At 46.3% G+C, this 103515-nt stretch overlaps 2 protein-coding genes across 3 annotated transcripts; one reads left to right on the forward strand and one right to left on the reverse strand.

The window, feature by feature from the left end:
* Nucleotides 1-16734: 16734 nt before the first annotated feature.
* ADGRG5 (adhesion G protein-coupled receptor G5) lies at nucleotides 16735-45780 on the reverse strand. Of its 2 annotated transcripts, XM_048515837.1 has the most exons (13): nucleotides 45087-45780; nucleotides 33132-33248; nucleotides 32341-32485; nucleotides 30222-30369; nucleotides 29492-29626; nucleotides 27113-27229; nucleotides 25989-26034; nucleotides 25277-25383; nucleotides 23968-24089; nucleotides 22707-22975; nucleotides 21125-21224; nucleotides 19489-19763; nucleotides 16735-19391 (listed from the first exon to the last, which is right to left on the reverse strand). In XM_048515837.1, the coding sequence occupies exons 2-13, from the start codon at nucleotides 33190-33192 to the stop codon at nucleotides 19306-19308; spliced, it is 1611 nt and encodes a 536-aa protein (XP_048371794.1). In that variant the 5' UTR covers nucleotides 33193-33248; nucleotides 45087-45780; the 3' UTR covers nucleotides 16735-19305. The 2 variants fall into 2 exon arrangements, with proteins under 2 accessions (XP_048371794.1, XP_048371793.1); XM_048515836.1 differs by lacking the exon at nucleotides 45087-45780 and having other exon boundaries at nucleotides 33132-33454.
* On the forward strand, nucleotides 45334-81396 carry CCDC102A (coiled-coil domain containing 102A). Its single transcript, XM_048515835.1, is given in 10 exon segments — nucleotides 45334-45441; nucleotides 59742-60671; nucleotides 64047-64162; nucleotides 64164-64292; nucleotides 64440-64548; nucleotides 65593-65709; nucleotides 67435-67644; nucleotides 68115-68285; nucleotides 69864-69967; nucleotides 79592-81396. Coding segments are annotated over 9 exon segments (1725 nt in total). The 5' UTR covers nucleotides 45334-45441; nucleotides 59742-60029; the 3' UTR covers nucleotides 79719-81396.
* The last annotated feature ends 22119 nt before the right edge of the window (nucleotides 81397-103515 follow it).

A 103515-nucleotide genomic window follows, 5' to 3' on the forward strand; every position in this document is an offset into this window, starting at 1 on the left:
TTTTCTGCTGCTTCAGACCACGTGGCTACCTGCCTGAATCTATGCTCAAAGAAGTCCCTGTTCTCCATCTAAATACTGGAAGCAGGAGAAACTACCAAAGTCAGAGAGGGAGAGGAAAGGTCATTTGCAAGGATGCTGCCCAATTAATGCCATCCTAAACAGAGTTATGCTTTTCTAAGCCTGCTGACTTCAATGGATTTGAAAGGTGTGTCTCTGCTTAGGTTAGCATTGAGAATCACCCAGCCGTTCAGTGCAATCCCATGCCTATTTATGCAGAAGTCAATCCAAGATTTTACTCACTGGCAAAAGTGCATTAGATTAATTAACCAGACTGCATACAATTTGTGAAGGAAACCTTTGGACTTGTCTGTTTTACATGGTGCGTTTGTGTGTTGCAGCAGGCAACAAAACAGAAATATTCCCTCCTGTGTAGAAAAGGGGTGTGTGTGCCAGTTCTAAGATGGCTCCTGCACACCATGTTGTTGCCATCTTCAATAAGTGACGGTATGTGAAATAATTAACTTTTGAATATAATCTGCTACTTGGATCAGTCAAGGATGCTTCCTTAAGCAACTAAAAGATTTTGCCAGATAAACATAAAGGGAGCCCTGCTGGGAACAAACCAAAATCCATCTACTTAAGAACCTTCTTTTAGCAGCAGCCAGATCGGCTATGTTCTCCTAGCGAAACCTTCCTGTTGCTTCAAAAGCAGAGTTAGTGATTAACCCAACCACCAATGTGACCTGCAGCAGTCTGTTTTGTAGCCTTCATAGCAATCAGTGGAGATATAGAAACAGAATGAGGACCAGGGATGGTAATTAAGGGGTTAAGCCAAAGATTTTGCAGAACAAAGATAACTCAGGGCATCCTGGTAGTTTGCTCCCCTGTGAGCGGAATCCTTTGATTGCACACCTGCAAATGCCTTTTGCCTGAGAAACACAGACTTTACCCTAACCGTCTTTTGGGGGTTGCTGTGATGTGAAATTTCCCATGGATAGGGTGAGAGATTCTCCTCTTGCCCGAGAAATCACTCACAGTTCTACACCCCTGAACTCTGCTTCTGGCTAGCTGTAAAACTGCTTCACTACACATGACACTTGACTTGGAAGTCTAAGTAAAAGAACGTGAGAGGCCCCTGTCTTCAACAGGCCTACGATCTAAATGGAGACAGAAGGAAGAAAGGGGGAAAATAATAATAATAAAGCCTGTCGCCAGATGATGATTTTCAAGGGACTTTAAAGTAAAACAGGATGAGACAGGCCTTTCAGCTCCTGGGTGCATTTCTTTTCAGCTTGATGTAGTCACTAGTTAAGCAGGCTTTGCTGATTTTTAAACACACGAAGTCCTTCCAAAAGGGGTAGATGTGGGATTGTTTTATCGGAACGTCCAGGCAACACGCTGTCATGGACACGGAAACAATAATGCAACTACTGAATTATTGCATTCCAAGGTTAGGATTACGACTTTTGCAGAGGTCGTGCTGACATGATATCTGTGATCTGGGTTTCGACCTTCAATCACCTTTCTCCCCTCCCCCATCCAAAAAAGAGTAAGCTGACCACTGTGAGAAAGGCTGGTACATTTGAGGAGGGAGAGGCATAATTGGATTATAGCAACGCATTTTACACTGGTTTAGGTATTTATCCCCCACTACTCTTCCCAAAGCCACTTACTCCATTGTTCTTCACTCCTCCATGTTATGTTTACAAAAACAAACCTGTGAGTAAGTTAGGCTAAGTGGTGGTAACTTAAGATGAAAGCATGTGTCCAGCCCAAGATCAGGCAGCATGCTTCCATGGCGAAGTGGGGATTTGAACCAGCTTCTCCGGTATCTTGCTCCAAGAGCCTAAACACACCAGTTCTCTGAAATATGCTGAAAATGGTTTGTTTTGATCCAAATGTTGAACCCAATGACACCGCAATGAAGCCTTACAGATCCTGTGTATTTTCATTTTCCTGGGTACTAATGCATTTTCAATCCACTTTCAATACACTTGGCACCTGTGTGGAATAGCAAAATCCACTTGCAAACAATTGTGAAAGTGGATTGAAAGTGCATTATTCTGCATGTGCGGAAGGGGCCCCAGGGCTCCAGAGGCAAGTTTGAAGGACACGGGAATTTGTAGCACAGCGACTGGTAGAACACGACTGCATGAAAACACACATACCTCATAATCACAAGGACGCCGAAATAGAGCATGATTGTGGAGAAGTCATCTCCCTTTGAACAGATGGACTTGTGTGGAATCAGACTGATGAATGCAGTCCAGCGGCTTTTCATGTCTGTTGCACACACAATTGGCACTTTGTGTCTCTGATGATTACGTTTGAGAGTCGTGATGTGGAGAGCAGAGAGGGGAGGGAAAAGTTTACACCATTTCAGAACATGAAGACTTTAGCTGATCTTCCAAACAGCTAAGAGCTCTTATAGAGATAGGGAAAGACCAGAGTCTGATAGGATGAATTCTACTCCTATCTGCAATAGTCTAAACAAAATGGAATGGGAGGTAGGTTTCGTTCTCTAAGAGGTATAAACCTGTATCTGTGTTCTCCCTCTTCAGATTTTTGGTGGGAGCCCATGTGATTGGACACTTCTTCAGACAAAAGTATTTGGGGGGCATGGAAAACTAGAGAAGACTGAGCACTGTCATGTAAATAAGCTGACGCTCAACTACGACAAGTCCAAAGTCATGATCTTTGCAAAATCTAGGTGCAAATGTAGCTGGAAAGTGAACAACCATGTCCTAGAGCAAGTAAGTCAGTTTAGATATCTAGGGCTCCTATTCAGTTACAACCTATCTTGGGTCCCTCACAGCAAACAAGCAGAGAACAAAGCTAAGGTGAATGCTGCAGCGATTCTCCGATTTTTCTACTCTAAAGGACACCAATTTGTCCCCGCTGCACTGAAAATCTTCAATGCAAAGATAATCCCTCAGCTATTATATGGAGCCCCAATATGGATCCCCCAAATTAAATCACCTTTTGAGTCAGTACAGGGATACTTTTTGCGAAGAATTTTAGGGTCACCAAGGTGTGTCCCATATGACACCCTATGCAGAGAAACTGGACAAAATAGTATAGAACTGATGGCATGGACAAGAGTATTTAAGTACTGGACCCAAATTCATTTTGAGCCCAGACCCAATGGTTTTATACATCAACTCTTATCAGAATCTACATCTGTGAAATGGTTGGCTGACATCGATAAGAAACTTAACAACATGGGCTTAACAGCTGACCAGTTCCAAACTATATCTGCCATCAGAATTCATAATGAAATTAAATCTGTTTTAGTTGAACGAGAGAAACTGAGAATGTTGCAGGAGGGGGGGAAAAGCTGCTCCCCACAGGCCTTGGGAATTGTCCGATCAGATTACTGTGCCAACTATCTGTACATTCTGTGCAATCCCAAACAACGCAGAGTGTACACTTTGGCTCGTTTTAATGCGCTACCTAACGCTATGACTCTTGGCAGGTATAATAACACTCCATATGAGAACAGGTTATGTCAATGTAACATGGCCGTTGCTGAGACGGTTCAACATGTACTATTGGAATGTCCAATATACGAGTCATTACGCTCCATGTACATCTGTCCATTAGTAGAGAGCTCAAACGCTGTCAGGTTATCATCTGTGATGAACTTTCTACTCAACGGGTCCTGTGATCTTGTATGTGAGAATGTTGCAAGTTTTTTGAGGCACTATTTGGTCAGGCGCAATCATTGCCTACATAGCAGTAATGGTTAAATTAATTTATATGTGCGGTTTACAAGGAGTGGTTGTGAATGTTCAACATTGTTTTAATGTATTTAATGTTTTAATGGATTTTAATGTTTTAATGTCTCAGTTAGTAGATAAATACCCCTTTTCTACTAACTCTGTAATTTATAATGCCAATAAAGGCTTTGGAATTGGAATTGGAGAAGACTGAGCGGAAATCCTTCTTCCTTGGCATGCAAGTTGCTTATGCTCAAAGAACTGTTGGGAAGTAGAAGCATTTTATCATATGGGCCATCCCCCCCCCCCCACAACGTAAACAGAACATGCCAGACATAAGTGGATCACTTCTGCAAGAAGTAAGCCTTAAGTTGCATGCATGCATTGTTAGGTGTGCATCTCCATCTCCAGCGTAACCAGCTGCTTGAACCACAAGGTTTTTTTTTTCTATTTGTCAGTGTGACAAACCAGATAGGTAGTCTACAAACATCATCACAGTACACAAACCGAGAAACCAAGGGAAATGGAACTCAGGTTTGACAAACACCTTCAGCAGAAAGAAGAACTGACTTGGCTATTCCTCATTTCAGAGGGAAAGAAAACAGCCGTAGCTAGCAGGTCTGATCTTCCATCGATTGTTTCTCTCTTATTAGGCCCAGTATCCCATTTTTCCATGGAAAGTTTGCAGCACCCCAAAGGGAGCAGGCAATTGGTTTCCCGTTCATCTCTGATCAGGTTTGCGTTGCCTTAAATTCAACCACATCAGGTCCTCTCAGCACATTCGCTGGCCCTTCTGAACACATCTCATTTATAGGTCTCTTGAGATCACTGTTTGTTCATGAAACGCCAATTTAGCATTTGACGTGAAGACTTCCTTTTTAATTGCGCCAAAAGCCTTTCATGTTGCCCACATGATCGGACCATCCACTAACCACATACAGCTGCTGCTTTATACTTCCGCATATATGCCCAGAGGTAGGTGGAGAATGTCCACCTCTGATGTTTACTTTGCTCAGGACCCAGATCAGATGATTTTGAGGCTGGACTGAATATCAATCATCTGAAAATAGAGTCCAGGAACATGATGTTATAATACCCTTGTAAAAGAAGGTGCTTTTTAGGCAACCTTTTGTGGCTACTTCTAAAAACATCCTTGATGTGAGACATCACCAGTTACCCCAGCGTCACAATTCCCATCACCAGTGGCTTTTGATCTGAATGGATTCCTAGAAGGAATCCAGCTTTGAGTCAAGGGATGCTTATGAAGAATGGTCTTTCACCTCTTCCACCAAGAGTGAATGTTGAAACTTTGAACGCAATCTACTGCCTGAGTCAGACTCGTGGACTTCAAGTCTTGTGTACTCGGACTAGTACCAGCTTTCCAGGGTCTCCAGTTTAGGTCTTTCGCATCACCTCCTACCTGATTATTTCAAGGTGCTTAAAAAGATGGTGGCTACCCCAAGCTTTCCTGGATGAGGCAAACTGTTTAGACCCCTTCCAGTCTAGGTTTAGGCCTGGTTATGGGACTGAAACAGCCTTCATTGCAGAAGCGAAGCGCTTACGGGAATATGTGGGGTCACAGGTCCCCGAGTCAGGTGCACACCAACTGGTCATGTGGGGGTGGAGAATTACCCCACATTCCTCCCCTCGGCCCCACCATGCCAGACTGTGCCTTCAGCCAGTGGAGTTTCCGTCGGCCGAAGGAGTAGCCTGGCTGGGCTGCCACCAGGCCTGTCTCTGCCGATCTGCCCAACTGCAAGGTTAGTGGGGTGCGGGGATGTGGAAGGGTGGGGTGGGGTGTGTGCCCAGAGCAGGTGTTTCCCTGGGCACCATTCCACCACCACCACCACCACCACCACCCCCCCCACGCCTCTGCTTACTTGCCCTGGTAGCTAACTTGTATTGGGAGATGGACAGAGTAGCTTACAGGCATGGTATCTCCTGGACAGCCTGTCTGGGCTTGGATTGGAAGGCACCATTCTAAGGTGGTTCCAGTCCTACATGGATTGGGCTGTAAAGCTCTCTCCCCAGGGAGATTCAAATGCATGTGCTTAACTTTCATTTCAAGGCAGTCTGAGTATTCACAGAAAAATTAGCATTATGCTGGTTTTAAAGGATAACATAGTGCTGCTGCTGCTGCTGCTGCTGCAGCTTGGTCTTTAAATCTTTGTTCGAGAAGGTGCTACTTTCCCACAATCGTAGAAAATATGGCAGATGAGTATTCCACAGTTGAAGGAGGTACAGCAATTCTGCCGCAATTCTGGGGCACATCAGCAAACGTCTGCTGCAATTCTGGGAACATCAGTGAACTAAGACAGGCAATTAAGCATTATTGTACAATACAATATAATACATAGCTATTAAGAGCAGTTAAACAGTATGACAAATATTTTCTAGAGCGTTAGATTAACAATACACGTTTCAGTCTTTATCTATTCCAGTAAATATCAGACACTCAAGATAATCTTATTGTTCTAAGTAATAAGGGCGAAGACTTGTTTTGTTTGGCATTCCTTCAGTGATCCCTCCTTCCTAACCAAAGTTTTTGTGTTCTGAATGTATCAACTGTTTTCAGAATTGCTTTAATGGTGTTCATGTGTCCTGGCTTGTTGAGTTCAAAGGGATTTGAATTACAACTGCAAGCAGGCATAGTTGAGAGGGAGAGAGGAAACTTACTGAAAGTTCAAAGAAACCAAGTTCAGTGCAGGTCTGAGGAGAGCCAGCCAAGGATCGAATGTGGGTCAAGTCAGTCATTCCAGGTCTATGAGTTCAGACTCAGAGATATCAGCCTGGGAGGAGGTGCAGCAGAAAGTTGTCAGGCTTTCAACAACGTTGCTTTTGCAATCGCAACTTCCCAGAGCCGTCTCTTGCTTAGGCCCCTTCTGCCCATGCAGATTAATAATAATAATGAAGGAGAAGAAGAGGAGGAGGAGGAGGAGGAGTTGTTTGGATTTATATCCCCCCTTCTTCAAAGACTCAAAGGGGCTTACAATTTCCTTTCCTTTCCCTCCTCACAACAAACACCCTGTGAGGTAGGTGGGGCTGAGAGAGCTCCAAACAATTGTGACCCAGCTGGCATATGTTGGAGTGCACAAGCTAATCTGGTTCACCAGATAAGCCTCCACAGCTCAAGTGGTAGAGTGGGGAATCAAACTCGGTTCTCCAGATTAGTGTGTGCCTGCTCTTAACCACTACCCCATGCTGGAATTCATTTTCAATCCACTCTCACAATTGTTTGCAAGTGGATTTTGCTATTCCGCACAGTAAAATCCAGCTGCAAAGTGCATTGAAAGTGCATTATTCCGCATGTGCAGAAGGGGCCTTCGTCTCACTCCTGAGACTACTCAGAGCACCATCTGTGACGTCTCTGAGCCTCCAAATGTGCTCTGCATCTTTTAGCATGCCGCCACAGATTCTCAGCTGTCTCATTGGCTCAGGTGAGCTGGGTGGACTGTCAGTTCTGGCCTCAGTAGCTGGAGGTTCATCAATTAGTCATTCCACAGATATATATACTCCACTTGCTACCATCAGATCCTCTGAAGATGCCAGCCACAGATGCAGGTGAAACGTCAGGAGAAAATGCTACTGGAATATGGCCATACAGCCCAGAAACCCCACAACACCCCATTGAATACGTATTTTGTAAATAAATAAACTAGAGATGTCTGGGTAAAAACTCATGTGAAACAGTTGTTCTTCTGTTGAGCCAAGGGGCTTCCCCTTTGTCTGAGTGTTGCTCTGATCACACTCTCATTTGCTGACTTGGCTAGCACCCAGTAAGGAGCAGTCAACCTACACAAGTTAAACAAATGGGCAAAGCCTTTGTTGTTTACATGGAGGATAAGAGGACTTGGAGCTTTTGTTTTGACTTGAGAGACAGCAGCAGCCTGATAAAGGGAGGCATTCCTGGGATTTTGGGTGGGGCTAAATGAATAGCTGTCACCACCCCCGAGCTGCACCTCCTAATATTACCACCTGTTCTGAATGTCTGGCATCCAGAGAGTATCTCCTTGGCCTTTCCCCACTTACCGTAAGCCCCGCGCTACTTGAGGAGAGTAGCGCGGGGTTCCTCCTCCCTCCCCACGGCAGGGGCGGCCACAGCGCAGCCGCCCCGACGCTGCCGCTGCCGCGCCCCCTTAGCGCGCGGCATCCCAGGCGCTCTTCCAAACGGCGCCTTTTGACGACCCCGCACAGAGCACAGGGTCGTGGGGACGCCTGGGCGCGCGCCTGGGATGCCGTGCGGCATAGGGGGGATGGAAGGGAGTGGGGAAAGGCCCAAGATATGCCTGAAAAACAGAACTTCAGTTGGAGGCATGGATCTTTGTCATAGGGCTAGCTTTGCCTTCCATGCAGTTCCTTTTTGAATGACACTTCCCAAACTGTAGATTTGTAGATCAACAGATTTTTACAAAAAGAGGCTCTTACTCCCCAGAGTGCAAATGGACTCCGTAAATCTGACATGCAAATCTTAAGTCCCTCTGGGAAGAAGATGCAGAACTTGAGGATAGAACAAGGTGTTGTGAAAAAAGCAAATCTCCCAAACCTTTTTTTTTTTTTTTGGCATTATAATACAGGGATTGGGAGAAGTCTTGCAAGGTAGACTCAATGGACAGGCTACATAGTTTGCACATCTTTCTCTCTCACACCCCTTTTTCTCTCTCCCCCCCTTTTTCTCTCTCTTTCCACCCTTTCTCCTTTGATTGAGGATACACTACTGAATAGTAGTGCGTGAGAACAAGATATTGGGTTATGAGTGGACAGTAACTTAAATATGAGCAACAAAAAAGGCAAATGCAATCTTATGGCGTATCAATAGGGGAATGTCATCCAGACTGCAAGAGGGTTGGGAGGGGCAGTTTGAGAGCTTACCCCAGAGACCATTTTCTGTAGATACGCCCCTGCCTTCACCTGTCCAGCAACTTTCCCCTGCAAATCACCCATAGGTATTATGTCTTCCCCTGTAACTTTCCTCTGCAAATACTCAAAGGTATTATGTTTTCACTCCCTCTTACTCAAAATAGGAAATAAGCCCAACTGCAGAGAAAATAGCTTTGTGGGACATTCTTAGGGAAAAATCAGCAGGGGATTAGGACCAAGGGGGGTGGTTCATCTATCATAGGCAGGAAAATGGCAAGTTTTATTCCCACTCCACTCCTGCAAGCATCCCCCTAATTCCGTGGTGGCGAACCTTTGGCACTCCAGATGTTATGGACTACAATTCCCATCAGCCCCTTCCAGCATGGCCAATTGGCCATGCTGGCAGGGGCTGATGGGAATTGTAGTCCATAACATCTGGAGTGCCAAAGGTTTGCCACCACTGCCCTAATTTATTGTCGAAGGCTTTCACGGCTAAATTCAACTGGTTGTGGTGGGTTTTCCGGGCTGTGTGGCCATGGTCTGGTGGATCTTGTTCCTAACGTTTCGCCTGCATCTGTGGCTGGCATCTTCAGGGTGTATCACAGAGAGAAGTTTGTTACACACTGTGACTTCCCTCTGTGATACACCTCTGAAGATGCCAGCCACAGATGCAGGCGAAATGTTAGGAACAAGATCCACCAGACCACGGCCACACAGCCCGGAAAACCCACCACAACCAATCCCCCTAATTGCACATCCCTGTAACTTGGGCAACTATTGGGGTGGATCCATTCATTTAGTCCATACTGTTGTCCTTAGCTGTGCTCATGTACTTCAGGCAGAGTGACACACATTTGTGATCCCACTGGCATCAACCCAGCACCACCACCACATTCTTCCTGGACCCAGCATTACTCAGCCAGCAAATGTTAAACAAATGTGCTATCCTTGCCTTGCCCCAAAGCATCAACAACTGCTCGACAACTTATTGCTGGGGGAAGCTCAGCAGCACACCCACCTGTGCTTCCAAACTGGAGTGTTGTTTCTCCTTGTGGTTATTGTTTTGGGGGGACAATCCACATAACCTCCTCCTCTAATTGGTCTCTTTCCAGGTTTCGCCTGGCTTTAGTATGCCCTTTCTAAAGTCTGCTTGATTTTCAGAAACAGGAAAATCCAAGTTAATAATCTGCATTCTGGATGGGAAAGTGTACTTTTAAAAATAAGGACCCACCCTCATCAGCACTATAGTTCTTATGTTACTCCCTTGCTATAATTTCCCCCTACTCAATCTTTTCACAGGAATTGCCAGGGATTGAACATGTGACCTTCTGCTAACAAAGTGAACAAGCTACCACTGAGTCAAGGCCATCCCCTTCTTAAGCAGGGGATGGAAGGCAGGTTCTCTCTCACCATTAAACAGCCTCCCATGGTGGTAGATGGTAGAAGATCTGGTTTGTAGATGCCAGTACTAAGATCCCATTAAGTCCACAGTGGCGAGATAATGGGGAAGGATGATCTGAAGGTACAATATTTGATTTAGCAGGCCTTCTCCTTCCCTGCTGGAGATCCGTTCCTATATTCCAAGAAAGCCTTATGGATCTATCACCCTCTGGCCAGTGGAAGTCCCTGTTCTCTAGGAGGCATATTCATCTCCTTCCCTTTGAAACATTGTTCAAGGGGCACATTCATTTTGGAAATAGCCATGTGATTGTGAGGGCTTTTGACATTGAAATGCTGTTCTAGCAAAAAGCAGCTCATCTGTTCATAGAATATAATAGGAAGGTTGCCTTTGAGGCTCTGTACCTGCTGAATTTCTACTGAGCTATAACTTGTGGCTTCAGCAGACGAAGAGTGTGTGACCCTGATACGCACGCAGTCCGCAATGTCGCTCTTTCTGCTTGTCAGCGGTATTTGTGTGCTGGCATTCTCTTCTGAGGTTTTTATGCTGTATTTCTGCTATGAGTTCAGTTCTGAGAAAGTGCCACGAGTCTCTGCCATAATGCCTCAGTCAAGACCCAACAAAGATGCCTTTTATTTTGTCCTTTGTCTACAATTCCTAGCAACCCTGAGCAGAGCAAGAGTTGATGTCTGAGCATTAAACTGCTCTCCCATTCAGTCTGGGGAAGCAGAGTCACAGCGAAGCATGATGTAACACCACTGACTTGCAAAGCACTCTGTTTACACCCTGCTGTTTTTTTTAAATACTGCAACGCTGTTGGCTAAAAGACAGCAAACTTCTGTGCAGTTTCTTCAATATGACAGCCAAACTAGATGAGGTACTGGCAGTTTGCTTTCTAGAGATCCCATTTAAATATATATTTTCAGGCCGTTTTCCTCACCTGAAGCCACCCTGGGGAGCCACTGGGCGTGAAAAATATGGGTAGAGGTACTCATGCATATATGGTCACAGTTATACACACTATGCATCCCTTATCATTTCCCCTCAACAACGGTATCATTTTCTCCAAGCTCTTATAGATCAATATCCAAGGCCTATCAAAGGGCAACCTTCTAATAGCCATTAGACCTCCAGAAGAAGAAGAGAAGAAGAGTTTGGATTTATATCCCACCTTTCTCTCTTGTGAGGAGACTTTAGGTGGCTTACAAGCTCCTTTCCAGAGGTGGGATTCAGCCGGTTCGGACCGGTAGCTAAATATCAGCTAGTTCGCCGAACCGGTAATCCCACCACTGCCTCCCTTCCCCCCCTCATGTAAGCCACCTGGCTCTCTGGGGGCTGAAGCAAAGACTCCTGTGCAGCACAGGAGTCCTCGCCTCATCCGCCAGCCAGCCGGGCAGCCTTTGTGCGGGGAGGAAGCTCAGCAGCCCCTAGACAAGGGCTGCTGGCTTGGGCTCCCCTCATTTCCACGGAGGCTGCCCAGATCTTCCCCAGCCAGCTGCGTGACCTCCCCACGGGAGAGGAGCTCCAGCCACCCTTGCATGTTCGTTTCCCTGTGCGATGGTCCTAGTAAAGGATTCCTGCATTGAAGATTCTGTGTCTATCATCATTTTTCATTGAGAATATCCTGCCTTCTGGCTGGGCCGGGCTTGCTTGAGGAAGAAGCACTGAGACGGTTTGATCAAAATTTCAGGCGCGCCTTCAGAATGGGACAAGCGTGTGACCAGAGAAACTTGCCAGCATGCAGCCCAAATACGTGGCAGATTAATTGAAAGTTACCAGCCGAATGATGACGAATGATGACAATTTATCAGGTAGGACAGGTGAGCCGTCAGAAATGAAGAAACCACTCTATGAGGAGCGAGGCCTGTGGTGGTTACCACTGTGAATCCTGCATGGACTGAGAAGCACCTGGGGAGGGATTCAAATTCCCCTGACCTTCAGGAGCAGCTTGAAGACAATCCGTATATGGAAGGACATCTGTTTTTTACTCCACACCTTCTCTCTTGTTGGCATCATTGGTAAGACAGACAAGAGGATTAAGTAGATACCAGGTAGTTCTTCTTGAGGTTTCAAGGCTTACCCTTGCGGCCAACTTACAGCCATCCCGTAAGGCTTTAAAAACAAAAGACAAACCAATGTGGTTTCACGTTGCTTGCTTCTGTGTCACAACCTTGGACTACCTTGTGTCTCCCATCCAACCAGGGCCAACCCTGCTTCTGTCACAATGCACTACCATCACAATCAGCAAAATGTCACAGCCGGCTTATAAAAGGGGGATCTGCCCCAGCTAGTCTCATTAGCACCATGAATCCTCCCGCGAGAGGGAGGGAGGGGGGCGCAGTGCAAAGAAGAGGCTGCGGACGCCAGCAACCACCACCACCCTTTATGCGACCGAGCAACGGGGCATTCCCTCCAGCAGCTGCAGCGCCGGCTGATCAGCCAAGTGGAAGCCGCAGCACTAGTGTTACCAGCAGGAAAATAGGAAAAATATTTTCCTGAGCCTGCCACCGAACTACACTGGCTAAGGATCAGAGCAAAGAGACCAGTGTTGTCCAAAAGCCTCCACAAGTCCTGGAAAGAACATGTATATACAAATGTGCTGATATTTCACATGGTTTCCTTCTTGCCTTTTTCCCTTTTAAGGTTTAATGTAAGCCCCTCAGTGTTGGATTTATTATTTGCCAAATGTTTAGGATTATACTTTAGCTAGGTTCTCCAGTTGCTTTAAGGTTTTGTTACTGTTAATTTAGGATTCTCTTGCTTATATGTTTATATGGGCTTGTACTGTATTGGAGGTTCTTTGTTATAAGGTTAAGGGATTCTATAGAGTTACTTTAAGTGATAGACAAGAAGAGAAATGGATTAGAAATATTCTTCTTACTTTATTGTATTAATAGAAGAAGCCTCTTAGGATTTTAGTAGTTTTATTTTAGCTAGGTAACAAGGAAGTAGGTCAGAAAATGCAAAGTAAGGACAACTCCTTCTTACAATCTGATAAGTTTGTCAACCTCAACAAAATACCTTTTTGGACTTACAAGGAGTGCCTTGGCTGTTTGAAGGACATCACCCTACTTCCCATTGGACTATTTGAATTTTCACTTCTAGGATCTCAAGACCCATTGGACTATTGAAGTATCCACTTCTAGGATCTCAAGACCCATTGGACTATTGAAGTTTCCACTTCTAGGATCTCAAGATTCATTGGCAGCCTTTTCTTCTGGGACTTAATCCCATCAGCAAAAACAAAAGACTGTCTTCCTCCTCTTTGTTTTAAATTGTCTGTATTATGTGGCAGGGGACTGCCCCCCTTCCTCCTCTGATTGGGTGAAAAACTGTATAAAAAGGGCTGTGTTTCATTCTGTACTGGGCAGTCTGGCCTGGAAAGAGCTTGAAATCACAATAAAGAACCTCTGCTCTGAAGGCAGCCTGTTTCTGCATCCACTCATTGCTGCCAAAGCTGAAATCACTCTGAAATCACTATCGGTCATTGCTGACAAAGCTGAAATCACTCTGAAATCACTTTCTAGTTACCCCTGGCTGTGGGTAACACTAGGGCATGCCGACGAGGCAAAGGAAGAACAAACAGATTCAAAGTAGAGCAAAATCAAGAGGAGGAAGCACTGAGACGGTTTGATCAAAATTTCAGGCACGCCTTCAGACTGGGACAACCGTGTGACCAGAGAAACTCGCCAGCATTCAGCCCAAATACATGGCAGATTAATTGAAAGTTACCAGCCGAATGATGACGGAGGAGTAGACCATCAGGACGGGCCGCCTACGACGGACGCAAACAATTTCTGTCCTTTGGAGGACCCATAAACATCTCAATTGTAATACCCCAAACGTTTTCATATGCTTTCCTCGAGGATCAATAAAATAGTTACGAAATGGGGCAGCCAGGCCACAGTTTATCAGGTAGGACAGGTGAGCCGTCAGAAATGAAGAAACCACTCTATGAGGAACCACTCTTTGAGCAACCACCACACCCTTTACGCAACCGAGCAGCGGGGCATTCCGACCAGTAGGTGAAGCGCCTAGGACATTTCGAGAGGCATAAGAATAAACTAATTGCAGAGCGCTGTCCTCCCTGATCATAACCATTATTGTACATTGAAAAACCTTAACCTGCCTTTAACAGCCGTGAAGTTTAACGAGGTCAGTTAATTATCTAGAATCTGACTAGCTGTTATATTTGTATTTAGATTATATTGCCGTGCCATTCTAACTTGTATATATATATTTTAAAAAGTTATTTTCATTACTCCAGTGGGAGAATGTAAACTATTTTTCCAAAACATTTTGTTACTGTTTGTAAAATTATAAAATTATTTTGGTTACTTATAAGTAAATTGCTACTCCAGTGGGAGAACTAATTTTTGAAGTCATTATTGTAGCCTGGTTGGTACAAGTTTTCCTCATTCTTACTTTGTGACTACAGCAAAGAGCAGAAGGTAAACCTTCTTAGGCAAGTTACACATGTTTAGGATCACTAAACACGGATAACAGGAGCTTTATTTTCCAAGATATCCTGAATACTCACACTTGCTTTGTAAATGTAAAAGCCCTTGGCAACCCCCAAAACGGCATATTATGAACCAGTGTGGTGTAGTGCATCGGGCAAGAATCTAGAAGCCCTGGGTTCGAAATGCCACCCTGACGTGAAGTTCAACAGGGGATCTTGGGGTAGTCACACCTTCTCAGCCAAGCCTATCTCACATGACTGTCACAAAGATAAAATCAGAACATCCTCCTTGGAGGAAGAGAGTGGATAAATAATCCAGTAGTAAGATATTAGTAGTCCATGCAAGATACAAGTCAACCCAGCTTTATAGTGCTGGAGTCTGTATTTTCATCTCTGCAGCCATCCCACAACTTTGCAGGAGGGAGTAGATGCCAAAATATCCCTTTCACCCAGAAGCCCAGAGCTGACCTTCCTCCCAGCCTTGCCTTCGGGCAGTTAGTGGCCTTGCACTTCTGTTTGCATCTGATCTACGCATAAGGTGCTAGGAAGACAGCAAAGAAGGCCTTTACCAACGGGTGAGCCACCCATGGCTGATCAATCACAGCAGCAGCCAGAGCACCACAAAGTTCTTGGCGTGGCACAAACTGTGCAGAGGTGAAGGATGGATTGGAACTTTAAAACAACTTGCAAGCAGGCTGAGCAAACTGGTCACTGTGGTCCTGACAGCACTGTGGAGTCCACTGGGTCGTGGCAGTGAAGATAAAAGGTGTAGGCTCCTGGCTGCCAGTGCCCCTGGGTTGGTGTTGCCAACCTCCAGGTGGTGACTGGAGATCTCCTGGGATTACAACATCTCCAGACAATAGAGGTCGGTTCACCTGGAGAAAATGGCTACTTTGGAGGGTGAACTCTATGGTGTTACACCACATTGAAGTCCTTCCCTTCCCAAAATCCTGCTTTCCTCAGCTTCTACCCCTAAAACATCCAGGAATCACCAACCTGGGGCTGGCAACCTTACCCTGGAAAGGCCCATCATTTATTTATTTATTTCAAATGTATATCCCCGCCCTGTCGTGAACTTTCCACAATGTTAGAAGGCCCGTCTCCCCTTGGACACAGTGGCGAAAGAGAGAAAGTGAAACAAACCTCCACCCACTTTTTCTAGATGCAGAAGGGGAACTTCCTTAGCGGATGTCCTGTCTTCGCTTTCCTCTTGCTTCTTCATCTGGTGCATGGCTGAGAATCATTGCTGACGAATCCTCCCTTCTAGACTCAATATTAAAGGGAAATGAGGCTCTCCCCTCTCCCTGCGTACAAATAGGGTGTTTCCCCAGTAGTATTTTTCTCAGCATGGGTGTCAGAAAAATCTGGTTCTTCCACCTCTTGACTCATAATAGCTGCTGCCTCTGCAAAGGCCACATGATAACAACACAGCCCGATCCTATGTTTACTCAGAGGTAATTACCAGACAAATGTGCAAATAGTTCATGGCCTTCTATCTTATCAGTCTATCTATCCTGAATGCCAAATGCCCATGTCATGACCTGGTCTATCCTGAATGCCAAATGACCATGTTGTGACCCTCTCTGGGGCACAGACTACTCAAATGATGAACTGAAGGAAGAGCAGGGCATCCAGGAGATGACCAGCAGTGTCAGGCTGGACACTAAAGGTTACTAAATGCAAGTTGTGAAAGTCCTGTAGATGTCGGGGGGGGGGGGAAGGGGAGGGTTTGGGGGCGGGGTTGACAATTACCAGGTAGATGCTGGAATTACAATCGGTCTCCAGGTTATGAAGACCAGTTCCTCTGTAGAAAATAGCTGCTTTAGAAGTATTATATCTCAGTAACGCGCCTCCCCATGCTCCCTAGGCTCCATTCACCAAATATTGGTATTTCCCAACCCAAAGCTGGCAATCACTTTGGGGAGGGGAGGAAATTGCCAGGTCCTCCCCGGTCACTGTTGAGGATGGACAGATAGAATTGCCAGTTCCAGGTTGAGAAACTCCAAAAGATCGGGGGTGGGGGGAGCCTGGGCAGGTCAGGGACCTCAGTGGCATACAACGCCAGGAAGTCCACTAAGTTCATTTTCTCCAGGAGACCTGATCTCTGTAGTCTGGAAATGAGCTGTGATTCCAGGGGTTTCCAGATCCCTCCTAGAGGTTGGTGTTCCTAAGCAAGGGTTGTCCGTGTGGTATAATACCATAGAGACCACTTTCCAAAGCAGCCATTTTCTCCAGGGGGAAACTGATATTGGGAGTCTGAACATCAGCTGTAATCCCAGGACAGTCTCCAGGCCCCTCCAGCAAAAAGACGATCCGCTTGACCCCAAACATCAGCCAAAAGACCACCACTTGCCAGCAGCCACCTTCTTTCACCCAGACCAGACTCTGCAGCAGCCATTTAGTCCCAGGTAGGGGAAAGCCCTGAGCTTCTGTCAACATGGTGGCAATGCCTCTGAACACCATGGATAAGGAGATAAGATCTTTAGAGGTCTTCTAGAGCACGAATAGCACAGCTTTATTGTGCAGGCTTTAAGAAGGTATGTTGCTTCATAGGTTGAAAGATGGATTTTCCAAGCCAGTGTGCAGAAGAAGAAGTAGCTGGGTGAGGCAACTACATCAGCAGACAATATTCCCATCACCTAGGCGGCTTTCAGTTCCTACAGAATGTCTTGAGTAACATAAGACGTATTTTGCTGATAACGTTAGACAGACTGCCTTTCCCTTCAACTGGGAATATGGTCACCACTTTCTGATTTTATGATGAGGAAGCTGCTCGGGGGTTCTGAGCTGGGAAGGATTTAGAAAGATGCGTGGAAAGAGCAAGACAGCCACATTTTTGCTCCCTGGACCTCCAGATGCTTGTACTGTAGCTGGAAGAGTCCTAATTTAGCTGGAGCCTTCAGCTGCCTAGCATTTAGTCCAGTGGTTCTCACTCTGCAGCTTGTGGAAAGCCAAATTCGCAGTGTCCATCCACCAAAACAGCAACTCTCATGTCCATTCCTGGCACGACGGCAGCAACCTAAGCTGCGGCTGTTTTAAGGTGGGACCAACCTATCACACAGGTCTTGCCCACTCTCCCCAAACACGGGGTTGGGCCACATTGGGGAACTGGGCTCAGAAGAGCCACAGGGGGTTCTGAGCCACTGAGCATCATTATTTAGCATAATGGGGAAACCAGCCCTGGGTGCCCTCTGGTACAATTTACCAGAATGATTTGAATGGAACTTTGGTGATGCATTAACTATCTCCTAGAAATGCCCAGTGCTTTGCATGAAACCCTGCTGAATTTCTCAGACCCATCCCTGACATTTGTCAAAGACATCCACAGGAAACAGACATGCACCGCTGGCTTCTCTGTCTCTGTTTCTCTCTGTCTCTCTGTCTCTCTCTCTCTCTCTCTCACACACACACACACACACACACACACACACACACACACACACACACACATGCACACACGCTGCATGCCAGGTTGAACTGGATTTTGTTGTTTTGTTGCTCAGGCATGATTTTGGTTTTTGGTGCCATCTCGTGGTTACTGTTTGTATATTTTCCCCCTCTCCTGTACTTGATACTTGGTTGCCTGCTCCGGCTTGAGAAATACCAGGAGATTTTGGGAGTGGAGCTTTTAGATAATTTTTGAAAATGTGATTGATCAATCAGCAGCTATTGGTAGATAATTAAACAGATCCACCATGTTTAGAGGCCATGTGTGTACCAGATGGTACAGACAGCCAACAGAGGAGAGCTATGACATGTCCTTCTCATAAGAATCTGGCTGAGCACTATTGGAAATGGAATCCTGGACTAGATGGACTTTGGGCTGACCCAATAAGAACTCTCATGATCTCATCATGTGATGAATGATTTCATAGGCACTATCCAATAGGTACTTAGAACGCTTACATGATCATATTCCATGCACTACTGAGAAGGTAAAGGACATGCTAGCTGAGGTTATCCTGTATTTTCCCAGGATCAACACATTGTTGTTTTAGTGATGGGGAAAATAAGGTAACTTTGCCTCAGAAAAGCTGCCTTGAATGAAGTCTGCTGTATTCTGCACAATGCATATCAAAGACAAGTACTTCATTTCATTATAAACTGATAATACCTGAAAGGGTTCTTGTTGACCCAGTGTCCTGTGCTCAAAAAACAACAGGAAACTATGTCAGTGGAAAGGAGTACATTTTCACTCCACCACCAACCATGCAGAGCAGAAGTCAGTCTTTCCTGACAGTAGGTGCCAGAGTACCTAGAAACTACCATGCAATCCTCAGGCCCTGTGGAATTTCCCATTCTTATTACTACAATACAAGATTTGCACACTAAGGAAGCCCTGTTCTATCATTCTGCCTGAAGGAAGCAAAAATATGCTTTGAATTAGTCTGTCTCTCGTCTGATGAATCCCGGATGCATAGGAAAGAGCACTTGTCGAACACAGAACAGCTACTGCCCAGCCATAATAGAGATCAGCTGATAAACACCCCCTGTCCTGCAAGTGCTCAAGATTCAACAGAGGCTGGATGAACTTATGCTGGGAGTGCTTTGATTGTGTGTCCTTCATAGCAGGGGGTTGGACTTGATGGCCCTTGTGGTCTCTTCCAACTCTATGATTCTATGAAGGATCAGGAGTCACATCAGCTGTCTTCTTTGACCTACTGCAAGAGTTCCTCTTTGAATAGCAAAACTGTCACACTCCAGAGTAAATCAGGATGTACCAGTATACCCTCTGGGCCCTGACATTTGTGGATGGCTTGGAGTCGAGACAGTGGGCCGGTTTCTTTGAACAGGCATCTGATCTCAAAAGCTCCTTTCATCCTCGGCATGCTTGGCCCAGGGTCATCCCATCTCCCATGATGCTGCAGTTACTGAGATGGACGCGAGGTCCCTCCTGAGCCGCTTTCCTGTGAGCGGCATCTCAAGGCGCAGCACCAGAGGCAGATGAAGAGTCCTGCGAGCAAAGACAACCTCAAATGAATCAAGACTTTCACAAATGGAAATCAGCTGAGAGGCGATTTGGCGCTCAATGGCACACACGGTTGACAAACCTTGAAGTGCGTTGAGGATAGTGAACAGGAAGAGCTGTGGGATGGAGAAGACCCCAAACGAGACGAATGCCAGTGCCCAGGTTGTGCCCAGGAGGCATGTCAATCCAAGAACTGTCACCAGATCCCTGCAGGAATGCTCTTTCTGCTGACAAGACTTGGCTCCAAGCTGCCTCAGCTGCCAAACCACAAGCATCAAGACGATCATATTGAAAAGCACGGCGCCACTGACGTAAATCAAGTTGAAGTAATGTGCTTTGATGGATGTGATCCAACACCTGGGAAAGGAAACGCAGAAGATTTGAGGCACTTGAGAAGTATTTTTTTTTCATTTTCTTCCCCACAGAAAGAGGCAATAAAATGATGATTGTGGGTACTATCACTTTCTGTAGTATGAATGCATTTTGTCTGACTGCAGCCAAGCAAGCGAATTAAGAACATAAGAACAAGCCAGCTGGATCAGACCAGAGTCCATCTAGTCCAGCTCTCTGCTACTCGCAGTGGCCCACCAGGTGCCTTTGGGAGCTCACATGCAGGAGGTGAAAGCAAGGGCCTTCTGCAGCTGTTGCTCCCGAGCACCTGGTCTGTTAAGGCATTTGCAATCTCAGAATTCTAGTTTTCTACAGGATTAAGTCAGCAGGCTCTGGGAGGGCTTGAAGCATATAATGGTGGTGGAGAATGTTGTCATGTCCCAACTAATTCTTGGTGGCTTTGTAGAGTTTCCAAGATCAGAGATGAACAGAGGTGGTTTGCTAATGCCACCCTAGTGGTCTCCTGTCAAAGTAATAACTAAGGCTTCCTAGGTCTGATGAGATCCAGGTCAGGGCGCAAACTTTTGCAACATGCACAGCATTCAGAAATTTAGATGGTTGGGTACTGCCACAGTCAAAACGAGGAAAGTTTTACAGTTAATTTTTCTAACCCTTCTGCATAAGAACATAAGAACATAAGAGCAAGCCAGCTGGATCAGACCAGAGTCCATCTAGTCCAGCTCTCTGCTACTCGCAGTGGCCCACCAGGTGCCTTTGGGAGCTCACATGCAGGATGTGAAAGCAATGGCCTTCTGCAGCTGTTGCTCCCGAGCACCTGGACTGTTAAGGCATTTGCAATCTGAGATCAAGGAGGGTCAAGATTGGTAGCCATAGATTGACTTCTCCTCCATAAATCTGTCCAAGCCCCTTTTAAAGCTATCCAGGTTAGTGGCCATCACCACCTCCTGTGGCAGCATATTCCAAACACCAATCACACGTGTTTCCTTTTATTAGTCCTAATTCTTCCCCCCAGCATTTTCAATGAATGCCCCCTGGTTCTAGTATTGTGAGAAAGAGAGAAAAATTTCTCTCTGTCAACATTTTCTACCCCATGCATAATTTTATAGACTTCAATCATATCCCCCCTCAGCCGTCTCCTCTCCAAACTAAAGAGTCCCAAATGCTGCAGCCTCTCCTCATAGGGAAGGTGCAGTTACCAACTGCCCCAAATGTCCATGAAGCATCCTCATTCTCCTTAAAGGGAAGGGCATGTATTTCCTTCTATATGAGCCACAAATATATATTCCAGTGTATATTCTAGTAATACATCCCAGTACTTCCTAAACCAAAAAATGCCGCTGAAAGTTTGAAATCTTTTCCTAACTCACATAGTTCTGTTGCTGTATGAATGGCTGGTTTGGACCTGGTGGATTCCGTAAACCTCTTTATTGATGAGGAAGATGACCATGACCATTAAGCAAGGGAGCCCTGTGGAATCAGAAAATGGGCCATGGTGAAGATTTGCGCAATAAAGACAACAATGTATGTAGGTTTAGGCACACTCACTGTACTAAAGAACACCAAGGTCTCACAGCACCTACCTATTTATATTTATTTATTTGATTTACTATACCGCCCTACCTACAGCACCTACTTGAATTCTCCACCAATTTGCACAGTACAGTTCACACATGGGCCAGCATTTGGCTCTAAAAGGCCCACATGTCTAGCACTGTAGCAATTACTATTCTTCTTTAAAAGCCCATAAAAAGCCCTCCAGTCATGTAGGTAGGAAAATGGCAGCAGTAAAGGGCAGCTGAAAGGAAAATGGTACAGTCTGGGATACTACCTTCAAAAATGTGTAGCTTTCCAGCTAGATAGCATGAGAACCTGTTTGAACTGTGCTCACTCCAAAAGATCATAACAAAGCAGTGTTGGGAAAGAGCACAGTGAAAGGAACACAATTAGAGAACGACATCCCATAATAATACAACACACACCCCCCTCCAGTTTGGACACCAAAAAGGAGAAAGTTTCAGGTGGGTAGCAGGGTTGGTCTGCAGTGGAAGAACAAGATTCCAGTCCAGTAGCACCTTGAAGACCAGCTAGATTTTCAGGATTATAAACTTTCAAGAGACAAATGAAGGCAATGAAGATCTCCGGGCCTTTATATTTGCTCAGAAGGTGGGAAGGGCACTGCAAAGGACTCAGGATGCAAAGGTACAGTGCAAGATGTAATCCGCTTGATTAGAGCCGGGGAGAATACTGAGGGGCAGAAAATTAGCACCTGCAGTGAGATAAGAATCCTATGCCCCTGTTCAGCCCTGGAGTGTCTCACTGGCCGAATACCCACTGCCAGCTGTTACCTACCCTCGCCCCCATCTGGCATGAAAAATTAAGCCAGAAGTGTTCTCGCTTTCCCCATGGAAAGCGAGAAGCATACGTGGGGCAAGAGGAAGTGCATCAGGACAAGAAATCTTGCCTGACATGCCTCATCTTTCCACCGGCGGCAAAGAGGAAGCAAGTCAGGACAAGATTGTTTTACCTGAGGCGCCTCCGGTTCCACCGCGTGGCCCAGCGCCAGTGGATAACCAGCCATTGAAAGTACTGAAGTTCAGCAGCCTTGTTTTATCACCTCTGGTGATGTGGGGAACGTCCAGGATCCCCGCGTCTGATCAAGAGGTGACCCCGCGGCTTATGGTGAGTGGGGAGCGGCCCAATCTCTCCTTCAAGCTTCTCTGTACAAGCAGCCCGAGATTGGCTTTCTCAGCAGACTGTTTACGAGCTCATTTTCCCCCCACAAATTCTGTAGCTTTTCCAAGGGAAGATATTTATCGCTTTCACAAACCCAACATCTGGCCACGTAATGCTGCAGAACAGCTCCCGTCATCAGAGCAAAATTGCCCCGCTAGAAAAGGCCCATTCCTTAGTGGAATTTCTTCAGCAGGAGTCGCCATACCCAATCCTTACCCCAGCCAGCAGCACACAGCTTGAGGAGGTAATGTCTTATGTACACATTGTAGACTCGGATCACAAGCATGTAGAGGTGGAAACCTTCCAGGGCCATCCAGGTCAAGCCGCAAAGCAACGAGTAATGGAGGAAGGCTGCTGCAACCTGGCATGGCTGTGAAGAAGTGACCGATGCCAGCGGCCCGCTGACCAAGAATGACGTTTTAAGGAAAAATAGAGCCACCAGTAGGTTCACGTGTATCTTTGTGGTGGGGTTGTGTTGCTTTTTCCTGTAAAAAAATGAGAAAATGTTCCTGTTCGCTTTGCAGACACAAGAGAATGCGAGAAGAAAAAGACAGCACAAGCTACATCTACCCCACACCGAGATCCTCTGCTGGGTTTGCTCCCACTAGGATTGATTGTGTAGAAAACTGGAAATTCAGTTGCGTCCCAAGCTCATGGCTGTGAATCACAGAGTGGCAAGAAATCCTAGCGTGCTTCAAGATCCTGATGCGCATTTTTTAAACCAAGTGACTAGCATTCTTGCTGCAATTAAAACATTGTAGAATATACAGAGCATATACAGAGCAGGAACTGATTGAGAGCACTGGTTGATTGATAGAGACATCTGGAAAGGACAGTGTTTGTGTGTGGGGGGATGGGAGCCACCACAAATATTTAATAAAATGTCATTGCAACTGAATACTCATGAAGCTGCCTTAAACCGAATCAGATCACTAGTTCACCAAGGTCAGTACTGTCTATTCAGACTGGCAGTAGCATACCAGGGCCTCATCAGGGCAGGAGCAGCAGTGGCGTAGGAGGTTAAGAGCTCGTGTATCTAATCTGGAGGAACCAGGTTTGATTCCCAGCTCTGCCACCTGAGCTGTGGAGGCTTATCTGGGGAATTCAGATTAGCCTGTACACTCCCACACATGCCAGCTGGGTGACCTTGGGCTAATCACAGCTCCTCGGAGCTCTCTCGGCCCCACCCACCTCACAGGGTGTTTGTTGTGAGGGGGGAAGGGCAAGGAGATTGTAAGCCCCTTTGAGTCTCCTGCAGGAGAGAAAGGGGGGGGGGTATAAATCCAAAACTCTTCTTCTTCATAAGGTGATTCCCCTCTGGCGCATGGTGGGACAGGAAGCACGTTGGGAGCAAGAAATGTTGTCCCGAAGTGCTTCCCATTTGTGGTGCACTGAGAGAGGAAGCACGGTGGGGCAAAAAATCTTCAACCCAGAGGCTCCCTGACTTGAATGCTGCCTGAAGCAAAGATGTATTTACCTGGAGCAAAGGTACAGACAGGCAGTGAGCAGACAGGCAGCAGCTGACACACTGCAGCCAATGGAAGTTATGTAAGTTAAAGCATCCAACAGACCTTCATCCAAGGGAGGTGGAGAGATTTGCTACATAAGATGAGAAGGAAGGGTAGGCATAGAAAAACAAAAGATGTAAAACTTGTCACAGCTACATACTTTTTGCATAGCAGATCTCTCAACTCCTGTCGAAAAAGCCCAGAGATTCTTCTCCATGAACCTTTTCTCTCCTTATTTTAAATAGTATGTGCAACCAAACCTAGCCCGGCCATCTTAGCACACATCTACATTACAAATTTAAAGTGGTTCAAGTGTAATTAAGACTTCTCAAAGAATCTTGGGGTTGTATTTCTGGGCTGTTTTGCCTTTGCTTCCAAACTGGAATGCTTTTTTGGGGTGACTTTGCACATTATTATCTTTGAATCATCCCCTTTTCAGACTTTGATCTTTCATGAAAGAATCCAGGCTGAGTGCATTTGGGTGTCAACTGGATGGGAAAGTCCATGTTTTTGAAGGTCTTACCCACAAGCGAACCAATTTCCTTCCACCACCAATTTTCCCCAACTGGATCACCAGTGGGCTTCTTGAGGGCTTTTTGAAGTAATTATAATTTAAATTGTAACCACAGCACAATAATGTTTAATGGTGTATTGGCACAATCTACTAGTTCCCCAAATTCTTAGATTTCATGTATTTTTTTTAAAAAAATTCCCTAACCCTTTCCATTGCTGAGATATAAGGGTAAAGGTGCAGGCAATTTTTGTCCACAATACCTGGAAAGGAATGGGAAGGAGAAGCTGCAGGATGGCTGGAGTGGGGTAGGAATTCACTGTTCAGCCATTAATATGGACTCTCTGTAGCTGTTGCAAATGCTTTTTTCAACAGAAATGAAAGCAAAATGCATTTGCAACAGCAATGAAAGCAACATGAACAATCATCAGGCCTATGTGGATGTAGCCCTATAGGAGGATGTAAAGATTTGCCCCACCCGCTCATTTTCACTCTTAACACAAATTCTGCCACTGATTTTGTGGCTTTATATCAGTTCATACCTCCATACAAAACAAACAACCAAAGCCTGCACATGGAAGAGTGGCATGTCAAGAAATCCTCTTCTTGAATACTGTTCTTCAATGTGCAGGGAATGATTTTTGAACAGAAAAGCATCCCATCACGTGAACTTGTCCACACAATCTGCAGTGGGGCAGTCCAGACAAAGGCCTACCCTCGTCCTGAGAATCAGGCCCAGAAGAGAACCCAGAAGCCAACATCCTTACCAAGAGAACAGCAAAATAGGTAAGATGGTAGCATTGGCATATGACAATGCCTTCTTGGAAGATAGTATTGCAATCAGCGGGGCTCCATGTTCCCAGGGTACCCTCTTCTGCCCAACAGAAGAATCACAATCAGAAAACAGCAAAAGCAAACAAACAAACTGTCTTCTGTAAAACCAAAGCAACACCATGCAAACAAAGGTCAATGCCTACAATCCCTGAAACTACATCCATTCTGGATTTGTACAGACCTAATGGCACTCCCTGTTTCATTTGTTTTTCATTGTGCCTTCAGCAGGAATTTGTCTTTTTGTTGTATGCTTTACAACCTCTTGTATAATGCTTGGGAACTTAGGCCCCTCCCGCACATGCAGAATAATACATTTTCAATCCACTTTCAATGCACTTTGCAACTGGATTTTACTGTGCAGAACAGCAAAATCCACTTGCAAACAATTGTGTAAGTAAATTGAAAGTGTGTTATTCTGCATGTGCCAAAGGGACCTTAGAGCATGCATCCCATGCATACAGTTTTCAAGATTGGAGTAGGGGGATCATCTCAACATTTCTCCACTTGTTTAAAAATTTAAAACTCCCATTTCAATTGTTAGGGGTCACAAAATCCAAAAACTTGAACTCATATCACATACATCTACATTTTACCAAAATTTTTTAAAAAAGATAAAAGGAGTGTCATTGGGAGAGCACATATTACCTCTTCCTTCCATCCAAAAGACACAGGTCATGTTGTAATTACTGACCTACAACAGAACAAAGGAAAACACAGTAGTGCTGTTTTTTCTTCTATGGCCAAATTCCATACAATTCCGTTATATGCCTGCGAGGCAAAAGGTGTGTTGCTATTGGACAATGAATAATGGCATCCCTTCAGTCTTTGGCACACTGAATTCTCTCACATGTTGCAGCTCAAAGACAGGATTGCTCAGTCATGCCTATACTGTGAACGACAATGTTATTTATTTGTGTGTCTTATTGATACCCCATTGTTTTCCCCACTGGGCCCCCAAAGTGATTTACAACATTCTCCCCTTCTCCATTTTATCCTCACAAAACAATAAGAGGTAGGTTGGGCTGGGAGAGAGCGGCTGGCCCAAGTTCACTCGGAGGGATTTTGCATGGCTATAATGCTCCCTGTGGTTCTCATGGTTGTGAACACAGTGGCAATGAAGCAACTTCAGGGTGATTTCCCTCATACTTTCCTTGCCTCAGCCACGTGCAACCGCATTTTCTTCCTCTTCCCACAACTGGAGGACTTCTTTGAGGGGTTTTTGTTGCTGTTGTTGTTTTAAAAAGGCAATTGACATATTGCTACTGCAGATAAAACTATAGCAACATCTCTTGCTTTAAAACAACCCCCTCACCCCCCCCCCCCAGTGGCATTGAGGGGGAGGACTGAAAATTGGAGGGAACCTGAGTAAGAAAAATCTCACTAATGTTGGCATGTGGAAGCAGCCTACATTTTATGGCAAGCCGCATTTGAACTCAGGTCTCCCTGCCTCTTGTTCACCATTACTGTGCCACCCTATGATAAGAACAAGGCTTTTCCCTCGCAGTGTGGCTTTCTCCTCAAGGCAAAACTATTGTTTTCTCTGAATGTATTTTGCAAAGTTTACAAGATTTTTTTAAAAACTCTTCATTCACACCTTCCCCTTCAAAATAACTTATGGATTGAGGTACTGAGCAATATATTGCCAATGAAATCTGACTAAGGCATGCATTGATCGAGCACACAGACAAAAGGCTGACGGTGAAAGGGCACAAAATTGCTTTGTTACCAGGCGTGCCTTACAAACCTCCTCCTAGACTTTTCATACTCACTGGCCTGAGGTTGTGCCAAAACCGGATCTCCACTGGTTGGCTGAGATTGGTGATTTTGACATCCCCAAGGGTGGCCCCTAAAATGTCGTTGTTTAGAAGGGAGCTGTTCTTTTCATCCTACAGGGCAAAGATCAGAGAAAAAATTGACCACAATTCCCTACAAAACATGTATCTGTGGTTCTGCTGAGACTGAAGGTTTTAGTCCTGTGTTGGCAATGATGCTCATTATAAGGCATTTCTACAGCCTTATAAGGCATTATAAGGCATTTCTACATTTCTCCTGGGTACCTTTTTTAAAAAGGAAGCATAATTGTCCCATCAGTATTTACTAGACAGGGAGCTAAATAACTTTAATGCTCAAAACTGGTTTGATCTGCCAAACTGGTGACAGAAATCCACTCATTAATACATGGGGGAAGTAAAACATGGTTTTAAAGAAGAGTGTCTTTTGTTATTAAGCTGCCTTTATTTCCTTATGTTCCATTTTTACTGAACTATTCATTGTGTGCAACATGCAGGACATGACTGCATTGTTTTGATAACTCTGTGCTTTGCCTTGAATCACAACAAGAAAAGGGGCCAATAAATGGAGCAAGAAAGTAAGCAAATAAATAAATAAATAACAATCTGAATAAAAAAGGTGATAGCCATGAAAATATCAAGAACAAAGAGACTGCATCTAACCCTAGAGGAATAAAATGGCAATTAAACAACTGGTGCTGATTTTCATTTGAGAGCGGATTAGAGCCAAACTAATTTTTTGACTAACGGTAAGAGAGGAGGAAATTCCCTTCTCCTGAAGACCCCCATTCTGCCCCTCACGACATTCCTTAGGGTCCCCTGCCTCTAGTCTTGCCAACTTCCAAGAGACCTGGAGATCTTCCAGAATTTGGACTGATCTCCAAATTGCAGAGATCAGTTCCTGTGGAGAAAATGGCCATTTTGGAGGATTCTGTAGCATTTCACCCCACTAAGATCTCCCATTCGTCAAGCTAACCCCCACCCCTCAGACTCCACCTTTAAATTGTGAGGAATTTCCCAATCTGGGGCAGGCAACTGTCACTATCCCCTAGGAAGGGGGGAATGCTGGGTTCCACTGACAGAACAGCCAGTGGAAAATTTAGCCTGGGTACAACTTGTGGGGCCAGAAGAGAGTCTCTGGTCCAACACAGCTGAGTTAGTTTTTAAGAAAAACCAACAGTTAAAATGAAACGGCAAAAGACATCTGACATTATACACAAACAGATAGTTTTTACTTTGGCAGAATTTAGATAAAGATTACAGTATGTAAACTCTCCCGAGGGAGAGAGCTCTCAATTCAAAGACATGGAATTTAGAACGTTACAGAATACAGATAAGTTACAAAAGGTGACCTTCCCCAACCCCCGAGGGAAAGGCACAAACTTTAGAACCAGGAGGTGACCTTCTCCCGAAGGATAGGCACCGTGGTGCTCTCAAGCGAGAGCCCCGCCCCCTTTCGGGTGGCTCTCAAGTGAGAGTCACGCTCAGTATAGGAAGACCTGAGTTTTTGTAGATGCAAAGACGTCACACAGTCCATCCCTTTACTCTACGTATTATCATCCATACCCCTTAAGAATCTCATTGGTCAGATCTGTCTTCTGGTCACAATAAGACAAACCCCTTACGTATTACATTCCATTCTGTAATTCAAACTGCACGCTGTGAGCTTATGGCCATCCTTGCCCATATGCATATACAAAGGACTACCATAAAAGCTAGCTCACTGTCTTCAAGAAAAACCTGTTATTCTTGGTTGGCTCTCAGAGAAAGCCAATGTCCTCAGGCCATGCAGCTAGGCTATGCCTTGGCTATGCAAGCTTGACATTCTTCTGGATCATAAAACGTCTCCCAACAGTTTGAAATGTTAAAACACAATTCTAATACAATGATTCTAACAACAATAGAATTATAGTGAAATACAAATACATGTGGATATGAATCACTCTCATTATTTCTATGTTCATTTAACTATATAGAATACTTTTCCCTTATTTAATTAATCACAATGATTTAGCTAGTTGTAACACAATGTCATAAAATGCACCTTTCTACTGTCACGTAGACAAGATCCCAAAGATGTTATCTTTAGCCTGCTTGCATAGGTAACATGGCTTTTGACCTTTGCAAACATGCAGGCTTCAGCTGGTCACTATACAGAGACACTCCATTTTGATTCTTAAATCCTTGTTTCATTTGAATTAATCCTCCTTGATTAAATACACAAATTTATACACATTCTGATCCATCTCCACAAACTCATATAATGGAGAGCGGGCCGTCGTGCCAGCATAACACTCTCCTCCATACACTCAGCTTCTGCAGCCAGGGTCCCATCAACCAGCCCAAGGCATGCCTCACCTGAAAGAGGCAGGAAGCTTTCAGGTAAACGCAGGTCAATCTCATCTCATTTGCAGGCAAGGCCCGGGCCCTCTCTGTCAGCGCAGTCGGGAAGCTCATGGAGTGCCGCGTTTGGTTCTTTATTGACGTGGTGACCTGTTGGTGTTCTGTTCTTATCAACCAGTGGCAATGATTTTGTGTTAACATATAACAAATGTTAATAAAACATGGAGGTAAATAAAACAGGCCCACCTTTGTTTGGGGTCCCCACCCTACATAATAGTCAGGTCTGAGTTGCAGGACCTCCTCAATTCCCAAATGTGGTGTGCCCCATTTCGATCAGGACCATAATGTCATGCAGAAGGAACTGGAGCCTTCCCTCTTGTGCCAATTTTCCAACTTGAGAACCAGTGGAAATGTGGGTTTTCCCCAACAGGATAAATAACCCCCATCCTGGTTAGAATAATGGCACAGGATGGGGTATCCGAAACCCCTTTTTCCTGTGTCCCACAGTCCCAATCTGAATCAGGCATCTGGACACTGTGGAGAACCAACAGTTCATGTCAGGCTGTTATGCAGGGTAAGTTGGCCACCAGGTTCACCATCTTAGGGAGAACCAGCCCATTGGGGAAGCGCCGGAGTCAGCTTGAGACTCCTTAAATTTCCTCCGTTCTCCAGAAGGACAAAAACAGGACATTTATACTCAGTAGCACAGATTACACAGCAAGGCATATAATTAGGAAATACTGACCTTTAACAGGTCACTGCTGATATTCAGCCCCCTGAAATCTTTGGGCTTTATTCTGAATATTAATGTTTGTACATCTTCATGAGCCACAATGAGATTCTCCTGTGACATATTGGCTTCCTGCAACGTCTTCTCCAGATTTTGTTTGGCTCTGTAAAGAAGCACGTGTGACAGAGGACTGAGGCGGAGGCACGCACATACACACGGGTGAACACAGAAGGGAAAGACTCCTTGTTCTTAAGGCAACAATTGGGGTGTTTGAAAATAACGGAGATGGATTGGAGGACTGAGCAGATGCCACACCTACAAATACTCAACAAGTTTTGATGGGAGAGGCAACATCCAATCCTGTGGTCAGCTTTGAAAAATATCTCCTTTAGCCAACTCTATAATGCTTGGAAAGCAACCTTGGCAGCAAGGAAAGAGTAAGTTCAACGTGAGATGGACTGACTGTATAAAGGAAGCCCCGGGCCTCCGTCTGCAAGACTTGAACAAGGCTGTTAACGATAGGATGGTTTCCAAGACATGGATTCATCGGTCACCATAAATCAAGTGATTTGATAGCATTTGACCCACACCCACAAATTCAGCTCTGATATTCCAGCCTTCCCCACATGTGCAAGCCACTTTGGGTCCCCCTGGGTAGAAAAGTGTATCTAAATGAAGTAAAATAAAAATTAATACAAATGCTGCTTTCCAAAATCCTTTTACTCATCTCTACAGCAATAAGGAAGCATATATTGATCTAACATACAACAGTATATTAACATAAGATGGGAGGGGGAAAGTATAGTAACCAGCTCTATGAATTTCGGGGGCCTCCTCTCTTCCCATTTATAACAAGTGCCAGTTCTTTCCAAAAATCCAGGCCCGTTCCGCACACACAAAATAATGCATTTTCAAACCACTTTCACAACTGTTTGCAAGTGGATTTTGCCATTCCGTGCAGCTTCAAAGAGCACTGAAAGCAGTTTGAAAGTGCATTATTCTGCATGTGCGGAATGAGCCCCAGGTAAAAGTACACACTGGGTGTGATGTATTCCAAACTCCCTTAAAGCCACATCACTGTGATTTTCAAAAGAACTTCTTGTAAGTGATTTTTAATTTCATGTGTCAATTATACATGCAGTGATGAAGCACTTCTGTTTGTCATTTCTCAATCGGCTGCAATGTAAAGTCATAATTTATTTAGCAGATGTCTATGCCACCTCTCCAGAGACCTGCTTAAAAGACACTAGTTAACGGATCAAGTGTTTTGAGTAGGAGGAAAGATTCTCTCTCCCAGCTTTTCTATGAGCCATTTCACAAATCTCTCTCATTTCCTTCCTTAACTGGTTTTTCACTTGAACTCCGCAAGGGCTGGATCCAAGCGAAACTGTCAGTTTCCACTGATTCCTCCTCCCTACTGCAGAAATCCTTCCATCATGTCATTCTTACGAGTCTCCTTTGCCCCAGGAGCATCATCTCATGATATCAGTGGACTGAACTGGAAAAGGAGGGGCAGGGAAGTTCCATTCTGCTAATGGAACATTTAATATGGATTTAACCCCAAATGCTTTCACTTTTCCTCATGGGGAAGGACTCGCTCTAATGATTATTTTGAACAGCAATACAATGGCGTGGCACCTTAATGATTAGACAACTTGTTAGAGCATTTGCTTTCATGGGAAAGGTCTCACTTCCTCAGATGTGCAGAGTGTACATCCATATGACGTATATGTTTTGTTTTACTACACAAACTAACACAGCTACCCTTCTAGAATCATTGCTCATTTTGGTTACCCATTCTGGCATATTTTCAGCTCTTTGATGGAGACAATGTGACCAGACTATAGACAATATCCTACATGGGGCTCCATTGTTGATTTATATAAAGCTAGACTTGAAGTATTGATGTACCCTTTGATTTACCAGGTATGCCTGCATTTTGTATTCTGATATTTGCACCCAAGTACAAAATGGTGCAAAATACCCCAAGAGAAGCTCCTGGAGAAAAGAAGGTCCTGCACTTTCTCACACAAATCAGGGGTCTCCAACCTTTTTGAGCTTGGGGGCATCTTTGGAACTGTGACACAAGGTGGTGGGTGGGACCACAAAATGTCTGCTCAAACCAGCAGCTTACCTCACTAGCTCCTTCCCCTTGGAGACACAGCCTCCGGCCAAGTGTCCTTTGAAGGTCTCCATGGCTTCTTCTATTGCATACTTGCCCAAGACTTCACCATCAGAACTTGAATTTTGCACAACTGCTTCTTTGCTGGGTTTTAATCCTTAGCACAGATGTGGGAAAAACAAGGAATCAGAGTGGGGAAAACCCACAGCCTTCAATCTCCATATTCTCCTGCAGCAGCAGGATATAGTGGTTACGGCAGTGGTGGGATCCAAAAATTTTAATAACAGGTTCCGATGGTGGTGGGATTCAAACAGTGGCACTGCCGCACACACGCACCTCCAGTCCCTATTGGGCAGGGAGGTTGCTTTAGTAACCCCTTCTTGGCACTCAGAAAAAATTAGTAACCATTTCTAAAGAAGTGGTGAGAACTGGTTGGATCCCACCTCTGGGTTAGGGTAAAGGAATAAGTTTTGGAGAACTGGGGCCCTTTCCGCACAAGTGTTTAACCTCATATTGAACCTACTAATGGACCTTTTTTCCTGTGGAGTTCCACATTGTTTCCCATCTGTTTGATGCTATAAATGTTTCCAATCACCTTTTACTTTGTAGTTTTAAGAATTTTTTTTTTACTGCGATGTTGGACAGCACAATGCAATCATACTGGTATAATCTTTCGTTCCCACCAGAAAGCCTGCCTGTTATCTATGACCACCAATCTCCCAGCATATCACCTAGTTTGGTCTTTAGGACTGCAAGCCCATTGCCTTGCTGGGAAACCTGTAGCCCGAATGAGACATCGCTACCTGTTAGCTGGGCAGGGAAAGTCGCGCATGCAAAGAGGCAAATCCATAAACCAGGGTCCATCTCTGCATTTCGTGGAACGTAACACCACTCTGCAAAGGCTCACCAGACAGGAATGGCTGGAACAAGAAACAGACTGGAGCTGATGCTTGGAGAACCGCATTTGTATATTGGAAAAGGCTGCAAGGCAGCAGAACGGGAAAATGCTTTTGCAGGGATTTCTTGGCTGAAACGAAAGCATCGGAATAAAACGGCACCGAGTTCATTCTGCAGACGCATCCGTCTCTAGAGGGCACAATCTGATCCAGTTAAGATCACTGATAACCTTCTGACTGTAAGAAGCAAACTACATGTGTGGGGGCAGGAGGGAGGGGCTGCTTTGAATCATGGGCACAGGAGAAGGGATTTAACCCTTCAACCCCCAGCTAGCCAGCTAATCAAAAAGTTGGACTCCTGTGCCGATCTCAGTGTCAAAACCAAAACTGACCAGGATTGAACAGCAGAACCCCTACTCTGTGTGACGCTCAGAGGCATATCTAGGGAAAATGTAGCCCGGTGCAAAATCTGAGCCCCCCCCCCCCCCCACATGGGCGGCCACCTTCCCCCAACTATGACCAAACAACTTTTTTTGCACCAGGTCTTGAAGTCAGTGTATGGACCTAGGGGGAGGAAGGAGGAGTGTAGGGGGTGATTTTCTGCCTTCCCATGTGACTAAATGGCCACAGCCTGGGGACATTTGACTCCATATGTCCTCCTGGGCAGTACACCCCTGGTGACATTAATCCAAATCAGCTCTGTACCCCAAATATGCCTTTTACAGGCTGGTGGAGATCCCTGATCCTCTTGATTTCTGATTTACCCATTATGAACTACGATGATTAGGTCGAGAACTCCCACCTGTATAACAATGAGATGTGAGCTGTGAGTTCTCTTCAGTTCCCATGCGTGGAGAGCCCAATCTGGATTGTGATCATGGCATGCTTGGAGAAGGGCCTTCCCCCATGGTGTCATTTTCCCAAACTTTTTTTAAAAAATCCCTGTTTGGCCTCATGTAGTTTGGGGGATGGGCTAGACAAGTTTGCTAAATCACAGAATTCCAATCTCAGAACTCCCAGACCACATCTGCCAACACAGACACACACATAACATGAAATCTTTGTAATGTGTGAACTGGTCTTTATGCTCTGAACTAGATGAGGCCACTTGGGCACCACTGCCTTTTCTTCTTAGCAAAAAAAAAAGATGTTCCATTTATGTGCCAGTTTTTACAGTGCTTCATTACACAGGCAATTGTCACGACTCCTCCAATCCAGGAAGTAACAAAAGACAAAGACAGAAAGTACATGATGCCTACTGCAATTTCAAACCAAACCAAAGCAAACCTGTTTGATTTTTAACCAGCTCGTGGCCTTTGAGATACTCATTTTACACTACATGTGAAAATAATTCCAAATAGAGGCAGAAAAAACGTACAAAGTATGTGTGCTTTGAGCTGGCATGCTCAACTAAATAATCTTGGGACTCTCATTCTTCAAAATGTGTGGTTTCTTCAATCTGATTCTCCGTTTAATTTGCGTGACTTCGCTGAGCTCCAAGTGTAATGCTTTTCAAATTCTGAAACACTGCTGAGTTCTTAAATTTGGGATCACAGTACAAAATCCATGTGCTTCAATAATAAAAATGATACATCTGGAGCCTGCTTCTAGCACCAAAAAAAGTAATCTGGGTCAAACCATACCTGCTGATCTCATTAAAACTCATTAATTAAAAATCAAGTGAAACCTCCAAAGGGGCTACAAAATCCCCCACGAGCACATAGTAGTTTTATGTTTCCCCCTTCCATAAGAGTAAAATAATTTGCCCAGAAATGTGAGCAAGGTCAGTATTTATGAATGCTCTCTTTGCCTGTCCTTTCAGCGTTGAGTGTTAAAATATTCAGAAGAGTTTTTTCTTCGCAGTTTAGTTTGCAGAAGTTACAATTTTGATTTGCAACTCAAACAGAGGCCTGCGTGAAAATTGGTGGGGAAGACCACATGAATGAGATCAGTCCTGAGAATTTCATACCAATGGATCAGAGGACAGGTGGTATCCCATCAAAACCAATAGAAATGTTGTTGGAATTTACAAGTGTCTGTCACAACTCAATCATGGAAAGGGTTTACTGTATGTAAACTAGTTACTGAGGTCATAGTTTTATGGCAGTCTACTGATTAAGCTATTGGTCAGTCAGTTTGACATTGCTAATATGCCACTGGTCACGTAGGCAGAAGTTATAAAGTCAAGTCTGTTTCTTTGTTTGAGCAGTGTAGCCACGGTGTGAAAACCATGAGGCAGAAGTACGTGACCAAGTGTAGTGCTCGAATAGAAAGGTGTTGTTATTTTCTCTCTTTGTAACCCTTCCTTAGTTAGTAAAATTCATTTATATAAAAAGCAACTGTGACTTTCTCTCTCTTCTGTTTTACTCTGCTAAATTTATCCAACAAATGTCAACCGAACGTCTCAGAACACAAGTCGTACCACAATTCAAGAATCTTGAACAAATTGTTTAACAAGCATAACAAGCCAAATCTGAACCAAACTAAAATTTCTGTGCATATCTCTAATAAAGATGTGTGCAACCCACCCAGGGACCATGGAACAGAATAGGAGAGAAGCTTGCCTCTCCAATATAAAATATTTAAATATAAAAAATATAACATATATATATAAAGTGTATAAATACAAAAGTATATAAAAGCAGAAGTTTTTAAAATGTGAAAATGTCATTGCCCCAAAGCTGGATTAGTCCACTTACCTCAGAGATATGCTGATTTAATTGTGCTCATTTGATTAAATTCTCTCCTTCATGTGGGGTGGGAGACTTCTGGTAAGCTGTACGCATGAACTGTTTATCCACATGGCAGATCTAGAACAGGAAACTCACTTCTTGGTTAAAGAGCTGTTGTGCAACGAAGGCTCGTTCCACACATGCAAAATAATGCACTTTCAAACTGCTTTCAGTGCTCTTTGAAGCTCTTTGAATAGCAAAATCCACTTGCAAACAGTTGCGAAAGTGGTTTGAAAATGCATTATTTTGCATGTGCGGAAGGGGCTGAAGACTCCAGACCCTGAAGTCAGTTGTCACATTCAGAGCGATGAGCTGAACCTTTGAAGACATTTGCACCTGGACAGCATGTTCACTTCTGCATCTTTTGCCGTCTTGATCAACCACAGAGCGTGACACAAACTGAAAGCAAATGCGTTGCAGGCAGCAAATGGAGCAGTTTCAGAGAAGAGAGTGTTGGACAAAATCATTGCTCTTGGAGCCACCATTTATCAGCAACAGTGACTTATGATGGGGTGGAGGTATAGAAGCAACTGGCAGAGCTACAATTTGGGAGAAGGAACACCCTCAAATCGATGCTAGGTTGCTCTACCATTTTCTTCTGGTAGAGGAACCTGAAAAACTTGAGTGGAGCACACTGCCAGCCCGTCCCCCAAACACTTGGTTTACTTGAAGTTGCTGGCAGCAATGTGTTGATCTACACCGATATTGTTTTTTTCCACAGAATGCTAGAATGAGTGCCTTATATTAATTTTTTTGCTCCCAAAAGATCGCTATATTGTCTTATTTTCAAGGATGTACTTATTTTTTTGTATTCTGTTAAAACCAGGCATGCTTCCAGAACAAAAGGCACTTTACTACGATCTCTTACTTTTGGGGGATGCACTTATTTTACCCAGCACTTCGGCGAGCCTACTGCATAAAATCTTATTTTCCGGGGATATGCTGCGCATTAGGAAACAGGGTAGCAAAGCGCGTAAAACGCTCAGACGCACTTATTTACCGGCATTATTTCTCAGATGGGCGCTTTTGATTGCTTTCTAAGAACTACTTTGAAAACATGCTTTGGCTTCTGCCAGCTGCACTCCCTTCCACAAACCGATAATGCATTCTGCTCATATACATGCAAAGATCTTTTGTATGCATGTGCAACTGTATGTGAAAATCCATTATAATACCACTGTTGACATTACGAGAATAAATATAGAGAATTTCTACAGCACCTTTGAGCGCTCAATCAGTATTAGATGAATTATCTTGTAATCTTGACAATGATCAGTAAGAAAGATTAGGATGATTATTCCAATGCGCCAAAAGAAGGAGCTTACTTTTTAAGCCCCAGCTTTTAAGGACTACCGGTAAGCTTTTCCTAATCTCCTCCCTCTTCCCAAATCAATGGACCAACAGGGGTGCAATCACTGCCCCCCCCTCCAACATTTTAAAATCAACAGAATCAACATCTGCCAGATTCAGAAGGCAGCCCTACTGGGATCCGCACAAATGAGGCGAGGCTACGGTTATGGAAATTTTACAGTCCTAGAGCCTTCCTGGGTAGGTGAGGTTCGAATTGTAATAGAAAGGCCAAGCAACGCATCCTCAAGAACTGATGAGTATTAAAACGAAAAGGAATTAAATAACAATACCAATAATACCAATAATACCAATAATAATAATAATGATGATGATGATGATGATGATGATGATGATGATGATGATGATGATGATGATGATGATGATGATGATAATAATTTTAGAGCCAGTTTTTAGTACCCAAAATAAATATTAAGAAGCTTTTGTTAATCAGTAATATTATGAACAGTATTTACAGGCAAAACATCCTAGTGGCCTGCTGGTATTATAGGTCTGTGTGTAAAGCTGATAAATTCAGCTGAATTACTTCAAGATTGGAGGCAAATTATAGTTTTTATCAGAGTGCTAAGTGGTACGATCCTTTATTCATTCAGATATCAATATTCTGTTGTTCTCCCAACAGGGTTCCAAAGTGGCTGACCCACCATTCTCCTTTCCTCCATTTTATCCTCACAAGGTAGGTTAGGCTCTCTCTCTCTCTCTCTCTCTCTCTCTCACACACACACACACACACACACACACACACACACACACACACACACACACACACACACACACAGAGAGAGAGAGAGAGAGAGAGAGAGAGAGAGAGAGAGAGAGAGAGAGACTGTCCCAAGGTTATCCAGCAAGTTTCTGTGACAGAGTGAGGATTCAAACCTGAAGTTTCTCTGATCTTAGTCTAACACTAACTGCAACGCATCACACTGGTTCTCATGCATCTTTTTGCCTTCAGAGATGCAAAAGAGGCAGCCAGCAATATGCAGTCAGTTTTTAATAAGTAACTCTTGGTGCTTAATAACTCCAATTTAAGCAGATGCTACATCTGTAGGTCAGACATGCAGAGAAGAACCAACATTGTGACATATCTAATTGGAAAGAGACCTGCTACCCTTTGTCAGCTTTGTTTTTTGCATCTTTCAGCTTTTTTCGGACTGGTGATATGATTGTATTTTTACTGCCTGTGATCAGTCAGCACTCTTATCTCAGTTTCTCAAGTTCTACAAGTTTTTGAAGTATTGCAAAAAAACCTGTTTGATCAGAAATGAAAGCTGTGCTTGGGGAAGGGGGAGGGGAGATCGAGCGTGCATGACTCGAATAATGGCAACTCTTTCATGCTATCTTTAGCTCTGCTTAAAAACATTGTCAGTCTGCCAGCTGAGAAACACCAACACAAGTCACACAGCCCAGTAATGGCATGAAATATTGCCCAAGTCCCGAGCCCTTTCCCATTGTGTGAAGACTTATCCTATGTCCAATAAACACAGCTTGGAGTCTGGGATAATAAAGGAACATCTGTCGGCAGCTGGAGGCCACTCTCAACAATTCCTCTGCCAAATTTGTTTCCACGTCTTCCCAAGAAAAGTTGCCAACTCTCCTCTTCAAGCAGTGACATTTGAGAACCATTCTGTCGCTGACTGTAAGACAGGCCTATCCAGCCAAAGTTTAAATCTGGTCATGACTGACCAGCGATAACCCTGTGGCATTCATCAGCCAGACAAGCCACACAATTCTGCAAATGTCCTGGGAGTGGCTACTCACACCCAGTGCTGCCATATGTGCAGAAACAGACACACTCAGAAGAGCTGCTCATTTTGAATTGTGAACTAATAGGTCTTACAGGGTGTTTGGCTCAAGGGGAAACTGGCATTGCAAACAGGGCAAGTTCAGGTTTGGGATTTTGTATGTTTGCGTGAAACACAAAGCTATGTTCTTTCTCCGGTTCTGTTTCTGGGAACAGGTTGCAGGTAGCTATGCCTGAAGCAAAAGACATCGCATACATTGGATTAGGACCAACCAAAGTGAGCAAGTTTTCAAGTTATCTAGAACTCTTTGGTAGGATTGTCACTCCAAGTTGGGAACTACTTGGAGATTCCAATCAACCCACCTTAATTGGCATATTATACAAAGCAAGAAAAAGAAAGAGATATTCATAAAACATATTCAAGAACAACCTATACTCGACCACTGTTTATAAACGATTCTTGATGACATATCTCAGTTACATTACAGTTATCATTGTTCAGCAAATATGCCAATTTTTGTTGGTCCGAATAGCCTTTTTTGCTGTCTAATAAAGGAGATAATAGGAGGCTGCTGATACATGAACCGTGGTTAAAGATGCTTCCACTGCCACTCCACATGAGATCCAGGAAGTTTGGAGCCCCCTGTGTGTCAGATGAGATATCCCACAGAAAATTCTGCCTCATGGTCAACTCAGCCATCCATCCATTTCTTGGTCAGTAAATAAGTACCTAGCTCATAGCTAGGGGGTAAAGAATAGCCGGGGAAAGCAATGGCAAACTACCCCACAAAGAGGCTTGCCTATAGAATCACTGCTCGCAGTGGTTCCCCAGGGTTGAACACGACTGAAGGGGAAACTTTACCTTTATAGGAGAGAATAACTTGGTTCTAAGAATCTACCTGGATATTTTAGGGGTGGAGCCTGAGGAGAGTGGGGTTTGGACAGGGGAGGGACTTTAACATCGTGCCATAGAGTTCACCTTTCAATGAGGTCATTTTCCCCCAGGTGAACTGATTCTCTGCCCCTTGGAAATGAGCCATAATTGTGGAAGATCTCCACCTTCCCCCCGGAAGTTGGCAAGCCTATTCATCAGCCTGCATGACAGGTTAAAAGGTTGTGCACAGGGGAGAAGGGGATTTAGCAAGCCTGGTGTTAAATGTTGTGATCAGCATCCTGCAGAGATAAAATAGTGCTGGGTGGAGGATTTTATCTTTGCAGATTTGGCACTCTGCAGAGGAGGCCTTCAGATCACGACCTGAACACTTTTTTCCTTCCCCTCCCCCACGTTAATTTTCAGCACGCAGCCCCGGGATGAGTTCTGCGGAGATTCTGGTTTACATCAGGCAATTTCCCTCTGCACTGCAGCTCAGCTTTGCTCACATTTTAGCCGTCTTGGCATTGCCTTACAAAGGTGCTCCGTTTTAGTTTACGTAGCCCTCAGCAAACTAGCCCAACTTCAAAAAACTTGGGATCTGATCATCTGCAACTACAGAAAATGAGCTTCCAACCTCTGGCATTCGGTTCAAAGACATCTGATGAAATCAATGAATCATTTCCCTACAGTGTGGTAATAGTCAATGGAGTTTAAATATGGTAAGCAGGTGGACAGTGGAGATGACAACAGCTGTTAGCAGCTAAATGGACCCTCCACATTCAGAGCTCTGTGCACCAGATGTGGGGGACAAACAAAAGGGGACAACTGCTGCATAACCACTTTGTGTTGTGATTTCCAGGGGCATTTGATGCATGTGTAAAGTGCCGTCAAGTCACGACTGACTTATGGAGACCCCAGCAAGGGGCTTCCAAGGCAAGCGAGCAACAGAGTTGGTTTGCCATTGCCTTCCTCTGCAGAGTCTTCCAAGTACTGACCCTGCTTAGCTTCCAAGGTTGGGCTGTATCGTGCTGCCTTCCTTCCCAGGGCATTTGATAAGCTGTTGGAAACAAAATGCTCAACTAAAAGGCCCCTTCCGCACAAACAGAATAATGCACTTTCAATCCAGTTTCACAATGGTTTGAAAGTGGATTTTGCTGTTCCGCCCAGCTGCAAAGTGCATTGAAAGTGGATTGAAAGTGCATTATTCTGCATGTGTGGAAGGGGCATAAAAGTGGAGTTTTGTCCGTTTTGTCCTCTTTAACTGCATGGAAGCTAAATTCCTTCCTAATATACTCCTACACTGCAAGATTTGTTGTGTGAGAACTGGATGATTTACAGTGTAATCCTAAACAATATTGGTGGAAAACGCTGTCAAGTCACAGCTGACATATGGTGACCCTGCAAGGTTTTCAAGGCAAGAGATGGCCTGCGGTGATGTGCTGTCGCCTGCCTCCAGGTGGGCTGAGAGAGTTCCAAGAGAACTGTGTCTGGCCCAAGGTGACCCAGCAGGCTTCATGTGGAAGAGTGGGGAAGCGGACCCAGTTCTCCAGATTAGAATCCAGCCTCTCCCCCTCTCCTCCCCACCCCCACCCTGCCTCCAAGTCCGCTGAAGTCAGTGGTCTTGGAAGCATGCAGTTCTAAATAGGATCACAGTGTGAGTCAAGAAGAATTGGTGGATAGAAGTTAGTGGGAAAGGGAGAGTCATTTTGCTAGGAAGCTGGATAAGATTTTGGGGGATGCTTGGAAATAGAAATTCATTAGTGACGTGAGGATTTAAATTTACTGCGAGCTGTTTTATCACAATCATATTGGGTTAGATCCAGTCTAAATTTTCCAATAATAGAAGTGCTATCCCCACCAATTCCTGAGAGTCCTGATTTGCAGTGTTCTCTCCACCTCCCCCTGCCCCAAAGCAGAATTTTGGAAAGAACAGTGGGCTACAACAGAATGGAGGACCTCCATTGGTGGAGAACTGAGTCTGGATCTAAACCATTGTTTGTGCAGGGGCTTCCTCTTTCAAGCCAAAGACTGTGGGCTGCATTTCCCCATTTGTTGGAGTTTTACTCCCTTTACACAAGGAAAGCATTGGAAGAATCCAGTATCTGGTGGGTCAGCCAGTTGAATTTGGCTCAACACCAATTTTTTGTGAACCAGAACCAGTAGTCTAAGTGCTACCTCTACTGCCACTTTCTGTTCAACATTATAACTGGGCATACAGCAGTACAAATCTTTTCTTTATCTTTCTGCATGGAGTCAAAAGTCATTTTAAATTAATTTGTCTTGCATGTTTCTTTATATTTCTGCATGGAGTCAAAAGTCATTTTAAATTAATTTGTCTTGCATGTTTTGTTCCTGATTTGGCCCCCACAGAACCCTGGTATAAGTTATATGAGCTCATAGCCACATGGGAAGAAGTCCCAGAATGTGTGTCTGAGGTTATCTAATACTATCCAGTTTTTCTTCTGCCTAGCTGCAGGACTTTGCAGACAATTACAAGGGAACGCCACACAATTCACATAAGAAGCAGCCCAGAAGTATTTTCCAAAGTTAGTTTGTCCTTCTGCCTAGCTGCAGGACTTTGCAGACAATTACAAGGGAACGCCACACAATTCACATAAGAAGCAGCCCAGAAGTGTTTTCCAAAGTTAGTTTGTCCAGGTTTGTCAAAATCCAACATTTCGTAGAAACGTCAAAGATTTTTGAAGAAACCAGTTGTTTGCATGAGATCTTGCCTGTGAAGGAACCATTTCCACCCAAACACTTACTGATTGGTTCCCTACCTGGGCACATGACAATTTATACCCCACTAAAACATTCCCTTCTCACAGGACACAGTGTGTAACAGACTTCCCTCTGTGATACACCTCTGAAGATGCCAACCACAGATGCAGGCGAAACGTTAGGAACAAGATCCTCCAGACCACGGCCACACAGCCCGGAAAACCCACCACAACCAGTTGAATGCAACTGTAAAAGCCTTCAACAATACACTGAACCAGTTTGTGTTTGCAATGTCTGTGCATGGAATTTTAAAACCTCCCCTCAATTTTAAACATTTTGAATTTTTCAGCACTCTTGGGAGTTCCCCTGGATGCGCAGAAATATTTGCTTTTAACCTTTAATCTCCCTGCCTGCAGGTTTCTTTTATCTACATGGGGGTCATACTTTTAAAAATATGATTAAAGGATTTTTCCCCCCTGCCTTTTTGGTTTTCTAGGCATTTTGATGAAACAGTCATCATATTTTAAACAGTCAGTTTTCTCAAACTCCCTTTGCTTTGTGTGCCCTCAGTAATACAGGCTTTGTACTTGGCACAAAGAAGAAGTCCCAAGAGGCACGCTTCCAGGGTTTGACTTCCTGGGAATGAGAAAACACCAGACACTTCAGTAGAACAAAAAGCTAAAATGTATTAACCGGAAAATTCAGTTATGTTATCCATATTTGCGCATTCTCCAGTTTGCATAATTAATTCCATTCACAGAAATTGGAAGTGTGTGCAGGAATATCCAGAGTGTTAACCAAAGTCATATTTCTTCTGCATGACTTATTTCCCTTCTCCATATTTAAGAATGATGGAATTGTGCAACATGCGGGGAACAGACAGTTATGAGACACCTGCTTCTTTAAAGTTATGTGCTGATGTAGATTTACTTCATTTGCATAATGAGTTCAGGTTGCGGAATTCTGGGGTAGGATTGTCCAGGAACAGAATTGTGCACGGCTGCTATTCAGTAATAGCCTGATCTCTTCAGATTTTGGGAGCCAAGCCGTTTCAAAGCTGGCAACAGAGATTGCTGATCAAATCTTGCCCCTGCCATTAGCTCTGCCGAGCTTGACCCAGACGTGGCAGGCAGGCATGTTTCCCTGTAATACTCCGGCTAGGGCTGGGACGGGAAGAGTCACTAAAGCTGTCCCACTTTGCCTGCTTCCTGTATCAATAATTCACTCCAGGCCAGATGGCAAGTTTTTAAAAGGCTTCCCCTTCCCCGGGGCATGTACAAATCAGCGGAAACTGCTGGCATGGTTACTGTGTAGGCCATCTCCCCGTTAGTGTGATATCCCTTGGCAGGGGAATAGGAGTTGTCTGCTTCTGGGTATGGCAAGGAAGGGTGGTCTCAAAGCTCTCCTTGGGCTACTTGATGCTCGCTCTCTTCCGACAAAATAAATGTCTTTCCTGTCTTTATGGGTGAAGCTGAATAACCCAGTTGCCATACATCCATACCACGTTCGCCAAAGAACACGGCTCAGTCTTGGCCCTCTCATAGCGCAGATGCAAGGAGGGGCAAGATGGGTCACCTTCCAAAGGGTCACCATTTTCTTCATCACTGCAGGATTGAAATGCCGAGCAGAAAAAGGAAAGGCTGCACCCTCTAGCGACACAGCAGGACTATCACAATTCTGATGAGTTCATGGGGACTCCAGGAAGGCACACTGACACATCAAGTGCTTAAATTCTTACAGCTAGAGTGGCCCAGCCTAACCTGATCTCTTCAGATCTTGGAAGCTAACCAGGGTCAGCCCTAGTTAGTGCTTGGATGGGAGAGGACCGAGGAACCCTAGGATTGCTATGCAGAGGCAAGTTTAATGCCCGTTCTGGGCCAATTTTTGGCTCCAAAGGCATTGTGGCCTGGAACGGGGTAAGAGAGGCAGGTTGTCTCTGTGTTTTTTGTTCTAGGTTGTAGTTCTGGAGTGCCTCCAATGCATGCCACTGTTTATTGTGGCCCTGGCCTGTGGCTTGTTTAATGCCCACCCCGGGCCATTCGCTAGCTCTGAAGGCGTTTTGGTCCAGAACACAGTAAGAGAGGCAGGTTGTCTCTGCCTTTTTTGTTCTAGGTTCTGGAGTGCCTCTAATGCATGCCACAGTTTTTTGTGGTGCTCTAACTTGTTTAATGCTAGTTCCAGGCCGTTCTGGGCTTTTTTTTTTTTTTTTACTGTTCGAGAGGCATTTTTGGCCTGGAAGGGGTTAATAAATCTGCGTTTTCTCTGCAATTTTTGTTCTAGATTGTAGTTCTGGAGTGCCTCTAATGCATGCCAGGGGTTTGTTTGTTTGTGTGTGTGTGGTTCTCTAACTCGTTTAATCCCCGTTCTGGGCCATTTCGGCTTTTACCCCGTTCCCTCAGTAAGTTTGCAAGCAGCCCAAGCCTTACATGTTTCCTCGAAAGTATGCCGCGCGGGATCCCAGCGGCGTTACTCCCAAGCAAGCGCCTGGAACCACATGCTATGCAGCCAACAGTCGTTCCGGAGCACCCCGGCTTGTGGAAGTTACTCCAAGGGAGCAGAGCAGCGGTTTGCAAGTTGACAGAACCTCCCGGGCCAGGGTGGGGCCCGCCTCCGCACTGTTCTCGCAGCCTCCCCCCGACGACCCCCTCCCCTCCCCTCCAGTTTCGAAGGGGAGGAGACTCCACGTTCCCTTTTCGCCAGCGGCGACCACAGCAGCAGCGCGCTCCGTTGCAGATGTCCGGAACAGCAGGAGTCCGGGGGAGACCCGGGCTCGCGATCCAGGTGAGAGGGGCGCACGAGACCTCTGCACGCAGCAGTAGATCCCCTTCGGGCCCCCTTTGGAACGGAACCGAGGACACCCTCCCCGTCCAGTCAGGGGCATCCCCGGATCCGTCCCCTAATTCCCAGCAGCAGAAGCTTGTCTTTTGTTGTTTGGAGAGGAAGGGGTTAAATCCTGGAGGGGGTGTCCTAGAAGTACCTCCCCCCTCAAAACACTGAACTTTCCTTTCTTTGCTGCATGCAGGGGGCGGAGCTCCAGAGGGTCCCGCAGGCCGTGGGGTCGGGGAATCTTTTTTCCCTGCGGATCTAGGAGAGGAAGCGCCGCTGGCCAGTGGGGCTGGCCCAGTTATGCGCGGAGGCGGGGGACGGGGGGCGCATTCCAACTCTGTGGTGCGGGAGGGGGAGAGAGAAAAACTTTCAAGGTGGTCACTCTTGGCCATCTGCAGGAGTGGCATTTGGCGCTGGCCAATGAGGCGTCCGGACTTCGGGAATCGATGCGGCCGAGGAAAGACTTGCAGCCAATCCAGGGTGGGAAAAGGCGGATTCCTCAAACGGAGCAGCCCGCAGGAGGAAGTGGCCCCCTCTCGATTCCTAAACGGGCTGTGCAGTTTTCCAGGAGGGATGGGGCGGCCGGCAGAGGGCTCGTGTCTGGTCGGAACTGGACGGCTCTCTGTGCAGAAGCGCCTGCAGACTTGGCCCGCGGGCAGCATCGTTTCTCCGGGTTGCAGATCTGGGGCAATCTAACTAAGTGTATCTATCTCCGTTTGTCTGGTACAGGGGTAGGGAACCTTTAACACTCAAAGAGCCGTTTGGACCCGTTTTCCACGGGAAAAGAAAACACTTGGAGCCACAAATAATTTTTGACATTTAAATTAAAGATAACACTGTATATATTGGGTTTTTTTAGCCTTTTAATCCGCTCATTCTGAGAAGCGTATGGATGCGCCCGCCCTGCTGCCTGCAGGGCGGGCAAGGATGAAGCCGGCGGCTCGGCCTCACCGGCAGCTGGGAAAGCGCCCGCCCTGCTCCAACGGGGCGGGCGAGAGAGGAAGCCCGCGGGCAGTTGGTGTGCCCGCCCTGCTGCCTGCAGGGCGGGCAAGGATGGGGCCGGCGGCTCGGCTCATGGAGCCACAGTGCAAGGACAGAAGAGCCGCATGCGGATCTCGAGCCCCAGGTTCCCCACCCCTGGTCTGGTACGATTAGAAACTGCCCTTCCAAGTTCCCCAGAGTATGCATGGTTCTCTGTGACCCATTTTATCTTCATGACAGTCTTGTGAGGTAGGTTAGGTTGTGAGAGGCTGTGACTGGCCCAAAGTCAGCAAAGTGCATGGCAGTGGCAGACCTGCAGAAAATGGCACCCCAGGGCAAGTACTTGAATTGTATGTCCCCCGAAATTGCACCCCAGGGGAGAGGTGGAGGGAAAGGCTGCTCCTGACTTCCTGCCTACTTCTCTCTAAGGGCAGCAGCTGTAAGCACAGCAGGGCATTGGCACACACACTAGCACACTCGCACACTGGCCAGGGGAGAGGCAGGCTGTCAGGTGGGTGGAAGAAGCAGGTGGGCGGCAGGTTAGGGGGGGTGGGGCATGCAGCCAGTGCAGAACTGCTCTTGTGGGTGGGGAAAGGATGGCTAACTGTGTCCCTCCACATGAGTCCCGGGGTATCGTGTGGGAAGTATGTGCTGTTTTGGAAAGCACTCTTGCTCTGACATATTCCCTGCTCTGCTCTGGACACGCTCTGTAGTGGCATGGGAGAGGAAATTTCCATGTCTTGGCTTGGCATGATGCTATGCTTTCACCCAAATTCCTTTCCCTTGTATGTTGGACTGCCACCTCTGACTAGGAACAGCAACCCCGTCTTTCTTGTCAAAAATTAACTTGAGATTTTTTTTCCCCTACTGCTCAGTGGTTTGTGACCCTGAGACCACTTGCTCATGAATGGGGTCACCGCCTCATTTCTTGCTGGCGAAAATACAAGAGGCATACTGCTGGTCTAAATGTAAATGGCTCCTGGCTTGGAAATCTGCTTGGGAGACCTGCCTTCCCTGCTATAGGCAAGTGTAGGCCAAAATGAAATAAAGATGTTGCGGAAGGGCCAGGCTGTGAAAGTGGCAGTCCTCTTTTATGTGGCACTTAGAAGTTCAAGTCACCTGATTATCCTCGTTCTGGGTTGAACACAAGTTCTGCCCCGGTTCAGCACCCTGGACCTTTTAGAAGAAAATATTGTGTCAGTTTCCTACAACCAGAATACTGTGCTTGAAAGAACCGCCTGGCATCCAATGACTTACCAGAACTTTTAAAAGTGACACCTGATTCCTTATATTATAGCTAAGCTGGGGTTTTGTGAGTCCCAGAACCGTTGGAGTCCCAAGAGCCAGAGAAGACACAACTGCACCTTTCTGGAGCTGAAAATTCCTTCCTGAAGGGGAATTTCTCTTATTCTGATCATGCACCAAGTAGTTTTGTCAGGTTCAGGAAGCACAGGAATGAGAGACATATTTTAATTAAATGACTCAGCCAGTTAATTGAAACATGTGCAAAAAGTGTGGCAGTACTTTAACAAAGGTAATAGGTTATGTCAGATTGATGTAAGTGCTCTGGCTCGCTTAGTGACTGACCTAACAGTGCCCCATCCTAAGCCAAAATCACACCCTTCTAAGCCCATTGACTTAAGTGGGCTTAGAAAGGCTCAGGAGGGCAATCTTAAGCAGGTCTATGCAGAATCCTATCCAAGTCAATTCAATGGGCTTTCTTCCAGGAAAGTGTTCTTAGTTAACCACTGTTCTGTAAGTCTTAAGATGGCGGTGAAAAAGTGGAATCTATGTTCTATCCAAGTCCCCCTTCAGCTATTTCTGCATAGGGTGCGTTCAGAAATCATGACGAACTGCAGCTTTGATCATTGTATCGTCAAAGGCTTTCATGGCCGGATTCAACTGGTTGTTGTGCGTTTTCCAGGCTATGTGGCCGTGGTCTGGTAGATCTTGTTCCTAACGTTTCACCTGTATCTGCGGGCACAGTGTGTAACACACTTCTCTCTGTGATACACCTCTGAAGATGCCAGCCACAGATGCAGGCGAAACGTTAGGAACAAGATCTACCAGACCACGGCCACACAGCCCGGAAAAGCCCCAACAACCAGATCTTACATTGTTGTAATATCTGTTCTACTGCAGGTGAAGACTTTTTGTTCTGTTTGGCATTTCCCGAGTGATCCCTCCTTTCTGCCCAGTATTTTAATTGTTGTTGTCTTTTTATGCCTTTTAGCTCTGGTTTTAATTGTTTTCATGATATGAGGGCTTTTGGTCAGTTTTATCAGTTTTGAAATGTGGTATTATGATGTACGTTTTATTAGCCACCATGGAGTGGCCCTTATGAGGACAGAAATGTGCAATGCTCATTTTGATAGCCCCATTGGTCCTCTGTACGTGTGCCCAGCTGAAATGGGAAGAGGGGTTTTGCTGAGGTCAACAAGCAAGTCAGGAAGAAACTTCTTGCTGTGACCTTCTTCATTGGGTACATTGCCAGGACCTCGATAAACCAGCCTGACCCACCAACCCTGCCCTATAGTTAGACTACTGGGACAGTAATCTATCGGATAGCACCTGTGCATTCTGCAACAAGGTCTCAAATTCTCCTGCCTTGTCCCCTTACAGCAGTTGAGTCAGTTTTAAGCAATTAGGCTCTTGACATCTGTGGGCTGACCAGCCACCAAGGTCTGTACTTATCCAATTCTGGCTGTCCCGCACCCTCCCATTAAGGTTTCCTGGAGCTGTTTTCCAGCTTGGCAGAGCAACTGGCTGCTGCACTCTGGTTACGAGTTCTTAAAGTGTCCCTCTCAACGCCCAGAAGTAGTGGGGTGAAGAAGGGGCTGCTTTCCGTCCAACATTTTTCATTTCTCCGAGAAGAGGCTGAATGGGGCAGAAGCCTTCAGCGTGGGCACGATGGGTGGAGCAGAAGCATTTGAGGGACGAGGGCACTCTGGCACGGATTGCAGCAGCTGTTTTGTTCAGGTCTTGCCTGACCTGGACTACTGAGCATTCCTGGCCGATCTTTAGCTTACTAAGGAAACAATCTTCAGTGCTTGTTTTTAATGCTATGAAGACATATTTAATTTATGCCCCCTCCAGGGTTTTCCTGGCAACAGATGTTCACAGGTGGTTTGCCGTTGGCTGCTGGTGCCTAGCGACCCTGGATTTCCAAGGGGTCTCCCGTCCAAGTACTAATCAGGGCTGACCCTGCTTTTTGAGAGCTGATGTAATCGAGCTCGCTTGGGCTATCCAGATAAGGAGGAAGAGGAGAAGAAATATACCCCACCTTTCTTTCCTGTAACGAGACTCAAGGTGGCTTACAAACTCCTTTCCCTTCCTCTCCCCACACTTTGTGGGGCAGGTGGGGCTGTTCCAAAGAACTGTGACTAGCCCAAGGTCCCCCAGCAGGAGTGTAAGAGTGCAGAAATACATCTGGTTCACCAGATAAACCTCTGCCACTCAGGTGGAAGCCTGGGGAATCAAACCTTGTTCTCCAGATTAGAATCCACCTACTTTTAACCACTACACCATGCTGGGCAAGGTGTACTCTGTGCTAAACAAAGTAAAATAAAATATGTTGTGAGGTAACCTGGATCTTGCCCCAAGAGCAGCTGGATTTGCTGTCCCCCCTCTCCCATATGGTTGTGGAAATTAACACATGTGCACAATTTTGCATTATTCTGTGTCATGTCCTGTCCCACCCCAATATTCTACTTGTTCTAATTTTCTGCCCTGTTTGGACAGGAGCATGTTGCAGCCAATGGCAGCAGAACCTAAAGAAGTAGGAGAGGAAAGGAAATATTGACTTGCCAGGACTAGGCCACAACTAGAATGCCCGTACTTGAGGTTGGCCCACTCAGGAAGTCTTTATGTATACCTCTATTGCCAATGATAAGGCCAGACTGGGATATCTCATTGACAGTGTAGGAGATGTGGCACAATTAAAGCTTGCTAAGCTTCCAAGACAGACTGCTTGATTGCCAAGGCCTTCTTTTGTGACAGGAAAGACGAGCCTTCTGCAGTTGCAGAGGTCAACACCTGAGAAATAACACCTTAGACCAGTGATTCTCAATCTTCCTAATGCCGTGACCCTTTAATACAGTTCCTCATGTTGTGGTGACCCCCAACCCTAACATTTATCCATTTTACAGATGGAGAACACTGATGCAGAGAGTCTTAGGTGACCCCTGTGAACGGGTCGTTTGACCCCCCCCAAGGGGTCCCGACCCCCAAGTTGAGAACCACTGCCTTAGACCTTTGAAGTGAATCTGAAGGTAACAGGAGTATTGCTGAATGAGAGTTCCCGGTGCAAGAAACTTCTATAGAAAATCACAAATGATGTAGCACATTCTCTTCTCTCCTGAGCCCACTGGGACCGAGGGATGACAACCATCAGGTGGGACCCAGGGAATCCCTGGACTTACAGCTCATCTTCAGACCACAGAAATCAGTTCGCTCAGAGCAAATGAGTGCTTTGGAGGGTGGACTCTATGGCATTGTGGTTCATTTAGCTCCCCATTCTCCCAAGCTCCATCCCCAAATCTCAGGAGTTTCCCTATTTGCATCTGGCAACCTTAGCCCCCCCATTCCCTGCCGGTGGGACCTTGGAACCCTACTGGAAACTTGTTTGCATTTCCTCTGCTCTCTTTTATTGTATTTTCCCTCGCATCGGGGTATAAGCCGGGAAAGGACCCTGGTCTGCAGGTCAGTCTTGCTGTCAGCCCGGAACTGTGGTTCAGCATCAGACAAAGACTTCCATGGGCCTGGTGATGCAGGTTGTGGTAGCCAGCAGAAAAATTAGAAACCCAAGACTCCTTGCCTTCACTTTGGAAGGAAGTGGCTGGTGTCGTGGCATTTGGCTACAGTGGTATAAGCCTCTGAAAGGCTTACGCAGTGGAAAATTGGCAAGCCCCCTCCTCCCTCCAATGTCTGCTTGGTGTCTGGCTGCTAGCAACAACTCTTTCATGTGGGCAAAGCTGTTGGAGAATGGGCGAGCCTGTAAACAATTAGAGCACGGCTTTCCCCCTGTTGGGATTCCTGTGGCTCTGTGATGAAGTCCATGCTTGGGGAATCCTTTCAAGGAGAAAAGAAAAAAATTATTCCCCCCACCCACCCTTTCCATGCTACGGACGAGCACATTTTTTGCCCCTTGGTAAATTTCAGGTTCAGGTTTTTAAAACCCTGAAATTTCGGCAGAACCGAATAAAGCCAATACCCATTGGCTTTATCCAGCTTTTTAACTGAAAATACCTGAACCTGAAATTTACTGGGTAAAAAAAAAATCCCCCCTGCCTCAGCTGCTGTTGTCCAAGCCTATATGGACCTGGGAAATGGCAATGGAGTTGGGGGAGTGGGGGATTGAGCTCCAGCTGAAAAAGCCATAATTAGGTGTCCCCCCCCCCCCATACGTAGGCAATCTCTTCCTGGCGCCCAAATGGATCAGTGCCGGGTGGGTGCTCAACTCCCTGCAGTGAGTAAGTTAGGTATTTCTCTGTTTCAGAGCTGGGCGTGGCTACAAGAGCACACCAAGGCTTTTCTGCAGCCCTGGGCAAATGTATAAATTCCCCACCTGCGTTCTGTCGTGCCCCATAAACTGAGCAGCATGTCAACATATGATTAAGAGATGTAAGGTTTTTGCAGGTTTTTTTCAAGGTAGGAGATGAGCAGAGGTCGCTTGCCATTGCCTTTCTCTGCATAGCAGCCCCAATTTTCCTTGGGGTCTTTCATCCAAGTACAGACTGTGCTTCGCTTCCAGGCTTAGACAAGATCTGGCTAGTCTGGGCTATTAGGGTTGCTGTGATCTAGAGGTGACCCGGCCAGGAACTATTTTCTTATTTTCCATTTTCATCCCCTCCCTTCCCAAACAGCAACCTGACAGAAATGTGGCACGAGTCATGGCATGCCCTACCCAGGTCTCATTTGAACTGTGCCAAGTCTCATTTAAACTGGGATGCTACCAGAGCAGAAATGCCCCACACCACAACAACCAGGGTTGTAGTGAGGATAAAATGGAGCAGGGAGACCTTTATACATTGGTCCAATCCAAGGTCCTTGAAAAAAGAACTTTTTAAAAAATGGTTCAGAGTTAGGAGCATGAAACTAGATAGTGAAGCAAGTTTTCTACTCTGGGACAGTTATTTTTGTCGTGCTATTTGTGAGTCTTTTGAAAAACCCCGGGTTGCAGCCACTTGCCAGCTAAAGGCTGGCCAGGAGGCGTTTCATTCACCTCTGTTTTTCCTTTTAAAAATTTTTTTGTGGCTTACATCTGCATAGCCACGCAGGTGCAAATGGTCATTTTATGGTATCATGAGATGTCAGCATAGCTCGAGGAGGGGGGGAGGTTCATTTGTGCATGTCTGCGTAACTACGCATCAGTGGGAAGTAAATAAAAAATATACATGCGCCTCCAGGCGAAGGCGCGACAGCAACCCGCATTGTTTCTGTGGGCTTCAATTGCTGCCTGCACAGATGCATGCGAAAACAGGAAAACGGGTTACTTTATCCCAACTGCAACCCACTGTACATTTGCTGTGCGGAGTGGGCCTGAATATTCAGTAATAGTATCTTTTTTGGGCTTTCCAATAATAGAAATTGACACAGCCTTGTAAATGACCACTGGTCATTTCTTCTTCTTCTTCTTATTTACAGTTTTTCCTTTGATTTCTGTCCACTGTTGACTCTTGGGGCATCAATGAAGTAATAGGTGAAACATGAGAAACACCCCAGCATCTTCTTTGCCACTAGGGGTGTCTTGTAGATCTGATTCTTGCTTTGAATGGCTCTTTTGCTCAAAGTGGTGTAACGTTTGGGCTCGGTCCTTGGCAGACAATGTTGATTCATTGTCAGACATTCTGTCCAGCCAGTGTGGCTCTCCACAGCCATCTGCTTCACAGAATATTTCCCATTCTTCTGGCATCTCCCCCTTCCCCACCAAGTCAACTCTGGTAATTTATGCTCTCCCCGCACCAATCAATTTAACAAGTCATCTCTTTCTCCCAGAAATGTTTTAAAAGATAGGATGGTGGGAGAAAGTGTCTTAGCTGTTAGGCAGGAAGGATTGCAGATAACCACATTTCTTTTGAAGGCCTGAAAATTGGTATTGATTTCTTTTTCAGACCTTTGCAAGGCAAAATGTTGACCAGGGTCAGCACCAAAAAAGGCTAGATGCCCTCCAAGACCCTCCCCCCACGAGGAAGCACTGCCTTTGACAAAAGGAACTTTTCTTCCTCTCCAACCAATGCAGAGAGGTGCCAGGCACCTGGCTGCTGCTTGCCACAGGATGGAGAAAGTAGCCAAGGAGAATTCCTGCCCCCTGTGGTCCTGAAACTTGGGGACATCCAATGAAATGGATGGGACATTAGATTCAGGACAGAGAGCCTGGATCATCCAGATGCTAGTTCAACACTTTAACCATAGGCATAACACCAGGGGGGGGTGTCGGTGTGGGGGCGTGATGGGGGTGTTCCGGGGTGTAGCAGGGATGGGTGGGGGCATGGCAGGGGTACAGTTCCCCTACCTCCAGCCCTGCCATAATACCAAGCCATTCCACAGTCTACTCAGTGGATTCTGGAGTCTCCTCTCACGTACTTTCAAACTGATCACGAGGACTAGAAACTTGATATTAAAACAAATGGCAGTTGAAGTTGTCAAGATGTCGAATTTTGAATTCAGGATCATATTTGGCTGTTGGGCAGAACTGCAGAAAATCTAGCGTTCTGCGCTGCGTTTGTTTTCAAGACGCTTACCAGATTCTGTTGCACGTTATTTTCAATATGGACTGAGAATATCCTTGAGGGAAATGGATTGTAAGTGCTGCTTGCAATGAGATGCGACTGCATCAAACTGTAAGGAACTTTTTAGCCAGAACTGAGTGCGAGTGATTCTGATCACCCCGACAGGCCCTTTTTCCTGTGGATTCAGAATTGCCACCCTCTTCCGATGCCGTGGACAGCTGAAAACAATCAGTACAGGCAGTCCTAGGACACAGCTGGCTACGAATGTAGAATATCTTGCAGATCTCATTCCTGCTGTCAACCACTTGAGACTTGCAGGGCCCCACGCTACTTCAGCGTTTTGCCTCCAGCCATTCAGGCCCTACTGACTTAAGAACAGGAGCCGTCTGGATGGAGAGGGAGCGGTGGAGCAGGGGAAAGCAGCCAAGGAATTTGGGCTCCGAAAGACGTGTCTGGGAAAAGCTCCCTCATCTTCTTGGTCTCTGTGGGTGGACACAAATGCCAGACAGGCTTCCTCAGGGAGGGAGGAAAGGGAGGGAATTGGTTTTCGCACCGCCTCCAGCCAGCCCAGAGAGTGCAGCCGGTGGTTGTAGTAGTGTGTGAGAGAAATAGCTAAGTTGCCCAAGGGGTTAAAGGATTGGAGGTCAAGCTCCACATGCTACGTCCGAGATTCTGAAACTAGCTATCCTGTGGATAAATGGATGCTTTGTGCATGATGTAGCTTACCATTTCCTGAAGGGTTGGAGGAAGATAATACTTTTTCTTTTTAAGTACAAAACAAAATTCAGTTAGGAAAAAAAACAGAATTTTGAATTTTCACAACATGGGTCAAAATTCAGGTTCTCCAGAGTTTTCAAACCACTTTCACAACTGTTTGCAAGTGGATTTTGCCATTCCGCACAGCTTCAAAGAGCATTGAAAGCCGTTTGAAAGTGCATTATTCTGCGTGTGCGGAATGAGCCCATGAGTTTTTTTCCCTACAATCTTGTTTTATCTCCTGTCCTCTTGCACTGTCTTCTTTTAGGCTTCTGTCTCCACCACCTGTTCTTAGGTTCTGGCTTGTCAACTTGCAGTATACTTTGCCTTCCACCTACTCCCTACTCTGCATCAAGACCTTTCCCCTCACCTCAAATTCAGGGCCTTTGGTCTCTCTTCTGTCCCCATCGAGACTGCCAAGAGTACACAGGTCTTCTTTCCCTATGTGAAAATTTTTCTCTCAGGTAAGCTGAACATTCATTTCCCACCCAAAAAAAAAACAAAAACCCGCATGTGATGATTGTCAACACATTTTGATGTAAAGTCTTACCATTTTCTGGGTTGGAGGAAGATAATACTTTTTCTTTTTTTAAGTACAAAAACAAAATTTAGTTAAGGAAAAAACAGAATTTTGAATTTTCTACAACATGGGTCAAAAATTCCAGGTTCTCCAGAGTTTTCAAACCACTTTCACAACTGTTTGCAAATTAGTTTTGCCATTCATACAGCTTCAAGAGCATTGAAAGCGTTGAAAGTGCATTATTCTGCGTGTCTTGGAATGAGCCCATGAGTTTTTTTCCCTACAATCTTGTTTTATCTCCTGTCCTCTTGCACTGTCTTCTTTTAGGCTTCTGTCTCCACCACCTGTTCTTAGGTTCTGGCTTGTCAACTTGCAGTATACTTTGCCTTCCACCTACTCCCTACTCTGCATCAAGACCTTTCCCCTCACCTCAAATTCAGGGCCTTTGGTCTCTCTTCTGTCCCCATCGAGACTGCCAAGAGTACACAGGTCTTCTTTCCCTATGTGAAAATTTTTCTCTCAGGTAAGCTGAACATTCATTTCCCACCCAAAAAAAAAACAAAAACCCGCATGTGATGATTGTCAACATTTTGTTGTTGAGTCTTTTTTCCTCATTAACTGGATGATCTATGAACATTCTGTAGCATCACACTCACCCCATCTTGGCTAGAGGTTGCCTGAGAGGTTACAAGTGGGGGATATTACTGTGTGTATTTGTGCTGTCAAGTCACAGCTGGCTTATGACGACCCTGTAATTTTTGCTGGGGAAGAAAAATCCCATTCCCCTAATTTTTCTGTATCCTTCCTGTTCCTTGCGAGTTTTTCCTTATCCTTGCATTTCATCTGAGGCACTTCCTTTAAATTGCGACTGCCTTATTGGCCTTATTGGACTTTATTTGATATTAGTACCTGAAGGGGGGGATCACTAGCATATATGTAAGATGCTTCTCCCTATGGGGACCTGTTGGCCATCTTGGTTAACAATTGTTTTTGCCCCAAAGTAGAAAAAAAAGTTTCCCCTATTCTTCTCCATTTACCTTCCAATGGTCTCTTGCCTTGTCTTAAACAGAAAACTGAGACAGAGTGCTCTGTTTTCTTTTTGGCCAGTGTATAAATTGTGTGGGTATTTTTAATGACAGCTTTGGGCAGGAACTGGCCACAGTCTGTGCTTCATGGTTTCCGATTCCTCCTGTGTGTGTGTGTGTTTCTATTTGTATCCTCTTGGATGCAATTAATCTTTTTCTTTACTTTACTTTTTTCAGGCTAAAAATGTAAAACATCCTTACTTTTCCCTCCAGTTTTGCTTGGTCTTTCTCCTACGAATTCCAGACCAAGTCCTAGAAATTGGTTTTAGAGGAGTAAAAAAATGGTATGACATCACTTCACACCCTGTGGCTGTTGCCTCAGAGAAACCTACCAGTCCTTTTCCCTGAATTCTGTTACCAATGTGGAACTGAAGACACCTGCAGTAATAAAAATGAGGCACAATTTGCCCTTGCCATTTGGAGATTCTTCTTCAGCCAACTGCTGAATACCAACCTTTTGAACCATCTCACCAAGGGTTAAAGAAAAAGTGACCTCATCACGAGAGATTGGCTGCTAGTCATGTGACGAAATAACGATCTTTTTCAGATTAGAATTTTTATTTATTTTACACATCTAAATAACACATTCATAGATAAAGAAAAAATCCCGATCTGGTCCTCCCTCGCCTATAATAATAATATTAAATGAAAAGGGGAAAAAACACATCTACACAAACACCTACCAGCTACCTCACTAAGGATCCAAGCATAATTCTAACTCCGTACTTATAATTAATATCTACAATTTTTTTTCACTTTTAGTCCTTCTTATAAAGCTGTCTTAATCCAGTATGCTGTTTTCATTTAGGTCTCGAATCTTGCCGTTGTTTCTCTATTTGTATATGTTTTCAATAAGTAGCCCACAAAGGATTTCCAGTCTTTCAGAAAATTGTCCGTATTCTTATCTCCATCAGCCTTGCCTGCCATCTCTGCATACTCTGTGACTCTCAAGATCCAATCTTGTTTTGTTAGAATTTTGTTGTCCCTCCATTTGTATGCATACAAAATCCTTGCTGCAGTTGTCATATACATAAAAAGTCCTCTATATTGATCAGGAATACTTTTCCCCATCAACCCCAACAGAATTGCCTCAGGGTTTTTTTCAATTGTTATAACAATCCAAAGAAAAGCTTCTTCACTCCTCTGCAATATTTCAATTTGATGAAAGGTTGATAAGGCAAGAGTGGTGGAAATTTTTGTTTTGTTTTCTAAGTCTTTGGATCCCAGTCCAGATTATTTATTTAGGCATTTTCTCTTTAGTGGCAACCCGAAGTGGCTTACAACCTCACTCTATCCTCTTCCTTTTTATTTTAATTATTTAAAATGTTTATTAAGCTGCCTTTCAACTTGAAGGAATTCAAGACAGCTTACAGTATAAATAAATGTAAATACATAAAAAGCTCAGACTGAAACCACAATTTACAATGGCCAATGGATAGAAAAAATAAAACACACTACAACCCTGCGAGGTAGGTTTAAGCTAAGAGCGACTGGCCCAATGTCACCCAGTGAACTTCCATGCCAAGGCAGAGATTTAAACCTGGGTCTCCCAGATTTGAGTCTGGTACCATAACCATTATACCACACTGTGGGGGGAAAGGGAAAGATAACCTAGCAAAAAGAAACATTTGCACTGCACATCCTAACCTTCAACCTAAACAACATGTCTGCCAAGATCTGAACTAACAAAGACTCTCGCAGAGTCTTTACAGAAATCTGTGTTAGGGTATGTCGTGCAGCTGACAAAGCAACTATGGAAATGGGGAAGGGATAATACCAATCAGGGCTGTCATACTGGGGACGTTGTTTAGACTATTACTTCTCTGGCACTTGTTTCCTATCAAAATTCCTCCTGTTTAGGCCAGGTTGCTTTTAGTCCCAGTGTAAAGAAAGGGAACCTTGTTTTGGGGTTTTCTCTAAGAGCTAAAAGCACGGGGGTGGGGAGGAGTTTGCTCAGAGAACTGGTGTAGGGAGGAGTTAACTCCTATCTTCCCCAGCGCTGAGGTACAAATCTGTATCGGGGATCCTCCCATAGCTTTCTAAAGGCAAAACTATGTTATGTAGTTAGATAGTCAATGGAAGTTGTTGGCTTTTTGGAAGGTGAATTCCCAGTGAAACTCCTCCAACTTGCTCTCCTTGGACATCTCAGCAGATAGATCCCTCCCTGGGAACTTTGCTCCACCAGCTCACCATCCTTATCCGTTCCTAGACCTTCTCCCTTAATGAACAGTGATTTGTATCTGCACCTGTATCCTGGAACAACTACATGATACCACATGTCTGTTTTCCACCCTTTGGTGGAAACTTTGGTTGGCAGACCCAGGTTGGAAACCAGCGGGCGACTGGGAGTGGGAGAGACAAGGGGCAGCAATGGCATTGTGTCGTTTTTGGGAGAAACCCTGGAAATGGTGTCATGCCTCTCTAGGAATCACCGGAATCTCTGTTTTACCATAGAGTTTCCAGTGATTCTTAGAAGCATGGCATGACTTGCACGGTTTCCCAGAAGTAATATTACCACATTTTTAATTTTATTTTTCTCCTGCTACTGCTCAGATTGGGGGTGGAAACGGGAGCGGTAGGTGCTGAGATTCTCCACTGTAGAGATCTGTAAAATGTTACATTGATTGATGATATCAATCAATAAAATGTGAGTGGGGAAGGTTTCTTCCCCTCCTTCCGTACCAGGTTCTGGGGACCAACAACAAAACATCATGGAATGAAATTCAGCTGTCCGTTGGTTGGTTTTCATGGCTGTGGCTCAGTGGTAGAGCATCAACTTTGCATGCAGAAGGTTTCTGGTCTGTTTCAGAGCATCAGTGCTTAGAAGGGGTCATTGGGCTTGGCATAGATGTTTGCCATAGAGGCAGGGTAGCCTGAGTTGGGAAGTTCCTGGGGATTTGAGGATGGAGTCTCAGAACACTGCGGTTTGAAGAAGGGAGGGACCTCAACCGGATATAGGGCCTTAAAGTTCATCCTCCAAAGCATCTGCTTTCTCCTGATGATCTCTATGCTCTGTAGATCAGTTGTAAATCCACTAAACTGCCTGGCCCCACTTGGAGGTTGCAACCCTATACAGAGGGTATAGTCATAATACTTTTTCCTCACTCAGGAAACATGTCTAATGATGACAGGTAAATTGAAAATTCTAAAGTGTCACATTCCATTTTCTTCCTTCCTATTTAGGCATTTCCCTCTTCTGATTTCTACAACTGCATGAAACTTATCCAGTAAGATGCTCACTCTGGGACAAGAACATTTGCTCTCTCTGGATTGCCATCTTTGGTGCTCTTCGGGGTTGTTGGACATCCTGATTCCAAGTGGCTTGTTTTTGTTTTCTGAGATGAATTTTGGAAAGAGAAAGCTGCGAAGCCCGTGATGTGTAAAGGATTGCATGTTATTTTTTTTAAAAAAAGAAGCTATTTTTACTGAAGAGCAAATGGTGATTTTAGATCCCTCATCTCATACCTGTTAATGGACGATTCAGTTATAGTTGCTTTTCTCCAAGGGCTTGACCTGGAAGAGAAAATGAATCAGAGTTCCCGGCTCGCCGAATCACCTCAGCTTTCTAAGAGTAGTCTCCTCAACATCTTGGGCAGCCCTCAGCCTGAGAGAATGAGCCTCTCTGATTCTATACCCCCCACCCCGAAGAGTGGCACACCCTCGCCTGGGCCTCCTCAGCTCCCCTTACTGGGCGCCAGTTGCCTCGATGGCGACTGGGAAAGCCGTGAGGAACTGCGACTGCGTGAGCTGGAGGAGGCCCGAGCCAGAGCAGCCCAGATGGAGAAGACTATGCGATGGTGGTCGGACTGCACCGCCAACTGGAGGGAGAAATGGAGCAAGGTGCGCTCCGAGCGGAACAAGGCCCGAGACGATGTGCGCCAGCTACGCCAGAAACTGGAGACCCTGACCAAGGAGCTCACGAGCCTCAAGCGGGAGAGGCAAGAAGTTTTGAATGAGAATGAGCAACTGAGCAAAGAAATGGAACGACTGAAAGGCGAAGGCGAGGGGGAGAAGGAGATGGACAACCGCATGGCCTCCGAAAAAGAGAGCGAGGCCTCTCCAGAACAGGAGCCTGTTCGAGATGTGAGCTCGGAAAAGCTGCCGAAAAACAAGGTAAGGGAAGAGAGTTGGGCAAGCGGAGAACCTTACTGTATTTATTTGTGTCAAATATTGGGAATGCCGCTTTCCTCCCGATCCACAGGGCTGAAAGCAGCTTACATCATTTAAACCGTCGAAAATCTCATTTTTCAAAAGATGAATAACAAGATTCCTTCAAATGTTTCTGTGTCCAAGCCACTTGTCTTTGATATCCTTCTGTCAATGAAAAAAAAGGGGGTGGGGGAACCCTTTAAATATTTTGACAGAGAAAGACAAGTCTGCAATAAGGCCCCTGAAATAATATGCAGTGTCAATTTGTTTCTGGGAGGAGCCGGAATACCAAGTAATGAGAGGGTTTTGTTGTAAGAAGAATGCGGGGATGGAGCTCCTTCCTACCATAAAGAGCCAGCTGGAAAATGCATCAAAAGAAAATTGCTTGGCCTTGAAAGCAAAGACCTCTGGGAGCTGATCGTGGAGATGATAATTTTACATATGCAGAATATAGATGGTCCAAAAAATTTTTTAATTGTTCTCCAAGCAGCTAGCAGTTTGCTCCATTCCTTCCCCCCTGCTTGTGCTTTGGGATGAATTGCTCCACATTGCCTTGGCTGTGGAATCCAAGATGGTTATAGCTCTGTGGGTGCAGAGCTGTAATTGCACTAAATGACTGACTAATTCACCTTCCCATTATATTTATCCTGGTGGTCTGCAAACAAAGTTCTGCCTTCAGCCTGTGTGTGAAATTCATCCCTCTCCACACTTCTGCCCAGCAACTGTATAGAAAGGCCAGCAGTGAAATATTCCCCTCTTTCTTCCTCTTGGCACCCTGTATCTGTGCACACACACCTACCCTGGCAACATACAGCCTTTCCTCCTCCAGGCCCTGGCTGAGGTTCTTTCTGCCCTACCCAATTATCCAATTATCCAATCCGTTACAGCAGCTTTTCCCCTAACCCTCCCTTCTTTGTTAGAATATTTATGAATATTCCATGACTTCACAGCTGCTCAGCCCACAGCGTCTTGCAGAGAGCTTGATGGGTAATAACACCTTTTAGTTTTTTCACATGCGCTCCTGCAAATATTAGAAATCGGAGATTGTTATGCTACAGTCGAGCTCAAAGGGCTACGAAGCAGATATTGTTAACATTTAGACAATTCTGATACTGTTTTTGGCAAAATTAACAAGAATGGCAGTGTGTCAATTTGTGATATTCACAGTACATGTATATATAACCTCCTTATATGTGAGGTGCTACAAACGGTATTATTATCATCTCGCTTTCAAGCCTAGCTTTGCCAAAATTGCTGGATTTCACCGTCAGGATCAAAACAAGCTATTTTTGCTAATCTTCCAACAGATGGAAGCAGCTGCAACTTGATTGGGATGAGCGCAGATGTTCCTGCCCTGGTGGTTAACTCAATATTCTTGATCAGGGTTACAGCTAAACCACCCACAGGCTAATCTGCAATTCAGGGGTGACTGCAGACCATCAGATGATTATCAATCATTCAGGCAGTTTGGGCACTATCAGGGGCAGCCCTGCTTGTGAGGCTTTGGAGAGCAAGACCAGCATAAGAGCATGACAAGAGGGTGGGTGCAGACTAAATTGTCCACTGCCTTCCATCAGTGGGACGTAACTTCTGTTCACTTCTGCTGCAGCTCACTAATGTGCCCCCCCCTTTCCTTCAGAAACGGCAGGAGAGGCAAATTGGGGAATAGGTGAATTTCAAATACTGGGGCAAATCTGGTGTTTGGATTGATCAACTAGTCTTATTATTTTTACATTTCTTTAGTATTAGTATTGATTCATCGATCTATCGATATGGTTATTTAATTTTCGTTTTAAATTGCAAACATCTAAAGATATGCAAGAGCAGGGAGGCCATGGGCAATAGGAATGATAGGGCAGGACAAGAAATGGGAAGTGAGGGCGAGGTATGCAAAGCATCACAAGGGAGTGGTGATGGTGGGTGGGAGGTAAGACTAGGCAGGCTGGCTGTGGACAGAAGGAAGAGGTCCGGGGCAAAGCTGTGCCCACTGGCAAATCTTTCCCGCTCTGGCAGCAAAGCAAAATTAAAATTGTGCTGTATGTGGATTTACTCGTCGCGGAGAGAGTAGAAAGTGAAAGTGGAACAGGAGGAAATATGTCCATACAAGAAATCTTGCTGCGGCAGACATTTGCCTCTACTGTGCAGCAAACACGTTGTGTGCAATTGGCTATTTGCAGGCTTATATAAGAGGGTTAAGAGTGTCAGACTAGTATCTGGAAGTCTCAGGTTCCAATCCCTGCTCTGCCATGGAAGGTTGCCACAACCCATGGAGCATGTTGAGATTTGTGTTGTTGTCCGATGACTATCAAATGTGTACCTGGTTGCTTGAGTCTACCCACCCCTGCAAGATTTTCCAGTGTGGATTGAGAGAACTGCTGCTGGTTGATCCTATTAATGATATTAGAGTGCAAGGCTGGGAAAGATCTCTCCCTGCTTCATGCTGAGCAGGGGAGGCTAAATATCTGACTCAGTAGAAAGTAGGTTTGTTTGCCCAGTAGTGGCACAGAGCTTGCAACGTGTTCTGTCGTAACTATGGTCATGAGCATTTCTATCCTGCCTATTTATTCCAGGCAACATCCAATGTGGCTTACAATAATAAAATAAGCCAAGTTTCTAAACCTTTGATTCGTGAAATAAAGCCAATGACCATTTTTTTAAAAGAAGGAATTAAAAACTGGTAGAAAATGCAGGCCAAGCAGCAAAATAGTCAAGGACTATACATTTAAAACAGCCCAGCAGGAAGAAAGTACTTTTCAAAGGTCCTCCAAAACAAACCCCTCTTGAGTGGTTCTGCAACACAGGAGTATCAGCAAAAGGTGCTCTATCCCAGGGGATTTCCAACCTTCTCCCAAACGGTTGCGTAGCTGCAACGGGGCCGGGAGGCACTGCAGCCCAGGCACACGCAATTGGAATCACTTGGGGGGGGGGAATCACCCCACACCCCTCCTTCTTCCCCCTTTGCCCCACCTTGCCAGACCCGACAGTCTGGAGCAGCTTGCTGGTGCGGCAGGAGCAGAAACCACAAAGCCCCCCCCCCCCAGGGAGGCCTCTGCAGGAGTTGGGGCTCGCAAGGTCTCCTGGGAAGTGTAGTTCCCACCAGGCTTCTTTTTCAGCTGGCTGCTTTTTGCAGCTGGCTGAACTAAGGTAAGTGGGGGGGGGGCGCCATTTTGCTCCGGGCACAATTCCCCCCACATGCCACCGCTGACATCATATTCTATCACGTTTGCTCAAAGCGCTTGCAAATCCCTGAGTAGAAGTCTTGAAGCCCTATTCTTCTTCCGCAGCCGTCAATATTTGAAACTCTTCTCTCCCTACCATCCTTCCCTGCATTATCTGTAGTCGTTGCAGGAGTTTGAATTGATGGAGAACCTTCTGAAAAGCAAACAGGAAGGCTCTGAGTGCTGGGACCAACGGAGTCTTCTGGCCAGCTGGCCCTGGGCCTTCCTCTCTTCGTTCCCGCCAAGAAAGGAACCGCTTTGCTGTGGAGGATCGCCCTCAAGTCATCGTGAGGGAAGATGCCACCAAGATCACCGCCCTCAAGTTGCGTCTGGATGAATCTCAGAAAGTGCTACTCAAGGAGCGGGAGTGAGTGTTGCATGTGACATCACTTCCTGTCTGGTCATATGATGGGGAGGTTTCTCGAGCCTTTGCAGTAAAGTATTGCTTTTCTTATGGGGAAGTCCTAAATGCCCAGAATGAAGCTGTGAGCCTTGTTTTCTGTTATTCTTCCAGGGATAAGTTGTCCCTCAGCAAGAACATCGAGAAACTGGAAGGTGAACTGAGCCAGTGGAAGATCAAATTCGAGGAATTGAACAAGAACAAACAGGAAGTGCTGAAACAGGTGGGTAACCTCCAAGTCTTTGAGCCAAGGGCTGTCCTGACCTCTATCGGATTTCCAGTTTGTTGTGATTATAACTCTTGCAGCAGTTACTGAGTACTAGTACAGTTCATTCAGTTCTGGGGGAGCTTTTCTGGTAGTGTACCCAAACAGCATAGTTTTTGCAGTAAGAGGAAATTTAAATGTAATTATCTGCTGTATCTTCTTACGTATTTCTATCCAAAACCATGATTTTTTTACAAGTCCACCACATGTGAAAAAAGTTCCAGCCTCTTCATTACATCTCCAGCATACACCATCATGTTGTTTAATCATCTTCTTAATCACTTCAAGTGTAATATACCATCTGAAAAACATTTTATACCAGTTAGAATCATAGAGTTGGAAGAGACCACAAGGGCCATCAAGTCCAACCTCCTGCCATGCAGGAACACACAAGCAAAGCACTTCCGACATATGATCATCCTACCTCCAAAGAAGGAGACTCCACCATTCTCCAAGGCAGTTCTCCTTCAGTATCTGACTTGCAGAGAGTTTAATGTTTTTAGTCCGTAATGATTCCCACTGTTGAAAAGTTATCTCTCCCTTGAAGTTTTGCATCCATTTTATCATGCATGCTTTTGTTTGTTCCATCTCTGTTTCCATTTTATTCTTTACCCTTTAAAAAAACTATGATGGAACTTATACATCTCAGACAGACCCATTTAACCATGGGAGAATTCTCTATCAACCCAGCAATCTAAGTTTGTCCAATCCAGAAGACCTTGGCAGTGGTTCTCAACCTGTGGGTCACGACCCCTTTGGGGGTCGAATGACCCGTTCACAGGGGTTGCCTAAGACTCTGCATCAGTGTTCTCCATCTGTAAAATGGATAAATGTTAGAGTTGGGGGTCACCGCAACATGAGGAACTGTATTAAAGGGAAGGTTGAGAACCACTGAGCTTGAGGGACCAGCTGTCCAGCACAGTCTCTCCTTGTTTTTTTAAAAGCACTGACCTCCTCCTCATTGGCAGCAGAGAATTTCTAGCTTCTCTTTTTCTGCTGCAGCTGAACATTCTTAAAGAGATCCACCAGGATGAGCTGGGGCGCATCTCGGAGGACCTGGAAGATGAACTGGGAGCTCGATCAAGTATGGACAAGAAACTGGCCGAGCTGCGGTCAGAGGTGAGAATTAGGATGTGACGTTTCACTGAGTTCTGGGTTCTCTGGATTATTTAAGGTCTCCTGTCACACGTCCACTTGCCTCATTCCAACTTAATGACAACTCAGCACCAAAAGTCCTTGATGTTACAAGAATATAAAAGATTTGCCTTTTGATTTTATGTGTCTGGTGTGTTAGTGGCTTGCCACCACAAAAATCCACCTCAAGAACTCTGTGATGATTTCATATAATCTTTTCAATCCATAGCAGAATATTTGCATTACGTTTACGGGAAAGAGGCTGTTTTTATCAGTGGACCCTTGACTTCTGATTCCAAACTTTCTGAAAGAGCAGAGACTCTCTGGCCTTTTCTGCACAGCAGCAGAAACGAACCTCCACCAGCATAAATTATGCCTGTGGAGGCTCAGGGACTAGGGGTCAGAGGGCAGCGTGGGCGTGTCCCTCTAGCCCTCCAGAGCAACGCTGGAGGGAGAGGGGAGGGGCGGGGGAAAGCGGCGTCATCCTGCTGGTGCGGTTCGCACCACGCTGGCTTGAAGACGCCACTTTAAAAAAACCTCGTTCATCGAGCAAGGTTTAAAAGCGGCGCCTTCACACCACTTGGGGGGGAGCCAGGATGTATGAACAGCATGATGATAGGATAGTCTGTGGATGAACAGCATCCTGTATGAACAGCACCCCAGGGATCGGGTTTTTTCCCGTCCCTTGGGCACTGTTTTTTGGCTGTGTGGAAACAGCCTCTGTGTGTCATGATTAGGGGACTCGCGGCTTTCCAGATACCAGGGACCAGCACCTCATCAGTTTCTGCCGCTACGGGCCAATTGGCCATGCTGGTAGGGGCTGATGGGAATTGTAGTTCCTGAACACCTGGAGAGCCGCAGGTTCCCTACCCCTGGTCTATTTCCTTCAAAATACTGGCTTCTTCAACTTCCTTGTGATAATTAGCAAAGACTTATGGTATATGGACCCGCCAGCATTTGGGGAGGGTATACATTGCAAAGGAAAAAGGTGTGTGTGCTTTTACTAAACCCTTTGCACCTCACAATGAAGATTATCACTTTTAACAGTCCATATTCAGGTTGAGTACTCTTGCCAGACACCACATCTCCAACGAGTCATGTAGTCAGCTGTAACATATAGAGAAGGCCATAGAAGTCCAGCATTCTACTGCACAGCAACATATAAAGAAACAGAATCCACGGTGGGGATATGCAAATGAAAGGGTGGATCTATGCAGCTGGGAGAGAATTTGGATCTCAGTGGTTCCCCCTTAATTCTGCATGTTCATAATTTTGAACTGAGTAGAAACGGAGTAAAACTTGCTTCCCATCTAAGAGTTGAGTGTATTGGGGAAAGGGGGTAGGTTTAGTTACTATCCATTCCTAGGAGATATCATGAAGCTTTGCATTCAGGTATATCGATGCAATGGTTGACAGCAGAGGCGTAGCTCCAAGGGAACGGGGGTGCGCAACGCCCCCTGTGGGGGTGTGACGAGGGCGTTCCGGGGGCGGGGGCATTCCAGGGCGGGGCGGGAGGATGCACTAGCTTTTACCCTTTGCTATGCCTCCGGTTGAAAGTGGTGCTGACTGAAACCATTGGTCTCTGTCCGTTTGCTCAGGGCCATTTGAGATTACTTTTAGCAGCCAAAGGATAGTCTGTGGATGATACCAGGTTGCCTGTTGCAGGCACTTCTCAGCAGCTGTCCTGACCTTTATCTTTATCTCCTGCAGATGGAGCGTCTGCAGGCTGAGAATGCAGCAGAGTGGGGGAAGCGAGAGCGCCTTGAGACAGAAAAGCTCAATCTGGAACGAGAGAACAAGAAGCTGCGGGCCCAGATCGAGGACCTGGAGGAGGTCTTGGCCCGCAAGAGGAGGCAGACGGACAGCGCCCTCGACACGGATCTCAAGACCATTCAGACTGAGCTCTTCGAGAAGAATAAGGTGATGTTAGTTCAGCACATAATATTTTCCCTCCCTCATGTTCTGTGCACACTCTGATTCAATTTAGCTCAGACTGACTCCCTGTCAGTCTCCAGCACAGACTGCTGTCTCTCTCCCACTTTTTACACACACACTGACTCTTTCTTGGTTCAGCACAAACTCTACATGGTCACTCTCCAGTGTCAACCAATCATCTCGCTCTGTCCTCCTCCTTTCACTTCCCTTCCCTCTACAATTTACCTCTCATTTTAAAGAAACACGCACAACATTTTAAATCATTACAGGGCTGATTTAGCATCAAGCATATTTATGTGTGTTCCAGCGCTGAATACTTTTCCCCATGCCACTTAATAAGCTCTAGGAGCAGGGAGCGTGGCTTCTTTCTGGATTGGGAATGTGTGTCTGTGTGGCTTCCAGGCAAGCGTTTGTTAATCGGAGGAAGCCCAGCTCACTGAGTTTGCTTCTCTCAGGAGTTGGCTGACCTGAAACACATCCATGCCAAGCTGAAGAAACAGTACCAGGAGAAGACGGCTGAACTGGCCCATGCCAACCGGCGCGTGGAGCAGCATGAAGGCGAGGTGAAGAAGCTGCGCCTGCGTGTGGAAGAGCTCAAGAAGGAGCTGGCCCAGGCTGAGGATGAGGTAGCCCATTTCACTAGTTGCAACCTCTCCTCCATATTCCTTGTTCCCAAAACTTTTATGTATGGGATTGGGGTGTTCAGACTGAGCATTGAAATCTCACCATGAGCATCTTAGGGAGTGTGTGGATACTTTTTGAATTCTGACAATATGGTGGGCACAGCCACAAGATGGCTGCTGCAAAATGGCTGTGGCAGGAGCTGAAGCTAGCCACAAAAGTGCTGCCACAGTGAAGATCTTGGACTGTAATGGGAGCTTTAGTGAAGGAACTTCTACAAAATCTGCACAGCCAATCCAATTTCCAGTGACTACCCAGAAGTCTTGCTGAGCAAGAACCCTCACCTGGCCCTGTGCATTTGCTAAAAACACCTGGTAGGTGGCATGAAAGGTGTCAGCAGGTACCAAGGTGCCATATTGGGGAGTTCTGCTCTATAGGGATTAGAGGAAACATACCTGGTGGAGAGGGGGGCTCATTTTGCCCTTAGCTTAAAGATATAGGGACCAAGCCCTGATTAGGGTATGCACATTTAGGGCAGTTCAGTTGACTTAGATCCATTACAGGGCCTTTTCTGAAACAGCCCCCACTGGAAGGATGCTTAAAGGAGCAGCAGTGGTGCAGTGGTTAAGAGCAGGTGCATTTTAATCTGGAGAACCAGGTTTGATTCAGCTCTGCCGCTTCAGCTGTGGAGGCTTATCTGGGGGAATTCAGATTAGCCTGTGCACTCCCACACACGCCAGCTAGCTGGGGCAAGTGACCCTTTGTTTCTGTTAGTCACAGTTCTTCTCTGGAGAAGAAGGGAAGAAGAAGAGAGAAATAGCTAGGCTAGCTAGCTGAAGAAGCAAGAAGAAGAAGAAGAAGAAGGAGGAGAGTGGGGAGAAGAAAGTGTGAGTGGGGAGGGAGGGGTGGAGGGGAAGTGTTAAAGAGGAGGAGGAGGAGGAGGAGTGGCGAGGGAGGAGGAGGAGGAGGAGGAGGAGGAGGGAGGGAGGAGGGAGGAGGAGTTTGATTTAGGAGGATCCCCCCTTTCTTCCTGCAGGAGATCTCAGTAAAGCACAATCTCCTTGTTCTTCTCAACAAACAAACACCCTGTGAGGTAGGTGGGGCTGAGAGAGCTCCATAGAGCTGTGACTAGCCCAAGGTCACCCAGCTGGCGTGTGTGGGAGTGTACAGGCTAATCTGAATTCCCCAGATAAGCCTCCACAGCTCAGGCGGTAGCGGGGAATCAAACCTGGTTCCTCCAGATTAGATACATGAGCTCTTAACCTCCTACGCCACTGCTGCTCTGGAGCTCTCTCTGCCCCACCTACCTCACAGGGTGTTTGTTGTGGGGGGAGGGCAAGGAGATTGTCAGCTCCTTTGAGTCTCCTGCAGGAGAGAAAAAGGGGTTATAAATCCAAACTCTTCTAAATACTCTTATTTATTCATCAGTTACTACTCTGGGTCACAATAGTGGTTGTGAACAACATCAACTGGGAAGTGGTTGCTGACATCTGGGTGTGCCATAGAAGTGTTTGAAACAGTGGTGGGTGCCAGTTTTGATCTGCTTGGCTGTAGCCCTCACTCTTCTTCTGTCCATTCTGCAGCTTGACGAGGCCCATAACCAGACGCGGAAGCTGCAGCGGTCGCTCGACGAGCAGACGGAACAAAGTGAGAACCTCCAAGTTCAGCTGGAGCATCTGCAGTCCAGGTAGGGTAGAAGCAGCCAAAGAGGTTGGTAGATCTGCCCAAGTGCAGGGAAGAGGTAATGGAAGAAGAGAAAACAATATTGATGAACCAGATGGAATCTGCTGCAACCAGAGTCACACAGTTTGGGGTAGATCCATAAAGTTGTTATCATTAATCTCCAAATCTGATGGAGTTTGCAAAGGTGTAGAGCCTCTGCTTGGTATGCAGGGGGGGTCCAATCAGTGGCATCTCCAACTAAAAGGATCATGATGCAAGTGATCTCCGCCTTAAGGCTCTGGAGATCCACTTGCATTCAAGAGTTGAAGGCATCTAGGAAGAGACCATGACTCAGTGGTAGCGTATCTGCTTTGTATGCAGAGGATTGCAGGTTCGATCCTTGGCCCCTACAATCCAGAGAGTCAAGTAGGAGGTAATGAATAGAATCTGAGACCCTGAAGACCTGCTGCTAGTCAGAGCAGACAGTGCTGAACTCGATAGTCCAACTCACTTATAAGGCAGCTTGATGCGTTCAATTAATGGCTTCAGCGCCAGTTGACAAAGTTTGGTGTTGCAACCCAAAATCTGAGCATGAGTAAGTGCGCTTTATGGGCAGATAGATCCTCCTTCCTTTGATGTATTCTTTACTAGAGCCCTGCCTCTTGCAGAAGTAAACCACTGTTCAGTTTTCAAAGCAGCTTGCTTTCAAAGCAGCTTGCTTGTTTTCAAAGCAGCCACTGTTCAGTTTTCAAAGCAGCTTCAGCACTGGGAGCTGTGGACAGCAGTTTTTTTAACTGACCTGTAAACCCAGTGCAGGCTAACTGAGGCCTTTCTGCACAGCACAAATAAAACGTCTTTGCAAACGTTTTAAAAAGCTTTTAAACGTTTTTTTAAAAAATAAGTGTTGCCAGCCAGAATGGTTCTTTTTCAGCCTCCCCCCGCCTCTAGAGCACATTTATTTTCATTTTCGCTGTAACTGGTGCCCGTTATTTTTGTGCCACTTGAGATTCTCTGTCCTGCCCGCCATTTGCTGCATTTGTTTCCCACGGAGGTTTCCTGTCCTAGAAGCTCATCTGCTTGCTGTTTCCTTCATGATGTGCTCTGAACCCGGCCCACACACCCCCGGGAAAGTCGTTGGAATTGGGGAACTCTCCAAGGTATATCTAGTCAACAAGACTGGCAGGGCTCATGGGAACATGAAGATTTCATAAGGGGCCTTTAGGCCCCAGGGCAGCTTCCTATGGATTCTTACCAAATGTAGTGTCTGGACTTAGGTCCCCTAGTCAGGTCTCAGATCTGAACCCAAACACCCAGAGTTCAGTACCAATATTCTTCCCTCGATGTTCCTCTTCATTAAATTTTCTTCTTTCCATTTGGCCCTTGTTCCTTCTGTAAGCCTCACTGCAAACTCAAAGCCAAAAAAAGATCAACCCCTCTGTATTCATTTGCCCGCATAACGCAACATGCAGATTGGTTGCGTGTAAACTTTAAGATCTGCAGCTGAGCGCCTGGGTTTTAGCTCTGAGTGCAGTTTTAATGAGGCTAATTGGAAAAGCTCCTATCTCCTCGGATGAGATAAGCCCTTGGCGGAGTCCTTTCCAGGAAGGGAAGATTGTGTCAAGGGGATGGAGAGGATATGAGGTAGGGAAGCAGGTAGGTGAGTTTTCTTCGCTGATAAATTGCAGGGGAGCATCAAGGGGAACTCTTCAAATTGCTGCAATCTGTCTCCCAGGGGCTTACCTGTCAACAGCTGGCTGCTGATGGGAAAGGAGGGGAGAAATTTGAGAGGGAAGGAACGTCAAGCCTTATCGGAGAAACGCAGTGATGAACGGGAGAGGGCTGAAGGGGAGTCCTCGGTCAACCTCCCACCATCTCTCTCTGTCGCTTTCATCCGAGGCAGGTTGGAAGGTTAAATGAGGGGGGTTCAGCTACCTTCCCTGCCCAAGCAGCTAAGAGACTATTGAGGTCTGACTTGTGAAAGCTCATGCTGGAATAAATGTTGTTGGTCTTTAAGGGGCCACGGGACTCCTGTTTTATTTTTCTGCAATGGGCTATCATGGCTACCACACTGGAATGGTCAAAGGTGGGACAGTGCATCTTGCTGTATGCGGCAGGATCCCAAGGGATATAATCGGGGACTCATCGCAAGGGATAGCTGGAACAAGGGAGTTTCTTTCTGACTGGATCACATGCAAATACCTTGTAAGAGCCCTACTTCTGAAAACAATCAGTTGCTGGTGGGATTAGTCTACTAAGTGACATCCATCAAACAAAATGCATTAAAATGCAAGCTGGTGGAATCAAAACGTGTCCACAGTGGAGTTAGAAGGGCAATGCTGGATTTACCTATAGACTTGACCGGCTGCAGGCAAGGGCCTCAAAATCTAGGGGGCCTCCAGCCAAGGTGTATAATATTTTTGACACTGTCATAGCCCTTTCTTACACATGGTGCCATAATGCACTGTAGTCTTTAAACAACCCTTCAGTAATGTTCCTCACACTCCATTTCAGAACAATGCTGTCTTAAATTGACAACTTGACACTAGCATTGATTTCTGTATTGTTTTTGTCCTTCCAGGACTTCACTGAAGTGGACCCCATTTTGTGGACTCATCTTCCTCTAGTTGTGAGGGTGTGGGATTGGGAGGGGCTTCACAACTGGAATAGCCTAAGGCCTCTCTTCATCTAAATCCAGCACTGTAGAAGTGTATACCTAGGATTGCACTGTAGGTAACCATGAGCCTGGCATGCGTTCTCTCTCTCTTTCTCATTAGTCTACCTCACAGGGTGTTGTAAGGATTAAATGGAGGAGGGAAGAATCTTCCCTGAGTGACCTTGGGCCAGTCACTCTTTCAATCTGAAACTCTAACCTCTGCACCACACTGTCATTCATGTAGGCACCATTTTTAATAGTAACCTGGCTTAGGTAAGTCATTCAGGTTGGTTCATAGCAAGTTACCTGGTTGCTGCTAGGCCTGGCTCCAGTGAGTCCACCCTCAAAGGAAAAGACCTCCCCTTGCCTTTTACTGACAGTGATCAAGCCTGTTGTGGTTGCCGTGCAACAGCCACTTAGGGAATCTTCATTTATACCCCACTTTTCTTCACAGTGGCAACCAAAGCAGCTTACATCTTTCCCTTCTCCTTTTTAACAACCCTGTGAGGCAGGTTAGACTGAAAGTATGTGACTGGCCCTACATCACCTAGTCAGTTTCCATGGCAAACTGGGGTTTTGAACCTGAGTCTACCAGATCTTAACATGAAGCTCTCGCCACTGCATCACACTGGCTTTTATATGGTGGCTGCTGGTGAACTGTAGCAAGCAACCAGGCCTAGGTGAGTCATGCAAGTCAGGTAGAACCAGGTAGCCTGATGGTGGCTGCTAGGCCTGGTCCAATAAGTCCTCCCTCAAAGGCCAACATAGTCCTGGAAAGGCCCTGCCCTGTCTCCCTGCTTTTTACTGACAGAAACCAAGCCTAAAATGTTCTGGTTGCCTAGCAATGGCTCCTGCGGGCTTCTATTTCTTAAAGCTGCAGGCTCTCCTTTTATCATTTTTGGGATTAAAAAAAACCCCAATGTATTTTTTTTAATATTTCAGATTTTTCTGCAAACCTGGGGCATTCTTCAGGTTGATAGAAAGATCTGTTTTGTCTGGGCTTGATCATCCTCAGATGATACTGTGTGCAGTCGAAGTTGTCTCATCTAAAAAATGAAGAAGGTCCAGAAATTAAGAAGATCCAAAATGATCTAAAAGACTGGAATACCCTCCCCTCGAGGAGTGTTGCGTGTGGGGTGGGCAACGCTATTGAGGAAATGGAGAATAGAAGGATAGACGAATGGTCTGAAGAGGTTGAAGATGATCCTGGGAAACTGAGGTGAATGTCAGTGGAGGTGCCTTCCTTGCAGACATTCTTCGTTGCCACTGGGGGGCATTGAAGCTCTCTTGAAGTAGGACACACTTGATTCTCCATGCTGAAGAAGCTTCCCTGTGAGTAATATCTCTTTCCAGAAAGAGAAATGACAGGTTGGGATCGGGTTAGAGCGACATACGCAGCAAAGTGCCTTTAAGAGAGACTCTCATTTTTATTGCCTTTTAAAAGTATTTTTTTTAATTTGCATGTGTGCTTCTCTAGCAATAGAACGCTGAGATGCATGCCAGACAAATCGATCCTGTATCATCCAAAGAGCCTTTGAAGATGAGGCAGCTGGGTATTTTTTTAAAAAAGAGAAAAGATTTTTATCTTCTTATTTTATTGGGGATGTTGCCATTAAATCATATGTGAATAATGGAGTTTCCTTCTTCCCCCACCCCTCCATGGCAGATCCCACCACGCTCTTTCTTTTAAATAATTCATGCTTTTTCCCGTAAAAAGCAGCAGAAATCATTATAGCTGAGGTATGCTCCATTCCAACTTCATGGCTTTGGCTTGGATAACTGGTACATAAATTTTTAACTGGAGAAGGCTGGAAAGATTGAGGTTAATTGTTCTGAAGATGTCCCTTTGATGATGCAAATGAGGTCCCATTGAAGGGAGTGGAAGGTCTGGCCACTGGCCTTCTTATAATCTAGGAGAGAATCCAGTAGCTGTGAGCTTCCACCAGGACAGGCCCAAATTTACAAACAAGCAAGGAAATCCTTTGGCGTGCTGTGTTTTCCAAGGCAACAACAAAGCCGCATCCCATGATCCTTTGCAATGTCGCAAAGCATTCTGGAATCCTCTGGGACAGAGCAAGGTGCGCCACCTGGAGTATGTTTGCTGATACTGCTTGGGCAGTGAATTGTCGTAAGCCAACCATGAGAGTTAACACCATGAGCAGCCATGTCTTCAGGTTGAACATGGGGTATTTTGTCTTTTCTTTTTTTATAATGAAAACCAATTTTGGACCTCCTTAACATTATAATGAAAACCAAACACTCCTTAACATTGTATCAAGGGATCCCCAAAGTAAAACACAAAAACAAGACTAGACACAGTGTATAACAGACTTCTCTCTGTGATACACCTGTGATACATGCCAGCCACAGATGCAGGTGAAATGTTAGGAACAAGATCTACCAAACCACGGCCACACAGCCCAGAAAACCCACCACAACCAACAAAAACAAGACTTTCACATTTTTTTTCATTCTCTGTGCTATGTGTGATTTATTTGGTGGGATATAAATGAGGCAACAGATACATCCACAAAGATTTATGTTTCTTTTAAATATTTATTTATCCCACCTATACACACATGGTCTCCTTTGGATTCAGGCTTCATTCTCCCCAGCAGCTGATTCCTCTGCACGCACACTCATTAGGATTTTCGTGCTAGCTCTGCCTCTGATGGCCAAAGCTCTCTGGTTTTCAAAACCTCTTAAAGAGCAATGTTTATTCCCCCATCACAGTTTCTGTGAAGAACTCTGCTGTAAGTTTTGCCCTCCATGGGTCTTCTTGCTTTTGCGGCTCTTCCCACGCACAAAACAGCAGGAACTCCGGCAGGAAGAGAATTAAGAAGTGGGGGGCGGAGCTGCATGGATGTTGAGCGCTTTGCTGCTGGAGGATTCCCCTTTGCTCAGAAAGTAGTGGGGAAACTCTGTTTTGAAGCTCCCAACCGCACTGCAGGAGGGGTGTGAATAATGGGCCCTATTCTCAGGCTCACCTACCTCACAGGATGGTTCAGAGGATAAAATTGAGAAAAGGAGAATGATGTAAGCTTCGAGTCCCCTTTGGAAAAACAGGCAAGGCAGAGATGAAATAAATAAGATTCAAATTGGGGTATTTTCCAGGCTTGGACTTCTGAAATGCAAGCACAGAAAATAAGCAAAAGTATTTTTAAAGTCTATTAAAGCTGCTATTTTGGGAGAACTTAATTGTATTGATTTATTTTCATGTAGTCTCCCTCTCTCACTGGGATTCAAGGCAGACTGCTCTTTTTCTGTTGAAGGACTTTGTTCTTACTCTTCTTAACAGTGAAACTTAAAATTTTATGTCATTTTTCATTTTAAAGATAGCTTATTTCTTTTATTATTATACAATTGCTATTATTATATTTTGTGTGTCTATACATATATCAAAATTAATCCACATCATCCATATAGGGACGATGGATTCAGGGGATTGATTCATTTTGATCGAGGTTTGTTTTATGTTGTGTGCGAACATTTCGGTGCTCCTGCAGGAAAGGTGCTTTTTGAATCCATAAAATAGCTCTTGTGCCCAAAAACCTGTGTTAAATCTTTTATGGATGTGTTTCTTCTGTTATTTATTTATAATATTTTTATGTATCTTACATAATTTATCCTGCTTCTGCATTTAGTCAACTTCCCACATTTTCAAGGCAGTTTTCTCAGCGTTAAGGGGGGAGGGGGTGTTAAATGAATGTAGAGTTATTTGGGAGGCTTGGGGGCCCTGGAGTCTCCAGAGTCTTGGTAGGAGTTAGTGTGGCTAATCCAAGAAAGTTGCAGTCTAAGATGTCTGTTTGCCAAGGTTGGCATAGCTTGTACTACCGTGTTTCCCCGAAAATAAGACAGTGTCTTATATTAATTTTTGCTCCCAAAGATGCGCTATGTCTTATTTTCAGGGGATTTCTTATATTTCTGTGTTCTGTTCGTCGGGCATGCTTCCAAACAAAAACTTTGCTACGTCTTACTTTGGGGGGATGCCTTATATTTCGCACTTCAGCAAAACCTCTACTACGTCTTATTTTCTGGAGATGTCTTATATTCGGGGAAACAGGGTAGTACCTGGTAAGGACAGGTAGTTATCCAGAGCCCATCTATCTCTGAAGGGACCCACAAGATAAGGGACCAGTACAATTGGCAGGTTTGTGGCATGACTGGCATTTTATTTTGCTGCCTGCTTCTTCAGTGCCAGAGCCGGTTTCTGTCATAGGCAACAAATGCATCCCCAATGCTAAGTCAGCCCAAGCGCTACTTCTGCCCTACCTTGCAGAATGGTGCTCAGACCGGGAGGCAGTCAAGGACCTTGGGTGCTGTGTGGTTTCCGGGCTGTATGGCCTGTTCTAGCAGCATTCTCTCCTGACGTTTCGCCTGCATCTGTGGCTGGCATCTTCAGAGGATCATCAAGGACCTGTTGCAGTGTCAGCTACTAGGGCTTGAGGGACATTTGAACCAGACACTGCCCCTTCCGGACATGCAGAATAATGCACTTTCAATGCACTTTCAATGCACTTTCAATGCACTTTGAAGCTGTGCGGAATAGCAAAATCCACTTTCAAACAAACATGAAAGTGGATTGAATGTGCATTATTCTGCATGTGCGGAAGGGGTCTCAGTGAACCCAGTGAATCTGGAAGAGCCAAGTCTGCAAACCAAGAATCCTCTGGCTGCCTCACCTGAAAGCCCTTTACAAAGTGAGGAGGACCCTTTTACATCATTGGGAATGCTGAGAAAGCCCGGGGCTCATGACTCTTTAGAGTCGGCCTGTTGCCTGCCTCTACATAGCAACCTTGGAATTCCTCAGTGGTCTCTCATCCGAGTACTAATCAGGACCAACCCCATTTAGTTTCTGAAATCTGATGAGATCCTGCCGGGCTGGGCAGTGGGTAAATGGTGCCACTGTGGTCAGGGCACCTCAGAAATCCACACTTTTCTGCCCATTCAGTGGTTTGGGAAACATTGTACTGAAGATGGGCACAGGATCAGTAGGGAACCACTGAAAAATGGCGGCTGGTAAGTTGTCCAAAATAAGTAAACAGAAAACCACATACCTCTGTTTGGTCATGAGGCTGGACCAAAATCTCTGTGTGGAAGCAGCTGTTCATTCTGGTGATTTCATCAGCTCATTCCCCTCCCCCATCCTTGATAAAGATTCCAGATACTAATGCCCTGTCAGCAAATACTTTGGATCTGAAAAAAGGTTTGAAGCAATCTTTGCTTGCTTGAATCAAAAAGTCTATTAAGTGCTGCTTGGAACCTCTGAGGGACCGCCTGTCAAAATTTGCCTTTATCAGCACAGAACACTCACTTAGTTGGATGAAGTTTAGGCAAGGAAGCTATTGTGGTGTGGAGGGAACAGGTTTATTTATATCTGCTAGGTTCTAATGGGAAAAGGTTCGTTCCTTGTTGAGAGTCTAAAGTGGAACAAAAGCGGAGGGAAATCTATGAAATATCGATTATCTGCAAAATTGCCACTCCCAGAATAACTTTGACTGCTCCAAAGGGGGATTATCGTTGAAAGCAGCTTTCTATACAATTTGGAGGCAAGATTAGAAAATATAAAAGGTACCTTTTGACCATTTTTCCAGAAGGAGGTCTCATGCTAAGGGGGAAACTTCTAAGTGATCAGCTATGAGAAACAGCATTCCATTATCTAACTTCATGCAAGCCAGCTATTGGTTGTGAATTTGTAGAAAATGGGTTGTGGATAGGGGGGAGGGAGTAAAGGAATGTTACCCACATGGGAGTGTGGTAGAATATGAATGCCTTTGCCTTTTCAGAAAAGGTGCTTCAGTTGGGGCTAGTTTCAAGTGGTGAGATGGACATGTGCCTTCTTTTCCCCACTTGTCATTTCTTCTCATTCAGTCCACCTTCCCCTGTCTCTTTTGCCTCTATGGGGTTAAATGTGTGAGTTTGGAGAGAGAAAAGCATTTTGAACTTTTGTATGAAGAAGAGCAACCAGGAAGGGAGGTGCAGTTTGGAACTGAGTATTGACCTGCAGGGGAAGGATTAAATATACACACAGAGAGAAACTTCTGCATCCTAAATAGCATATCCCCAAAATAAAGGACGTCTGGGGCTGTGTTGTGCATCTCTCTGTCTGAGGTCCTCTGAATGAAAAGTGTTAGAATACACTTAAATGAGCTTAAGGGGCAAATTTGGCATCACACTGATGTAGCACTCATAATAGTTTGCCTTTACCCAATAGAATCCCTCCCACTTGGATTTGGCTTCCATTCTACCACGATTGAATTCTAAAGTTGGGGAACTTAGATGAACTGTTATTTTGCTACGATTACCTATTAGGTGTTAACCTGATATGGGTGAACTATAACCTCAAAACCCATGATTTATATGCCTAAATTTCCTTCGTGAGATCTTGAGGAGTCCAGAAGCTACAAAAATGGGATGTGAACACACATAAGTTTGAACCCGTAGCAAAACGGAACAGGGGAAATGTTGTAGAAGCCCTGTTGCTCGTTGGCATATCCTAGCCCTGAAAACAGTGTGTAGAGTATGGAGCCCAAAGCACCTGAGGAGTTTCCCAAGAACAGGGGTCCCTCATATGTGCCCATGAGCCTCATGTCTTTTACTGACATCTATTCTGATACCCCCATGTGTTTTTAGAAATTGTATGGGGCCAGGTGGAACTTTTGCCCAGCAAGGCAACTGACTGATTTGATTGGCTGTGCAAAGTGGCTGCTTCCACAGCACAAGAATCTCAACTGTATGACTGAACATAAGCTGCGGCAGCCATTTTGTGGCAGCCATTTTGTGACTGTGCATCCACCACGCTGCGTCAGAATTCCAAAGAGGCCTACAGGCTTCAGAGGTTGGGGTCTCCTGCCCCAGATCTTATGCTTGATGCCTCTAGATTAAACTGGAGGAGGCTGTTTGAGCAAAGGAATCCGTAAAACCAAATGCTAAGGACTGTATGCAATGCAGACTTCTGTTAATTTACTTTAGTCCCTTCCTTCTCTCTTGGAACAGGCTTCGTCGGCAGCAGAGCATCCCCCTCTTTGGGAAGATCCGTAGTTCACGTTTTGGCCCTGACAACCCTGGTGATGGCACCAGTGACTTGGATGAAGATGAAGACCTGCAGATCCAAGTTCCTTAGCAACTGCACAGCAGAGAGACCCTTTCAGCTGAGGAAGAGAGACCAGTGCTGGGGCAGGACAGTTACTTGATTGCAGTGATGGCTTTTTGACCTCAACAAGGAAAACTTTTCTTTTGAGGGGCAGCAAATTTGGAGCTGTAGCAGAGGCTGAAAAAAAGGCACCTAGGCCCCATATTCTAGTCTGCAGCAAGACAACTTGGCGGCCGGGCCAAGATGGAATACTTCAAGCAAGAAGCTGTCAAACTTTGCCTAATACCCCTTACTCACCAGTCCTGGGATGCATCCCTGGTGCAAGAGGGCAAATTTCACATGTTCACAAGCACTGGGAACTATTTGGATTTAGATACCTAGTGTGGTAACCACATCTGTGCTCACATTCCTCTGTCATTCTCCACCCAGACTTGTATTATTCACCCAGTGTAGTCTTTCCATAGAATCCAAAAATAATGCCACTTACCTCAGTTCATACACTTTTGCATTTATGTTAGGGGTAGCCCAAGTGGAACCCTGCCCCTTCTCTCGCCTTGTCTTCTGGGAAGGAACACGGATTCGATAAGCAAAACCAAAGTGTACCAGGGAGGGAATCAGACCCGTCCCTGGTGTCATGAAAGCTTTTAAGACTGATGCGTCGTTCACAATGCTGTGGGCACTTCAGTTATCATTTTGACTCAGAAGATGCATCCAACCTCAACCCGTGTCAGTGAGAAAGTGGCCTGAGAAAGTGGCCTGCTTTCCAGTTTGAGCCCAGATTCATACTAGACTGCCTTAGTGTAAGGAAGATATCTTCCTTCTGCTGCCTCTTACTCATACGCGAAAGGAATTGTTGATGTAGGTGCTACATCCATCTTTGAGACCACCTCAATCTCAGTAGTGACCGTCACTAACAGCAATAAGATATAGTTGACAAAGTGGCAAGGGAACATTTTACAAAGCTGGAAGGAGCCCTGAGACTCCAGATTCAGTGAAAACACAAACAGGCATAGTGGAAGAGGATAATGCAATAATTGGGGATGGAAAGTTAGCAAACTTCAAGCTAACAAAATAGCATCAAAAATTTGGTGATAATACCCAATGCTAGAAACCTCACTAAAAAGAGCCCAGCATTGCAAGTACCCGTGCATAGTGGGTATACGAGAGGAGAGGCGAGAGGTGGACTTCCTCTGGAGTCAGTCCAGTCGAAGGTTCAGTTCCCAAGGCAGCCATCCAGGCAGCAAATAATCAAAAAGTAACTTGAAGGCAAAGAACAAGTCTCAAGGGGACTTCACAGCAGGCAAGAACTGAAGTTGCTGCACAAACGCAGGTGGAAATGCCTGAAGGCACCTTCTATTAAGCCATTAGTCTATCAAGGTCTTGTCTACTGTAGCAGTTCCCCAGGGTCTCTGGTAGAGGTCTTTCACATCAGCTCCCACCCAGTCTTTTTAAACTGGAGATATTGGTGTTGAACCCAGGTCCTTCGACATGCCTGGAAGATGCCTTGTCACCGATGAATAGGCCTACTCCGTGATTGGGAGTGAGTATATTGTTGGAATACATTCTGGCTTTAGAAAAAGAATAGTTTGGCTTTATATCCCCCCTTTCTCTCCTGTAGGAGACTCGAAGGGCAATCTCCTTTCCCTTCCCCCCCCCTCACAACAAACACCCTGTGAGGTGGGTGGAGCTGAGAGAGCTTCGAAAAGCTGTGACTAGCCCAAGGTCACCTAGCTGGCGTGTGTGGGAGTGTACAGACTAAGCTGAATTCCCCAGATAAGCCTCCACAGCTCAAGCAGCAGAGCGGGTAATCAAACCCGGTTCCTCCAGAATAGAATGCACCTGCTCTTAACCACTACGCCACTGCTGCTCCTTAGCAATAGGACAAGAACCTTGAATTTAAAAAAAACAAAAACAAAATATTTTTACAGGCTTAGAATAAGGAAAGCAGGCAAGGGACTGAGCCAGGTATGTCCTTTGAAAGGAGCAATAGGAGAAATGAGAGATTCCAGGTCCTTGGGAATATTTAAAAATAGAAGACAGAAGGGGACATATGGATCTGTGGGCTGTCTAGGTCTAACTGGTGACATACCTTTGGCCACTGACCTATGATGCAGTCTTAAGGACATGACTGGGGCACTCAGACCTGGGTGTGGGGAATACAGATAATTGGTAGCACTTTGGTGAAAAGCTAACTCATCTGGGTCTTTTTTGTGGCAAGGGCACACTGATGAATCACTGAGAGGCCTTGGTTATCGATTTAATGGCCCAGTACTGGGCAAGGCTTCCATCTCTTAAGATTCTTTCCGGAGCGGATTGTATCTTACTGATGAGAGGAAGTGTGATCTTGCTTCCTGGTAAGGCGCCAAAACTTGGCCAGGGAGAGGGAAATCATATCCTGCACTAAGTCTGAAGGGAGAGAGTGTGAAATGAGGATAAGCCAGCCCCCCACCCACCCCAATCCAAGCGGTGTGAGGTCCTGACCAATCAGCTTCTCTTTTGCCTCATTCATAGAATCCGTGTGCAAATAAAATTGCCTGAACAGGGTGGAGCAAATCCTGGAGAAAGGAGTTCTGGAGAGGAATCTTGCCTCTTGCTCACCCACTATATATGTTTGTTTGTATGTGTGTGTATATATATATAAATGTATTTGTATATGATTTTGTCATATAAATATTGAGCTGACCAGGAAATCTTGCTGTAGGTCAGAGCAACGTCAGTACTAAATAGTGTTATATTCACCGTTCCACAAACACCGTGCCGTTGACATTGGGGAGTGTCCACTTCTAACATCCAATACTGTGTGTGCATTGTGTAATTCATGCCCAACTTCTTCAAGGGATCCTCTATGGCACAGGTGGCAAGTTCGTGGCCCTCCAGATGTTCATGAACTACAATTCCCATCAGCCCTTGCCAGTATAGCCAATGCTCATACTGGGAGGGACTGATAGGAATTGTAGTCATGAACATCTGGAGGGTCGCAAGTTTGACACCCCTGCCTATGGACGCTGGAGGTTTGGCATAGGAGCCGTCTCTGGCTGGTAACCTTGAATGATTTTATGCAGAACAGCCTTCAGAGATGGAATTTGATATTTGCCCCAGGAATCTCTTGCTTGATTTCTTAAGACAGTGCTTATGTCTGCAGAGATTCGAAACAAATAGGCAGCACATGACTGGCTTTAAGGACACAGAATAGGGCTGAGAGATCTCCTTTGGAGGCAGACCTTTGGTATCTGGCATCCTTCCTTGAATGGGTGTTCTTGGCTAGCTCCTTCCTCTCTGGTTCCTCAGCCCTTCAAACCTCTCCCTCCCTCCCTCCCTCCCTCCCTCCCTCCCTCGCTCGCTCGCTCGCTTCCTTCCTTCCTTCCTTCCTTCCTTCCTTCCTTCCTTCCTTCCTTCCTTCCTTCCTTCCTTCCTTCCTTCCTTCCTTCCTTCCTTCCTTCCTTCCTTCCATTCCCTGTCTTTCCCAAGGAGAACTAAATATTTTGTAATTACAACCCTCACTCTAGGGATCCAAAGGAATTCTTAATCCACAAACACATGAAAAAAGCTAGCTCAGATCGGAGACTTCTTGGGGTTCCTTTGTGAGACTTGCTGGCCTGCCCTGGAATAAAATGTGGGTGTATTTGCGGGATAGAATAAAGGTAAAAGTAGCCTACTGTACAAGCACCAGGTCACTACTGACCCAAAAAAGTGATGACCTGCTATCATATTTACTAGGCAGACTATGTTTGCGGGGTGGTTTGCCATGGCTTTCCCCAGCTGTCTACACTTCATCAAGTGGACCCGGGTTCAGATGGCTGTTCAACCTGGAGGAACGCTGCATGGCCTCAAACATGACCAGACCACCCATTCTGTTGGGGATCTGTGATCAGGTTTCCTGAGATGCGGCACTGCAAATCTGCCATGGAGGGTCTGGGGATCTCCTGGAGGTAAAGGAGACCCACTAACTTCTGTGGAGTCTGATGCTGTTTTGGACAAGACGGCCAGTCGTAGCCTGCATGGGTCTTTCAAGGGTTCTGTTCCATGATCGGCTTCTCTGCCGTGGGAGATTTGCTCGCAAGAGCCTGAGGCTTGCCTGGCAGGCATCCAAACAAGAGAACAGACAGCTTTCAAAGCCCCAAATGCTTTTCGGTGCCATCCTGAGCAGACCTTTCTACATCCCTGGAAGTCAGTGGGCTGATGATGGCACTTCCTGGCTGATGGAAGGCAACAATCCAAGCCTATCCCTTCTTTTCATAGTAACACTTGGCACTGTCAGGGATAGTAAGCATTACATACAGAGACGATTATAACTGTTGTCCAGGAGTCTGCAGGTGGCCAGCAGTCAGTGCAAGAGAGACAAGAGGAAGCAGTCTGTGAGTTCCATTATTTGAGGATATTGTGGCAGACATTAGCATAGGGCTCTGAAGAGATTTTTTTTCAAGCTTTAAAAACTGGTAACTGACACATCACAGAAGAAGAAGAAGAAGAAGAAGAAGAAGAAGAAGAAGAAGAAGAAGAAGAAGAAGAAGAAGAAGAAGAAGAAGAAGAAGAGTTGGATTTATATCCCCCCTTTCTCTCCTGTAGGAGACTCAAAGGGGCTGAAAATCTCCTTTCCCTTCCTCCCTCACAACAAACACCCTGTGAGGTAGGTGGGGCTGACAGAGCTCCAAGAACTGCCACCAGAGGCATAGCTGGGCCAGAGTGCTCCCCCCCGCTCCCCCCAAGCGTGCGCTCTGTGCAACGTGCAGCCCCTGGCCCCCTGGTACCGGTCAGAGGCTTATCTGGTGAACCAGATGGGATTCTGCACTCCTACATTCTTGCTGGGTGACCATAGTCTAATCACAGTTCTCTCAAGAACTGTCAGCCCCACCTACCTCACAAGGTGCCTGTTGTGGGGAGAGGAAGGGAAAGGAGCTTGTAAGCCACCTTGAGTCTCCTTACAGGAGAGAAAGGTGAGGTATAAATCCACACTCTTATTCTTCTCTTCTTACCTAGGGTTGCATCCACAGCTCAATGGCTATTGTGCTGCTGTGAAACAGCAATCATTCATAAGTGAATTGGTGGGTCCACACTGGAAAATCCAGCTGTGAACGACTGATATAGTGCAATTATGATGCAATAACCACATCTGAATTTGGTCTAGAATTTGCCTAGCTATGTCCCTTCATGATCGGCTGGAATCTCTAGCAGGAGAGAGTGATAGTGTTTCTATAGTGATAATAGTGATTATATAGTGAGGATCTTTGGGGGGGGGACCCACAATCTTTTTCAAAGAGGGATTTCCATTTCTGCTGTCAAACAAAAATCAAATCTCTATGTTTTCTTCTCCTTCCTCCTTTTTTGCATGAAGGTTCCTCTCCACGAGTAACGCCATGAATAAAACATCACTGCTCGCAATTACCAGCACACCGAAGCTCGTTTGGCTTGACAGCTAATATGGTTCTTGGAGAAGAGCCTAAAACAATGGTTAAAAATTAAGCAATAATGGCCCGTGATAACAGTTTTATAGCGAGTGTGGGGTTTATGTTTCCACCATCTCAGAGTGAAGTAATTGGTGTGAGCTCACTTCCTCCATGTACGCACACAGCCGCCGAGTCTCACAGGGGATTCCAAGAATCATTGCACAAAACGCTAACGGGATAGCTACACGTTCATCAAGATCCCACAGACTGCATCTAAGATGCATCTAATTCCTTCCTCTCATAAATAAAGGCCCGGTACTCACAATCAGAAGTGTGCCTCTCGTGGAAGCACTGTCAGACCCTCAGAACAGGCGCTCGCTCGCTCGCTCTCTGTCTCACACACACTACGCTCGATTCACACATTCTGCAGAGCAACAGCTGCTTCTGTGCAGTCGAGTTGCTGCTGACATGGAAAATAATCTCACCAGCTGCCTGTTCCACACAGCTTGATTGGAAACAGCTCCCTACTGCCATGGGTGGCTGGCACTGTGGCTGTGATGGCTCCCACATTCGCAAAGGTCACACGGAAAACTTTGGCTTCTGTGCTACAAGCTGCTTTGCACGGCTCTGTATCGTATCTCGGTTGACTGCCGTCAGACAACCTCACCTCTGACTGGTTGGGTACAGCAAACAGCCACAATAGGAGAGTTTTGACACCAGGTGTTTGACCCAAGTCCCAGAAACAGCTGTGTTATGCACTGTAAGTAGAATGGCCAGATCCCTGTCATGACCATCCCCTGGAGAGCATCGATGTTAAGACAGTTTCAGGGGTTAACTGTGTTGGTCTGCAGTAGAATAGTTAGACTGACATCCAGCAGGACCTTAGAGATCAACAAGATTTTCAGGATATAAGATTTTGAGAGTCAACACTCCCTTCATCAGATAGAGATTAGGGGAGATCAGTGGCGTAGCGCCCATGGTACAGGGATGTGTGATGCCCCGGGTGGAGCAGTGGCGGAGGCGTGGGCGGGCCATCAAGGGGGCAGGGCAGGGGCATTCCGGGGTGGGGGCAGGTGACACTACGGCAGGGGCATGCCCCGGGCAGTTTCCCCTCCCTCCACCTCTGGGGGAGATTCATATAGCATTATGTCATTCCCCCGATTTTTCTTCCCCTGCTCCATTGATACAGTGTGGTTAATTCAGGGTGAGAATTCACCCTCCATTGGTGGGCACATAGTAAACCTAGAGGGAGCTGAGCAGGGATACGGAGACATAAAGGTCACCCTCTCAATCCGCCATTTCATCCAGGGATGCTGATTGCTGCAGTTTGGAGATCGGTTGCAATTCTGGCAGAACTTCAGGCTCCATCTTGACATCGACAACCTTAAAGTGCGAGTGGACCTGTCCAACAACACTCCTCTAAACAAGAGAGCCCCAAAGGTGTTCCAGCTCTGGCTTTCTCCCCTCTCCCTTGCCTTCCACTCCAATCAGACTACAACTTTTGGTTTCATTACCCTTACACGTGCATCAATGTAGCAGCGTGGCAGAGTCCATCCCTGCAGGTAAATTGCCCATTCAGGAAATCATTGCAAAGCTGGTTAAGAAAATATTAATGATCAGATCCCTTGACTACTCACTGGAGGTGATCAAGCTGGGCAGATAAAATACTAGAAGAACTCTGCTTGTTCAAATTAAAGGCACAGGAAAAACAGCTCTGGATCAGACCAGTGGTCCATCTCAGCATGCTTCCTCACACAGCAGCCAAAGAACAGGATGCAGATGCCATGGCCCTCTCTGATGGCCCTCTATTAGCATTGGTATTCTGGGGTTGACTGCCTCTGCCTATGGAGGCTTCCCTTACTTGGCATGGTTAATAGCCATTGATGGACCTCTTCCCCACAGATCTGCATTGGCCCCTTTTTAAAGCCATCAATGCCCATGAGTAAAGGAGTACTTCCTTTTGTCTGATCTGAATCCTTTTAAACCTGGTATTCAGAGAGACCGTGCCTCTGAGCACAGAGGTTCCATTTAATCATTCTGATAGACCTCTTTGTCACAAAATGTGTATAATTCCCCTTTTAACGACCCCGAGCTAACTCCAGTATAGATTATGTGAGGGAAAAAAATCTTCTGTCTGTTCTGCTGATTGGTTTTACTCAGTAATGCTGAATTTTGGTATTATAGGAGTGTGAAAAACTCTTCAACCCATTTTGTCTGCACTGGGCATCTGTTTATGAAATTAGTAATCCATGTAATTGCACTTTTCTAAACAGAAAAAGCCCTAAACTCTTTCGCCTTTGTCGGGAAAGTGTTCCGACACCTTCATCATTTTAATTGTTCGTTTTTCAACACTAGGATATATACCCTTGGGGCCAAGGGGCAGCCAGAACTGTCGGTAGTGTGCCAAAAGTGAACAGGGCACTGATTGATTTGTATTGAGATGTTACAATGCTGGCTGTTTGGTTTTTCAAAGTACAGAAAGCAAGCAACCCAACACTGTCTTGCAAGAAGCCTGATCACCTACGACACATTCAGAACTGCTGCCAGGTGACCAGACAAGGACATTTTGTTAAGCTGAAAATGTGTCAGCTTCCCCTGGTTACTTTCAGACCTTTGGTGTCAGTTACTAAGGGCCAACTTAGGTATTACTCCCTAGAAATTCTACCCTGCTTCTTACCTGGACCAACTGGTAAATTATAAACTTAGATGGGTTATGACCAGAGCAAGATGTAACTCCTTCCCCTCAGCTTTACTCCAATGTCGTTTTTCTAATATTGCTTAGCTTGAGCGACGCTGCCTGTTCTGACTCACTTCCTATACCTGACTCGCTTCCTATACCCTAAACATAATAACCTTAGATCAGACCTGGTTGCATTATTTCCTACAGGATTTGCGTCTCTTCCAGACAAAATAAAAACGATTAAGTTACTGAATAATCCTGAGGTAGAAATATCCGAAGCTGTAGCCACATTCTTAATACGTGTTTTGCACACGTAATAATGTTCTTTTAACTGTAACTTTATTTAGTTTTAACTGTTTTGGGTTTTTCCTAATGCCTATTAAAGATTTCTGAAATTTGAAAACCTAGGGTCAGCTTAGGAGCAGCAGTGGCGTAGTGGTTAAGAGCAGGGTGCCTGAGTGATATCGCTGTCTAGAAAGAATAGATAATGCCTTCCACACCCTTTAAATAAAGTTTGCCAAACTGAAAAACAAACACACTAGAAGATAACACTTTCTTTTTAAAAAAAACCAGTAAGTAGTACTGTAGTGATGCACTGCTGACCCAGCAGCACCGTGGTAGAACGTTGGAACACCAACGGACCTACGGCCTTCTGGTCGCACCGCACCCCCACTCCTCAACCCCGTATGAGTCACGGGTCATGAACTATCTGGCTCAGTCACCGGGCGTCCCAGACAAAGGGACAATGATCTGCCCCCAGGTGAGGATTAGGCCCAGACGCTTACGCTCTTCTCCGCACGTAGCAGCCAGGTGAGATCATGCATCACATGATGATCTCCCCGCCTCCGCTTCCCCGCTTCCCGGACTTCGCCCCGCCTCTCCACACGCCCCATTAGAATCATAATAAAAGGTGCCAGGAACTATAACGCTGGAGACTCGCTTTAGGAACACGGCTCACATACCCCGCTGCTGGCGATCTCCACCAGATGTTAATCGGGCTGCTCGCCTCGCTCTACGCTTCGACCACGCTGGTCGACTACAAGCTGGTGCCGAACCCGGAATCTCGAACCTCCACCCTGCTCACCGTCAGCTTGGGGAAGGTCAGCGATACCGGTCCGGCTGGATCAAGCGATCCAGGGACCACATCACTTCGTATCGCTTCTGTCCTCTGATCGGCATCCAGAGACTCTCAAGGCCCTAGGACACTCTCGTCCGACGGAACACCGGTGAGTATGGGAGCTGGTAAAAAGCAGGGCTTATGAACAAGCACGCTTGGACGGTAGCTGAAAGCAAGTAGCGAAATGCTGCAGGGTCCCCAGAAGAGAAGGGAGCTGCGCAAATTGGTTGAGGAGATTGAAGCTCAATGTCCATGATACCCAGAGGGGACATTGAATCTTAAGGACTGGGAAAACATCGGGCGACTCTTCACACAGAGCTCCTCGCCACGATGTCACTGCTACTGACGTGGAGACAATGTTATGTCGCCATCAGCCTGCAGACCTATGGCTCCCTTGCTGTAGGCCTCCTTCTCGATCTTCACCTTCACCTCAACCTCGAATTTTCATCCGCCAAATTGACGCCTGTCCTCCTTCTGCCCCTTGCCCTTCGGCCCATTTCAAACTTCCGGGCTGCTCTTCCCGTCAGCCTCCCTGTCTTCATTTTCCGAAGCCACTGCACCTCCGGCCAGCCATCGCACGGCGCTGGTTTTCGAAAACTCGCAGAGCCGCATTAGCCACGCATCTGCAGAAGAGAAGAAACCTGACGGAAGACGATGCCGAGACTTTGCATTGTGCCCCGCCCATTTCGCCAGATACCGGAGGGAGGGTGGCGCCATTCGGCGGTTGTCGAAAGTAACGCCTCTTTAAGCTATAACATCCTCACTGGAGTCTCTAAAGCGATGCGTAGACGAGGGAATCACTAGTTCCCCACGCGATGAGGCATGCTGGAGGCAATCGCTGAGGGAATCACCTAATGGTTCCGACGACTGGAAAACCACCTTTCGTGATGCTCCTGGAAGGCCCTGCACAATTGTTGTGATCTGGGAAAGCGAAGTTCGCCAGTACGTCATCAGGAGGTCGCCCGGGCGGCGGCCTTCACACAGCCGATTTCTCAGCTTTACGGTTTCACATGCTTTCACAACCCCAACGCGATCAGATTGTCCTGCCTGAGGACCACCCTTCACGGTTAAGCCTTCTGGAATTAAGTGCCTCAAAGGCATTTATATCGAAAGTCCCCTAATGCCGCCAGCCAACCCAGAGTTTCTCCACCATCCGGGTAAAACCCCAAGAGCCCTATGCCGAAGCTTGTGAACAGGTTTCCAGGGAAGCTCAAAAAAGGCAGGCAGATAAGCGAAGAGGCCCAGAATGAGCTCCTCATGCGCCTGCGCTAAAGAGAACGCCCACTGGAGTGCGCGAGCAATCACGGCCTGGGCAAGAATCCTGAATTGGTTTATTATGCTTAAAGAAGCTTGCCAGGACATCCGGATCCTCCTCGCTCACCAAGTTAACCTCCTCGGGCCGCAGCACTTCGCACCACCAGGGACAGCCCTAGGGAGGATTGCTTTAACTCGGCGAGGTCAGGGACACTTCTCGAGGGAGTGCAGGCAGCCCGGCGGAGGCCTACAACTCCGAGCGGAGGGAGGGTCCTCCCCAGGAGGAGAAGAGCCGCTTAAAACCCGGTGCCCACTTATGCCAGAAAGGCTTCCCACTGGAGAAGCATCACTGCCCGTGTCGGAAACTCCCTACTGGCATCTCCCCTTGCAGCCCAGGACCAAGGAGGAGAGTACTAGAGCAGACCCAAGCACCGGTGGCCCCCTGCCAAACCCGCCACTCCCTCTCGCGGGCATCTCGCCGCATGCACCCAGCCCTATCTCCCTTTAAGTTCCCTTACCAGGTTCTTTGTCGCCCCAACCCAGTATGACCAGCAGCCCATCCCTACCGGGACTATTGGGCTGGAGTGCTACAAAGAGCCTCTGCCGCTGAACAGGGACTGTTCATCGCCCCTCGGAGTGATTGACTCACCACCAAGGACCCATCCATGCCTCCAGGTCTGGACAACAATCCCACAGGAATTGCCTGCCGGAGCCAGCTGCGCATCAGTTGATTCTTCTGCCCCATCGCTGCCAGCTGCCGCACCCAATAAAGGCTACAAGCTCCCCAGCAGCCAACATGGCGCGGTGCCCACCACCACCACTTCCAGCTGCACAATGGAGACGCTTCTTCTTCTTCTTCTTCGATCGGGAGTCTTCCCACCATACCTGGAGCTCGCCATGAAGCTGATGCTTATGTTCAAGGGCGCTGGTAGACACCGGGCGCTTCGATGTTACCGCCATCAGAGCAGCCGAAAGTGTCTGACCAGTGCCTAATCGAGGCTTGCCCGCAGCATCTGGGGTGTGGGGAGACAAACATGTAGACGGAGCATCCGGGCCTGCTTCACGGGTCACTGGTGCCCAGGGACTCGAGCGGCAGTTTCATAGTCCGCCCCCATCGCTTTTGTGACATCCATGCCACCCTGGGGAAGGGACCTCCTGAGTCAGGTCAAAGCGCACTTTGGTCTGGGATGGGTAAAGCCATCACAGATCATTGATCCCAACTGTGACTTCGGAATTCACTTTCTATTTCCGTGGCATGAAACTGTTTCCCTCTCCCCCTTCTTCTCCTTCCACTGTTTCTACGGCCAGTAAAGGCGCGTGGAGGGGCCACTGGCTGGACATTGGCCTCCCTGGATTAGGTAATCTGGGCCCGGCCCTGGTACCGGGCAGGCACCCTGCTGTGACAGGCCCCAGTTTAGTGGAAGGAGGCTGCCGCACCAAATTCACCCACAAACCAGTTTGAAGGCTCCAGTGGTGATGGCATTATAGCACTATCATCACTTCTTAAGATGCTTGGTCGAAGTGGTTTCGGGCGGGCTTACATCTCCCAAAGATAATTCGATCACAAATTTCTCAGCAAATACCCAGCCTTCTCGTTAAGTAGCCACTAAGTACGCAGTAAGTGCAACTCCCTTTGCAAAAGAAACTCCCCCTTTTTTTTCCTTTATTGTGTGTGCGAGGAATTCTGCTCTCTAATCGCTTCTGGATTGCTTCTATTCCTCGGATACACCCACATCCCCAAAAGGCTTTCCAAAGCCCCCCCCTTTGTGTTGCTGATTAAGCATGCATACCCACACCTCTTCCCAGGACCTCGCTTCGTCTCCTCTCCTCTCGAGGCTCGGACCTCGCCTTGACGCGCACCTCGATGACGGCTCTGCAAAGCCAATTCCACCAGGGTCGCCTTCTACCTCCTGCCCTCCTGTCAAACAATTAAAGAAAGAGGAGTAGGCGCCCCCAGTAGGGGATTGCGATTAAAGCCAACCTTCACGCAGGCTGCAAAGAGCAAGCCTCTCTTATATTAAACTCTAAAACCCAAACTCAAATGTAAAGCTTCGATCTCATCTCCGCTATCCGCTTCAGAACCGAAAGCCTGGCGGGACCCGCCCCTCCATAACCTAGGGAGTGGGGTGTGTTTTCGAGTCAACCTTTCTTCCTACAGGTCCTTGGATGGGATCTTCACTTATGACAGTAAGGCTGCCTATGGAATTAGGCGCCAGAGTGAAACCAACCCCATCCCGAGATGGAACACATCTCTAGCGATCCCAGCGGCCCCTCAACAGGAACGCCACGCCAACTTCGGCAAGACCCAAAATGACCTGGGAGACGCCAAGCCGACCGCATCAGACAAAGCTTCAAGAGCCAAGCCCAGCAAGGCCACCCCGAAACTGGTGAACCCTCTGTGCCGCCTTCTCTTTGCAATCATCACTGCCAACTCAGCGGCCACCATCGCTTTGCCTGTTCTGCCTCCCGCCATACCGCAGCAATACGGCCCACCCCTGACGAAGCTTTCACCAGACCAACATCTGGGAGCAATTTGCTTGCGGCCGCTGCCAACGCCTTCGTCCCTTTGCCTGGAGTCAGTACCCGCAGGGAGTCGGAATTGCTTACAGCTCCTGCCTGCTCCTCGCCTGTGCTTTTCGAGACTTCCTAGCGGAGTCTGGGTTAAGCCCCCCTTCAAGGAATGCCTCATCCATCAGGTAATTTCCGGCGAGCGCCGACTGGGGACCCATCGCCCAAACCCTCCGGCTGGCGCTCTTCCTTGTCACCAAGACTGTCGCTTACCACCTATTCATACACCTCAAAACGCTCGCATCGCCGGGCGCAACTAAACGAGGGAACCACCCGGGCCCATTCACCGTTCGCCAATTGGAACTGCAATAATACATGAGGACATTCCACCCGCAGTTCGAAACTTATCCCTGTCTCCCTAGAAGGGTTGGTTCTGACTCCGCGGGAGAGAACGCTTATTCATATTCCCGCCGACTCTCTGTCGGGACTCTTTGTTGCCCTCAGTCGCTCACCATCGTCTCTACCCTGAAGCTCCACCTCAGGAGCTCGACGCCGACGGCCACGCCCTTCGCTCTGCCTTTCGGGATCCCTCACCAACCTGTCGGAGCTTACTGTCGCCTCCAAAGCGAGTTTGTCTCCCTTTGGCGACTTCCTTAGTGGGAGTCCCCGACTTCGCCTCCCATAACAGCTTAAGACTATCGGCCGGCTTGGCCCATGCCCTTCTTGCTAAGTCTATCAACTCTACCACCTCCGCACGCACTTGATGCCCTGGCCTCCGAAAGCAGCAGGAACTTTCGTCTGCTTACCTTAGATAATCGTGCCGCTTATTGATTACTTGCTGTTGTTGCATCACCAGGTTGCCAGAAATGTACATAATATGTGTTGCTTTAACCTCTCTTAATAATTCCCGAATTGATTCATATGAAAGTACGTGAGCTGCAAGGAAGTTGTATCCTAATCTGAAATATGATGTTTTTTGCCTCATTGGTGGTCAGCCCTCGGGAGCTGGCTGCGGGAGGAGGATGGTTGAGTGCTATTGTGCCAGCTCTGCATTGGCTTAATTGTACGCCTCGCTATCGGATCTTGTTTACGTCCAGTGTGCTCCATTGCCTGTATGCGCGTGTGTAGGAAGCCCCTCGAATTTCCCTTACCCCGCAGAACCTTAAGTTCTAATGTTACACAAGCTTAGCTTCGGCCAGCTTGACCAGACGGGCGGAGGAGACGAAGTCCTTCCAATCACCCCTAGCATTTTCGGTCCCCTTCTAAAATGTAAAAAAGAAGGAAGAGATGTGGCCCAGTGATGCACTGCTGACCCAGCAGCACGTGGTAGGAACGTTAAGGTTACCAACGGACCCTCACGGGCCTTCACAGTGGTCGACTGCTCCCCACTCCTCAACCCCGCTGCAGAAGGAGTCACGGGTCATGAACTTATCTGGCTCAGTCACCGGCTGCCCCAGACAAAGGGATAAACATCTCGCCCCCTCAGGTGAGGGATTAGGCCCAGACGCTTACGCCTCTTCTCTCGCACTTTAGTAGCCAGGGTGAGACTTCCCCTGCTGCATCACATGATGATTCCCCGGCCTCTCACGCTCTCCGGACTCTCCCGTCCGCCCCGCCCACTCCACTTCATTAGAATCGCCAATAAAGGTAGAAAGGAACCAGCACGCTGAGACCTCGCTTAGGAAACACGAGCTCCATGGGCCCCGCTGCTGGAAGGATCTCCACCAGATGTTATCTCCGCGTCTCGTCTCGTTCTTACGCTGACCACGCGGGTCGACTACAAGTACAAAGGTTGTAGAGGCAAGAAGAAAGGATGTTCCTTGCTCTTGGTTTGCAGTGGGAAGACACACACACACACACACACATCCAAAATGTGACCAAGTTGAGAGCATGTGCGGCTATGCTACATCTGGCAGGCTTTGCTCAGAGCCCTTTGGGGTGGCAAGAGAGCCCTCTGCATATTGTGTGCAGAGGTTACTGAGTTGGAAAAAATACAGCTGGGAAGGCCGAGCTGGGCTGGGCAGGTGCTCGGAGGAACCAGGAGATGCAACAGTATTAAAAATTGATATTTGAATGAGATAATTCTGCTGGCTCTGGCTTTTAATTGATTGCCTAAAAGGCTGGGGCCCGTGAGTTGCAGTTGCTGTTGCTGTTGTTTTTTAATTTTTATCTGTGGCAAACATAAATATTTTTATAGCCAAGTAAATCAAGCACAGGGTGGGGAGATGTGTCCCCACAAATCATGAGAGACAGCCAGCTGCATGCATCTGTGGCCAAAAGGGTTTGGAGGACTATTTGTAGGAGATGAATGATTCTCTGCTGTTGGAGGCAATGGCTGGATTCTGCCTCAGGACGGCACCACTACCTTCGGGTCTTCTGGAATAGGACAGCATGGGGGAATGAACAGGGCCTAAGCCCATGATTTGCAAACCTTTTCACCAGAGGTGTATTGCCAGAAAATGGCGCCTGGGGCCAGGGGCGGAGCGAGGGGGAACTGCTCCCAAGGCACGCGCACACCCTGCGCCCCTGGCGTGGTGCCACCCGCCCCTGCCCTGGAACGCCCCAGAATGCCCATCCATGGCCCGGCTACGGCGCTGCTGTGGTGCAGCCCAGGGTGTCGTGCCCCCCCTGCCCCATTGGCACTACGCCACTGCCTGGGGCAAGTATTAAAACTGCCCCCTCGGAAACACCAAAATTGCACACACACCCCAAATAGTGCCCCTACCTCTGCAAATAAGCAGATGGTTGTGGGAGGAAGACAGAGAGCAAGGTGGCAGGTGGGAGAGCGAGGCAGCAGGTGAGCAAGGGAGGGGGTAGGTGGACAAATGCGTGCCCCCCCCCAAATGATAGATATGGGTGGTGCCTGGGTCACAAGATCTCCCTGCCCCCCCTCCCCCAAAGATTCCCATGCTTTTCACTCAGGGGAACATGTTGTGCATTGACTTATCTGCTAAAGAGCCTTTACATGTTGCTGAGGATTCTGGAGAACGTCTGATGCAATCTATTTGTGTGCCTGTGGGGATTTGGGGGGATTTTAAGATCATCTTGTTCTCAATGACTGCCAGAAGTGGAGCAGCCAACCACAATATATTGGCATGTTACAAGCCAAGCATCCCCTTGTGATACAGTTGGCAGCTCCCCATTGGAAATACCCAGATATGTGAAGGGAAGGGTGGAACCTTAGAAGGGTGGGGTAAAGGACTCCCATCAGGTATAAGGCCATAAAGTCCATCTTCCAAAGTGGATTTTTTTCCCAGGTGAACTGATCTCTGTTGCCTAGAGATTGGTGGTAATAACAGGAGATCTCCAGCAACTAGCTGGAAGTTGACAACCCTGTCCTTCAATGGATTCAGCAGTCTCCAGATGGGTGCTCTGTGAAACACAAAGATGATGCCTTCTGAGCTCTTGGGACTCATCTCCTACCCTGACAAAGTGGAGGAAAGGCTGACTCCTGGAAAGGATGTTCTGGGAAAGAAAGAAGTGGGTGCCAGGAAACTCCCTAGACTGGTAACTAACCTCCAGGTGGGTCCTGGAATTCTCCTGGATCTCCAACTGACCTCGAGGCTACAGAGATCAGTTGCTGTGGAGAACATGGAAGCTTCGGAGGGTGCAGACTCCCTATCATCTCTGGTCTCCAGATTACACAGACCAGCTCTTGGGGGAGGAATGGCTGCTTCAAATGGTGGACTTTGACATTGTTCAGTATATACCACTGAGGTCCTTCCCTGCCCCAAGCCCCACAGTTCTCAAGCTCCAGTCTAGGAATTTCCCAAGCCAGAGTTGGCAACTCTTTGGAGACTGCTAGTCTAAGGCATGTGTCCTAATGACAGGACAGCCACGTTTATTGCCCTCTGAATTCATGCGTAAAGCGGCAGAGGGTGTATCTGAGTTTTACAGCATCCAGTGGGTCATAAAAAGACCTGCCAGGCCTCTTGACTCTTCCAACCCAATTAGACGTTCCATTTTCCCTGTCTGCAGCAGCTGGTCTCTGGCCACTGAAATGATAGAAGGAACCAAACTGTTTTATGAGCATGACTATTGAGGTGGGGACAGTTCTGGGAAATAGCAACAGAGAACTAAAAACCAGAACTAACTTGCTCTCTCTCTCTCTCTCTCTCTCTCTCTCTCTCTCTCTCTCTCTCTGTGTGTGTGTGTGTGTGTGTGTGTGTGTGTGTGTGTGTGTGTGTGTGTGTGTGTGTGTGTGTGTGTGTGTGTGTGTGTGTTTGGCATTCATTTGTTAGAACAGCACACGGTGCAAAGTTCGTTCCACGCCATGGTCCCCAGTGACATCATTAGCAATGTTTTTCAGCAGCAAAACATTATGGCTAGGGTTCCTTACAATAACACTGCCCCCACCACCACCACCACCAATTGACATAAAAATATGACCACTCACCTAAACATGGCAACACCTAAGGTTTCCATGGCCACGGTTTTGTTTGTTTTCACACGGTACCCAATGGAAACTTAGCGATTCGGACTGGGATGGCAGTGGACTGTTGTAACAGATTGTGTAGAAAGTAAGGATGGTACTCTCCAACGTATCACAGACAAATAAGACAGGGACACATTTGCAGCACCCCAATTCTTAGCCGTCCCCCTGAACACATTACTTCATGTTGCTAAAGAGTCTATTTTACTGCTGTGTCTCTGTTCATTTTCTTTGCAGCAGCCTCTTCTCCTTTGCTCTGAAAGCCAAGACAATGTTTGTTCTGTAGTTTAAATATATAAACATTGTTCTGTAATGTAGTATCAGCAGTTCCAGATTTTTCCCCGCTATCGTAGGGCGTAAACAGTAGGCTGTGCCCAAACACTGTTTGTTCACATTACAGTCGTCTTGTTCTCTGTGATGCCTTTTGCTGAGATGTTCTCTAGAACTTCCATGCTTGGCTGGACCTTAATCTCCAAGTGTACACAGGCCCAGCTTCAATTGGAACTGCAGGGAAAGGGGGCTCAGTCCCCTTGTGGCATATTTTTATGACCTGACGTGACTCCGGGGAGCCATTGCTTGTTATATGTACTAATGGACTGCATGTTAAGTTTTCCCAAGAGGAAAAATAGCAGCTTTAGCTTCCAAGAGTTGTTCCAGGTCAGGAAAATAGTTTGCAGTGGGTGTAAGTGGGAAGTGTAAGCCTCCTCTCTCGCCTTGTGCAATGCTTCCCATTCACATTTGGCCAGCCTTGTGCACCTGGAATTATGTTCTGAGCTCAGGACTCCCCTTGCACATCTGTCGACCCAACATATGCAAGGACAAAAGGACTTGTAGGGATGTCAGTGCTATCAGTCACAGACCAGGAAAGGGATTTGGGCGTCTTAGTGGATAGTTCCATGGGAATGTCAACTCAATGCATGGCAGCTGTGAAAAAGGCAAACTCTATGCTGGGGATCATTAGGAAAGGAATTGAGAATAAAACTGCAAAGATTGTCATGCCCTTATATAAAGGAGTGGTGCGACCGCACTTGGAGTACTGTGTCCAGTTCTGGTTGCCGCATCTCAAAAAGGATATTGAGGAGATAGAAAAAGTGCAGAGAAGGGCAACAAGGATGATTGAGGGACTGGAGCACCTTCCTTATGAGGAGAGGCTGCAGCGTTTGGGACTCTTTAGTTTGGAGAGGAGACAGCTGAGGGGGGATATGATTGAAGTCTATAAAATTATGCATGGGGTAGAAAATGTTGACAGAGAGAAGTTTTTCTCTCTTTCTCACAATACTAGAACCAGGGGGCATTCATTGAAAATGCTGGGGGGGAAGAATTAGGACTAATAAAAGGAAACACTTCTTCACGCAACGTGTGATTGGTGTTTGGAATATGCTGCCACAGGAGGTGGTGATGGCCACTAACCTGGATAGCTTTAAAAGGGGCTTGGATGGATTTATGGAGGAGAAGTCGATTTATGGCTACCAATCTTGATCCTCCTTGATCTGAGATTGCAAATGCCTTAACAGACCAGGTGCTTGGGAGCAACAGCCGCAGAAAGCCATTGCTTTCACATCCTGCATGTGAGCTCCCAAAGGCACCTGGTGGGCCACTGCGAGTAGCAGAGAGCTGGACTAGATGGACTCTGGTCTGATCCAGCTGGCTTGTTCTTATGTTCTTATGTCACTTCCTGCTTTTCTGCCACCCACAGGAAGTGATGGTAAAGTAGGGTTGCCAACTTCCAAATAGTGCCTGGTGATCTCCTGGGATTATAATTGATCTCCAGGTGACAGATATCAGTTCACCTGGAGAAAAGGTAGAATGTATGGCATTATACCATGTAGAAGTCCCTCCCTGAGTGCCTTCCCCAAATCCCACCTTTCTCAGGTTCCACCTACAAAATCTCTGGCATTTCTCAACCTGGAGGTGGCAATCTTGTTAAACCATAGAGATCTGTGGGGTTCCTGGACCTAGAGTGTCACCTCGACAAAGTGGCAAAGCTTCTGGTTTTTCAGCCGGATGTAGCATCAAGGTGCTGCAGGTGATACCATTCCCACCCATCCCTGCTGTGGTACCATCAAGACCTTCTAACCTTATGAACCAGTTTTCGGGGTTTATGGACATGAACTATTAGGAATGAGTGCTCTAATGTTGGCTTTCCGATACTGAGCAAGGGAGTGGTCTTGATGGCCTATATTGGGGTCTGCAAACTTGGCTCTCCAGAGGTTCATGGACTACAATTCCCATCAGCCCTGCCACTTGGCCATGCTGGCAGGGACTGATGGGAATTGTAGTATATGAACCTCTGGAGAGCCAAGTTTGCAGACCCCTCTGCTAGAGACCAGATGCTTCCATCTGCACACTTAGAGGTATATGATGGGAAGGATGCTGAGCTTTGAATAATGACCTTGGCCTTGTTGAGAATAAGGAAGAAATGTTCGCTACTTCACTCAGACCTTACATTCACATCCAGGAGCAGGCCAGTTGTGTGTGTGTGCAGTAGTGGTGGTGGTGGGGGGGGGGGGTTCTCTGCCCTTGGTCCAGTCATGGTTTGTAAGGGATAAATAACAATTGAAAAAGCATTGCAAACTGACCTCTCATCTAAGTGCCTGTTGGATTTCATTCCCAAGAGGCATGAACTGGACCTTCAAACCACAAGAGTCCTGTACACTGGCTAAATTATCTCCCGCAAAACCACAGGTCAGTTTTAGACAAGCTGACCGGCTATATTTACTCTTGGCTGATTGGCTCTGTGTCTCTATACTGCACATACACTTTTATTTTTCAGTAGGGAATATAATGTCTTTCGTAATTAATGTGGCTTAATAGAAGGCATTTTGAAATTCTGTTTGAATTAATTCCTCAGCACTCATTGTTTTAATTATTTGTTTTTCTTATTCACCTTCCCCCCCCCTTTTCTTGTACTTCAGTTCAAAGGTCATGGGTGCGCAAATGGGGAGCAGTGGATGGTGGTGGGGGGCAGTGGTGGGATTCAGCCGGTTCGCACCACTTCGGCAGAACTGGTTGTTAAAATGGTACTTGTAAACAACCAGTTGTTAAATTATTTGAATCCTACACCGGAACCGGTTGTTAAATTATTTGAATCCCACCACTGGTGCGGGGGAGGGATATGGGATAGAGATTCAAAGTTCTCCTCTATTTATCTTCACAACAGGCCTGTGAGGTAGGTCAGGTGGAAAGGAAGTGACTGCCCAAGATTACTTCAAGCCAGAGCAGGCGTTTGAACCTGAATGTAAGGTTTGTTTCTGAGTCTAATTTGTGCTTAATGTTGCATTGAACATGAGATGACAGTAATCATTCCACCAGCCAAAGTCAAGGGCTGTCATTTGTGCGTCTCCCTCCAGAGAGGTCTGCCAGGAGACTGCAGCCTATATTTGCCTCGCCCTTTTCATATAAGCCAATTTCATTGGATCCAAGCTCAGAATCCATGGAAAATGTGACGTATTAGGTAAAGGTGGGAGAAATACTCAAAGTGCTTTCCCGGAACCACTAAGTCACCAAAGCTCACCCACCCGTGCTTCGTCTGAGGGGACAGGTTTTTCCTAAACCGGACGGTGCATTTTCAAAGCGGCCTTGACTGGCAGCAGCCCTTCATTTAAAAGCAACTAAACACTGTTTTTGAAATCAAGGTCGCTTTGAACATGATAGCTGCATCCCACTGCTGGATAGCAGCCTGTCCTAATTCTGGATGCTACATGGAACGCAGAGGGTTAAGGTCAGGAATGTTGAGCTGGGTCTGCCTGTCACTCATACTGCCCAGGTCTGTTTCTTTTCCTACTGCAGCTTCATCTGTCTGCATTAAAGTGACAGACCCCACTCCCAGCCAGACTCCAAGATGGGCAGTGTGTGTGTGTGTGTGTGGCTTTTTTTTCTGGGGTGGGGGGATGCTGGCTGGTCAGACCCCCTTCAACACTCCCAAGTTGGCCAATTTGAACCCCTCTCCCCACAGGCCTTGCCCTTGATCCCATGAAGGCCAGGGTGTAGGCAAGAGGAGCCTTGGACGTAATTTCAGAATGGGGGGGAGGATTAAATATATTTCTGGCGAGGGTGCAAGATACGGCAAAGTTTAAAAGGCTCCTTTTTGGAAACATTCCAAGAATGCAAAAAAAAAAAAACCCAAAACATTTTAAGACCATTTATTAGGGTGACTAATAATAACGACCACAGATGTATCAAATAATCACTCTTTTTAAGTAAAGAGATTTCTGACTTCAACCTGCACAGCTAGAAAGAACACACAAATTTTTTCTTCAGCGGATCTGACTATATCAAAAGGTGCTTTGGCAGTGAAAAAGCGAATGAAACTCTGAGCCTTATTTTTTTTTATCTGTACCCAGTTTTTCTCACTAATTGGAACCCCTCCTCCTTTTTGTCCCCACTACTTGTGAAGCAGGTTAGGCTGAGAGACTATAGCAAGTGTCTATTGCAGAGAGGGGATTCGAACTTGATAGTCCAAGGTGCTAATCCTGAACAGGAGCATCCCAGTTCAAACCTCAGTCTTCCTAGGTGGCCTACAGAATGACACCTTTGAAAGTCCATTGAAGTCAACAAGCTTAGAAGGGTTTAGGAGCATACTTATAGTCTCTCAGCCTAGGGATAATACCATCAGCCCACCTTGTCAGGTTGTTGTGAGAATTATAGTTGTATGATATACACTGTGTGCTTTGACAACTGAAATTACTACACAGATACTCCATATTATTGTTAAATCTTCAAGCTTTATGCTCTGATGAAGGGTCAAGACAGTCCGAGAGTCAAGAAGGCTAAGGGTAGAGCTCCCTCTGTATATATTACTTAGATATTATTGATTTAGATCTTTGTACCGTAATTTTCTCCACAATAGGGATCCAAAGTGGCAGATGCATGTCACCTCCCCCTCCTCCATTTTATCTTCACAATCGGTGAAGTTGGTCAGGCTGAGAGAGATGGACTGGCCCGCAGTCACTCAGGGAGTTTCCATGGCATAGTAGTGATTCGAACCTGGGTCCTCTCCCATGTTCTAATCCAACCATGATGCCTTTTAAGCCACAAACTGAACTGGTCTTGTGAACAATTCGGCCCAACGCCCATTCAAAAGGCTTCCTAAAAGGCTGAGAGCTGAGTCTGACCAGCTCTTTGTTCTTTTAAGAATATCAGCACAGTGCACTTTTCCGACATTTATCTCTCTATCCATTTTTATACCTCCCTTCCTCCAAGGAATGAGGGCAACACTCGTGCGTGTCCCTTCTCCACCATCCTCCCAACAACCCTGTGAGGTAGGTTCAGCTGGGAGAGTATGACTGGCCCAAGTTCACCCAGAAAACTTCATGACACAGTTAGCATTTGAATCCAGGCCTCCCACATCCTATTTGCTACACCATCCTGGCTCGATAGTTGCGTGAATGCAGAGAAACACGGTTAATGCCAACAGGAAGCCTGCCAGAGCCGGATACTGAGCAGCCTCCTGTACTTTTGAAAAGTTGCATAGAAGACGAAGTGGCGCTTCCCTTATTATCAACTCGCAGCTACCCCAGGGAAAGCCACAAAAGTGGGCGGTTTTTTGAATGGCTTATTAACCACACATTTTACAAAGCAAACCATAACTATTAAGTGGAGTTTTTGAGCCAAGAGCAGGGGCGTAGCTAGGGAAAATGTAGCCTGGTGCAAAACCTGAGTTTCCCAGGGGCCCCATGGGCAGCTGACTTCCCCCATCATGACCAAATTATGTTTTCTTGCACCAAGTCATTTCAAAGTCACCATCACCATGGACCGGGGGGGTGGGGAGGAAGAGGGGTGTGGGGGCCCCCACGTGACTAAATGGTTGCAGCCTGGGGACATTTGACCCGATATGCCCCCCTGGGCAGTACGCCCCGGCCAAGAGATGAGCAGAGGTAGTTTGCCATTGCCTTCCTCATAATAGCAACCCCGGTCTTCCTTGGTAGTCTCTCATTCAAATACTAACCATGGTGAACCAGGCTCAGATGTCTGGGGCTGTGCGCCCCCCAAACTGACTAGTTCAGTGTGTCTACCCTACCCCGACAGGTGCACTTAACCTGTTGGACCCCAATTATGATGTGAGTCGGAGGTTGTAATTATTCCCCACGAATGTAATTGTTCCCCATGACCTGAGACTAAGCAATAACAGGTCAGCAGTGCCCTTAGATGTCTGGGGCTGCAGAAGTGGTACATCTTAGCAGGCGAAGCTCTGCCGAGATCACGCTGCCCTGAGCAATATCTATAGTGTGACACCAACAACAGAATTCAGCATGTATATATCAACCACGTGCAATCTCTGCCTCTCTTCCCTTCAACCGATATCCCCCCTGCCTACCTACAGCATTCCAGTTTGGCAGAAACTACACTCTGCTAAGAAATCAAAGAGAAGCCAAAATGCAGAATAATAATTAACAGAGAGAACAAACCCCAGAGGGAAATGAAAAATGAGCCCCATCGAGACCAGTCTTTAC

Source organism: Sphaerodactylus townsendi, linkage group LG14, assembly GCF_021028975.2.
Source record: "Sphaerodactylus townsendi isolate TG3544 linkage group LG14, MPM_Stown_v2.3, whole genome shotgun sequence".
In the NCBI taxonomy this organism is placed as follows: Eukaryota; Metazoa; Chordata; class Lepidosauria; order Squamata; family Sphaerodactylidae; genus Sphaerodactylus; species Sphaerodactylus townsendi.

Bases quoted from the DNA above. Each gene is read 5' to 3' on its own strand.
- ADGRG5 (XM_048515837.1), bottom strand. From the start codon at position 33,192: ATGGACCCTGGTTTATGGATTTGCCTCTTTGCATGCGCGACTTTCCCT. The intron at 30,370-32,340 runs GTAAGCTGCTGG...GCTTCTTTACAG, and splicing joins AAGGGGAAGGAGCTAGTGAG to AGCCAAACAAAATCTGGAGA. The intron at 22,976-23,967 runs GTAAATACATCT...ATTTTTTTACAG, and splicing joins TGTCTGTACCTTTGCTCCAG to GAAAAAGCAACACAACCCCA.